At 41.3% G+C, this 114789-nt stretch overlaps 1 protein-coding gene and 1 long non-coding RNA gene across 10 annotated transcripts in view; one reads left to right on the top strand and one right to left on the bottom strand.

Moving 5' to 3' along the window:
* Positions 1-24999: 24999 nt before the first annotated feature.
* LOC110523975 (mitogen-activated protein kinase 10) lies at positions 25000-108444 on the top strand. 9 transcript variants are annotated; one of them, XM_021603188.2, is made up of 14 exons: positions 25166-25449; positions 37347-37418; positions 48374-48543; positions 63420-63549; positions 63940-63998; positions 65903-66041; positions 66650-66815; positions 68505-68576; positions 82094-82276; positions 92480-92604; positions 100258-100284; positions 101468-101531; positions 101972-102049; positions 107761-108444. In XM_021603188.2, exons 1-14 carry the CDS (start codon positions 25447-25449, stop codon positions 107775-107777), a joined length of 1305 nt encoding a protein of 434 aa, XP_021458863.2. In that variant the 5' UTR covers positions 25166-25446; the 3' UTR covers positions 107778-108444. The 9 variants fall into 9 exon arrangements, with proteins under 9 accessions (XP_036833617.1, XP_021458865.2, XP_021458857.2 ...); XM_021603187.2 differs by having other exon boundaries at positions 101972-102078; positions 107761-108173; XM_021603186.2 differs by having other exon boundaries at positions 101972-102078; positions 107766-107903.
* Positions 108445-114288: 5844 nt separating this feature from the next.
* Positions 114289-114789, bottom strand: part of LOC118964526 — a 12468-nt gene continuing 11967 nt past the window's right edge. The window contains exon 3 of the long non-coding RNA XR_005051582.1: positions 114289-114351. This is a non-coding gene — a long non-coding RNA (uncharacterized LOC118964526). The remainder of the gene's footprint in view (positions 114352-114789) is intronic.

Here is a 114789-nt window from a genome sequence, read left to right as displayed (position 1 = left end):
CTCGTTGATGTGTTATGCAGACCTCACTACCCTCTGGAGGGCCTTACGGTTGTGGGCGGAGCAGTTGCCGTACCAGGCGGTGATACAGCCCGACAGGATGCTCTCGATTGTGCATCTGTGGAAGTTTGTGAGTGTTTTTGGTGACAAGACACATTTCTTCAGCCTCCTGAGGTTGAAGAGGCACTGCTGCGCCTTCTTCACGATGCTGTCTGTGTGGGTGGACCAATTCAGATTGTCTGTAATGTGTACGCCGAGGAACTTAAAACTTACTACCCTCTCCACTACTGTCCCATCGGTGTGGATAGGGGGGGTGCTCCCTCTGCTGTTTCCTGAAGTCCACAATCATCTCCTTAGTTTTGTTGACGTTGAGTGTGAGGTTATTTTCCTGACACCACACTCCGAGGGCCCTCACCTCCTCCCTGTAGTCCGTCTCGTCGTTGTTGGTAATCAAGCCTACCACTGTAGTGTCGTCCGCAAACTTGATAATTGAGTTGGCGGCGTGCGTGGCCACGCAGTCGTGGGTGAACAGGGAGTACAGGAGAGGGCTCAGAACGCACCATTGTGGGGCCCCAGTGTTGAGGATCAGCGGGATGGAGATGTTGTTACTTACCCTCACCACCTGGGGGCGGCCCGTCAGGAAGTCCATTACCCAGTTGCACAGGGCGGGGTCGAGACCCAGGGTCTCGAGCTTGATGACGAGTTTGGAGGGTACTATGGTGTTAAATGCTGAGCTCTAGTCAATGAACAGCATTCTCACATAGGTATTCCTCTTGTCCAGATGGGTTAGGGCAGCGTACAGTGTGTTTGAGATTGCATCGTCTGTGGACCTATTTGGGCGGTAAGCAAATTGGAGTGGGTCTAGAGTGTCAGGTCGGGTGGAGGTGATATGGTCCTTGACTAGTGATCATAGCTTTCACCTGGATTCACCTGGTCAGTCTATGTCATGGAAAGATCAGGTGTTCTTAATGTTTTGTATACTCAATGTATATGTTTTCAAAAGCATCAAATTGACGAAGTAAAACAGATGTTTCCTGTTGAATACTTCTTGACCGTCTTGCAAGGATCTCACTGGAAAAGTTGAATGCCATTAGATGTAATTTTATTCAACCAAAAATCTATGTACATTAATAAAAAGAAAAGAAAATCCCAATCCTTACCATCATAAACACTTCAGTTTCATGGCAACACCAATACTAGACATTTATTGAACTCAACAGTGTCAAAAAGACAGTCCAGATATTGGTTCCCATTTGGGAATCAACCCTCCCACGTTCAGCTGAAACGGTGGCGCATGGAACGCAAAAATATTCTTAGAAATATTTAACCTCCACACATTAACAAGTCCAATAGCTCAAATGAAAGATAAACACCTTGTTCATCTAGCCAGCAAGTCAGATTTCTAAAATGTTTTACGGCGAAAACATAGCACATATATATGTCAAACCACCACCAGACACAGCTCATTTCAATAGCCAAAACATGCAATCAACAAACGCAGGATTAAAAAATAAATTGTTCACTAACCTTTTGAAAATCTTCATCAGATGACAGTAATAGGACATGTTACACAGTACATTTTTTTTCTTCAATAATATGCCATTTATATCCATAAATGTCCATTTACATTGAGTTCACGTTCAGAAATTACTCAAAAATGTCCGCAGGAAATCTAGGTAGCGCGGCAAGATAACGTAAATAGACATCATAAACTTTGACTAAATATACATGTTCTACATATAGTTAGAAAGATACACTGCTTCTTTATGCAACCGCTTTGTTAGATTTATTTTTAACGTTACAGAAATCGCACACTATTCAATATGCTGAGACGGCGCTCAGATACAAGCTACATTTCTCCGTAATGTTGGAGTCAACAGAAACACAGATTTCAGCATAAATATTCCCTTACCTTCGATGGTATTCGTTCAGAATGTTCTGGAAGGCTTCATACTTACCCAATACATCGTTTGGTTTCAAGTCTTGCGTCTTTGTATTAGCTACTGCTAATAACATCAGCTGAAATGCACCCAAAATGTCCTCTGGTCCGGAAAAGTTGCGCATCAAAACTTCAAAATTACATATTATATGTCGACTAAACAGGTCAAACTAAGTGCAGAAGCAAGCTTTATGATGTTTTAAACACACAAAACAAACTTCAATTCAATCGGCCATCGTCTGTCCTTCTCTTGAGTGCTGGAACAAAGGAATGGCTGGGACCAATTCGCGCCACAACGCACAACCTATTTTCTCGTGGCACGCACTAATTTCACTCCCATAGGGCCATTTGAACGATTTAAAGCTCTACTGAATGAGGACATCTAGTGGAAGACATAGAAAGTCTCCCCAGAATCATAACTGGTTGGGAAGGGTGGGGGCGATGACGTCAAAGTTGCTCCAACTTTCATGACCACAAAAAATGGTTTGGAAGAATGCCTGCCCTGTGAGTTCTGCTATACTTACAGACATAATTCCAACGGTTTTAGAAGCTTTAGAGTGTTTTCTATCCAATAATAATTATTATATGCATATATTAGCATTTTTTTACAGATTTTTTTTTCAGTTTACTAGGGGTACCCAATCTCTCCAAAGGGGGCATATGTCTGCCATATCCTTAACAGGTTTTAATAAAAAGAAAAGAAAATCCCAATCCTTACCATCATAAACACTTCAGTTTCATGGCAACACCAATACTAGACATTTATTGAACTCAACAGTGTCAAAAAGACAGTCCAACAAACCAAACACCGTGCGAATGACCTTGAAGGAGAGACCACATACACAGGCTTAGACTACTGCAGTCATGCAGGCCAAACAGAAATTTCATTACAAGGGTTTGGGAATCAGATAAATGATCAGGCAGAGGGTCAGCGAGTAGCTAGCGAGGGCTCTAAAAATAGCAGCAAGCAGCACAAACTGTACTGTTTCATGCTAGCTAGGTCCCAGTTTCTATCTCAAACTAAACAACTTAACAGGCTTTGACGACATAATCACAAAACTTTTTGGCAACACTTTCTATGAAGCACGAACACAACGCCTTAAGTGTATTTATAATCCGATATGATGAACTTCAGGGATTCTTGAAAATTGGGACTATAAACTTTTTTAAATTGTAATTTCAAATATATATTTTGATAGATCAAATGATCAGCTATCACAACATGTAAAGAGACAACCTGTTTTTTGTATTTTTTTCATAAAATGCAACTGGATTTATGTTAACTCCGTCAGACACCATAAAAAGCATTAGATTTGTACATTTATTGTTCAAATGTGTTTAAATGCCTTGATTGTGTAATTGTAACAGATTATTCAAATATGTAATACAAGTCTCCAAATGTTTGTTTTTGTTTTATTGTACTATATAATGCACCAGCATTTTTGCATGTTTTTCTAGATTCAGAACATAAAGCATTTATAAATCCAAAATGATGCCTTAAATCTAGCACAGCAAATATTTCAATAGATTAAGGAGATGTTACAGAACAGTCATTAACAGAGTCGTTAACAGTTATCAGATACTCAGCCATATGTTTGCCTCCAAAAATAAGTTTAACACAAACATTTGTAAAATATGGAAAATTATTCATTATAAAATCCCTAATAAAAACAGAAAAATTATAGCAGATAATTCTGCAATCTGATGGACTTGACAAAAATGTCATTTTTCTTCATTCAATGTAGCAAATATGTTTTTCCTCAGTTCCTTTATGACCAAACCTAATTAAAATAAACATATCTGAAACAAAATTCATATTCTGCCTTAATCTATCAGGGAGATGGAGTTGACGGTCTACAGTTGTGGCCATGTTGATTTCAATATTGTTTACTTAAATCTATCAAACTAGAGAACTTTACAGACCATGAGTGGTCTTGTTACACAACATGTAATGAGGACATGAATAGTGGGTCCTTATGATATAGCTGACTGATGCTCATTCATGAATTAAAGATTGACAAATCTGACGGAGTTGACAAGATCCCGAGACATTTTTCTATTTAGGAATCACAGTTTTGAGGAAAAAAAATCTGCAATGGCATAGAGAGCTATTGCAAGAAACTACATAAAACCCTTAGAATTTTTGTTTAGAGTTTGAAATTAAGATCCTTTGCTCATAGAGCCGACATGGAAATGAATAAAAACAAATATTTGTCCTTATAAAATTCCCCTTATTTGAAATTAAGCTAAAATTATTATAAAATAAATAAATCAAATGGAAAATTAAAAAAAACTTTTCCCTGGATGTGAATCTCTCCTTTCAAGAAGGATTCAATAAGCATCTAGATACATGGGCTCAGATACATTTTCATTTGAAACAATTCGGTGCGTTTCGGTTTGATTAGGGGAACGAATTGATGCGATTCGGTTCGATGCACTAACATTTTTTTGCATGAACTCATTCATTTTCCATTTTAAATTAATATCTACTGCTGATTGGAGCTCAGGCACTAGGCCTCTGTCTGAATCTGAGATGACTTCTCTAAGCTGAGTTGCTGTGTGTGTGTGTGTGTGTGTGTGTGTGTGTGTGTGTGTGTGTGTGTGTGTGTGTGTCAATGGTATGTGCTGAGACATTGGGCTTTTTGTCCCCCCACTTACCTGAAAACGCCATCACCCACTGATTAACTTGTCATTTTTGTAGATTGAAAATATTTTGAGATAGTACTATGTCGATATCTACACTTAGAAATAAGCATGGCGTTTAGCCAATTAGTATAATGCAGCATTGGCTTTCACCAGTCTTGAAAGTGAATGGTTTAGATATTTGGAATTTTACAGAGAGCTTCTCCCGCTCTGACCAATGAATGTGAAATGATTGCTGTCCTTAATGAAGTTACTCTGTTCATGTTAAAATGACAAAATACACTGACTGTTTAAAACAAATCTATGAAAACTATTTCTTATGGTGAACCTGAACAATCTGAATGATTGAAAACCCCAAGCAGCAGTTGGATGTGAGTTGTATCCTCTCCGGTAGGCTACACAACTCCGGTTAAACAATTTTCTACAGTGCATTTGGTAGCAATGACCCAGCAAATTACATTGGTTGTCACTCAACTAATAATGCCTATGATTTGACATTGCGAAATCCATTTTACAATCATCTTAATGATGAAGGTGCCAGATGTACGAACAGCTTATTAGAACAGGGATGGGCAGGGGTGCACTGGCCCTCTGGCTGGTCCACTTTTAGCCTAGTTGAACAGTCTAACTTTTTTTCGTTTGTCCAAAATGATCATTATCTGGCTAATAATGGGTGGCTTCAAGGTAAGAAACGGGTTGTTGCGGGGGCCTCAAGGGGGAAAAAATTGTCTGGTGTGTTAGAAAATGTCCGGGACGATTTCTGGTCTAGGTCCACACCTGGGGATAGGCCTTTTTTGGTGTACATTTTGTGTGTGTGTGTACAGAGCGCTCTGTGAATATTGCAACATAATTTTCTGTGCACTCAGTGAACGCTCTGGTTGTCTCGCTTCACATGCTTTTCTCAGCTCTCATCTGAGATGCAGTAAGTGAAATATGACCAATGATTTGCATAGGGAGCAACACATCACATTTCCTCTGCCTGTGAGCATCACAGCTCTGCTTATAATGTGGCATGTGAAATGGGAGAGCCTAGCGATTGCAGCAAACACAGTATCATCTCGCCGTGATGTTCTCTGATGGATTTAGTGCTCTCAATATTTTTTGTTTTTGTAGAATTGAAACAAGACCCCTTTCTCTTGGTCACAGAGGGAAAACATTTGGTGCTTGAAGCTGAAGTCAGCAGGCATTTGAATAGCGTTTCTGCATCGCTCAGAGGGCACGGGCATAGAATGCTCTGTTCCCAGTTATATGAAATGCAGCCAATTGTGTATTGTCACTAAGTATGATCACATTTATTTTGCAGTTATGAGGTGAAATATTATAGTTAGTAGTTTATAATTTGATCGTTACTATAGTTAGAAAGCCTTTCAATCCACTTGTTGAATAGTGAAAAATCATGATTTTTCATATTTGTACTGCAATTGAGATGGTGTCCACAAAAGTGACTACACCTCAGCTATTTATAACTATTTTTACCTAAAAGGTGATATTTTTTATCTTTGTCAGTATAAACATTACTAGGTATTGTTAATTGCCCTCATAAATAATTTAGGCAGAAATCAACATTTTACATTATATTTAACAGGTTTTAAAAGTAACTGTCCAGTGAAAATCTTGCTCTATAAAAGTTAATATTCTGTTAACTCATACCCAAATAATCTTGGTTGACTCGTCCCATACTTACAATTGTGGCCAAAGCATAAATAAATAAATAGAAAAACACTTAAACTTCACCTCTAACGTGTATCTCAAACAGACAGTTTAAAAAATGCTTGATATCTCCTCATTAGATATGATGTAATAATCTTGAGGAGGATAAACTGGCCAATCAGCGGTCTAGAGGAGGAGGAGCTGGATAATCAGCAGTCGACTTGCATGAAGAAAAAAAACTGTACTATGGGCACTACTCTAGCTGAATTATCCTGCAATTAATTGCTTTATTTCCACCACAAGATAGAACTTGACAAAACTATTGGTAAAAGTAGGGCAGAGTCAGGAACACAAGTATACACACGAGACCTACATGCAAATACAACTAGTTTATTAGGCCTAGAGGCAGTTTTGTGAATAGTGAATACAGCAGTTGATGGGTCTTGGAAAGAAAAAAAGAAAGCAAAAGAAATGTCCTCTCACTGTCAACTACATTTTTTTTCAGCAAACTTAACATGTGTAAATATTTGTATGAACATAACAAGATTCAACAACTGAGACATAAACTGAACAAGTTCCACAGACATGTGACTAACATAAATGGAATAATGTGTCCCTGAACAAAGGGGGGGGGGGGGGGGGGGGGGGGGGGGTCAAAATCAAAAGTAACAGTCAGTATCTGGTGTGGCACACCAGCTGCATTATGTACTGCAGTGCATCTCCTCCTTATTGGCTGCACCGGAATAGCCTGCACTGGGCTATGCAGGCGAACCGGGGACACCATGCGCAAGGCTGGTGCCATGTAAGCCGGCCCAAGGAGACGCACTGGAGACTAGATGCGTAGAGCCTGCTTCATGGCACTTGGCTCGATGCCCACTTGTTGGAGAAAATTATGGTTGAAATGATTAATTATGTATACATTTAAATTAGAACCATCTATTTTAATACTATTATGTTATGATATGAAATGTATGGGCTCTTGGTTAAGCTGTTACTGAAAATGTAAGGAAAACAAATTAATTGTCTGTACTTTGCGGGAAGTTTAAGGGAGAGGGATGACGTACCTTTTCCGACAGATAAGAATGGTCCTTGATGTACCATTTGTGGAGGAGAAGATATCTTTTAGACAGATTGGAATGTCTGGTTTATGAGAGGAGTAGAAAACATCTCCGGACCTGAAAACACTGGGCTATTGTGGGAATCGGAGAGAGTGTGGGAAACTGATGATGTCATTTTCAGTTTATAACCTGTGGAAATATGTGTATGTGGTTAGTACTCTCTTGCAATAAACGCTGTTACCTGGTTTTTAAGACTGGTCTCGATCTACTTCATGCATAATTAATGAATTTACAACTCATTAATGAACTAGAGAGAGTGCGAATTTGATTTTGGCTATAAAACATATAGGAATTTAGAATTCCTCTAACACCACTCTAGCCCGGCCAATAGGCGGAGCTGGTATGTACCGCACCGGGCTATGCACCTGCACTGGGGACACTGTGCGCTCCACAGCATAACACGGTGCCTGCCCGGTCTCTCTCGCCCTCCGGTAAGCACAGGAAGTTGGCACAGGTCTCCTACCTGGCTTCGCCACACTTCCTGTGTGCCGCCCCCAAGATATTTTTGGGGCTGACTCTCGGGCTTCCATCCACGTCGCCGTGCTGCCTCCTCATACCAGCGCCTCTCCACTTTCGCCGCCTCCAGCTCTTCTTTGGGGGGGCGATAATCTCCTGGCTGTGCCCAGGGTCCTTTACCTTCCAATTCGTCCATGTCCATTCCTCTTTGCGCCGCTGTTGCTGTTGCCCGTTACCACGCTGCTTGGTCCTGTTTTGGTGGGTGGTTCTGTAACGGGATTCTTCCTGGGAAGGAGAGGCGGACCAAAATGCAGCGTGGTTGAAGTTCATGTTTTTTAATAAGAAAACTAAACATGAACATAATACAAAACAATAAACGTGGAAAACCCGAAACAGCCCTATCTTGTGCAACAAACACAAAGACAGGAAACATCCAAAGCAAACTATGGTCAGGGTGTGACATTAACCATAAAGAGCAGCAGCTGACTTCAGTCTTTGCTTAAATAAATGCAGCTCAAACTTTCAGTTATTGCCATTCTCAGTAAAACAATATATTCTACAGCAGTTGATGGGTCTTGGAATATACGTACATGAAAGTGAAGTATGATAAACATTTTACAGGAATTTTACAAGGTTTTTAGAACGCTGCAGTGGACCTTAGAATGACAGGCATATTTCTGAGCTGAGTTATAAAAGCCCTTTAACTGTGAACTTGTTAAATCTAGAAGTGAAAAAACAAAGCTTCTCATGAATGCTCAGAGAGTGGCCTAGATCAAGGCTAGACTTGACATCACATTCATTGACCAAAGACAGTAGCGTTTCTGAAAACCCATAGCAAACCGGCTATGTCACATGCCCCAAACCGGCTATGTCATCCCCAGTTGGAGAATTCCTGAAATAAGGAAAGAATAAGCAGGAAGAGAATCCTCCATGCAGGATTTCTGAAAAAAACGTAACTTTGGGAAAGTTACCAGAATTGTGTAATCCTACTCAGAATCTGCAGAAGCTGGGGATTGTCCTATGACCCCAGTGACTAAATTGATCTGCACAGTTTCTAATCTCTCTCTCTGCAGTAACCAGTCTAATAATGACATCAGTATTTGCATAGATGAATCATTCTATGTATAGTCAAAAAGGCTGGCATCCAGTCACACAGAGAAAGCAGGCAGCAGGGCCTTTTGAACCTCCTCCATGTCAATCCAGAATTCACACAGTGGACAATAAAGCTAGCCTCGCTAAACTGCCTGATCTCGCAAGTTTACAGGAATGTTGCTGCAAGGATTGCAGTCTGGAAGGGCAGCAAAGGCGTGAGCATTAATCCAGCCTTTTCCCATCACAGTTGCATCTGACCAATCTGCATCCGCTGATGAACTATGGGGGTGGTTAAGTTGATGACGAATGCGTAGTGCTGTTGCTGACAGGCAGTAGACAACAACCAACGTATGTAAAGTCATACTCATACTTATGAGGTGATAGCTAAATATAAAGCTTCACATGACAGTCTGCACTCTGCAAAATAAACTTAGCTCCATATCATACCTTCTTCATTCTATGGGAAAGCATATACAGGTATAATGAACAAAAATATATATGCAAAGACTTATGTAACTGAGTTACAGTTCATAGAAGGAAATCAGTCAATTGAAATAAATTCATTATGCCCTAATCTATAGATTATTACAGACAGAAATAAACCTCAGCAGAAATGTTGCTTATATATTGAGTCCGGGTCAAAACGGTGGACACACCTACCCATTCCAGGGTTTTTCGTTATGTTTACTATTTTTACATTGTAGAATAATAGTGAAGACATCAAAACAATGAAATAACAGAACAAATTATTTAAAGTAGCCACCCTTTGCCTTGATGACAGCTTTGGACACTCTGTCAACCATCTTCACCTGGAATGCATTTCAATTAACATGTGTGCCTTGTTAAAAGTACATTTGTGGAATTATTTTCTTTCTTAATGCTTTTCAACCAATCAGTTGTGTTGTGACATGGAAGGGGTGGTATACAGAAGATAGCTCTATTTGGTAAAAGACCAAGTCCATATTATGGCAAGAACAGCTCAAATAAGCAAAGAGAAACAACAGTCCATCATTACTTTAAGACATGAAGGTCAGTCAAGCCGTAAAATTTCAAGAACTTTGAACTTGTGCAGTCGCAAAACCATCAAGCGCTATGATGAAACTGGCTCTCATGAGGACTGCCATAGGAAAGGAAGACCCAGTTACCTCTGCTGCAGTGGGTAAGTTCATTAGAGTTAACTGCACCTCATATTGCAGCCCACATAAATACTTCAGAGTTCAAGTAACAGACATCTCAACATCAACAGTTCAGAGGAGACAGCTTGAATCAGGCCTTCATAGACAAATTGCTTCAAAGAAACCACTACTAAAAGACACCAATATCAAGAAGATACTTGATTGGCCCAATAAACAGAATCAATGTATATTAGACTGGTGGAAATCTGTCTTTTTGTCTGATGAGTCCAAATTTGAGATTTTTGATTCCAACCGATGTGTCTTTGTGAGACGCAGAGTTGGTGAACGGATGATCTCTGCATGTGTTGTTCCCACCATGAAGCATGAAGGTGGTGGTGTGATGTGTGGGTGTGCTTTGCTGGTGACACTGTGAATTATTTATTTAGAATTCAAGGCAAAATTAACCAGCATGGCTTCCACAGCATTCTACAGCGATACACCATCCCATCAGGTTTGCACTTAGTCCCACTATCATTTGTTTTTCAACAGGACAATGACCCAACAAACCTCAAGGCTGTGTAAGGGCTATTTTACCAAGAAGAATAATGGAGTGCTGCATCAGATGACCTGGCCTCCACAATTTTGATTTGTTTAACACTTTTTTGGCTACTACATGATTCCATATTATGTGTAGTTTCATAGTTGTGATGTCTTTACTATCGTTCTACAATGTAGAAAATACAAAAAACGAAGGCAAACCCTTAAATGAGTAGGTATGTCCAAACATTTGACTAGTTCTGTATATATAGCTAGTTCTAATATTTCTTAATTCCTTTCTTTTAATTTTGGCAATTTGTGTGTAATTTGTATTGTTAGTTATTTCTGCACTGTTGGAGCTAGAAATAAGCATTTCACTACACAAAATGTGTATTTCACCAATACAATTTTATTTGATATGTACAGTTGAAGTCGGAAGTTTACATACACCTTAGCCAACTACATTTAAACTCAGTTTTCACAATTCTCGACATTTAATCGTTGTAAAAATTTCCTGTCCAAGGTCAGTTAGGGTCACCACTTTATTTTAAGAATGTCAGAATAATAGTTGTATTTATTTCAGCTTTTATTTCTTTCATCACATTCCCAGTGGGTAAGAAGTTTACATACACTCAATTCATATTTGGTAGCATTGCCTTTAAATGGTTTAACTTGGGTCAAACGCTTCAGGTAGCCTTCCTCAAGCTTCCCACAATAAATTGGGTGAATTTTGACCCATTCACCACAGAGCTGGTATAACTGAGTCAGGTTTGTAGGTCTCCTTGCTTGCACATGCTTTTCAGTTCTGCTCACAAATGTTCTATTGGATTGAGGTCAGGGCTTTGTGATGGCCACTCCATTACCTTGACTTTGTTGTCCTTAACCATTTTGCCACAACTTTGGAAGTATGCTTGGGGTCATTGTCAATTTGGAAGACCCAATTGCGAACAAGCTTTAACTTCCTGACCGATGTCTTGAGATGTTGCTTCAATATATCCACATACTTTTCCTGCTGAGCAGCCTTTTAGGTTATGTCAATATAGGACTTGTTTTACTGTGGATATTGATACTTTTGTACCTGTTTCCTCCAGCATCTTCACAAGGTCCTTTGTTGATGTTCTGGGATTGATTTACACTTTTCGCACCAAGTACGTTCATCTCTAGGAGACAGAACGCATCACCTTCCTGAGCGGTATGATGGCTGCGTGGTCCCATGGTGTTTATACTTGCGTACTATTGTTTGTACAGATGAACGTGGTACCTGCAGGTGTTTGGAAATTGCTCCCAAGGATGAACCAGACTTGTGGAGGTCTACAATTTTTTTTCGGAGGTCTTGACTGATTTATTTTGATTTTCCCATGATGTCACGCAGAGGCACTGAGTTTGAAGGTGTGCCTTGAAATACATCCACAGGTACACCTCCAATTGACTCAAATGATGTCAATTAGCCAATTAGAAGCTTCTAAACGCAAGGACATAATTTTCTGGAATTTTATAAGCTGTTTATAGGCACAGTCAACTTAGTCTATTTAAACTTCTAACCCTCTGGAATTGTGATACAGTGAATTATAAGTGAAATAATCTGTCTGTTAACAATTGTTGGAAAAATGACCTGCGTCATGCACAAAGTAGATGTCCTAACCGACTTGCCAAAACTATGGTATGTTAACAAGAAATTTGTGGAGTTGTTGAAAAATTAGTTTTAATGACTCCAACTTTAGTGTATGTAAACTTCCGACAGCAACTATATATGACAATGACCCATTAAAATTGCATGTAGACAGAATATATTAGACAAATAAATACAAAGGCAAATGTACTTACTTTTGTTTTAAATTTCGATAAAAAATCCTAACTAACCAATATTCTCTGAAATATCTATGTATTTTAGAAAATGCTTAATTATTTGTATAATGTTCTTCACATTCAAAGCATTTGTGGTTTTAGTTTATCTCCTTGTACAGACAATCAAATGGTACTTTCAAGCAACCACAAAAAGCTGCAGTTACGGGACAAAGATTTACATCCTAAATCACTTTTCAGCCCTAGTCATTCTAAATGGAGAAAGACGTTTAGTACGCAAGCAAAGTCTTCCCAAGGTACTGACACAATCTGTTAGTGGAATTGTAAAAGATGAACTATTGATAAAATATTTTTGGCTTAGTGGCAAGAATGTGAAATATTTTCAGGTGAACTTCAGTAACTACAATGCTGTCATGAGTTTCTTGAATGAGAACCAGAACCACTGGAAGTTCATTGTGAGTAAAATCCTTTTTCCAAAATTGATTTAGATACATTTTGTGAAGGGTTATGAGGGTTGTGGTATGGGTAATTTAATAGTAAAATAATTTAAGGGATCAATACATTTCTATATTGCTTGCCCAGTATCTGCATGAACCATCGGGCCAAGTGTTTTTGGTTGACCCTGCTGGACAGAAAGAGAAGGAGGAATCGGAACATGCTGCATTCAAATTCCTGTCTTAGTTATTCCATTGTTCTGGATCAATACATATTTGCATTTTACTTACATTCATAAGTGTAATAATTTTTTATGACATACTGTGAAAAACTTGGCTGCTGGCTCTGTCACTTTCAGACATGCGCAGAGCAGATTGAAAGAGGAAGGATAGCTCTTGACTTGAACCACAGGGGTTCTCTGTAAAGAGAGAGTAATCCAAAAGGCACAGACACATTCTTTGACTTTCAATTGGCACCCTTGACCTGGGTATTTTCTCCCAATTGGCTCTGTGGTGCTTAGTCAATGGGAACTCCATTGCTGGCCCCATCATAAAGTTTTTACACAGTCTGGCAGTCTGACTAAAGTGCCAGAGGTATGAGGAGAGACATCCTCCTTTGTATTTATGGGTACAAATATTTTCATGAGTAACCTCAACCTTGTGGTTCTGAGGGTGTTTCGGCCAATAACTTGCCAACTAAATTCTACCACTGACTAGTCTCTCATGCCCCTATGAACAGGGATACAGGGCAGTAGTTTTTAATCTAAACCAGACTTTTTTACTGGAGTATACTAACCCCTAATTGGGGCTCTTTCTTTGACACACAGTAGCAGTTTACAGATAAGAAATCAAGAAGATCAAAAAGTAGATTGTTGTAAGGGTGTATTACGTCCTGTGCTGGCCCCATTGTCATATCCATTCTGGATTCTGAGTGGTAAAATCATAGCTGAAAAAATGCCTCTATGTATGTGTATACTGTATGTGGGAATATTTTATGTCCGTCCTACATGTAGTGTTGGTACATGGAATATTCTTCAACGGCATATATCATAAATTGCTATTTCAAATAGCAGTATTATGTTCAACAACTGACATTTTCAGATATTATTTTGACAAACACACTTTAACACACTTTGGTACTTCCAATTCATTCTCTATTGTCATAGGTTTGGTGGGCACTGTCATCTGTGATCTTTGTGATATGATTTTCTTTAAGCACGTACTGATGAAACTGTAACTTCATATTTTTTTCTTCAAATTTACAAACGCTCTACATTTATTCACTCTGTGATAGGGTTGGATCCTATACTGTACATATGTACATGAATGTATTGTGTGGTATCCCAGGAGGTCAACACCGAGGGATGGTAATAGCGGGGAGGTACGTGAGGCGATGTTGGCTCCCTCTGCTGGGAATACAGGAAGCTGGGCACCCCGACACGGACAGCTAAGTGGAGGTAATTAGAGGAAAGTGCCAACCAGCCGTGGAGGCTAAATAAAAGGAGCACAAATAAAAGGAGCACGATGGCACACTGCGGGAGAGAGATGGACACCAGTTAAGCGAGAGAAGGAAGTTATTTATTTGATATATTTATTTTCTGTCTTAAGTAAAGTTGTTTTTCTGACAAAAGCCTCCCTGTCTCTGTGTCAATCTCTGCATTCTCAACCCAACACCCCACGTTTACCACAATAGTTAAATTGACTGTGCAAATATGATAAACAGAGTAGCAGCACTGTAAAAGAGGTTGGGTGGGGGGGACACTCAATGCAATTTAATTTCCTGTTCATGAGTCTTAAGGTTTAGGGGTAAAAACTGGCACGGTCTCTGCTTTCTTAAAGTTAGAGAAAGGCAGGCAGGCTGGCAGATTCTCTGAGCGATGGTCCTAAAGCCAACCATTCAATATGCTAAACAGCCGTTGCATTTTAATTGGTCTTGTGCTAGGGTGGATTTCATGTTGGATAAGCTTCAAGATTTAAGAGACTTACCCAGTGATATTTTGTGTGATATTCATGACATAATCTGTGTTTTAGCACTGTAGTGGGATTGCAATTTTCCTAATAATTCCTAGTTATAAAGTTGTCCTATCATTTACTTGCATCATGTTGCAAAGGGATTCATAGGATTTTTGTATTCTAAAATCAAAATCAAATTTTATTTGTCACATGCGCCGAAAACAACAGGTGAAACGCTTGCTTAAAAGCCCTTAACCAACAATGCAGTTAAAGAAAATACCCTTCAAAAAATAAAAGAAAATAATAACAAAATAATTAAAGAGAAGCAGTAAAATAACAATAGCGGGGCTATATACAGAGGGTACCGGTACAGAGTCAATGTGTGGGGGCACCGGTGTCGAGGTAATTGAGGTAATATGTACATGTAGGTCAAATTATTAAAGTGACTAGACTATCCAATACTCCAATACTCTACTCAGCAAACTGGATGCAGTTTATCACAGTGCCATCCGTTTTGTTACTAAAGCACCTTATACCACCCACCACTGCGACCTGTATGCTCTAGTCGGCTGGTCCTCGCTACATATTCGTCGCCAGACCCACTGGCTCCAGGTGATCTACAAGTCCATGCTAGGTAAGGCTCCACCTTATCTCAGTTCACTGGTCACGATGGCAACACCCACCCGTAGCACGCGCTCCAGCAGGTGCATCTCACTGATCATCCCTAAAGCCAACACCTAATTTGGCCGCCTTTCCTTCCAGTTCTCTGCTGCCTGTGACTGGAACGAATTTCAAACATCGCTGAAGTTGGAGACTTTTATCTCCCTCACCAACTTTAAACATCTGCTATCTGAGCAGCTAACCGATCGCTGCAGCTGCACATAGTCCATCGGTAAATAGCCCACCCATTTTGTCTATGACTAGGGTGGCTGGAGTCTTTGAGAATTTTTTAGGGCCTTCCTCTGACACTGCCTCGTATAGAGGTCCTGATGGCAGGAAGCTTGGCCCCAGTGATGCTCTACCCTCTGTAGTGCCTTGTGGTCGGAGTCCAAGCAGTTGCCATACCAAGCAGTGATGCAACCCGTTAGGATGCTCTCGATGGTGCAGCTGTATAACCTTTTGAGGATCTGAGGACCCATGCCAAATCTTTTCAATCTCTTGAGGGGGGAATAGGTTTTGTTGTGCCCTATTCATGACTGTCTTGGTGTTCTTGGACCATGTTAGTTTGTTGGTGATGTGGACACCAAGGAACTTGACGCTCTCAACCTGCTCCACTGCAGCCCCGTCGATGAGAATAGGGACGTGCTCAGTCCTCCTTTTCCTGTAGTCCACAATAATTTTCCCTTGTCTTGATCACGTTGAGGGAGTGGTTGTTGTCCTTGCCCCACACGGTCAGGTCTCTGACATCCTCACTATAGGTTGTCTCATCGTTGTCAGTGATCAGGCCTACTGTTGTGTCATCAGCAAACTTAATGATGGAGTTGGAGTCGTGCCTGGCCGTGCAGTCATGAGTGAACAGGGAGAACAGGAGGGAACTGAGCAGGCACCCTTGAGGGGCCCCTGTGTTGTTACCTACCCTTACCACCTGGGGGTGGCCTGTCAGGTAGTCCAGGATCCAGTTGCTGAGGGAGGTGTTTAGTCCCAGGGTCCTTTAGCTTAGTGATGAGCTTTGAGTGCACTATGTTGTTGAACGCTGAGCTGTAGTCAATGAATAGCATTCTCACATACAGTAGGTGTTCCTTTTTTCCAGGTGTGAAAGCCAGTGTGGAGTGCAATAGAGATTGCATCATCTGTGGATCTGTTGTGGCGGTATGAAAATTGGAGAGTCTAGGGATTCTGGGATAATGGTGTTGATATAAGCCATGACCAGCCTTTCAAAGCATTTCATGGCTACAGGTGTGAGCTCTACGGGTTGGTAGTCATTTAGGCAGGTTACCTTAGTGTTCTTGGCCACAGGGTCTATTATGGTCTTCTTGAAACATGTTGGTATTACTGACTCCAACAGGGAGAAGTTGAAAATAACAGTGAAGACACTTGCCAGTTGGTCAGCGCATGCTCGGTGTACACATCCTGGCAATCCTTCTGGCCCTGCGGCCTTGTGAATGTTGATTTAAAAGTAAACCTTTGTCACCCTGCCCAGGAACTGGGGTTTATCACACTGGATGTGTCCCAAAATGACACCCTATTCCCTATATAGTGCACTACTTTTGACCAGGGCCCATAAGGCTCTGGTCCAGGGTTTCATTTAGCCGGTAATAGCCGGCCATTGACTAATAAAAAAAAAATCTGATTTTGTTCCTGGATAATTTTTAAACTCCCATTGTGAAATAATGCATTTTAGTAATTAATTAATTAATTAATTAATTTAATGACATACCAGTCGATGTACCACGAGTGCTGCCACAGCTCCCCAAACCACTTGTTCATTGCTGCTGGAGCGAAACGTGCTTTTACTGTATAAGCCCAATCATTGGGCAACATTTCTAATTGCAATCATGTCTTAAACTGTTTTGATGGCCACAATTAAGAAGGGCTACAATTGAGATTTCTCAACTGGTAATTGAAGTGCACTTCCCATATGTGGCATTCAAAACTACTGGGAACTTGTACATCTCCAACTTCAGAGTGTTCAAGACAACTGGGAACTCACGGGAGGGAGGGAACACAGCCATGGGAGACTTCTCTCTTGAAGAGAACCAGAGAGAGAGAAAGAAGCTGTCACTGCTCCACAATCAGCAAAGAATTCCAAGATATGCCTTTTGAGCTTATTTAAGAAAACCAGCAATGCACCTGCCTTAAGAACCCAGAGACAGGTCATCGAACAAGAGCTGGACAGCTACACTCTGATGGCAGCAGACAGTGAGGCTGATCCTTTGGAGTGGTGGCGAGTTCAAGCATCTAACTTCCCACAAGTGAGTTGTCTGACAAAGAAATACATATGCATCCCTGCCACAATTTTGCTCTCTGAGAGAGCATTTAGCACTGGGGTCAATGTGGTCACAGGCCACAGGGCAACTTTGCAGCCAGAAACTGTCAATAGGCTGGTGTTCCTGGCACGGAACTTGTGAAGAGGGAGGCAGTGAATTGTTGCATGGTGAACTGAGAAACATACAGACTGTCTGGATAATGCTTGCTTGAAGAAGTTAGTTTGAAAAGGTTACAACTTGAATACTTTAAATATTATCGTATTACATTTTCTGCAAATTTAACTTGTTTATGTTTCATGTTTGCACAGGTTTACCACAGAAGTAAGAAAAAAATATATATATAAAAAATATGCAATGCCCCCTTTCTGTTTCTATAAGATTGGTCTGCTTGTGTTGTCCTGCAGTAGCAAGCTTGCTATATCGTCACTTTCTTAAGCCATGGATGGATATGGGGACTTGTGGTTTTGACTTAATTATTTGTGCTGGCCAATGATTATGACTGCGATTTCAATCTAACCATAAATTAATATGTTGGCCTCTCGAGTGGTGCAGTGGTCTAACACGGAACCCAAACCAGCTGCGTGCGTGCGCCATCGTGCAAAAATGTGTTTTGTCCCCCTACACTAAACGCGATCACGACACGTAGGTTAAAATATCAAATCAAACTCTGAACCAATTCATTTGGGAACAGGTCAAAAACCATTAAACATTTATGGCAATTTAGCTAGTGAGCTTGCACTTGTTTGTTTCGGAGGACGCATGGCTCTTGACCTTCGCCTCTCCCGAGTCCATACGGGAGTTGCAGCGATGGGACAAGACTGTAACTACCAATTGGAAACCACAAAATTGGGGAGAAAAAGGGAGAAAAGTTCAAAACATGTTTTTTTTTTAAATAATATGTTGTGCAACTGGCCTGAGACGATTTGAATTTTAATATGTAGCCTAGTAGGCACACGGTAACTAGCTAGATAACTTAGCTGGTTCATTGTTGTCCATGCGAGGAAGTTAGGCTAGCAAGCATTTTTAGCTAGGTAGCCTATGACAACAAAAACTAAAAGTGTACTGTATGACAGTGCCACAGACCGTTTTGCCAACATGAAAGCGGAGGATGGCAATGGCGTTCAACTAGTCTTAAGTAGGGTGAGTCAACAGTTCTTGTTTTACTTGCGCGCACACACATACAAATCAGTACCATGGACAGCCACATGATATTTAAACACATTGAGTGGACTAAATCGTTTTTGTTATCTTTAAGTTTGTTTTCTCTGTATTAAACTAAGCATACAGTGCATTCGGGAAGTATTCAGAATCCTTCCTTTTTTACACATTTCGTTGCAGCCTTAATTTAAAATGGATTAAAAAAAATGTTCCTGATTACAATCTACAAACTACTACCTCATAATGACAAAGTGAAAGCAGGTTTTTAGAAATGCTTGCTCATTTATTAAAAGTAAAAACAAGTACCTTATTTACATAAGTTTTCAGACTTTTTGCTATGAGACTCCAATTTGAGCTCAGGTGCATCCTGTTTCCATTGATCATCCTTGAGATGTTTCTATAACTTGATTGGAGTCCGCCTGTGGTAAATTCAATTGATTAGACATGATATGGAACACACTCCTGTCTATATAAGGTCCCACAGATGACAGTGCATGTCAGAGCAAATACCGGACTTGAACCCGATCTAAAATCTCTGGAGAGACCTGAAAATATCTCTGCCACGACCCTTCTCACCCAACCTGACAGCGCTTGAGAGGATCTGTAGAGGTGAATGGGAGAAACCACCCAAATACAGGTGTGCCAAGCTTGTAGTGTCCTATCCAAGAAGATCAAGGCTGTAATTGCTGCCAAAGGTGCTTCAACAAAGTACAAAGTATAGGGTCTAAATACGTATGTAAATGTAATATTTCCGTTTTATTTTTTGCAAACATGTTTTTAAAAAACGACTTACTTTGTCATTATGGGTTATTGCTTAGATTGAGGAAAAAATTACAGTTGAAGTCAGAAGTTTACATACACCTTACCCAAATACATTTAAACTCAGTTTTTCACCATTCCTGACATTTAATCCTGGTAAAAATCCCCTGTTTAAGGTCAGTTAGGATCACCGATTTATTTTCAGAATGTGAAATGTCAGAATAATAGAGATAATCATTTATTTCAGCTTGTATTTCTTTCATCACATTCCCAGTAGGTCAGAAGTTTACATACACTCAATTCGTATTTGGTAGCATTGCATTTAAATAGTTTTACTTAGGTCAAATGTTTCGGGTAGCCTTCCACAAGCTTCCCACAATAAGTTGGGTGAATTTTGGCCCATTCCTCCTGACAGAGCTGGTGTAACTGAGTCAGGTTTGTAGGCCTCCTTGCTCACACACGCTTTTTCAGTTCTGCTCACAAATGTTCTATTGGATGAAGCAGCTGTCGGGAGACCTCAAAGTTTGATCCACACAGCTAACTCAAAGTGTGCTAAATCGAAACAGAACCGAACACATAAAAAGTGAACCGGTATGGTACTAGGGGTGGTTCAAATGCTTTTAAGATACAAGTGCATCGGTCCGCGAGACCCCAAATCGATCAAAATGTAGCATGCATTGGTCAAATAATTGATTCAAACGTTACGAATCGTCAGTTCACTTTCTTTCTACCTTCTGAAAATACCTCATTTTTTGAGAACTGTCAAAACTAAGCATGTAACTGCGTTGAGTCATTGATCTGCAAGTCATTTTGCATGCCAAACAACCCCAGGCAATATCAGTAGCCTAGTCAAACTGCGCACTATCTATCACTGTGCGCTAGGAAGAGTGATTCGCACATTGACCAACAACCGAGGTAAAGACAGTTTCAAGTTGGATATTCAACATATATTCGCTCTTTCAAACCTCAATAGCTTTCAAACCACTTGAGCCACAGTCTCCAATAAGTGTCATGATGATGGAAAAATTGAGCACAACATTACACAGGTGTTATTTACACAATTTGGACATTAATTTGTTTTCTAAAGCTAATAAACATGTGGAAATGTTTATTGTATTCCTCGTTGAATTAGTTAGGGAGCGTAAACAAAGTACACACTTTTATTTACATTTGAATTTCAATAGCTCCTTGGTCATGTGACCTAATGACTTCAAACAAGGTTCAGAATGTCCACTCAGTGGGCCTACACATTGCACACCCTTTAGTTTGTCAATTTTCATCTCACTGTCAAGTTCTGACCTTGGTTCCTTTGTTTTTGTCTGTGTTTTAGTATGATCAGGGCGTGAGTTGGTTGGCAGTCTGTTTGTTTTTCTATGTTGGTTTTTGAGTTCAGCCTAGTATGGTTCTCAATCAGAGGCAGCTGTCAATTGTTGTCCCTGATTGAGAATCATACTTAGGTAGCCTGGGTTTCACTTTTGGGTTGTGAGTGTTTGTCTTCCGTGTCAGTGTTTGTCTCCACACGGGACTGGTTCGTTCATTTCACGTTTATTGTTTTGTATTTCGTAGTGTTCAGTTTGTTGTAAAATAAACATTATGGACACTTACCACGCTGCGTTTTGATCCTCCGATCCTTCTTGTTTCTCCTCCTCAGAAGAGGAGGACGAGATCCCTTACACTCACATGATTTTCCATGATTTTTTTTTAAATTAAAAATGTCAATAGCTCATTGGTCATGTGACCTAATGACTTCAAACAAGGTTCAGAATGTCTACTCAGTGGGCCTACACACTGCACACCCTTTAGTTTGTCCATTGTCATCTGAAAAGAGTTTACATTAATTTTTCTGAATTTAACATTTCAATAGCTCTTTGGTCATGTGACCTACTGACTTCAAACAAGTTTCAGAATGTCCACTCAGTGGGCCTACACATTGCTCACCCTTTAGTTTGTCCATTTTCATCTGACACTTTACTTCAAATAAGTACAAAACATTTCAGTGTTAACTTTCTCTTTATCCCTGGTTGAGGTACATTTCAGAGCCTCTTCGGTGTGGATGGGGTATAGCATACATTTTCAACAACAAAGACAGCACTTCCAGTTTGTTTTCTTTACTCTGTTGATCTCCTATGTCTTCATTCCTAGGCACAGCAAATAGATCTACCGTTGGCATGCAAAAGCGTAACACGTTATAAATAATATCAAATATCAATGCAGAATGACGAATTAGCCATCCATTGTGTTATTTCATAAAATGTCTTACATGTGTCACTGTTGTCAAAAGATTATAAACATGTTAAATAAAGTTACTAACCCAGTCAGTCTTTGGGCCAAATCCAGGTTCTTTATCAGTGGCACACATGAAGCAGTTGTTGGCTTGTTGAAATCTGAAATCATAGGCATGAACTGAACATATGGCTGTCCCACACAGCTACATAAAAATAAAGAATGAGCATTTACTTAGAATTAAATGTCATTACATACCAGACATTTTTAGTATATCCTCAGCCATTTCTTTTCACAGTTACTTCATGTGTTTTTGTGGTTCTATATCAATTTTGGAGGAGATGTTGGGAAAGTTCTGTGCAACTACCTTGGCCATCTACACCCTCCTTTTCACTTTGTCTTTTCCATGGCAGGATCTTCTCATTTTGAAGTATTCTCTTTTTTATGCAAACATAATGGAATTCTGATTAGTTATAGGCAAATGAATACACAGGCCAACATTGTATGCTGTTTTCCTTATCACTATAATCTAGTAGAGGTAATTTCCTTCATGCCCCATTATACATACAGCCTAAATTATAGGCACTGAACAATTTACAGGATAATAATAAAAGTAGCATACAGTCTTGGCCAAAATTTTGGAGAATGACACAAATATTAATTTTCACAAAGTCTGCTGCCTCAGTTTGTATGATGGTAATTTACATATACTCCAGAATGTTAAGTAGAGTGATCAGATGAATTGCAATTAATTGCAAAGTCCCTCTTTGCCATGCAAATTAACTGAATCCCAAAAAATCATTTCTACTGCATTTCAGCCCTGCCACAAAAGGACCAGCTGACATCATGTCAGTGATTCTCTCGTTAACACAGGTGTGAGTGTTGACGAGGACAAGGCTGGAGATCACTCTGCCATGCTGATTGAGTTTGAATAACAGACTGGAAGCTTCAGAAGGAGGGTGGTGCTTGGAATCATTGTTCTTCCTCTGTCAATCATGGTTACCTGCAAGGAAACACGTGCAGTCATCATTGCTTTGCGCAAAAAGGACTTCACAGGCAAGGATATTGCTGCCAGTAAGATTGAACCTAAATCAACCATTTATCATTAAGAACTTCAAGGAGAGTGGTTAAATTGTTGTGAAGAAGGCTTCAGGGCACCCAAGAAAGTCCAGCAAGTGTCAGGACCGTCTCCTAAAGTTGATTCAGCTGTGGGATCAGGGCACCACCAGTACAGAGCTTGCTCAGGAATGTCAGCAGGCAGGTGTGAGTGCATCTGCATGCACTGTGAGGCAAAGACTTTTGAAGGATGGCCTGGTGTCAAGAAGGGCAGCAGAGAAGCCACTTCTCTCCAGGAAAAACATTAGGGACAGACTGAAATTCTACAAAAGGTACAGGGATTGGACTGCTCTGGGCTGGGGTAAAGTAATTTTCTCTGATGAATCCCGTTTCCGATTGTTTGGGGCATCTGGAAAAAAGCTTGTCCGGAGAAGACAAGGTGAGCGCTACCATCAGTCCTGTGTCATGCCAACAGTAAAGCATCCTGAGACCATTCATGTGGGGGGTTATTTCTCAGCCAAGGGAGTGTGCTCACTCACAATTTTGCCTAAGACCACAGCCATGAATAAAGAATGGTACCAACACATCCTCCGAGAGCAACTTCTCCCAACCATCCAGGAACAGTTTGGTGACGAACAATGCCTTTTCCAGCATGATGGAGCACTTTGCCATAAGGCAAAAGGGATAACTAAGTGGCTCGGGGAACAAAATATCGATACTTGGGGTCCATGGCCAGGAAATTCCCCAGACCTTAATCCCATTGAGAATTTGTGGTCAAACCTCAAGAGGCGGGTGGACAAACAAAAACCCATAATTTCTGACAAACTCCAAGCATTGATTATGCAAGAATGGGCTGCCATCAGTCAGGATGTGGCCCAGAAGTTAATTGATAGGATGCCAGGGCGGATTGCAGAGGTCTTGAAAATGAAGGGTCAACACTGCAAATATTGACTCTTTGCATCACCTTCATGTAATTGTCAATAAAAGCCTTTGACACTTATTAAATGCTTGTAATTATACTTCAGTATTCCATAGTAACATCTGACAAAAATATGTAGACACTGAAGCAGCAAACTTTGTGGAAATTAATATTTGTGTCATGAGGATTTTTTAAAAGGCAGTACATGAGGCTGAATGAACTGTTTCGCTGCCAGACAATGCTCCGCTGATAGCCAGGTTTAGCAGTGGTAAGGTGTTGGGACTGCTGTTGGGACTCTACTAGATGGACAGCTTTATGTAGGCCCTAACAGTTTGTAGGCACTGTTTGTCACTGTTATAGTGCAAATAATACTTGATCAGTTTGGGTTTCTTGCAGTAAATCTGCAGTGTCCAAATTATTTATATCTATGTTCCAGCCCCCAGATAATCCGCTCGAGGAAAATTCGGCCCATGGGTGAATTGGGGACCCCAGTTGTATTGTGTGATGCCCATATGCCCATATGTCTCTCAGAAGTATCTATATTATCAACAAAAGCCTTTTTAGCATAGCAGTTAAAAATAGCAACGATGAGCACTAACACATCAACTATAGTCAGGAAGTAATTTAGCATCAAGGACTTCCTTCCTCAGTTTGGGCCCGTTCACCTGTTTCTAGCTCACTATTTGCCCTCTAGTGGTTAAAAAAAAAAAAATGCAAATACTAGCAGATTTGCAAATGTGTGCTTGTTCAAGGGATCTCGGTGAGATGTGTCTGGTCAATGTTCATTTGGAAGGAAGACAGTAGGCTACATCACCATTGAATATCTCATGTGCCAGTGTAGGGTGTTGTCTTTCGGATGGGACGTTAAATGGGTGTCCTGACTCTCTGTGGTCACTAAAGATCCCATGGCACTTATTGTAAAAGTAGGGGTCTTAACCCCAGTGTCCTGGCTAAATTCCCAAACTTGCCCTCATACCATCATTGCCACCTAATCATCCTCAGTTTCCAATTGGCTCATTTCTCTCCCCTGTAACTATTCCCCAGGTTGTTGCTGTAAATGTGAATGTATTCTCATTCAATTTACCTGGTAAAAAATATATTAAATCAGTATTCCTTTAAAATAATTTGTATGTGTGTGCAATGCATCCTTTAATGTTTATAAACTCAAAAGGGAAAGCTGTGTGTGTGTGTGGAATGAGTGAGTGAGACCTATGACCGCCTCCCCGCATATCTTGAGCGCACTGGCAGGACGTCGCAGGATCAGAGAGAGGGAAGCTCGAGCTTCTCTCCTTCATGCACACCCCTCCCATCCATTCCCGGCTATGCTTTGGGTATGACGTCACATGTGCTCCCTTAGGTTGCCATAGCAATTTCTTTCCCTAACCCCGTTCTTTTTTCTGTCCCTCCTCCTTTCTGGTACGTTCCCAATGGTACAGCCAGCATCTTGCAGCATAATGCTTACAAGACGGTAAACGGGGAGTGATTCAGCATTGCAATCGTAATTTCAAGGCTATACCGGTATTTTTTTCTTCCATCGCTGCATTTTTTTCTAGTTATCTCCATGTTCACTTTTATTTTTCTGTGCGTGCTAAGTCGTTAAATGTCTCTCGTCGGAATGTTTTGAACAGAACTGTCACCGGCCTAGGTTCGTCGTCAGCTGGCACGGAATGGTATGTTTGCTCGGTGTGGTGTGGTGGAACAGTGATGTTGATGCAGCGGGAACCTGCTGACGGATGGGGTGATGATTATTGCTCTAAGGTTAATGACGTCGACTAATGGCGTTTTTTCAGTCTTAGAACGCGACAGCGACAATAACAAACCTCTTTTGATTTGACTTGTCCAGTGTTTGTTATAAATATGTGGTCAGGGATGGAATTAATAAGGTGTTGATTTGATATGTTATTGATGCAGGACACAAATGTTGTTGTCCACGAGGATGTTTTTTTCTACCCTTGATTGATGGTCCTGCCTATACATGCACCGACATTTCATAACATCCCTTTCATTATCACTAGGCTGATGTGTTAGTATGTAGGCCTATCAACAATTGCGAATATAATATCAACAATGTTGCAATATAAATATGTCAATACATCAATGAATGCTATATTATTTAGCATTTAAGGCATCACGATAGGACTTAGATCTGGGCCTGGATACATTTAACTTACATTTGATCAATTTAAACGGTAGACCATTCAGCCAGGACTTTATAGATAGGCCTATGCACCCACTCTCAGATGTCAGCTGAACCTTGTGTGGGCTATGGACTCAATCACCTACAGAATGACTTTGCATCAATGCATCTCCGTTATAAAAGTGCACATTTACAAACTCGTCCAGAAACAAACTAGTCCAGAAAGATCATGAATGAATGGACCACCTGACATATTATTGCACAATGCATGATGAGATGTGAGAGATCTCATGAGATTGAATCTCAAGAGATTGAATACATTATTGATACAGTAACAGGTGCTTTAAATTTGAACACAGCAAAACACACTGTTTTGGTGTTGTCAATATATATAGAGCTTCTTACTGAGTTGTGTTATGCTATGTGAATGAGACAATCAGTTTTAAGGTAGTCAATATACCGTATAGCCATTAAGTTGTTGTGGTGTTCTTGGTACAACGAGAAAACAAGGTCTCATTAGAATATGTCAAAATAGTGGCCGTCAACCATTATAGTTTTACAGTACCAGTCAAAAGTTTGGACACCTACTCATTCAAGGGTTTTTATTTATCTTTACTATGTTCTACATTGCAGAATAATAGTGTAGACATCAAAACTATGAAATAACACATATGTTGTAATCAAAAACGTGTTAAACAAATTATTTGGATTCTTTGAAATAGCCACCCACTGCCTTGAAGACAGCTTTGCTCTCAACCAGCATCACCTGGAATGCTTTTCCAATACCCTTGAAGGAGTTTCCACATATGCTGTGTCACGCCCTGGCCATAATAGAGAGGCTTTTTATTCTCTATTTTGGTTAGGCCAGGGTGTGACCAGGGTGGGCATTCTATGTCCTTTTTTCTATGTTTTGTATTTCTATGTCTTGACCTGGTATGGTTCTCAATCAGGGACCGCTGTCTATCGTTGTCTCTGATTGAGAACCATACTTAGGTAACCTTTTCCCCCCACCTGTTTTGTGGGAAGTTAACGTTGTCTTGGTTCAGGGCACATAGCCCAAAGCTTCACAGTTGTTTTTTTGTTCTTCGTTTTGTCGGCGTCATTTTTAAATAAAGTTAAAATGTACGCTTACCATGCTGCACCTTGGTCCAGTCCTTCAGCCAGCCGTGACATGCTGAGCATTTGTTGGCTGCTTTTCCTTTACTCTGTGGTCCAACTCATCCCAAACCATGTCAATTGGGTTGAGGACGGGTGATTGTTGAGGCCAGGTCACCTGATGCAGCACTCCACCACTCTCCTTCTTGGTCAAATAGCCCTTACACAGTTGGGAGGTGTGTTGGGTCATTGTCCTGTTGAAAAACAAATGATGGTCCCAATAAACACAAACCAGATGGGATCGCATTTCGCTGCAGAATGCTGTGGTAGCCATGCTGGTTAAGTGTGCCTTGAATTCTAAATAAATGACTGACAGTGTCACCAGCAAAGCATCCCTACACCATCCCACCTCCTCCATGCTTCACTGTGGGAACCACATATGCAGAGATCATCCTTTCACCTACACCGCGTCTCACAAAGACACAGCGGTTGTAACCAAAAATCTCTCATTTGGACTCAGACCAAAGGACAGATTTCCACGGGTTTAATGTCCATTGCTCACGTTTCTTGGCCCAAGCAAGTCTCTTATTGGTGTCCTCTAGTAGTGGTTTCTTTGCAGCAATTTGACTATGAAGGCCTGATTCATGCAGTCTCCTCTGAACAGTTGATGTTGAGATGTGTCTGTTACTGAATTTATTTGGGCTGCAATCTGAGGTGTAGCTAACTCTCATGAACTTATCCTCCATAGAAGTATGGACTTGGCCCAAATAGAGCTATCTTCTGTATACCACCCCTACCTTGTCACAACACAACTGATTGGCTCAAATGTATTAAGAAGGAAATAAATTCTACAGATTAACATTTAACAAGGTACGCCTGTTATTCAAATAATTGAAATGCATTCCAGGTGACAACCTCATTAACTGGTTGAAAGAATGCCAAGAGTGTGCAAGGCTGTCATCAAGGCAAAGGGTGGCTACTTTGAATAAGCTCAAATATATTTAACACTTTTTTTGGTTGCTACATGATTCCATGTGTTTTTCTGTAGTTTTCATGTCTTCACTATTGTTTTTCAATGTAAAAAAATAGTCAAAATAAAGAAAAATCCTTGAATGAGTAGGTGTGTCCAAACTTTTGACTGGTACTGTATATGTCACCTATGTCGATGGCAACATGATGACATATTACTAAAAAGATAGCCTATATCTGAAGTGGATACTGTGCAATGCCAAGAGGCGGCATCATGGGCCAAAATGTGTGTTACTTTACAGCCTATTGCATATGATACTGGTGAATACTGTATAGCTGTTGAGCATGGTGAAAAGGGAAGATGTGCAATCCAGGAGTAAGCACTAGCCAAAAGGTTGTTACTGAACAGCCCATTGCATGCATACAAGGCTTAAGAGAGAAGGTTTGAAAGACTGTAACCTTGTGGGCTAAATTATTAAACACTATGAATGGGAAGAAGTGCTGCTGGGAGCAACTTAACAATTAATCAATTCATTTATTTGTGTACTGGTTAGAATGTGCTGCTATCCTCCTAAGAGATACACTAGACCCACGTAGGGCTGTGTGCCATATGACACCTTATTCTCTATTTAGTGCACTTTATACGGCTAGTAGGTTCAACCTCTTCGTCATCAATAGGCTTTCGGTAATTGTTTACAAAGTCTAATTGGAGAGACAATTAGATTAAATATAAATAATACATTATTTGATTATTGTTACTATTCAAGTTGTTTAATTTGAAGCATAAGCTATACAAAATCCTCATGTTTATCCTGCTGTTTCAAGTAATGTAATGTGGGCCTAGATAAACATATACAATTCATCAACATTGATTTTGAGGTATGCTCCAATTCCCCCCATGGAGTGGTCTCAATGGCAATTTTCAAGCCATTGATAGATAGATTCAATTGAGCATTAAGTGTGTCCGTCTTGGTGTAGCCTGCTTTGCTTTTCATTTGTGGCTCTTGGCGTATGATACAATCTGATGTTATGGAACAAACATCAGTGTGTATTGAAGAAGAGATAATGATGAGGATACTGTAGTAGGAAAGTCTGATCTGGTCACTAATTAAATGTTGCAATACGAAAATAAGAACAGACATTTGAATAATGTGTTTTTGTAAATTTGACATCTCAAGAGGTAGCGACAGACTGCAAATTGGCCTTTGACAAATTGTTGTAAATGTGTTTGGAAACATAATCATAAAAGTCAAAGGTTAGAAACAAGGAGTCAATGTCTTAACTGCATCCTAAAGTCATTTGTATTTGTATTTATTAAAGATCCCCATTAGCTGTTGCCAAGGAAGCAGATACTCTTCCTGGGGTTCAAACATTAAAGCACTTACATTACATATAAAACAAAATATTAAACATTACACCACTACATACAGTGGGGCAAAAAAGTATTTAGTCAGCCACCAATTGTGCAAGTTCTCCCACTTAAAAAGATGAGAGAGGCCTGTAATTTTCATCATAGGTACACTTCAACTATGACAGACAAAATGAGAAGAAAAAAATCCAGAAAATCATATTGTAGGATTTTTAATGAATTTATTTGCAAATTATGGTGGAAAATAAGTATTTGGTCAATAACAAAAGTTTATCTCAATACTTTGTTGGCAATGACAGAGGTCAAACGTTTTCTGTAAGTCTTCACAAGGTTTTCACACACTGTTGCTGGTATTTTGGCCCATTCCTCCATGCAGATCTCCTCTAGAGCAGTGATGTTTTGGGGCTGTTGTTGGGCAACACCGACTTTCAACTCCCTCCAAAGATTTTCTATGGGGTTGAGATTTGGAGACTGGCTAGGCCAGTCCAGGACCTTGAAATGCTTCTTACAAAGCCATTCCTTCGTTGCCCGGGCGGTGTGTTTGGGATCATTGTCATGCTGAAAGACCCAGCCACGTTTCATCTTCAATGCCCTTGCTGATGGAAGGAGGTTTTCACTCAAAATCTCACGATACATGGCCCCATTCATTCTTTCCTTTACACGGATCAGTCGTCCTGGTCCCTTTGCAGAAAATCAGCCCTAAAGCATGATGTCCCTGGCGGCGTAGTGCGGCGTAGTGTGTTACTGATGGTAGGCTTTGTTACTTTGGTCCCAGCTCTCTGCAGGTCATTCACTAGGTCCCCCCGTGTGGTTCTGGGATTTTCGCTCACCGTTCTTGTGATCATTTTGACCCCACAGGGTGAGATCTTGCGTGGAGCCCCAGATCGAGGGAGATTATCAGTGGTCTTGAATGTCTTCCATTTCCTAATAATTGCTCCCACAGTTGATTTCTTCAAACCAAGCTGCTTACCTATTGCAGATTCAGTCTTCCCACCCTGGTGCAGGTCTACAATTTTGTTTCTGGTGTCCTTTGACAGCTCTTTGGTCTTGGCCATAGTGGAGTTTGGAGTGTGACTGTTTGAGGTTGTGGACAGGTGTCTTTTATACTGATAACAACTTCAAACAGGTGCCATTAATACAGGCAACGAGTGGAGGACAGAGGAGCCTCTTAAAGAAGAAGTTACAGGTCTGTGAGAGCCAGAAATCTTGTAGGTGACCAAATACTTATTTTCCACCATAATTTGCAAATAAATTCATAAAAAATCCTACAATGTGATTTTCTGGATTTTTTTTCTCATTTTGTCTGTCATAGTTGAAGTGTACCTATGATGAAAATTACAGGCCTCTCATCTTTTTAAGTGGGAGAACTTGCACAATTGGTGGCTGACTAAATACTTTTTTGCCCCACTGTATATTGTCCTGCTAATAACAGGGCTAATGATATATCTGTGAGAATATCTAATGGGCTTTTTTGTATAATTCTAAATTCATCATCATTAATAATAACAATAATAATAATAATCGCTTTGTTTATAAAATAACTAAATAATCTCCAAAATATTGTTTTCAAATAACGGCCAAAAAAAAGGCCATTCTTGAACATGGGGTGAGACTTTGACGAATTTGTAAATAAAGTTTGTAAATAAAGGCATTTTTAAAAATGTATTTATCCTTTTAGAGGGAGATAAACCTACAGTCATCTCATGGGTCACCCATTTGGGGGCAGCACAGGTATTCAACCAGCATCTGTAGCAACACAGCTTGCACTGCTATGCAGTGTTTTAGACCGTTGCACCATTCAGGCGCTGTATAATATGACCGGTCGGGAGTGGCCTATAGTTCTACAGTAAGAAAAAATAATCCTAACAAAATAAAATAATACAAATCTTAGTGCAACATCAGTTTTAGTAAATAATACTGAAGTCATGCACAATTATCAGTTTACATTTAGGTTTATGTCGCCCAGTTCATTGTCAGTTAGAGACACAGTATGACCCAAAAGCATAATCAATGCTCTAACTCCCCCTTGCGCAATGAAGTGGTGACGCAGGGTACCGTACTAAACCACAAATTACCTCAAAGTCCCGCAGCATAATCGCAAAACTTTTAGTGAAGCAACCACTGTAGTGCACTACTTTTGACCAGGGCCCATAGTGCACTATGTAGGGAATGGGATGCTATTTGGGACGTAGCCATCTCTGCCCAGCCCCTCCCCATGATAAGCACCAGCATAGGGAGAGGGATTATGTGTGTGTGTGTGTGTATAGTCTCTGCCCAGTCCTCTCCCATGATAAGCAGCAGCATCACATCTGTAACGGGAGCAATCTCATTAAGGGGTCACACAGCAAGGCATGGGCCATCAAAGGATTTAACAGACAGCATTAATCTGGACTGAAAGCCACAGTGAAACTGATCCTTATGTGCACCACCACCTTCATGATATAATATAATACAACGTCTTTATGTGGAACAATGGGCTTGAAATAACTTGAGACATTTTTGCTGTACCTTCTATCCTCTTTGCATAGAGGACAAGTTTAATTGCTCAGTGGAATTCAATAGTATGCTTTATTGTCCTCATGTGAAGACATTCACAAATGTAGGTCACAATTTCTCAAACTACAGTTCTACATTATAAGTAGCACATTAAACCAGAATGTTTAGCAGTAAAAATATAATATCATTGCTACAGATAATTGCAAGTGATTTACTTATGTTCAAAGACTGTGCGGAACTGCTTGCTCACTGCTTGCTGCTTGCTCACTGAAGGGCTAGATGTTCAAAGTGGGTTGCTCCGGCCCTAGCATCCAGCTTGATTATGTTTCAGGTTGATTTAAGAATGTGCTAAATAGACTCACTATCCATGTTCATGTTCCAGCCCTCGGGAAAATGCAGCATCAACAAGTTTCCATTTCCATCCTACACCGCCATCGTTCACATTGACAGAGGGAGGGATATAGAGGAAGAGAGAGAGAGAGATGTGGAGAGAGAGCTGGAAGAAAGAACGATAGAGAGTGAAGTGTGTGTGTGTCTGTGAATAACACAAAAGTTATTCAAGCTGTGTTTTTGCTATTTCTACCTCTTCAAATTCAAATGACCTCTTTAAGGCCTTGAATTGTGTCATGCATTTTTTTTTTATATGTAGGATAATTGGTGTCATGGAGCATATGTACATGACTTGTAGACAATGACACTGAAACAAATTATTGGTTGAAGAAAGACTCTATTGTATCTCTTCAATGTATAGCCAAGAATCTTGAAACAAAATAGAATATGTTGCATTGAGTAGCGCATTCCGTTTGCCAACAATACTTTGACATAAGGCAACAAAGTTGACTGTTTGTTGTGCAAGCCAGTTACTAAAACAATGTAACTTGTTAACTAACCATCTTTCTATTGTGTATAAAGCTGCCCACTTTAAATGTACATGCTCTAGCAATATGAAATATATTATTAGAACAATGATCAAAGTATTTGTAGAGTATAATCATATCAGTTAACCTACCTTGTGTGTTTGTCTGAAGACCCGCTCTGTCTCCTTGTTTAAGTGCTGGTGTGCATTGCAAGAGGCAAATTAGACTACGAGAATATCCAAAGTGATGAATTATCCCGGGGGTGAATTACTTCATGAATTACAATGTGCATTGTGTGATTTAAAGAAGAAGTTATTTCACAAGTTATTGAAGTGTGTGTGTATATAAAACTGTTGTTTATGATGTTGTATGTCCATGGGAAATTACGTATTTATGGTAGAAATGTGTTTTGGGGCTATCATTCCTAGCTGAAGGGAGTTCCTGGAAAGAGTACTTAGGTGCTCAGTTGGCTTTTGCATGGGGAGAGAGCAGGAAATAGGTTGGCTAGAGTAGAGTTAAACCAGAGTTTTGTTATAGAAATTAGAGTTGTTGCCAGAATAGTATATACTGAGAATATCTTTGATTTATTCAAGTCTTTTACAACTTCCTGTTTGTTATTTTCCATACAGAGTTTATTGGCCAATTAGTCCTGTTAATATTTGTAAATATGATTTAACATGATTTGACATAATTTTTTCTGTGGCCAATGACCTTGAGTCTTCTTGGATGGGGACTTCTAATGTAAATCTATGGCAGTACAAACCGTAGATTTTGTATTTGAGTGACAGAACACTGAGCCAATCACGACGCAACTATATAACAACATTGCTGTATGTAAAAAAAAACAATTTCAAATGTTGCTACATAAGACCGAATCAGGTGGTGAGTCATAATTGTTCAGCAGTCTTATGGCTTGGGGGGTAGAAGCTGTTAAGGAGCTAGAATTGGCACTCCGGTACCGTTTGCCGTGTGGTAGCAGAGAGAACAGCCTATGACTTGGGTGACTGGTCCTTTCTCTGACACCGCCTAGTAATGAAGTCCTGGATGGCAGGTAGCTTGGCCGCAATGATGTACTGGGCCGTACGCACTACCCTCTGTAGCACCTTACTGTCGGATGCCAAGCAGTTGCCATACCAGGTGGTGATGCAACTGATCAGGATGCTCTTGATGGTGCAGCTGTAGAATGTTTTAAGGATCTTTTCAGTCTCCTGGGGAGGAATAGGCATTGTCGTGCCCTCTTCACGACTGTCTTAGTGTGTTTGTACCATGATAGTCTGTTGGTGTTGTGGACATTCCTCCACTACAGCCCCATTGATGTGAATGTGGGCGTGTTCAGCCCTTCTTTTCCTGTAGTCCATGATCAGCTCTTTTGTCTTGCTCACGTTGAGGAAGAGGTTGTTGTCTCTGATCGTTGTCGCTGTCACATCGTTGTCGGTGATCAGGCCTACCACCGTTGTGTCGTCAGCAAACTTAATGATGGTGTTGGAATCGTGCTTGGCCACGCTGTCGTAGGTGAACAGGGAGTACAGGATGGGGACTGAGCACTCACCACTGAGGGGCCCCTGTATTGTGGATCAGCAGATGTGTTGTTGCCTACCCTTACCACTTAGGGGCGGCCCGTCAGGATGCCATTACCACCAGGGGGCGGCCCTTCAGGATGGTCCAGTTGCAGAGGGAGGTGTTTAGTCCCAGGGTCCTTAGCTTAGTGATGATCTTTGTGGGCACTGTGGTGTTGAACGCTGAGCTGTAGTCAATGAACAGCATTCTCACATAGGTGTTCCTTTTGTCCAGGTGGGAAAGGGCAGTGTGTAGTGCTATTGAGACGGTGTCATCTGTAGATTTGTTGGAGTGGTATGCGAATTGGAGTGAGTCTAGGGTTTCCGGGATTATGGTGTTGATGTGAGCCATGACCAGCCTTCGAGAGCACTTATTTTAGGCAGGTTTCCTTCGCGTTCTTGGACACAGGGACTATGGTAGTCTGCTTAAAACATGTAGGTATTACAGACTCGGTCAGGGAGAGATTGAAAATGTCAGTGAAGACACTTGCCAGTTGGTCCGCGCATGCTCGGAGTACACGTCCTGGTAATCCGTCTGGCCCTTGTGAATGTTGACCTGTTTAAAGGTCTTGCTCACATCGGCTACATCGAGATCGGATACGGAGAGCGTGATCACAGTTGTCCGGAACAGCTGGTGCTCTCATGCATGTTTCAGTTTTGCTTGCTTCGACGCAAGCATAAAAGGCATTTAGCCCATCTGGTAGGCTTGTGTCACTGGGCAGCTCGCGGCTGGATTTCCCTTTGTAGTCCGTAATAGTTTACAAGTCCTGCCACATCCGATGAGCGTCATAGCTGGTGTAGTAGGATTCAATCTTAGTCCTGTTTGATGCTATGCCTGTTTGATGGTTCATCTGAGGGCACAGCGGGATTTCTTATAAGCGTCCAGATTAGTGTCCCAGTCCTTGAAAGCGACAGCTCTAGCCTTTAGCTCAGTGCGGATGTTGCCTGCTATCCAATGCTTCTGATTGGGATATGTACTTACGGTCACTGTGGGGACGGTGACTGAGGTGGTATACTCCTAAATGCCATTGGATGAATCCCGGAACATTTTCCAGTCTGTGCTAGCAAAACAGTCCTGTAGCGTAGCATCTGTGTCATCTGACCACTTCCCTATTGAGAGAGTCCCTGGTACTTCCTGCTTTAGTTTTTGTTTGTAAGCAGAAATCAGGAGGATAGAATTATATGTCTTTGTACATGGAGTTAAGCTGGTCTAAAGTTTTTTTCCTCTGGTTGCACATGTGATATGCTGGTACTAATGAGGTAAAACGGATTTAAGTTTGCCTGCATTAAAGTCCAGGTCCACTAGGAACGCCACTTCTGGATGAGCATTTTCTTGTTTGCTTATGGCCTTATACAGCTCGTTGAGTGCGGTCTTAGTGCCAGCATCGGTTTGTGGTGGTAAATAGACAGTTAGGAAAAATATAGAGGAAAACTCTTGGTAGGTGGTGTGGTCTACAGCTTATCATGAGGTACTCTAACCTCAGAGAGATAACCTGTATATATAACGTAGGGTCCTACTGGGGAGAATAGGATGGCCAGAGATATTCGGGCCAAATAAAGGATCATTACTTTAGTAATATGCTGCCCAATGCTCAGCCACTATATTATGTAAGGGATATAGACGTTCTGTAAATTACCTTGGAAATAATAGACGAGGCAGTGCTGAGTCCCTTCAGGGAGTTCATTTTTCCATATATATATATATATATACCACAGTTACCAAAGAAAACAGCTAACTACACAATGATATAATGGGTGGACTGGCGGCCATTGCGAGTGTATCCATAAGAGCAAAGCAGGAAGTGAAAGCAAGTGTACTTATCAATATGTGCTGTGATTTGTTGATTCAACTCAACTGACCTTAATAAAAATACATTCCGTAGCATGAGCCACATCAGTTAACAATTTGAATGAACATTCTACATTACCATGGAAATCATTGCGTCATAATACCAGGCAGCCATTGGGTACACATGAGTCAAATTGCCAGGGTTTCAGCCTGTTGTATTCATTGTTTTTATACGTCTGCTGCTGCCATTTACTTTCATTTTTTTGTGCTTCTTTGCAGTGCTTCTTTTTTTGCTTCTTTTCATTTTTTTTGTGCTTCTTTGTAGTGTTGCAGGACTTGAGACCGGTCTCAGTCCTGCATCCAGTCTCAACACCACATATTGAGTCCCTAGGTTTTGTCTCAGTGTTTGCATTTTTTTTACTCGTTCTCGGACAATGAGGACTCGTAATTTCTTGCCGAGACCAGCAGAGTGAAAAACTCATAATTATCAGCCCCTAAAAACCGCTTCGCCAGGCCATATGTCCACACTCCTTCCATGACACATTATTATCTAGTTGCCTATTGAAACCTGGGCTTCCTGTTTTACTCGTAACATTACTGTCCTTTACTTTTGTTGAAAAATATCCCAAAATGTTGTCGTGCTCATCAGAATTTCCTTGATTCGCTGTTAAGGAAGAGTGGGGGACATTGTTTGGAAGTTGCACACTCACTATTAGTAAGAGGAGACCAGAGGAAGTTGTAACATAATTTGTATTTTTATCTATACTGAACATAAATATAAATGCAACATACTACATGATTCCATATGTGTTATTTCATAGTTTTGATGTCTTCACTATTATTCTACAATGTAAAAAATAGTGAAAATAAAGAAAACCCTTGAATGAGTAGGTGTGTCTAAACTTTTGACTGGTACTGTATGTCTAAAAGACACATCTGGATTCAGATATAGGATATGGTGCATATCCACAAAACTCAAATTATGTATTGAAAATGGTCTTTATTCCCTAGAATATAAAAAAACGTGTCATGTAAAGATATCCCTTTTCGCCCAGTGTCTTGACAACTACTATAGTCATTGTCATCCCAAACTCCCATACAAGTTGGCTACCGTACACACAGATCTGAGATCAGGCTACACTGCCAGAGTCTAGAAAGACCCCCACTCTCCTCTACCTTCCACAGGTTGTTGCTGTAGAGAATGTGTTCTCAGGCAACCTAACTGGTAAAACAAGGATTAATAAATGAATGAACATCTAATCTCTAACCTCTCCTCTCTCCTCTGTTTGTGTATTGCAGGTATTTATGAGCAGGCATTTCTTCTATTACTGCGGTGAACCAGTCCTAGATGTGAAAATAGCCTTTTGTCAGGTGTGTGTTCCTTACAGGTAAAATAAGGTACAGTATTCATTCACTTCCATTTCCTCTTCATTAGTGTTATGTCTGTTTCATAGAGCTGGAAAGAGTGTTAGCACTATTGAGGGACTAGGTCTGCCTTAAAATGGTGGTGGTGAAAGCCTTCTACGGGGCCACCCATGCTAAAACAGGCTTTGTGGCAAGTGTACCATCTATCCAAATCAATGGTGTGTTTGTGTCATATGATGACCCAACAGGTACTGTAGCCTTGTCCTATACTGTATGTGCTGTAGCTAACTACTTTGTGTTAGCGTTAGTGTTAATAAATCAGTGATTCCCAAACCAGGGGTCATGACCCCATGTTGGGCCACCTATTGTGAAAATGGGGTCCCGGGAGAATTTCGTGAAGAAAAAAATATACATACAAAAATATATATATATATTATAATATCGTCTTTGTATCTAAACATCATTCTAATGTGGTTAGTCTTAAAAATGTATTTAAATGAGAATTATTCAAATCTTAAAGAGAAATTCAATCAGAGAGCGCCCTTAGATCATGGGAAAAGGCCACACATGGCTAGGCCCAATATGCTATGAAACCACACACTATTGCAGAGACTTCAAAGTCATTACATAACCGGCTAATTATTATTATTACTAAAATAATAATTCAGGCTGGGACTTTGACTCCATCCCAGGCCACCCTGTTCACGCAAACCACCAGACCGCTAATTTTGTAGGCTAACCCTATTTGTTGATGTAACGTAACGGGTCCTGAACTAGTTATACATTTGGCCACTATGTTCATCTGGGAAGAAAGTTATGCACATTACAAAATACAAACACTTGGGACTGACCAACAAGTAGCCTATCTGAACACTGAGTTTTCAAGGTATGCTATGGCTATGGGTGCACCCTCAAACTCACTAGGAATACACCAATCATAGCACATACAAATGTACAAGGCTAGACACACAAAACTAATAGCCTACATTTTTTAAAAAGAGAAGGTGATATACAGAGTTAGCTCAAATGTTCAAATGATTATCTTTATATTCAAGTATCAAGCATATCAAAAGTATCAAAAAACTTCACACACACACATTCACTGAACTTGAACATAAGCTACAACAATGTAAGTAAGTATAATACAAAAGTTGAAAAAGCACTCCTCTACAAAAAAATGTAGATTACAATGTTCACTCACTGGTGTCCATAAAGCAAACAGCACAGAAATAAACACATCTATACACTGAGTCAATGAAATTGAACATTGGCTACATAACTGCAAGTATAATATGAAAGTCCAAAAAACATGCCTCTGTACAAAAGCTTTAACTCAACAGCAAATTTTCTTTCACCCATGTCAGCCTGTTAAGGAAGAGTCATAGCATCACTACTTTAGAGTAACCAGTAAGTAATTACCACTAGTAAACCAGTAGGCGGCGAAGTAACTCACTGCTCTCTGCCATCTTGTCAATTATGTCATCTTTGTCAAGTCCCACAAGAATATCCTTCTCTGTTGCCATCAAAAGGAATGCTTCAAGGTTCTCTTGAGTGAGGGAGGTTCTTAGGCGGTTCTTCACGAATTTCAGGGTTGGCTACATAACTGCGGTCCTCTCACTAGTCACCTGAGTGATGGATAGAGTGAGGAGGAACTTGTAGCCCAAACCAATGATGTGATACTCATCCGTGAGCTGATTGTACTGAGACAGGAGAAGATAGCAGCATATTGGGCAGTTTTTACATGTGGAACAACTTCTGCTCACCAACTCCACACTTTCATCAGGATCCTCAAAGGCTTCCGCTGATTCATCACTGGTGGCGGCGGCCCTGGTGTTGTACTCCTCCAATGCTGACTGTTTCAGTATTTCCCACTGTTGTGCAAGGCTGATCAGTTCAGCCTGCAATGCCGTAACAGTGGCATGTTCATCAAATTCCATTTGCTGAGCTCCTTCATGGCTGTCTCACAGCACTGCATTTGCTGCATAAATGAGGTGAATAATTTCAACAACAGTGTCCAGTACCACATGTGGATCTTGATTTTGTAATCCATGTCTGCATTAGCAATGGGCTCGTCTTCTGCCAACTCACCTGATTTTCTCTTCTCTTTTTTGTTCTCTTCTCTGGGAGAGCAGTCTGAGCTTTGGCATCACAGTCCTGCTACTCCTCCAGAATGCCATTGTCCCACTCAACAAAGTTGTCTGTTGCCTTCTTCACACCCTCAAAGTCTCGGGCACACTTTCTCAGGTTATCCTCTGTTCCAGTCACCAAGTGCTGTGCTGTTACGATATCCATGCCACTTGTTTGCAAGTATTTAGAGAGAGGGGATGTCTGCTCAAATATCCTGAGAAAAACCTCAGCTGTAAGCATGGTTTCATACTTTAGGAGAGCATCATTGTACCCTTGGGCCTTGCTTCGGAAGGCAGGTTTTATGGTCACATCCATTTCAATTATTTCCATAGTGATGACCACATCTGTGTAAAGTGCACGGTCAGACTTTGCAAAGCTTCCAAATACTTTCCTCAAGGCCTCGTCTTTGGCCCTCCAGCGTGTTTCACCAATTACATCAAGCCATCTGTGTCTCCTGTCCTCACTGGTTTCCTCCCATAGCTTCATGTGCTTGTAGGAATCTCGAACGAACACTGCGATGTCATTCAGTAGTGAGAAAAGGGATTCACTTGCCACAACAACCCCAGTGGTGTCAGTTAGCACAAGGTTGAGGACATGTGAGTGAAACCATATCACCCCCAAAGCTAATTCCTCCTTTGGTCGTCTTTCCTTCCAGTTCTCTGCTGCCCATGACTGGAACGAATTGCAAAAGTCTCTGAAGCTGGAGACTCACATCTCCCTCACTAGCTTTAAGCACCAGCTGTCAGAGCAGCTTACAGATCACTGCACCTGTACATAGCCCATCTGTAAACAGCCCATCTATCTACCTACCTCATCCCCATACTGGTATTTATTTATTTTGCACCCCAGTATCTCTACCTGCACATTCATCTTCTGCCGATCTACCATTGCAGTGTTTAATTGCAATATTGTAATTACTTCGCCACCATGGCCTATTTATTTCCTTAACTTACCTAATTTGCACTCACTGTATATAGACTTTTTGTTTTCTTTTGTTCTACTGTATTATTGACTGTATGTTTAGTTTATTCCATGTGTAACTCCATGTGTTGTTGTATGTGTCGAATTGCTACGCTTTATCTTGGCCAGGTCGCAGTTGCAAATAAGAACTCGTTCTCAACTAGCCTACCTGGTTAAATAAAGGTGAAATTAAAAAATAAAATAAAAATTGTTTTGGATGGTACTGAAAAAAATAAGTAAAAATCCTTGGACTGAGGACTGGCAAAATAATAAAATGCATTTACAGTGCTTTTGCTGTCCCTTTCTATTTTCCCTGTACTGGGCTCTGAACCTCTCTCTCTCTCTCCTCTCTCTCCTCTCTCTCTCTCTCTCTCTCTCTCTCTCTCTCTCTCTCTCTCTCTCTCTCTCTTCTCTCTCCTCTCTCCTCTCTCCTCTCTCCTCTCTCTCTCCTCTCTCTCCTCTCTCTCTCTCTTCTCTCTCCTCTCTCCTCTCTCCTCTCTCCTCTCTCTCTCTCCTCTCTCTCTCTCTCTCTCTCTCTCTCTCTCTCTCTCTCTCTCTCCTCTCTCCTCTCTCCTCTCTCCTCTCTCCTCTCTCCTCTCTTCTCTCCTCTCTCTCTCTCTCTCTCTCTCTCTCTTCTCTCTCTCTCTCCTCTTCTCTCTCTCTCTCTCTCTCTCTCCCCTCTCTCTCTCTCTCTCCTCTCCTCACTCTCTCTCTCTCTCCTTTCTCTCTCTCTCTCTCTCCTTTCTCTCTCTCTTTCTCTCTCTCTAGCTGCATCATTCCTGCTTGCTATATTATCGCTGGTCAAGTTGACTATTCACGGCAGGCCAAAGCGACCCTCAGGCCACCGGGAAATGTCCCGGGGGTCCCGACGGCCAGTCCGCCACTGCCAGCTGCAATTGATGTGGTGAAACAATGTGTGGGGAAGTAGAGGCACAGAAACTTAGATCAATACCTTTGTCAGATAACACTATTAAGCAAAGAATGTATGCTATTGCTAGCAATCGAGACGGAACTCTGACTGAACAACTCAAAAAGTCCCCAATTGGACGTTAGTTGTGAGGGCCGAGACGCCCAGGCTATATTGCCGAAAAATTCCATGGGATCGAATGCTGGGCTTTTGCACAGATGGGGTTCCATCTATGGCGGGAGGGCGTTTAGACCTCTGCACTCTAGTCATGAATGTGTCTCCCTCTGCCATATTGACGCATTGTATGAAAGAACTGAGCACAGAACTCTGAGATATACTGCAGCAGGTATCTTTGATTATAAATCACATCCACTGCGCGCTCGCCTATTCACAAAACTATGTGGAGATATTGATCAGAGCATGACAATGTTTTATTTCACACCTTGGTAGTTATCGAGGGCGAGTGTTGGAAATATTTTTCGCATTGAGAGAGGACCTGTTGTCATTCACAATGGATGTAAAACAATAAATAATAAACCTGGTTGACTTTCTGTGTAATGTAATGAAATAAAATATGTCTCCTTGCCTATGATATATTTGAGAAACTGAATGAACTGAACGCAAGCATGCAGGGGAAATACAAAAACATGCATAAAACAGTGACCGAATCAGTGGATTCAGAGGAAATTATTATTATTGGAGAGAGAGTCTTTCAAAAGCGAAACATGCCAACTTCCCTCGGCTGTGCAAGATTCTAACAGAAAACAGCATCAGTAAGTGTCCCACACGAGTGATGACTGCTCACCGCCAACACTTGGAAGAGCACTTTGGGACCTACTTCTCAATCCGTTTGACTGTGATCCTGGCTCAGGTGACATGCTGGTAAGTGAAATCGGACAGCTGATCAAGCTGTCATGTGACCTAATGCATTCACGGGTCTCTACGGGAGAAATTTGGTTCCTGATTCAAAGGGAATAAATACCCTGCTCCCTCTGAGCATTAATGCCGCTTTCAAAATAACTGGGAACTCGGAAATCTCAGACTTCAAACATCAGTGAATTCAAGACAACTGGGAAATATAGCTCTGACCAGAATTATTTTTTTTGAATGGACATTCATCTTGAACGACTTTCTGACCTGAAGATCAGTGACGTCATGATTTTACCTCTTTTTCAGATTTCCCATTTGTCTTGAAAGTACCATCAGTGCTCTCATCCGCATTAAAACCAAATATCGATCCAGGTTGGATATGAGATGAGGTGATGAGATGAGGTTCACACTTTTGACCACGCCCCCTGATTTTGAGAAGCTCTGAGAAGCTCTGCTCTGACATGCATCTAGCACACCCATCTCATTAGTGGTGGTGAGATAAAATACATTATGTCAACTAATTTGCAATTGACTGTCATAGCCCCACATTAAAAGTATGTGATGGTGAGTTGAGAAGACCATCATAAAAACTGTTAGAATGTTTTTTCATTGACTGCCATAGCCCGAAATAAAAAAATTAACATTGGCTGTTAATTATATACTTTTTTTCACATGGTTGGGGTCATGAGATTTTTCAAATATCAAAATGGGGTTGTGAGCCAAAATAGTTTGGGAAGCCCTGTAATAGATTGTTATCATCATAGTTGTAGCTAACTGTTGGATGGCATGACATCACATACAGTATGGGACAATGTTACACTACTGGTGCTAGTGGTGATAACGAACCAATGGAAGATTCTTATGTTAGACTGAAACTGATTGGGGTTGATTATTTGTTATTTGTTGCAATTCGAACCACTGGCATCATATCATAAATGGCGTCCAACTGAGTAAAATATATAGAAAATATATATTTTGATCATTTGCTGCAGAGTCAACGATGAATGGATGGATACATCTCTGGGAAGTAACCTGTAGTTAATAAAAGCTGTCTAGAGCCCTCTCACTAACTTCAATAAAATATTGCAATTATATAAAATCTTTATTAATTACGATCAAATTAGCCTTGTCAGTTTAATTGTTAGTCGGCTCTAGGATAAAAAGCATGTCTCTTGGTAGAACTGGATTTAATGGACTGACTGTTGATTTTCTTCCCTTAGTCTAGTTCTATTTAGATATTGCATGTGACCCAAGTGCCACCCTATTTCCTATGTAGTGCACTACTTCTAACCAGGGCCCACAGGGTGCTGTGCATAGAAATATAATTAAAGCACTATATACAGTATCTCTGTAGTGCAAGTTCACAGCTCTCTTATCCAGAATTATGCGGACGTGATTTGTCATGGAATATAGTTGGATTATGTACGCATCTTTGGACAAAAAATTACTAGATTGGACTGGACATGTACTGATATGCACACGGAGTCATGTGTGCGTCCTATGTGGCTCAGTTGGTGAGAGTGTGGCGCTGGCAATACCAAGGCCGTGGGTTCAATTCTTGCAGGGATCACATGGATTTTTTTTGGAGTGGAGCAGTCCCACCCCTTTTGTAATTTTGTTACTTTATTGAAGAGATAGTAAAATGATGGAAAGACAGGGGAGATAGGAGGAGCATGACTCAAAGGGTTTTGGGCCGTATTCGAACCCATGCCGACTCTGGCATACAGTGGGGCAAAATAGTACTTAGTCAGCCACCAATTGTGCGAGTTCTCCCACTTAAAAAGAAAAAAAATCCAGAAAATCACATTGTAGGATTTTTTATGAATTTATTTGCAAATTATGGTGGAAAATAAGTATTTGGTCAATAACAAAAGTTTATCTCAATAAAAAAACTTTGTTATATACCCTTTGTTGGCAATGACAGAGGTCAAACGTTTTCTGAAAGTCTTCACAAGGTTTTCACACACTGTTGCTGGTATTTTGGCCCATTCCTCCATGCAGATCTCTTCTAGAGCAGTGATGTTTTGGGGCTGTTGCTGGGCAACACAGACTTTCAACTCCCTCCAAAGATTTTCTATGGGGTTGAGATCTGGAGACTGGCTAGGCCACTCCAGGACCTTGAAATGCTTCTTACGAAGCCACTCCTTCGTTGCCCGGGCGGTGTGTTTGGGATCATTGTCATGCTGAAAGACCCGGCCACGTTTAATCTTCAATGCCCTTGCTGATGGAAGGAGGTTTTCACTGTATGTGTGTGCCGGGTCAGCGGCTGGACTACACCGGCCACTGGGATCACATGGAGTTTTAATGCAGACCTACACCGTAGACATAACCACAGCACCATGTTGCGTCCATATCCTGTCCGGTTTATGCTGCCTGCTGGTTATGTCTCCCTGCTAGTTATGTATGATGATACGCCCACTCTCATGCAAGTCCTTTGTCCACAGAATACTGTACTGTATGTTTTGTTTTCATGGTTGTCTGTGAATGTCCACACAGAAAAAAAGGATTGAGGAAATGGAATAGGAATGTCTTAATATAAATTCAGGAAATTAGTGCCAACAACAGCAGTCAGTTGTACAGTGCCTTCAGAAAATATTCATACCCCTTGACTTATTCCATATTTTGTTGTGTAACAGCCTGAATTCAAAATGGATGATATTAAAAAAAATCGCACCCATCTACACACAATACCACGTAATGACAAAGTTTAAACATGTTTTTTAGAAAACTTTGCAAGTGTATTTAAAGCGAAATACAAAATTATCTAATATCTTTACAGAAGTAATCACAACCCTGAGTCACTACATGTTAGAATTGCCTTTGGCAGTAATAACAGCTGTGAGTATTTCTGGGTAAATGTCTAAGACCTTTGCACACCTGGATTGTACACTATTTGCACATGATTCTTAAAAAATCTTCGGGCTCTGTCAAATTGGTTGTTGATCATTGCTAGACAACCATTTTCAGGTCTTGCCATAGATTTTCAAACTGTAACTTGGCATCTTCCAGTGTCTGGTGGAAAGCAGACTGAAACAGGTTTTTCTCTATGCTTTTGCCTGTGCTCCATATTTAGTATTTTTTTTAATCCTGAAAAACTCCCCAGTCCTTGACAATTACAGGCATGCACATAACATGATGAAACCACCTTATGCTTGAAAATATGGAGATCGGTACGCAGTGATGTATTGGATTTGCCCAAAACATATCACTTTGTATTCAGGACAAAAAGTGAACTGCTTTGCCACATTTCTTGCCATATTATTTTAGTGCCTTGTGGCAAACAGGATGCATGTTTTGGAATATTTTTCCTTCCTTCTTTTCATTTTGTCAATTAGGCTAGTATTGTGGAGTAAATACAATGTTGTTGGTCCATCCTAAATGTTCTCCTATTACAGCCATTATTAAACTGTTTTAGTCACCATGGTGAAATCCCTGAGCGGTTTCCTTCCTCTCCGGTGACTGACTTAGGAGTGGCGCCTGTTTTTTTTGTAGTGACTGGGTGTATTGATACAACATCCAAAGTATATTTAATAACTTTACCATGCTCAAAGGGATATTCAATGTGTGCCCATCTACCAATAGGTGCCCTTCTTTGCGAGGCATTGGAAAACCTCCCTGGACTTTGTGGTTGAATCTGTGTTTGAAATTCAGTGCTCAACTGAGGGACCTTACAGATAATTGTATGTGTGAGGTAGAGAGATGAGGTAGTCATTAAAAAATCAGATTAAACACAATTATTGCACACGGAGTGAGTCCATGCAACTTATTATGTATAGTTGAAGTCGAAAGTTTACATACACATATGTTGGAGTCATTAAAACTTGTTTTTAACCACTCCACAAATTTCTTGTTGAACAAACTATAGTTTTGGCAAGTCGGTTAGGACATATACTTTGTGCATGACACAAGTAATTTTTCCAACAATTGTTTACAGACAGATTGTTTCACTTATAATTCACTGCATCACAATTCCAGTGGATCAGAAGTTTAGATACACTAAGTTGACTGTGCCGTTAATTTTCTGGAATTTTCCAAGCTGTTTATGTCATGGCTTCTGATAGGCTAATTGACATCATTTGAGTCAATTGGAGGAGTACCTGTGGATTTATTTCAAGGCCTACCTTCAAACTCAGTGCCTCTGCTTGACGTCATGGGAAAATCAAAAGAAATCAGCCAAGACCTCAGAAAAAAATTGTTGACCTCCACAAGTCTGGTTCATCCTTGGGAGCAATTTCCAAATGCCTGAAGGTACCACGTTCATCTGTACCCAAGTATAAACACCATGGGACCACGCAGCCGCCATACCGCTCAGGAAGGAGATGCGTTCTGTCTCCTAGAGATGAATGTACTTTGGTGCGAAAAGTGCAAATCAATCTCAGAACAACAGCAAAGGACCTTGTGAAGATGCTGGAGGAAATGTGGATATATTGAAGCAACATCTCAAGACATCAGTCAGGAAGTTAAAGCTTAGTGCAAATGGGTCTTCCATTGACCCCAAGCATACTTCCAAAGTTGTGGCAAAATGGCTTAAGGAAAACAAAGTCAGGGTATTGGAGTTGCCATCACAATGCCCTGACCTCAATCCTATAGAAAATGTGTGGGCAGAACTGAAAAAACGTGTGCGAGCAAGGAGGCCTACAAACCTGACTCAGTTACACCAGGCGCTTGATTGATTGATTTGTTTGTATTATGCAGTCTGAATATATAACATATGGCTTTATTTTGCAGACATGTTGTAGTCATCATGATATTAATAAAAATGGTATTATATACACTACTTGACCAAAAGTATGTGGACACCTTCTCTTTCAACATCTCATTCCAAATTCATGGGCATTAATATGGAGTTGTTCCCCCTTTGCTGCTATAACAGCCTCCATTCTTCTGGGAAGGCTGATGTTGACTAGATGTTGGAACCATGCTGCGGGGACTTGCTTCCATTCAGTCACAAGAGCATTAAGGAGGTCGGGCACTGATGTTGGGCGATTAGGCCTGGCTCGCAGTCGGCATTCCAATTCATCCCAAAGATGTTCAATGGGGTTGAGGTCAGGGCTCTGTGCAGGCCATTCAAGTTCTTCCACACTGTTCGAGACAAACCATTTCTGTATGGACCTCGCTTTGTGCACGGGGGCCTTACCCAAACTGTTGCCACAAAGTTGCATCATTAAGATTTCCCTTCACTGGAGCTAAAGGGCTTAGCCTGCACCATGAAAAACAGTCCCAGACCATTATTCCTCCTCCATCAAACTTTATAGTTGGCACTATGCATTCGGGCAGGTAGTATTCTTGCATCCGCCAATCCCAGATTCATCCGTCGGACTGTCAGATGGTGAAGCGTGATTCATCACTCCAGAGGACGCGTTTCCACTGCTCCAGAGTCCAATGGTGGCCGACACTCCAGCCGACACATGGCATTGCACATGGTGATCTTAGGCTTGTGTGCGGCTACTTGGACATGGAAACCCATTCCATGATGCTCCCGACAAACAGTTATTGTGCTGTGTTGCTTCCAGATGCAGTTTGAAACTCTGTTGTGAATGTTGCAACCGAGGACAGGCGATTTTTACATGCTTCAGCACATGGCGGACACGTTCGGTAAGCTTGTGCGGCCTACCACTTTGCGGCTGAGCAAAACAACACAAAACAGCAATATAACTTACAGTTGACTGGGGTAGCAGGGCAGAAATTTGATGAACTGACTTGTTGGAAAGGTGGCATCCACATTGAAAGTCAGTGAGCTCGTCAGTAAGGCCAATGTTTGACTATGGAGATTGCATGGCTGAGTGCAATTTATTTTTATTTTACACCTGTCAGCAATGGGTGTGGCTGAAATGGCAGAATCCAGTCATTTACTTTTGTATATATAGTGTATTTGTTGTATTTTTTGAAACTGCACTGTCGGTTAGGGGCTCGTAAGTAAGCATTTCACTGTGTTGTATTCGGCGCATGTGACTAATAACATTTGATTTGAATGAACGAATAAACGCACAAACAAATGGACGAACAAATTACTTAAATGTAATAATTCAACTGGTGGAAGAGCCAGTCAGAGAGGTGAAAGTGACATCACTGACCTTTGTTTGTTTGTTTACTGCAGGGTTTTGGTAAACAATTGGATGTGTCATACATTGGCAAGCATTACAACATGAGCAAATGCAAAGTGGACAACCAGTTCTACAGTGTGGAAGTAGGAGATTCCACCTTCACAGTTCTCAAACGTTACCAGAATCTAAAACCCATCGGTTCTGGAGCTCAGGGAATCGTCTGGTGAGTACTGGAATCCTCATTTTACACTCTTTATAGTGTAGTGAATGAAAATGTACATTATAGTGGCAAAACCAACTGTATACCTTAATATTTGGTTGATGTATAATGTGTTAGTAGATAGAGTTGTGTGGCTGTATGGTCATTGCATTATGATCTTTGCAAAGATTTATACTGTGTATCAAGGTGGCACGTGTATTTGTATATGTGTTTGTACAGTATGTGTGAGATTAAAACCTTGAGTTTGATTAATGAAGAGTTCTAGAAGAATACCAAATTGATTATTAAAGCTGCAAGCAGCAATGCTGGGGTTCAAGCTGTGGGCCCACTGTACCACCATCAGGACAAATAGGGCACATCACCCTCGGATGAGCTACTTCTGTCATTTTACCATGCTTGCCAAATATCAGAACTCAACATCAAACAGATCATGCAATATGCGATTGATGTATTTTGGACCATTTGTATTGATGTTGACTACTTTAAACGTCTTCTCCAGAACCGCTTAACTGATCAGAACCAAGTTTGGTACATAACATTTATGTACTCATGTTTTTGAATGAAGGACTGAAGCTCAAACAATATGGCCGCTATGAGCCAATGAGCTTGCATTAATGTTTTTTCTTGTCCAACAGGGCCACCATGCAGCCAAACTGAACCATACTTTTATTTATTTTTCAAATTTATTTCACCTTTATTTAACCAGGTAGGCTAGTTGAGAACAAGTTCTCATTTACAACTGTGACCTGGCCAAGATAAAGCAAAGCAGTTCGACACATACAACAACACAGTTACACATGGAATAAACAAAGATACAGTGAATAATACAATAGAAAAAGTATATATACAGTGTGTGCAAATGAGGTAGGATAAGGGAAGAAAGGCAATAAATAGGCCATGGTGGCGAAGTAATTACAATATAGCAATTAAACACTGGAATGGTAGATGTGCAGAAGATGAATGTGCAAGTAGAGATACTGGGGTGCAAAGGAGCAAGATAAATACATACATACATACAGTATGGGGATGAGGTAGTTGGATAGGCTATTTAAAAATGGGCTATGTACAGGTGCAGTGACCTGTGAGCTGCTCTGACAGCTGGTGCTTAACTTCTCTAGGATAGGCAGCATTTGGCATTTTAGATGAAAAGCATGCCCAAATTCAACTGTCTGCTACTCATCCCCAGAAGATAAGATATTCATATTATTAGTAGATTTGGATAGAAAACACTCTGAAGTTTCTAAAACTGTTTGAATCATGTCTGTGAGTATAACAGTAGCAGGCAAAACCCAGAGGACAAACCATTCAGATTCTTTTTTTTTTTAGGTCACTCTCTTTTCAGTGGGTTTTCATTGGGAATCCAGATTTCTAAGGGACTTGCTTGCAGTTCCTACCACTTCCACTGGATGTTACCAATCTTTAGAAATTGGTTGAGGTTATTCCTTTGTGTAAAATGAAGAAGTACGGCCATCTTGAACGAGGGTCACTAGAGGATAGAGGAGCATGACCAGAAAGCATGTTTCAGTTTGTTTTCTTCCTGTATTGAACAGAGATCACCCCGTCTTCAATTTTATTCATTATTTACTTTAAAAATACCTAACGTTGTATTACAGAAGTAGTTTGAAATGTTTTGGCAAAGTTTACAAGTACCTTTTGAGATATTTTGTAGTCATGTTGCGCAAGTTGGAACCAGTGTTTTTCTGGATCAAACGCGCCAAATAAATTGACATTTTGGATATGTGTGGACAGAATTAATCGAACAAAAGGACCATTTGTGATGTTTATGGGACATATTGGAGTGCCAGCAGAAGAAGCTCGTCAAAGGTAAGGCATGATTTATATTTTTATTTCTGCGTTTTGTGTCGCGCCTGCAGGGTTGAAATATGTTTTCTCTCTTTTGTTTATGGAGGTGCTATCCTCAGATTTGCTTTCGCCGAAAAGCCTTTTTGAAAATTGACATGTTGGCTGGATTCACAACATGTGTAGCTTTTAATTTGGTATCTTACATGTGTGATTTCATGAAAGTTAGATTTTTATATGAATTTATTTGAGTTTGGCGCTCTGCATTTTCTCTGGCTTTTGGCCAAGTGGGACGCTACCACATATCCCAGAGAGGTTAAAGCTAGTGAGGGAGATATGAGTCTCCAGCTTCAGTGATTTTTGCAGTTTGTTCCAGTCATTGGCAGCAGAGAACTGGAAGGAAAGGCGGCCAAAGGAAGAATTGGCTTTGGGGTGACCAGTGAGATATACCTGCTGGAGCGCGTGCTACGGGTGGGTGCTGCTATGGTGACCAGTGAGCTGAGATAAGTCGGGGCTTTACCTAGCAGAGACTTGTAGATGACCTGGAGCTAGTGGGTTTGGCGACGAGTATGAAGTGAGGGCCAGCCAACGAGAGCGTATAGGTCGCAGTGGTGGGTAGTATATGGGGCCTTTGATGACAAAATGGATGGCACTGTGATAGACTGCATCCAATTTGTTGAGTAGAGTGTTGGAGGCTATTCTGTAAACAACTTCGCCAAAGTCGAGGATCGGTAGGATGGTCAATTTTACGAGGGTATATTTGGCAGCATGAGTGAAGGATGCTTTGTTGCAAAATAGGAAGCCGATTCTAGATTTAATTTTGGATTGGAGATGCTTAATGCTTAATGTGAGTCTGGAAGGAGAGTTTACAGTCTAACCAGACACCTAGGTATTTCTAGTTGTCCACATATTCTAAGTCAGAACCGTCCAGAGTAGTGATGCTGGACTGGCGGGCAGGTGCAGGAAGCGATTGGTTGAAGAGTATGCATTTAGTTTTACTTGCATTTAAGAGCAGTTGGAGGCCATGGAAGGAGAGTTGTATGGCATTGAAGCTTAGTTAGTTATTTACCACAGTGTCCAAAGAAGGGCCAGAAGTATACAGAATGGTGTCGTCTGCATACAGGTGGATCAGAGAATCACCAGCAGCAAGAGCGACATCATTGATGTATACAGAGAAGAATGTCGGCCCGAGAATTGAGTCCTGTGGCACCCCTATAGAGACTGCCAGAGGTCCGGACAACAGGCCCTCTGATTTGACACACTGAGCTCTATCAGAGAAGTAGTTGGTGAACCAGGCAAAGCAATTATTTGAGAAACCAAGGCTGTTGAGTCTGCCGATAAGACTGTGGTAATTGAGTCGAAAGCCTTGGCCAGGTCGATGAATACAGCTGCACAGTAGTGTCTCTTATCGATGGCGGTTATGATATCGTTTAGGACCTTGAGCATGGCTGAGGTGCACCCATGACCAGCTCTTTAACCAGATTGCGTAGCAGAGAAGGTACGGTGGGATTCGAAATGGTCAGTAATCTGTTTGTTAACTTGGCTTTCGAAGAACTTGGAAAGGCAGGGTAGGATAGATATAGGTCTGTAGCAGTTTGGGTCTAGAGTGTCTCCCCCTTTGAAGAGGGGGATGACCGCGGCACCTTTCCAATCTTTGAGGATCTCAGGCGATACGAAAGATGTTGAACAGGATAGTAATAGGGTTTGCAACAAGTTTGGCAGATCATTTTAGAAAAAGAGGGTCCAGATTGTCTAGCCCGGCTGATTTGTAGGGGTCCAGATTTGCTCTTTCAGAACATCAGCTATCTGGATTTGGGTGAAGTAGAAGTGGGGGAGGCTTGGGTGAGTTGCTGTGGGGGGTGCAGGGCTAGTGACCGGGGTAGGGGTAGCCAGGTGGAAAGCATGGCCAGCTGTAGAAAAATGCTTATTGAAATTCTTAATTATAGTGGATTTATCGGTGCTGACAGTGTTTCCTAGCCTCAGTGCAGTGGGCAGCTGGGAGAAGGTGCTCTTATTCTCCATGGACTTTACAGTGTCCCAGAACTTTTTTGAGTTTGTGTTACAGGATGCAAATTTCTGTTTGAAAAAAGCTAGCCTTATGAAAGCTAACTGCCAGTGTGTATTGGTTCCTAACTTCCCTGAAAAGTTGCATATCACGGGGGCTATTCGATGCAAATGCAGAAATTCACAAGATGTTTTTGTGCTAGTCAAGGGCTGTCAGGTCTGGAGAGAACCAAGGGCTATATCTTTTCCTGGTTCTACATTATTTGAATGGTGCATGCTTATTTAAGATGGTGAGGAAGGCACTTTTAAAGAATAACCCGGTATCCTCTACTGACGGGATGAGGTCAATATCCTTCCAGGATACCCGGGCCAGGTCGATTAGAAAGGCCTGCTCGCTGAAGTGTTTTCGGGAGCGTTTGACAGTGATGTGGGGTGTGTTGTTTGACTGCAGACCCATTACGGATGCAGGCAATGAGGCAGTGATTGCTGAGATCTTGGTTGAAAACAGCCGAGGAGTATTTGGAGGGGAAGTTGATTAGGATGATATCTATGAAGGTGACCGTGATTACGGATTTTGGTTCATTGATAATTTGTGTGAGGTTGAGGGCATCAAGCTTAGATTGTAGGATGGCCGGGGGTTAAGCATGTCCCAGTTTAGGTGACCCAGTTTAGGTGACCTAGCAGCACTAGCTCTGAAGATAGATGGGGGGGCAATCAATTCACATATGGTGTCCAGGGCACAGCTGGGGGCAGAGGGTGGTCTATAGCGAGCGGCAACATTGAGAGACTTGTTTCTGGAAAGGTGTATTTTTAAAAGTAGAAGCTCAAATTGATTGGGTACAGACCTGGATAGTAAGACAAAACTCTGCAGGCTATCTCTTGTCGTGGAAATTTCCTTAATTACCAAATGATGAGAGAGCAAATCACACACACGAGTCAGAGTTATGCTTAATCTTCACCTTTAATAATAATTAAGCTTTTGCAATAGCATTTTGACTTTCAACAGTTCAGTATCTCTAATGAAAAGTTGAGAGTGGCCAACATAATGGCAAATGGGATCCTTTATAGGAAAGATCCACCCCCCCTAGACGACATGACAAAACACATGTCTTAGGAACTTGCACAAAGAAAACCTTTACTTCAGAGAGTATCCCCAAAGAAGACAGAGTTGGCTATAAATTATTGTTCAGTTTGGTCTCCTAAACAAAGCTCTTATCTCGTCCTTTGTACAAAATGGTACCAAGACATTACCCCCACCCTATGATATATATCAAATTGTCATTTAGATACAACCAATTCTAAATACAACCAATCCTGGACAAGCTCACGGAGAGGAGAGTGGGGCTATAGGTCAAGATAGGAGCAACAAGAGAGGGAACATAGAATGATTCCAGACACTGCCATCCTCCTCTTCCTGATGGGAAAAGTAGGGAGTGACTGGCACACAGACACAGTGGAGCAAAATATATGTTTACACATGATGACACCTTGACCTCTCCCATCTCTGCGGCCCAAACAACTTAGTCCTGACAGAGAACAGAGAACTGCCAATGGCCACCACTGTAGTACAACAAAATACATTCTTATGAGAAATAACTCATAAGCATATCATGAAAATAAAACATCCTATCTATGTTACCCAACTAATTCTTATTATTCCCCAACACTCTGCTTTGCAGTTCTATCTTGTCGGAAAATGTTATAGTTAGGGATGGAAATTTCAGGGGGTTTGGTAGCCAGGATTCAGACATGGCTAGGACATCCGGGTTTGCAGAGTGTGCTAAAGCAGTGAATAAAACAAACTTAGGGAGGAGGCTTCTAATGTTACCATGCATGAAACCAAGGCTTTTACGGTTACAGAAATCAACAAATGAGAGCACCTGGGGAGTAGGAGTGGAGCTGGGCACTGCAGGGCCTGGATTAACCTCTAAATCACCAGAGGAACAGAGGAGGAGTAGGGTAAGGGTACGGCTAAAGGCTATCAGAACTGGTCGTCTAGTGCGTTCGGAACAAAGAGTAAAAAGTGCAGGTTTCTGGCCACGGTAAAATAGATTCAAGGCATAATGTATAGACAAAGGTACTGTGTCCACCCACACAGACAGCATCGTGATATTCAACCTCAGGAGGCTGTAGAAATTCGTCTTGTCACCAAAAGCACTCACAAACTTCTATAGACGCACAATCGAGAGCATCCTGTCGGGCTGTATCACCGCCTGGTACGGCAACTGCTCCGCCCACAACCGTAAGGGTAGTGAGGTCTGCAAAACGCATCACCGGGGGCAAACTACCTGCCCTCCAGGACACATATACCACCCGATGTCACAGGAAGGACATAAAGATCATCAAGGACAACAACCACCCGAGCTACTGCCTGTTCACCCCGCTATCATCCAGAAGGCGAGGTCAGTACAGGTGCATCAAAGCAGGGACCGAGAGACTGAAAAACAGCTTCTATCTCAAGGACATCAGACTGTTAAACAGCCACCACTAACATTGAGTGGCTGCTGCCAACACACTGACTCAACTCCAGCCACTTTAATAATGGGAATTGATAGGAATTTATGTAAAATATATCACTAGCCACTTTAAACAATGCTACTTAATATAATGTTTACATACCCTACATTATTAATCTCATATGTATATGTATATACTGTACTCTATATCATCTAATGTAATACATGTATCACTTGCCACTTTAAACTATGCCACTTTGTTTACATACCCTACATTACTCATCTCATATGTATATACTGTACTCGATACCATCTACTGCATCTTACCTATGCCGTTCTGTACCATCACTCATTCATATCTTTATGTACATATTCTTTATCCCTTTACACTTGTGTGTATAACTTAGTAGTTTTGGAATTGTTAGGTTAGATTACTCGTTGGTTATTACTGCATTGTCGGAACTAGAAGCACAAGCAATTCGCTACACTCTCATTAACATCTGCTAACCATCTGTATGTGACAAATACATTTGATTTGATTTGATTCACCTGGTCAGTCTGTCATGGAAATAGCAGGTGTTCTTAATGTTTTGTATACTCAGTGTATACTGTAATGGACTATTATGATGATGACTATTATGATTTTACTTTACAGTAAATTTTATCTGATGTTGACAAGATCAGAGATGTACTGTATGTAACAAATGCATACCCTGTACAGTAAACATGTATCCAAAATGAAGTTGGTGGGGTTTACACTGCTTTACTAAAACTGCATTGGCCAATAAATTACTGTAATACCATAATACAATATATTCCATTTACATAGCAGACACTTTTATCCAAAGTGACAACAGTGAGTCTGCACATTTTCGTATGTGACCCCAGTGGGAATCGTACCCACAACTCTGGTGTTGCTAGTGCCACACGAACTGAGTAACGTACAGGAACAATACAATACTGTAAAATACAATACATGACAATTACAGTACAGGTGAAAGATGTATCATTGCCATACCCATGAGACTACCACCCTCATTCAGGCCATGAATGAGACATGCAGTGTCATCGTTCCAGACCTGTGTCAGGCTCGGGTTCGCCATGCCAAAAAGGTTTTTCCCTAAGTACATGAGCAATGGGCACATTTACTGTGATGTCGAAAGCTATGGCCAAATGCTCAAGACAGGCTTAATCCAAACTAGTGCCTGCTAAATATTGTTTCTTTCATTTAGTTTTATTTGATTACAGAATACATACAGTATGTTATAATTAAACAATACATTTATTTTTTGTATCAATGATTATTGAAGATGTCTTCAATGATCACACCTTTGATCAGACATGGGATAGAAATTATGGAAATGTGATGTTCAGTCAATGTTAATGAGTAGTGCAAGTGTATTGCCTAATGTCAAAACAGTGTTCTGCACTGTAATATCACATTCAAAGGGTCATTTTATTGGATTAACTGGTTGTTAAAATGTTTTATTTTATTTAACTAGGTAAGTCAGTTAAGAACAAATTCTTATTTACGATGACTGGCTACCAATAGGCAAAAGGCCTCCTGCGGGGACGGGGGCTGGGATTAAAAATGTAAAATAAATATTGGACAAAACACACATCACGACAAGAGATACAACACTACATAAAGAGAGACCTAAGACAACAACATAGCAAGGCAGCAACACATGACAACACAGCATGGTAGCAACACAACATGGTAGCAGCACAAAACATGGTACAAACATTATTGGGTACAGACAACAGCACAAAGGGCAAGAAGGTAGAGACAACAATACATCACGCATGATTGAGTCTTTGAATGAAGAGATTGAGATAAAACTGTCCAGTTTGAGTGTTTGTTGCAGCTCGTTGAATGTGGAGGATGAGGGCTGCAGTAGATATCTCAGATAAGGGGGAGTGAGGCCTAAGAGGGTTTTATAAATAAGCATCAACCACTGGGTCTTGCAATGGGTATACAGAGATGACCAGTTTACAGAGGAGTATAGAGTGCAGTGATGTGTCCTATAAGCACTCATCTATAAATGATTTCTCCGTAATCTAGCAAGGGTAGGATGATCATCTGAATCAGGGTTAGTTTGGTAGCTGGGGTGAAAGAGGAGCATTTACGATAGAAGAAACCAAGTCAACCAAGAAATGTAGCTTTAGCCTGCAGCTTTGATATGTGCTGAGAGAAGGACAGTGTACTATCTAACCATACTCCGAAGTACTTGTTTGTATGAGGTGACTACCTCAAGCGCTAAACCCTCAGAGGTAGTAATCACACCAGTGGGGAAAGGGGCATTCCTCTTACCAAACCACATTACCTTTGTTTTGGAGGTGTTCAGAACAAGGTTAAGGGTAGAAAGCTTTGTTGTAGAGCATTTAACACAAAATCCGGGGAGGGACCAGCTGAGTATAAGACTGTATCATCTGCATATAAATGGATGAGAGAGCTTCCTACTGCCTGAGCTATGTTGTTGATGTAAATTGAGAAAAGCGTGGGGCCTAGGATTGACCCTTGGAGTACTTCCTTAGTGACAGGCAGTGGCTGAGACATCATATTTTCTGACTTTATACACTGCACTCTTTGAGAGAGGTAGTTAGCAAACCAGGCCAAAGACCCCTCAGAGACACCAATACTCCTTAGCCGGCCCACAATAATGAAATGGTCTACCGTATCAAAAGCTTTGGCCAAGTCAATAAAATAGCAGCACAACATTGCTTAGAATCAAGGGCAATGGTGACATCATTGAGGACCTTTTAAGGTTGCAGTGACACATCCATAACCTGAGTGGAAACCAGATTGCATACCAGAGAGAATACTATAGACATCAAAAAAGCCAGTCTGTTGATTATTGACAAGTTTTTCCAACACTTTTGATAAACAGGGCAAAATAGAAATAGGCCTATAACAGTTAGGATCAGCTTGATCTCCCCCTTAAAATAAAGGATGAACCATGGCTGCCTTCCAAGCAATGGGAACCTCCCCAGAAAGGAGAGGCTTGTTAAAAAGTTCAGAGATAGGCTTGGCGATGATAGGGGCAGCAACCTTAAAGAAGAAAGGGTCTAAACCATCTGTCCCAGATGTTTTTTTGGGGTCAAGTTTCAGGAGCTCCTTTGGCACCTCGGACTCAGTGATTGCCTGCAGGGAGGAACTTTCTAGCGGGGCAGGGGCAAAAGAGGGAGAAGCATCAGGGATAGTTGAATTAGAAGGGATGGGAGATGAGGAAATGTTGGACAGGCAAGGAGGCATGGTTGAGTCAAATGGGAATCCTGACTTAATGAGGTGGTGATGTAAAGAGCTCATCCATGTGCTTCCTGTCTGTAACAACCACATCATCAACATTAAGGGACATCGGCAGATGTGAGGAGGAGGGTTTATTCTCCAGGTCTTTAACCGTTTTCCAGAACTTCTTGGGGTTAGACCCACAGAGAGAGAACTGCTCCTTAAAGTAACTAACTTTGGCCTTCCGGATATCTTGAGTGCACTTATTTCTCATTTGCCTGAACACGAGTATGCATGTGCCGAGCCTTTCGCCAAATGCAATTCTTGAGGTGGAGAAACTCTGCAAGATCATGGTCGAACCAGGGGCTGAACCTGTTTTTAATTCTCGTTTCCTTTATGTGGGCGTGTTTGTTGAGAATACCACTGAAAATATCAAAAAAGAAGGTGCAAGCGTCTTCGACAGAGGGGATCAAGCTGATTCTGTACCATTTTACAGCGGCCAGTTCATGAAGGAAGGCTTGCTCGTTAAAGATTTTTAGCAAGCATCTATGACAAATCAGAACAGATCGTTTCACTGAACAGACATTCCAAACTCAGGCTGTAACAGTGATCACTAATGTCATTACAGAAAACACCAGACTGATACCTATCAGGATTATTTGTGAGGATAACATTTAGGAGAGTAGCCTTTTCTGGGTGTTTGGAGTCATACCTTGTGGGATTGGTAATAATCTGAGAAAGATTTAGGAAGCTCTATTGCTTTAGGACTTGGTCAGGTAGTTTAAACATGTCCCAGTTTAGGTCACCTAGCAGGACAAATTCAGACTTAGTGTAAGGGGCCGGGAGAGAGCTTTGGGCAGGTAGGGTACAGGCCGGTGCTGATGGAGGATGATAGCACCCAGCAACAGTCAACAAAGAGCCATTTGAAGTTTATGCTTAAAACCAGCAAATCAAATTGTTTGGGGACATGCATGGTAGAGACAACCGAGCACTGAAGGTGATCCTTGGTAAAGATAGCCACTCCCCCACCTTTGGAAGATCTGTCTTGCCGAAAAAGGTTATAACCAGAAAGGTTAACATCAGTATTCAAAACACTCTTCCTTAACCACCTCTCAGTAATGACTAACACATCTAGATTGGAGCTGTGATCCCACACTTTCAATTGATCCATTTTAGGTAATAATCTTCTAGTATTAACGTGCAGAAAACTCAGGCTTTTACGAGAGCAGAAATCAGTGAAGCAGATATCAGAGCACAAGTCAGAATTGGTGCTAAAACAGTAGATGTGCCAGGGTGTACATGCATATTTCCAGATATCATCAACAGTCATACAATCAAAGCACGGCTTAGGACAGGGAGAGCTTGGCAGTGCTGATTTATGACATCTGAATGTGCATTAGATGGCAACAAGATCATATTGTACAGCATCTTCATCGGGTAACATGAATACAAAGCCAGCGAAAGGTGGTTAGAATAGGATGGGAGGCCAAAAGTCTGTGTAACCAATAGAGAGTCAGAGTCCCGAGTGTGGGAACAAACAGTCTGTCCCACGGCTTGGTAAAGACAGTTTGTAGTCAACAAGGCATGCAGGAGTCATGAGGCAAATGGCAAAATGCACAAAAAAAAAAGAAAAATAACGACTTGGGGTTAGCCATTGTAAGTTCAGAGTCACTCGCCCCAATAGTGCGTGTGTGCTGGAGGTGAGCGAAAGCTCAGGAGAGAGGGGGGAGTGTGGTGAAGTTACCTGTACCAGACTGGGAGACAGGCCAGGGCAGGCGGTGAACAGATCGCCAGGTGGAATCCAAGCAGCAGTGCAGCAGGCAGTGGGAGTAGGTGTCACACCCACTTGGGAGAATCTTTAATTTCTGGATTTCTTGTAGAAAATGTCAGTGGATGGCTTCAAAGTCTGCTGCCACTTGTTGGGCCCAAAGGCACCGACACCTCTCACTTCACACCTCAGTGCTAATTGAAGTTGTATCTGGTCTGTCCTAGCAAGCCCAGTTCCAGGTTGTATGGTGTCTTCAGGTCTCTGCTGTTTGTTTGCTAAAGCACCCTGTGTATACAGTTGAAGTCAGAACTTTACATAAAACTCATTTTTCAACCACTCCACAAATGTCTTGTTAACAAACTATAGTTTTGGCAAGTAGGTTAGGACATCTACTTTGTGCATGACATAAGTCATTTTTCCAACAATTGTTTACAGACAGATTATTTCACTTATAATTCACTGTTCCAGTGGGTCAGAAGTTTATAAACACTAAGTTGACTGTGCATTTAAACAGCTTGGAAAATTCCACAAAATACCTGTGGATGTATTTCAAGGCCTACCTTCAAACTCGGTGCCTCTTTACCTTGACGTCATGGGAAAATCAAAAGAAATCAGCCAAGACCTCAGAAAAAAAATTGTAGACCTCCACAAGTCTGGTTCATCCTTGGGAGCAATTTCCAAATGCCTGAACGAACCACATTCATCTGTACAAACAATAGTACCCAAGTATAAACACCATGGGACCATGCAGCCGTCATACCGCCCAGAAAGGAGATGAGTTCTGTCTCCTAGAGATTAATGTACTTTGGCGCGAAAGCACTATGTCCACAGTAAAACGAGTCCTATATAGACAAACTGAAAGCCTGCTCAGCAAGGAATAAGCCACTGCTCCAAACCGCCATAAAAAAAAGCCAGACCACGGTTTGCAACTGCACATGGGGACAAAGATCGTACTTTTTGGAAAAATGCCCTCTGGTCTGATGAAACAAAAATAGAACTGTTTGGACACATCTCAAGATATCAGACAGGAAGTTAAAGCTTGGTCGCAAATGGGTCTTTCAAATGGACAAGGACCCCAAGCATACTTCCAAAGTTGTGGAGAAATGGCATAAGGACAACAAATTCAAGGTTTTGGAGTGGCCATCATAAAGCGCTGACCTCAATCATATAGAAAATTTGTGGGCAGAACTGAAAAAGCGTGTGCGAGCAAGGAGGCCTACAGACCTGACCCAGGCACACCAGCTCTGTAAGGAGGAATGGGCCAAAATTCACCCAACTTATTGTGGAAAGCTTGTGGAAGGCTACCCGAAGCATTTGACCCAAGTCAAATAATGTAAAGGCAATGCTACCAAATACTAATTGAGTGTATGTAAACTTCTGACCCACTGGGAATGTGATGAACGAAATAAAAGCTGAAATAAATCATTCTCTATACTATTATTCTGACATTTCTCATTCTTAAAATATAGTGGTGATCCTAACTGACCTAAGACAGGGAATTTTTACTAGGATTAAATGTCAGGAATTGTGAAAAACTGAGTTTAAATGTATTTGGCTAAGGTGTATGTAAACTTCCAACTTCAACTGTATATGGGTGGGTGTGTGTGTATGTACAGTATGTGTCACGCCCTGACCATAGAGAGCCTTTTAATTCTCTATTTTGCTGCGCCTTGGTCTGAATGTTATTACAACAATCGTGACAGTATGTATGTATATAGATGTATATATTTACCCCCAAAATATATGGTTGATTGGAAATGATGCAGACAAGTACATTGATGGAAGCAACAATCTATCCACAATATTAAAGCCAATTTTTTTTTTTTTGGGGGGGGGGTTGTTTTTAACACTTTTTTGGTTACTAAATTATTCCTTATGCGTTATTGCATAGTTTTGATGTCTTCACTATTATTTTACAATGTAGAACATAGTAAAAATAAAGAAAAATGCTTGAAAGGGTACTCTATATTACGTTACAGCCTTATTCTAAACAGGATTAAATTGTTGTTTTTTTCTCATAAATCTACACACAATACCCCATAATGACAAAGCTAAAACAGGTTTTAGACATTTTTGCAATTGTATAAAAAAATATACAACTGAAATATCACATTTACATAAGTATTCAGACCCATTACTCAGTCCTGTGTTGGCGCACGTTTGCCAGCGATTACAGCCTCGAGTCTTCTTGGGTATAACCTTGGCACACCTGTATTTGCAGAGTTTCTCCCATTCTTCTCTGCAGATCCTCTCAAGCTCTGTCAGGTTGGATGGGGGGCTTTGCTGCACAGCTATTTTCAGGTCTCTCCAAATATGTTAGATCGGGTTCAAGTCCAGGCTCTGACTGGGCCATTCAAGGACATTCAGAGACTTGTCCCGAAGCCACTCCTGCGTTGTCTTGGCTGTGTGCTTAGTGTCGTTGTCCTGTTGGAAGGTGAACCTTCACTCCAGTCTGAGGTCCTGTGCTCTCTGGAGCAGGTTTTCTTCAAGGATCCCTCTGTACTTTGCTCTGTTCATCTGTCCCTCGATCCTGACTAGTCTCCCAGTCCCTGTCGCTGAAAAACATCCCCGCAGCATGAGACTGCCACCACCATGCTTCACCGTAGGGATGGTGCCAGCTTTCCTCCAGAAGTGACGCTTGGCATTCAGGCCAAAGAGTTCAATATTGGTTTCATCATCCCAGAGAATCTTGTTTCTCATGATCTGAGAGTCTGTAGGTGTGCCTTTTTGCAAACTCTAAGCATGCTGTCATGTGCCTTTTACTGAGGAGTAAAGGAAGGACAACCTTTATGGCCACTACCATACAGGTCTGATTTGGTGGAGTGCTGCAAAGATGGTTGTCCTTCTGGAAGGTTCTCCCATCTCCACAGAGGAACTCTGTGGAACCATTGGGTTGCACCTGAGCTCAATTTAGAGTCTCATAGCGAAGGCCCTGAACACTTATGTAAGTAAGGTATTTCTGTTTTTTATTATCAAAAATGTCGAAATGTCTGTTTTCGCTTTGTCATTATTGTGTCTAGATTGCTGACGATTTTTGTTTAATCCATTGTAGAGTAGGGCTGTAACATAACTAAATGTGGGAAAAGTCAAGGGGTCTGAATACTTTCCGAAGGCACTGTATATAGTGCACTACTTTTGACCAGGGCCCCAAAGGATATGTCTACACTGGTGGTTCTGGTGGATTTTCTCTGGCATCAGAAGTCTGCATTAAAGTCAATCTACAGGTATTCCCTGTGTAATTCTAATATCAGCACAAATGGCTTTAGATGGTTACACCCTAGCCTGGTCCCACATCTGTTTGTGCTGTTTGGCATGTCAACTACCATAGAAGTTGGCTATACAGCAGAACCAGATCAGGGACCAGGCTAGTTTACAATCATGGTCAGAACAGACAGAAAGGCCCTGGAAGAGCCCAGGACCATCGATCTTGATCAATAGCAAACCCTTCAATCTTTCACAGGACTTATCATTCTCATTTGTCTGCCATGTGCTGTCTCTCACTTCCTGTTTTGTCACATAGAAACATAATGACTAGAATTGACAAAGCCCCCCACACGACAGTAAGTTGACTGGTACATTCCTGTGGTTCTAATTCAATGTTTTTGTCCTGTGTTTTCTGCAGTGCCGGGTACGATGCAGTCCTCGACAGAAACGTGGCCATCAAGAAGCTCAGCAGACCCTTTCAGAACCAGACCCATGCCAAGAGGGCATACAGGGAACTGGTGCTCATGAAATGTGTCAATCACAAAAATGTGAGATGTCTCTATGGTTAAACAAATAACAAGATAATAGTCTAGCTGGTGTTTTGTGGTCTTTTATTGGCCCATTCTGTGGTGCTGATAGAGTGAGTCCCCTCCCCGTTAAGTGAGTCTGTGACCAGAATACATTTCTTGCCTGCCTGGGGCAATGTGTATGATGGGAATTGATACAGACAGACAGATTTTTTTGTTTTTCCATGGATATAATCCTCACAGAGCAGATGTCTGTCTGTCTGTCTCTCTCTCTCTCTGTCCCTATATCCAGTTTTCAATATGGCAAAAGAAATCAGCAATGTGCTGTTATTGTTGTTACTGTAGATGGACTTGGTTAACCTGATACTGAATGTTGACCCAGTTTTTTTCTCTGTTGTCTTTCTTTTTCAGATCATCAGTTTATTAAATGTTTTCACACCACAGAAATCACTAGAAGACTTTCAGGATGTGTAAGTACAGTAAACAATATTCAGAGGAAAAAGGAATAATCGTGAGATTATATTTACTTTATGTAGGCCAATTACATTTCTAGTTTCATCAGACTTAAGTCTGATTTCAGATGAGCAAAATTATATTATGTACGTTCAAGACTCTTGTTAAATTATTCTCAGTCTGAGAAAATAACCACTAAGAGTGATGTCAGTGAAAGTGATATTAGTGTAGTATAATTTGAAGCCTCAGGCTCTGTCTTTTTGTACTGGATGATTCATGAATGTTTCTGATACTACAGTGAATGGAAGGAAGCATGCTTGTCAGTGCAAGGTAGTGCAAGGAATGGTGTGTCTCTGAGGAATGGAGTTTGTTTTCAATCCAAAACAGCACAAAATTAAACAAAGTATGTGCTTGAAATTAAAAATGGATTACAGCAATTTAAATAAGTATGGGCTTTTCTATGTACAGTAAAAAAGAAAAACAAAAACTTCTTATGGGCACCGTCCCACCTGGCCAACATCAGGGTGAAATTGCATAGCGCGAAATTCAAAAATACCAATTTAAAATATTTAACATTCTTGAAAATACATGTGTTATGCATCAAAATAAAGCTTAACGTCTTGTTAATCCAGCCGCTGTGTCAGATTTCAAAAAGGCTTTATGGTGAAAGCAAACCATGCGATTATCTGAGCACAGCGCCCCGCATACAAAGACATGAAAATCATATTTCAACCAGGCAGGTGCTCCACTAAAGTCAGAAATAGCGACTTAATTAATGCCTTATCGTTGAAGATCTTCTTCTGTTGCCACTCCAAAATGTCCCAGAAACATCACAAATTGTCCTGTTGTTCGATAATGTCCTTTATGTCCAGTTCACGCGCACCAAAACAGTAGAGTCCACCTGGAGTGACACTTACAATGAATAGGACTACTTCTTAATTTCTCAAAAAAACATAGTCTTTAGAAATTGTTCTGTGGACATCTAGTGGAAGCCATAGGAACTGCAACCAGGTTCCTAATAATAAGGGTATCCCATAGAAATTAATTGGAAAGAAATGTGTTTTCTATCCAAACAAATGTATTGTTTGGATTGTCTATTGTTTTCTATCCAAATCTACCAATTATATGCTTGTCCTAGCTTCTGGGCCTGAGAAACAGGCAGTATACTTTGGGCACGCTTTTCATCCGGAGGTGAAAATACTGCCCCCTACCAAGAGAGGTTTTAAGTATGTACATTTTTGAGAAAGAGTATGTAGATTCCCATTGATGTTCTGCAGTGTGGTGTCCATTGTGTTGAGAATAGATGTAAAGGAGGAATAAAAGGAGGAAGGAGAGAAGAGATGTGGTAGGGAGGAGAGTGGGAATCATAAGTATTTTTATTTAACCTTTATTTAACTAGGCAAGTCATTTAAGAACACATTTTTATTTACAATGACGGCCTACCCCGGCCGAACCCTATCCTGGACGACGCTGGGCTAATTGGGCGCCGCCCTATGGGACTCCCAATTACTGCCGGTTGTGATACAGCCTGGAATCAAAACAGGGTCTGTAGTGACACCTCTAGCACTGAGATGCAGTGCCTTAGACCACTGCGCCACTCGGGAGCCCACATTAGAGTAGGGCCTCTTGGGTTGAAGCATCTCATCTCTTTTATTAGACCTCTGTTCCAGTGAACGTTATTATAACAGTTATGCCGAAGTGTAGGCTATTAGAACCTCTCCTTGTGTTACCCTGTCTCTCTCTGGTGTTGAGGGTTTTCTGAAGCAAAGATGACAGTGACATTCTGGAGATTATTTTACTACAGCCATATTCTCCATTGAACATGCTTTTTAGTCTTAATCTGTGTCCAGAAAGCCAGTCTCAGCCTCAGTGCATTACCAGTTATGAAAACATATTATAACTGTATGTATCACCATCCCAGGTACCTGGTGATGGAGCTGATGGATGCCAACCTATGCCAGGTGATTCAGATGGAGCTAGACCATGAGAGAATGTCCTACCTGCTCTACCAGATGCTGTGTGGCATCAAACACCTGCACTCAGCTGGAATTATACACAGGGTGAGAAGGCCTGTGTGTGTGAGTGCGTGTGCCTTTACGTGTACTGTACGCATGTGTGTGTGGCATCAAACACTTGCACTCCGCTGGCATCATACACATGGTGAGAAGTCCTCCAACCTAGAAATATAATTAATCAAATTTTCCGTCAGGTCTCCAGCAGTAACCCTTGTCATTGATATTATGTACTAGGATGTTCTGGATATAGTAAACATTACTCATGCTCAACCTTGCACTGCTCATAACCCAGTGAGCAGCGCTGGTGGAAGTTACGTCATTGCAACCGGTTTTGTCTGCTGTGAAACGCCATCTGTCGACATTTAAAATAAAAATACTGTAGTAGCTAGCATCACCCGTTAAACTTTTACCTCAATAATCTAGGGTAGCCTAGTGGTTAGAGCGTTGGACTAGTAACCGGAAGGTTGCGAGTTCAAACCCCCGAGCTGACAAGGTACAAATCTGTCGTTCTGCACCTGAACAGGCAGTTAACCCACTGTTCCCAGGCCGTCATTGAAAATAAGAATTTGTTCTTAACTGACTTGCCTGGTTAAATAAAGGTAAAAAAAAAAAAAAAAAAAAAAAATCTCTTTGATGTTGCTTTCCGTCTGAAGGACCTGAAACCTAGCAATATAGTGGTGAAGTCTGATTGTACGCTGAAGATCCTGGACTTTGGCTTGGCAAGGACTGCAGGCACCAGCTTCATGATGACCCCGTACGTGGTGACACGGTACTACAGAGCTCCAGAGGTCATCCTGGGCATGGGGTACAAAGATAATGGTAAGACAGGTTTGAAAATGTGTTCTGGTGTTCTAACACTGTAACATGCTACTGGTTAAGTGTGTTCTAATACTTTAACACACCTCTGCTGTAACACACCTCTACATTGTAACATGCACTTGCACTAACAGCCAGGGTTGGGGTCAATTAACACCCATAACTCACTGACACCTCTGGTGACACAGAACATAAGCATATCTTCTTCTTTGTCACCTTATCTATTACTGAAGTGTGTGCCTTGAACACCTAATTTTATGCACTGTGTTTCGAATCCAAGTACCCTTTTGGAAATTAGATACAGTTACTTCCGGTAGCTAACTCTAGCCTCCATTGAATGGATTGAGTAAATGAACGTGTTAATAAACCTTTATAGCTCTGTATTTATCTGGTGACCTTGGTGATTACCGAATAGCTGTATGGTTCACAGCATACCACCCTGCATCCCATTGCTGGCTTGCCTCTGAAGCTAAACAGGGTTGGTACTGGTCGATCCCTGGATGGGAGATCAGATTCTGCTGGAAGGGGTGTTGGAGGGCCAGTAGAAGGAACTCTTTCCTCTGTTTAAAAAAAACTAGACTAGACGTAGGCAGAGAGAGCAGACCATGGATTTCCTGCCACCAGCAAAGCCCCTGGAGACTCTAACTGCTTCTCTTTATTAGTGGAATAGTAATTTGTCTGCATGCTACCTCTCTTCTCTCACACTAATTATTTCTCAGTCTGAATAATCAACCGCCACATTCAAATTACTTTGTTTCCGATAGCTCTCTACCGACAAGGGTTCTTTCTTAATTCCTCATTCCTCGATTCCTTGCACCCTCTATCATATACTCACCTCATTCTCAAAACACATCGGAAGAGAACTTGAAGGTCCAAGGGGAGGGACTGTTACTGTAATTTAATTATTCCAATATGTTTTCATTAATTAAATTCCCTTAATCTATTTTATGAGAATTTGTAGGATTGTTTGCATAAAATAGACGGAGACCAGTCTTATCAATAATAGGTAACAGAATTTATTCTCGGAGCGCGCTGCCACGTTACCACGAGCAACAGTTTATATACAATAACATGACCTCATTTCATTGCTTCTAGAATGAATCCCCTCCTCCCGACCTAGAATTAAGTGAGTTTAAAAGTTAATTCCAACTCACTAACACACTCACAGGTCACACAACATAACTGAATTAACTCTTGAACCCTCACCATTATCGATCACCACTTAGCTGACAGCTCTAATTAACAGAAATCCTAGGAATGCACTCACTGCCTTATCTAAAACACCCCAGAGCTAAGTCTTGTCAGTTCAACCATAGGTTAACAACCCTATCTGCTTACTTTATCCACAACCCATTCCTCCCCTGCCTAGTTGAAATGGTGTTCATTAACTTTAATTACTCCTTGTCCGTGTCACATAATCCCTTCTTATGAACTCATATTGTTAAACAGATATAATAAAACAGAGTATAAGTTTACTTAGTTGCAGTTCTATTTAAAATGAGAATATTGTTTAGTCATTTATTCATAATATTCCTAACAGGGACCTTGAATCTTCACCTCTAATTAGTTTTGAGAAAGAAGAGAGGAGAAAGGATACAAGGGATCGAGGATAAAGGAACTGAGAAAGAGCCTACGTTTTCTTTTCTAATGCTAACCTCTGACTTATCTCTCACTCTCTCTCTGTACCTGCAGTGGATATATGGTCGGTGGGGTGCATTATGGGAGAAATGGTGCGTCACAAAATCCTGTTCCCTGGCCGTGACTGTATCCTTATTCAGATAATGTAAATAATGGCCGTTGAGCTAGTTCAAAGAATAAGGGTGCCATTTTCCCCCTCGCAAAGACAGCTGTGAACACTCCGTATCCTTTTTAATAAACGGGAGCTCCGATAAAGTACGACCTCACAGAAGTTGTTCAAAAAAAGTTACAGAAATCGCACTGCATATTATAATTTCACTCGTTCCGTATATTTACATTGTGTTAGCTTACAGGGAAGGTGTCTTTGTTGTTCTCGGAGTGCGCTGCCACGTTACCACGAGCAACAGTTTATATACAATAACATGACGTCTTGTTTCAACAAGAGTTGTGCATGCCGTGTTTGCAATCATGTTTGGATTTTACACTGCATGACCAAAAGTATGTGGACACCTGCTCGTCGAACATCTCCATTAATATGGAGTTGGTCCCCTCTTTGCTGCTATAAAAGCCACCATTCTTTTGGGAAGGCTCCACTAAATGTTGTAACATTGCTGCAGGGACTTGCTTCCATTCAGCCACAAATGCATTAGTGAGGCCTGGCACTGATGTTAGGTCATTAGGCCTGGCTCGCAGTCGGTGTTCCAATTCATCCCAAAGGTGTTCAATGGGATTGAGGTTAGGGCTCTGTGCAGGCCAGTCAAGTTCTTCCACACCGATCTCGACAAACCGTTTCTGTATGGACCTCGCTTTGTGCACAGAGGCATTGTCGTGCTTCTACACCTGCATTGCTTGCTGTTTGGGGTTTTAGGCTGGGTTTCTGTACAGCACTTTGAGATATCAGCTGATGTACGAAAGGACTATATAAATTAATTTGATTTGATTTGTCATGCTGAAACAGGAAAGGGCCTTCCCTAAACTGTTGCCACAAAGTTGGAAGCACAGAATCGTCTAGATTGTAATTGTATGCTGTAGTGCTAAGATTTCCCAACACTGGAACTAAGGGGCCTAGCCTGAACCATGAAAAACAGCCCTAGACCATTATTCCTCCTCCACCAAAATGTACAGTTGGCACTAGGCATTGGGGCAGGTAGCGTTCTCCTGGCATCCGACAAAATCATATTTGTCCGTCAGACTGCCAGATGAAGCGTGATTCATCACTCCAGAGAACGCGTTTCCACTGCTCTGTAGTTCAATGGCGGCATGCTTTGGAACCCAGTAGTGAGTGATGCAACCGAGGACAGATTTTTACGTGCTATGTGCTACATCACTTGGTGGTACCATTCTGTGAGCTTGTGTGGCCTACCACTTCGCGGCTGAGCTGTTGTTGCTCCTTGATGTTTTCAATTCACAATAACAGCACTTACAGTTGACCGGGGCAGCTCTATCAGGGCAGAAAGGAACTTTTTGGACAAACTGACTTGTTGGAAAGGTGGCATCCTATGACGGCGCCACGTTGAAAGTCACTGAGCTCTTCAGTAAGGCCATTCTACTGCCAATGTTTGTCTATGGAGATTGCATGGCGGTGTGCTCGATTTTATACACCTGTCAGCAACGGGTGTGGCTGAAATAGCCAAATCCACTCATTTGAAGGTGTGTCCACATACGTTTGTATATATAGGGTATGAACAGTTAGATTACGGAAGTTATTTGTATCACAAAAAATACATATTCAATGCATGCTGTGCACTCTTTCTACTGATACAACATTTAGAAAAATAAATACAGACAAATCTATTTATTTTTAGATTATTACTATGAGCTCTATTTTAACAAACATAATGCAATGGTACATCCTAGCGCAGAACAGTCTTATGACTAGGGTGGCTTGGAGTCTGACAATTTTTAGGGCCTTCTTCTGACACCGCCTGGTATAGAGATCCTGGATGGCAGGAAACTTGGCCCCAGTTATGTACTGGGCCGTACGCACTACCCTTTTAGTGCCTTGCGGTCAGAGGCCGAGCAGTTGACATACCAGGGAATGATGCAACCATGCTCTCGATGGTGCAGCTGGAGAACCTTTTTAAGATCTTAGGACCCATGCTAAATATTTTCAGTCTCCTGAATAGGTTTTGTCGTGCCCCCTTCACGACTGTCTTGATGTGCTTGGACCATGTTAGTTTGTTGGTGATGTGGACACCAAGGAACTTGAAACTCTCAACCTGCTCCACTATTCCCGCGATTTGACAGTTATGTCCAACAGATGAAAGTGGAAGATCCATTTTGTTAACAAAATTACAAAGGAAAAACAATAAATTACAAAGGAATGGAAAAACAATTAAAAAAAAACAATAAATTGCAAAGGAAAAACAATAATAACTTAATGTGCCTAAACAGATTCCCTACAGTCACTGACAACTTTCATTCAATGGGCATAAAGAGTCCAAACTTTTCACAGAAGCTGCATGGAAAAATATAATGTCCAATATAAAGAAAAAAATGTAATGTCTGTTGACTGTTTTGCTGCTGGTGATATTTTAATAAAACATTAGCATATAATCATTGATCACGCTACTCTGCTGGCAAAATCGATGCCATAACCAATTGAGTTACAGCTAAGAACAGGTTTTGGTATATCACCAGTAGCGCTGCTTGAAATTTGCACATTGGTGCACGTTTTTAAGGACACAACTAAATGATTTCCACCCCTCCCTCCTCAGCACAAGTAAGCTGATATAAGACAAGTAAATTACCAACCCTGGCGCCTGGCTTTGACAAGTCAAAATTGCCAAAGAGCGTGCGTTAATGGCAGCCGAAAATAGAGCCCTATGACTCTCAGACTCTCTGAAGGTGAATCGAATCAATACGTGGCCTGTACTCCTCTGTTAGGTACAATGGTTTCCACCTAGCTCTATTGTCTCTAACCAATCTTGCTACTGTACTGGCTGGCTTCATAACACCTCTAATAGCTCAAATAATATATTTAATAATAATATATCACCATTACCATAATTCACCATAAATTCAGTAACCCCTAAAAAAAATACATATTTTTTTTCTCCAAGTCCTGTTTATATAAATGATTTACTTGAAGTATGTGATGACAAAGCCATGGATCCATCATGGAATGACTAATTATATTTCTATGGGAATCCATCCTGTATTTAACCTCTTTTATTTCGGCACCCCTTTGGCAGAATGAGACATCCCTCACTCTGAATATTTATTGGAATATTTCTGGCGCCGTGTGCGTCTGCCTGGAGTGTGTTGTGGGGTCAGACACCGTACACCATGCCCCCCAGGTTACATATCCCAGCATGGCAGGGATGGCCCCCTGGAGCTAATGGGAGAGCAACATGCATGCCGATAATTAGCAATAATTAGCATTCTAGCTTTGATGGTGTGTGCGTGTGTGTGTGTGTATGTGCGTGCGTGCATCTATCAGGACAAAACAAGGATATTTGGTGGCTCTTAGACAATCAGTCATAAGTAATAATCAATCATAAGTATTAATTTATTCACCAACAGTTAATTGAGTTGAGCCCCTTCAGAAACCTGTATTCATGCTGAAATCCAGAATGCACTATAAGGGCCAATATGTCATCATCCTAACATGATAGTCAATGCCAATCAAGACGCCAGCAGAGTGAAATCTGGAAGTTACAAGAACCTACAGTCCTCTTCTGCATGATTTGTGCTTTAAGAAAATCCCTGCAAGGACAGTGTGGCGTTACTCACATACTCTTGCTAGATCAGTGGTCACCAACCTCTTCTGAGTCAAGATCACTTTCACAGTCAAAAAGCAAGATCTATTGCTCAGACTATTTTTTACATGATTACATTTTTTAACATTAACCTAATAAAAACAGCTCTTTAGGAATGAGGTTTGTGCAATAGGCCGAATATATTATCATAGCATATTGGTTATATGCCTGGCCTGCCAATATTGTTTCCCCCGACAATAATATATTTCAAAACTAAAGCTTTGATAACAAAATAGATCAGTTGGTGTAGCAATTGCGAGGCACAGCTGAGCATAAACTGGAACTAAAAATGTAAAAAACAAGCTCAAATCATGACGTCAGTGGTCTTCAGGTCAAGAAAGTCTGCGCTTCAGAAAGATGAATTTCTGACTTTGAATTCCGAGTTGGATGATCGTTCGAAAACATAATTCCCAGTTCCCAGTTGTCTTAAACGCTCTGAAGGCCGATGTCGGAGATTTCCCAGTTCCCAGTTGTTTTGAACACGGCATTAGTCTCAGAAAAGGGAGAGAGAGAGCAGCAGAGTGTCCACCTCTAATGGTCCCTGCTCTCTCCTTCCTTTCCTCTGGTGAGACTGACCAGACAGAGGGGACACCGTCTTCCACCTGGAGAAAATCGAGTTGCAGCGCATCCGCATCTGCCTCATGCAAAAATTAATGTTGTTCCTATGACCAGAGAAAGTAAAATATTAATCGATGTTAAAATAGACAAGACGAGCTGCTAATAATAAAAATGCACGGCTATCGATACACTTGGCTACTCATTCATTGCAGCGCGAGCGGAAGTAGGGAGAAGCGTGTTTTATGTTTGTAATAATGATGAATAAAAACAGTGTTCACGAGAGCACATGATGCGGCGGAGCTGAGCAGACGTTGACAAACCGAGCTCTTAAAAGTTATTCTATTTTTACCTAAATAACAACGTTGAAACAATATTCTAACATCGGCTGATAAATTGTCAAGTACTTACCTTCCCAAAGAGCCATGGACCTCCGACCGAGAGGCAGCTAGCAAGATTAGCATTAGCCCTCATAACTCAGACAACAGTTCCAGACTCTTGCTCCCAACAGCCTCTTGCGAGCCTGCCGACATGCTGGCTACTCTCCTCCGGGAAATTCAGGATGGTAACAAAGGTCTTTCTATGAAAATTGATAAGAAATCGGCTGAACTCCATTCTTCCATTGACGACCTGAAATCCTCCACGAATGATCTCCTTTTGAGAACGACTGAGGCAGAGTTACGCATTAGCACAGTTGAAGATACCGACATGACCAAGTCTTGATACAACTGCAAAAGGACAATGCCTACCTCAAAAACGAGGTAGATCAGATGGAGAACCAGAGTAGACGTAGTAATATCCGTGTGGTGGGATTGAAAGAGGACAGCGAGGGCCGTGACCCGGTCCGTTTCTTCTCTCAATGGATCCCGGAGGTCCTAGGCATAATCAACTTCACCAAGCCGCTGGAAATTGAATGCGCCCACAGAACATCAGTGCCGAAACCCCGGCCAGATGAGCCCCCACGGGCCGTCCTGATCAGGTTCTTCCGTTTCCAAGACAGAGAGAAGATACTGCAACTCGCAAGAGCCAAAGGGGACATCACCATCGATGGAAAGAGGGTCAGCCTTTTCCCAGATATGAGCGCGGATCTCGCCAGACGTCACAAGCAGTTCAGACCTGCCGCCAGCACTGAAGGAGAAGAACATCACAGTTCTCAGTATCTCAGTATAAAAGCCTAAGCCATCTCTTCAACACACCGGGAGAAGTGCACACTTTTTTCAAAGAACTGAACGACGTCTGAGCCAGGACGGTCTCTCTGGGGGATAAAATGCAGTTTGTTTGTTTTCTCTTAACGGCATTTTCAACTAACCGTATCTTTCCGGGGTGAGTTCTATTACATTTACAGGAGAGTATATTTTGGTTTAGTCCATATCCACTGGGCGAAGCAAATAAGTGGGCTTAGGCCCACTGCTTTCCCCCTCATTTATGTTAATCTTTCGAAAAGAGACTCAAGCGGCCCTTTCCGTGGGCAGTAAATAATCAGCCATAAATATCTATTCACAACGTTTGTTTTCAACTTAGAGAGCTCGCAGGTTTTAGTTTACGCCAAGGTTTAGCTAGTAAGAGCAAGATGGAAAGCAAGCAGCAACGTATCTCTACAAGTGTATTCATGTTTGATTGTTGGGATTGTTGTTTTAATCTGACAATCGGGGTGGGTGGGATTTTTATTGTTTTTTCTTCCTTTTTTCTATGTTTATTGTTTCCTTCCTAAAGAGACACATAGGTCACTTCTGTGTTCAAACCAAAGTTTAAACAAAGCATTTCCTAATTATCTACATATGATAGATTTCCATTCAGTTAGATATTTGAAACCCAATTTATGCTTAATCCACTAAAATATGTCACATTCAACGTAAAAGGTCTTAACAGCCCGATTAAAAGGAAAATAATCTATACATACCTTAAGAAATTAAAGGCTGACATTGTATTTTTACAAGAAACACATCTTACAGCCAGTGAACACAGGCAATTGAAGAGGGAATGGGTAGGACAAGTTTTTGCATCCTCTTTTAACTCCAAAGCAAGAGGAACTGCGATTTTGATAAGTAGACACATCCCCTTCTGCGTCAACATCCCTCTGGCAGGTTTGTTTTGGTGCAGGGGCATATGTTTTCAGTGTCTTGGACCCTATTGAATATTTATGCTCCTAACTTCGATGACCATATGTTTATTCAGAATGTCTTCATTCAGGTCACTCAAGCATCACCAGGATAGCTACTAGTTGGAGGAGATTTTATTTTTGTTTAGATACAGTTCTTGATAGGTCCTCTGATAAACCCTCACTTATTACCAAAGCCGGCAAGCTCACCATGTCATTCATGAAAGATCTCAATTTACTAGAGATCTGTAGACAGTTGCACACACAGGATAGGGACTACTCTTTTTATTCACACCCACACAAGACACACACACGCATGGATAACTTTTTACTTTCGACACAACTGTTTCATAGAGTGTTAGATGTTGAGTATCTCCCCAGATTGCTTAGTGACCATTCTCCTCTGGTATTATCAATCTTCATTCCTACCAAGGTAAATGGAGCATATAGATGGAGACTAAATTCTACACTCCTAAAGCAACCTGAATTTTGTGCATTCATCAAAGAGCAGATCAAAGTATTGGCATGGCAACTGAAAGAAGAGGAAAGTAAGACGACAATTAATGCTATAGAAACTCTTACTAATGAGATATCTTTTGACCCTACTGAAATTAATAATACTTTTAAGAAATACTATGAAGACCTCTACACTTCCCAATCAAGCGATGATCTATCAGAGATCGACTCCTTTCTCTCCTCTCTCAACCTCCCATGCCTGTCAGGGGAAGACAGCGAGCGCCTGAGTGAACACTTCTCAGTTCCTGAATTGTTGGAGGCCATTAAATCCTTACCTTCTAATAAATCTTCTGGGGAGGATGGCTTCCCTCCAGAGTTCTATAAAGAATTTAGGGAGCTGTTGGTCCCCTACCTTATGGAGGTACTTAAAAAAGCCAGGGAAGACAACTGCTTTCCAGAGTCTTTCTCTCAAGCAGTGATTACTGTAATCCACAAGAAAGAGAAAAACCCGCTAGAGTGCGCCTCCTATAGACCAATCTCTCTCCTTAACACAGATTGTAAACTGGTCACCAGATCTAAGAGACTGGAGTCATGTCTTTCCCTGTTGGTCAACCCAGATCAGACTGGCTTCATAATTAATAGATTGTCCTCCAATAATCTCAGAAGGTTCTTTGATATAATTCACTTTGCTAACAAAAACAAAATACCTAGTGTCGCAGTCTCCCTCGACGCTGAAAAGGCCTTTGATAGGGTTGAATGGCCATACCTCTTTCGCGTCTTGGAAAAGTTTGGTTTAGGTACCGTGTTTGTAAATTTGATAAAATCACTCTACAAATCTCCTAAAGCTAGGATTGCTACCAATGGGATTACTTCCTCCTCTTTCCCTCTTTATAGGGGGAACAGACAAGGTTGCCCAATTAGCCCCCACCTCTTTGCCCTCGCCGTTGGCTGAGGCTATTAGAACGTGCCCTGACATACATGGCTTTGAGGTGGGCCCCCATACCTATAAAGTATCACTCTTTGCGGACGACCTTATCTTATTTATAACAAACCCAGAACACTCCCTCTCTCACTTGCAGTGTTATAGTTCTTTCTCTGGATATAAGGTCAATTTTGATAAAAGTGAAATCTTACCGTTGTCTGTCTTTGACCATCATACCATCAAGCACAAGTTTCCTTTTAGATGGTCGCCTATGGGCTTCACATATTTGGGCATTATGGTGGATGGTAATCTGAACAACCTCTATAAACTCAATCTGGCCAGTTTGTTGCAAAAGGTGGAGGGTGACCTTTGTAAATGGATGGACCTACCTCTCACTCTACTGGGTAGAATCAATGTAATTAAAATGAATGTCCTGCCCAGATTTCTATATCTGTTTCAATCTCTCCCTATCCCTGTTCCCGCAGCATTTTTCCCTCTCTCGACAAGCTGACCAGATGGTTTATCTGGCACGGCAAAACTCCTAGGGTTGGCCTGGATAAACTGACCCTTGATTACAGTCATAGGGGAGACGCTAGCGTCTCAACTGGCCAATTTCCAGGCGAAATGCAGAGCGCCAGATTCAAATAAAATGCTATAAAATTCAAACTTTCATTAAATCAGACATGTAAGATACTCAATTAAAGCTACACTCGTTGTGAATCCAGCCAACATGTCAGATTTTAAAAATGCCTTTCGGCGAAAGCATATGACGCTATTATCTGATAGCCTGCAGCCATCCTCACCAGCAGTAAACAAAGGGGCTAGCGTAGCAGGCGCTACACAAAACGCTGAAATAAAATATAAAATATGCATTACCTTTGACAAGCTTCTTTTGTTGGCACTCCAATATGTCCCATAAACATCACAATTGGTCCTTTTGTACGATTAATTCCGTCCATATATATCGAAAATGTAAATTTTATAAAGCGAGTTTGAGCCATAAAAAAACAGCTTAGAAAAACGCACGTCTTGTGCAACTCACAAATGTATCCCCTGTTCCGAGTTGGCCTACTTCCTGTTAAGACAAAGAAATAACCTCAGCCATATTTCAAACACTGGCGACATCGTGTGGAAGCGGTAGGAACTGAAAGTATGTTCCTATTAAATTTCCAATGGCAAAGACAATTTAGGGAAGAGAGATGGGGGAAAAAAAATAAAATAATTCTGAACAGTTAGCCCTCGGGTTTTTGCCTGCTACATAAGTTATGTTATACTCACAGACATGATTCAAACAGTTTTAGAAACTTCAGAGTGTTTTCTATCCAAATCTATGAATAATATGCATATCTTATATTCTTGGCATGATTAGCAGGAAGTTGAAATTGGGCACGCTATTTATCCAAATGTGAAAAATCTGCCCCCTAGCTTTAAGAGGTTTTAAACCTCCCCAATTTTAGAATGTACTACTGGGCTGCACAGTCTAGGTTTCTGGCTCAGAGTTTTGACAATGGTCCCTCTCCCTCATGGTTGAGCATTGAAAAGCTTGAGGTAATTGATGACACTGGGGCAGAATTGTTTAACAAATGGGACAGAAATTAAATAAAAACCATCACAGACAACCCTTTAATCATACATTCTGTCCTGGCATGGTGCAAACTGCATGAGCTGTTCGGACGAGGGGGATTTCTTTCCCCTAAAACCCCTTTATGGAACAATAGATTGATTCCTATGTTTTTCCAGAATAGTAACTTTAGACAATGGTCTGATAAGGGGGATTACTCTTCTGGAACATTGTTACGAGGAGGGAGTTCTTATGTCTTTTGATCAGCTGAAACAGAAATACCACTTGCCTAACAGGGACTTCTTGAGCTACCTACAACTACGAAACTTTATTAGGGTGACTCTCAAGGGGCAATGGAACCTACCTAAGATGTCACCTATTGAACAACTCTGCCACGCAGACGAACCAATGTTCAAGACAATTTCCTGTGTATATGATGCTCTTATGTCAGGACTAAGACTGCCTGAGCTAGATAAACCCCAACTTAGATGGGAAAAAGATCTGGGTATTAATCTTGATGAGGGACTATGGAGTGACCTATGCAGGGATGGTGTTACATCCACATTGAACTCCAGATACAGACTGATCCAGTTTAATTTCCTCCATCAGCTCTATATCACCCCATCTAGACTGCACAAGTTCAACCCAGATATCTCCTCCCTATGTTTTAGATGTGGCTCAGATGAAGGAACATTCCTCCATTCCACTTGGCAGTGTTCAAAACTACACGGTTTCTGGCAGGGGGTATGCAATACCATATCCTCAATTCATGGGTTTGCATTCCCTTTAGACCTGGAGGTCTGTCTACTGGGCAACTTTACTAACACCAATCTTAGGCAAAGCCATACTATAAAGCTAACAGAAATATTGCTCTGGCTATCACCAGGTAGCCAGAGTTGGTCTTTTAAGACAAATGAAATGGTCCCAAATGTGAACACCTCGCCTACCCAGTTCGCAACGCTTCTGAATCAGGAACATCTACCGCCAACAGTGCAAAACACGAATAAATAAAAAAATGTATCATTTGGTGATCGACTAGGAATGTCTCGACTAGGACTAGGAATGACTCGACTAGGAATGTCTCGCGATCGACCGGTTGGTGACCACCGCTAGATAATAACTGACAAAGACAGCAGTGTCTTAACAGCCATTGTTGTGGTAAACAAAACATAACATGTTTGCAATTACATGACAGACAGGACTCACAATGACGTGGAATTTTTGCATGTCTGCGCGCAGTGTGTGGTTGATGGAGTTTGTGTGACATGTGTCATGTATGTACCTGCATGTATGCTGGGTGACTGGTATGGGACTGTGTCTGGCTGCAGTGGACATGTGGTCTGTGGGCTGCATCTTTGGAGAGGTGATAAGAGGAACAGTGCTGTTCCCAGGCACCGACCGTATCCTTGTCTCCTTCTGGTACTGTCATCAACACTATACTGTACACTGCTAGAAGAACCAAATACTGTATAGGGTTAAATGGCTAGCGTCATACATGGCCCTTAAAGCAGTTCTATATAGAACATTTTGAGAGGTATCCTTGCCTCTATCTGTAGACTGTAACTCGTATCAATACATCGACACATTGGCTGTGCTCCTAGTTTACCACAGCTAACTAGCTAGTGATTTCACATTGGCTACACGTACATACTTCTGGCCTTCTTCTAGCCTTTACAATATATCAGGTCTGTCATCGAGATGAGCAGTTTGAACACCATCATAAAATCTGAACATTTAGAAAATAGCCTAAATTCATGATGAGGGATACTCATATGTATAAAAAACAATACTTTATTTTTAATTCAACACAAATTAACATATTTATCTATATGGAACTTTTATGGAACAATTTTTTAAATCAAATTAGACAGCTTAACATCCATGTAGAATCATTTTAAGGAATGAAAGCCAAGGCTCCTCTCACTGCATTGTGTAGATTGGACTCCTTTTCCTGCATTGTGTAGATGTGATTGCCAAAGTATGATGTAGACAAAGAGGAAATGAAAGCGGCGTTCCAGCAGGATACGGTCATGTGTTTCTGTTTATCCTGGCTTGCTGGCACTCTCTTTGAACTGGCACCCACCTGTGGGAGATGGAGAGAAAAATGACATAGACCCCCTCAGCCTGGCCACCCTCACACACAAACACACACACCATCCGTTCCCCCTCTATTCCTATCCCAAAATAGTGCTGATAATTCAAATAAAGTTTCAAGTTGATTTGCCATTTGTAATAAATTACATGGAAATCGAGCTCTCCCAATAAAAACATCATTAAAAACAGCAAATCACACCAATTGGCATTTGGAACTTTGTACAGTACCAGTACAATAATCTGCATATTCATAAAGCAATGGTTATAAATTAGAGAGAGAACTAGGAGCTGTTTCAATCTGCTATCTGCTAGTTTTAAAACCCACATTAAACACAAATGTGCTTACAACGTATTTAACCCAGCATTAGGAAACAGTTTAAATAATTTAAAGGGCTAGGAAACCAAAGAGGAAATCATTCCCACCAGTGAAGTGTTGGCTCCGCTCACTAGCACTGTGACGATGTCCCGAATGGCACCCGATTCCCTATATTCTCACGCCTGCTCCCGCTTCCCCTCGGGCACTAGGCTGCCCGAGGGGAAGGCACATCTGCGCTCATTGTGCATTAGGCACATCTGCGCTCATTGGACTCACCTGGACTCCTTCACGTTGTTGATTGACCCCTCTATACATGTCTGTTCCTCAGTTTTGTTCCACGTGTCAGCGTTATTGTCGTAATGTCGATTTTGTTCCCCCCCGTCCAGACTCTGTTCTTGTAATGTTTGATGTCCATTTTCTATTAAATGTTCACTCCCTGTACCTGCTTCTTTGTCTCCAGCGTCTGTCCTTATAGAATGCTGACACCACTATTTGATGCAAAGCATTGTTTTTTGTTTTTGGTGGTGACGCCGGGTCTGGGTGCTGCCGCTGATGGAACCGGGGGTGCCTCAGCTGGCTCGTCAGGCTTCCACACCTTAGCTGGCTCGAGAGGTTTCCTTTCCTCGGTTGGCTCGGCAGGCTCCCATCCCACGTCATGCCTCAGCCAGCTTTTCAGGCTTCTACGCCTCAGCCGGCTTGTCCAGCGCCCATGCCTCAGCTGGCCCGTCAGGCTCGCCCAGGTGGGTGTCACACCTGCTCACACTTCCCCTCACCAGGCTGCCCTCCATTACGCACACCTTTCACCATCAGTAAGCGCATCTGTGCTCATTGGACTCACCTGGACTCATTCACGTTGTTGATTGCTCCCTCTATATCTGTCTGTTCCTCAGTTTTGTTCTCTGTGTCAGCATTATTGTCGTAATGTTATTTTGTTCACCCTGTCCAGACACTGTTCTTGTTTTGTTTGAAGTCCGTTTTCCATTAAATGTTCATTCTCTGTACCTGCTTCTCGTCTCCAGCGTGTGTCCTTACATATATAGGGGCCCTGGTCAAAAGTAGTGCACTATATAGGGAATAGGCTGCCATTTGGAACCCCTTTAAGGCTATGGGAAATGGGGAGGGCTATAACGTAATAACAAAAGCTTTAGTATTAATAGGGTCTTTCTTATAGCAGACTAAAGCAGTGGAATTACCATTGCAGATGAGATGAGGAGAGGGGGGTGAAGTCTCTGACCAATAGTACATTCAGACAGGACTCTCTATACATTGTTCTGACACGTACATCTGGAGAGTTTTGCGTCAGTATAGATATTATACTGAGGTACTATACTAGTGTTATTGTCGACAATGTAAATATTTTATTATCTATTTAATTTGTTTATTTGTCAGGGACCATACACAACACATATTGCACAATTGGCAAACTCCATTCCATTGGAAATCCCTCCCTACAAGTTGACACCTTTTTGCAGTGATTCATAGGATTTACAAGGACTTGTTCGTTTGTGAACCCACTCACAGTCCATACCGCAACTGCACAATGTTGATCAACATCTGTTGGACTGTCAGAATAGGAAGAAATCTGTTTGTTTACTATGATTGAACTAATTAAATATGGAAGAGAGAACTTGTTTAAGAAATGGCAGATTATAGAAAAGTTGTCTGTTACTGTTACACTTTGCTCATGTCCCTCCATTTAGTGGTATGTCCCAATGTGGCTCTTACGCATCTGCTTGTAGGACTATTGTAGGCCTATGCAATTGTCCCCTTCAATTGGTTAGTGCTATATATTAAAGCCTATATGTTTTTTATTTGAGACAGCCAGAGTGCTGTCCTGTCCAGGTTTGTTGTGTGTTTTTCTTAACCCCACCCCCTATCAGATATCGACCAATGGAATAAAGTGATTGAGCAGCTGGGCACACCCTCACCAGAGTTTATGAAGAAGCTGCAGCCCACTGTCCGTAACTATGTAGAGAACAGACCCAAATACGCAGGCCTCACCTTTCCCAAGCTCTTCCCCGACTGCCTCTTCCCTGCAGACTCAGAGCACAACAAACTCAAAGGTAAGTGAGACAATAAAGTATTCTATAGCCTAATAATTCTGGTATTTCTCATTCTATGCTTACAACCCTTAGAGAATGTGTGTGGAGGTTGTGTAGTTTGAGGCAATGTGGCTCGCGAGGTGCCAGCCTAATTTAAGTAATATAGCTTCACTTAAATTGGTTAGATGAATTCAGGCAAATCTCCTGCTTTTGATGTTATACCAATTGATTTTTAAAATTTTAAAATTATTTTTTTACAGAAATTAAATTAACTTTTCTCGCCTGCTTACATTTTTCATTTCAACGGGTAACTATCAACCACCCAAAGAGGTGGGATGATTACATTACTATTGTAGCAGGAGGCAAATGGTCAATATAAAAGCCATGTACACCTCAAAAACTGGAGACCACTCACTTTATTGTGCTTGAAACCAAAATGTCCTTATATGCAGATGATGGAACATTTTATTTGATTTAAAAATGATATCATTGACAGTAAGGGTAATTTTAATATCAAGCACTGTGCACAATGTATAGGAATAGGCAGTTTATTAGGTACAACCATCTGGTACCGGGTCGTACCCCCCAGAACAGCCTGAGTTCTTTGAGGCATGGATTCTACAGTGCGTCGAAAACGTTCCACAGGAATGTTGGTTCATGTTGACGCAATTACATCATGCAGTTGTTGCAGATTGGACCACGGTACATTCATGCTGAAAACAGCCCATTTCGATGCTCTATGGTCAGCAACAATGTTTTGATCAGCAACAATGTTCAAATACACTGTGGCATTCAATTGTTGCTCACTTGGTATCAAGGGACCTAACGTGTTCCAGACAAACAGTCCCTAAACCACCGCCACCAGTCTATACCGTTGACACCAGGCAGGTTGGGTCCATGGACTCATGCTGTTTATGCCAAATCCCGACACTGTCATCAGCATGATGCCACAGGAAATGGGACTCAGACCAGGCAATGTTTTTCCACTCCTCAATTGTCCAGTGTTGGTGATCGCATGCCCACTGGAGCCGCTTCTTCTTGTTTTTAAATTCTAGGAGTAGATCGACGAGTTTTGCATTCCGCGATGCAGTTCTACACACCACTGTTGTACTGCGCTGTTATTTGTCTGTATGTGACCCGCTTGTTAGCTTGTACGATTCTTGCCATTCTCCTTCGACCTCTCTAACCAACAAGATGTTTTTGCCCACCATCCGTCTTGCCCACCATCCACATCAAGATGTGTTTGCTCACCATTTTGTTTGTCGCACCATCCTCTGTAAACCCTATTTGCTGTTGTGTGTGAAAAGGCCAGGAGGAAGTTTCTGAGATTTTGGATCCGGCGTGCCTGGCACTGACGATCATACCACGCTCAGTCGCTTAGGTCACTCGTTTTGCCCATTTTAACATTCAATCGAACATTAACTGTGAACGGGGTGGTTTACCTAATAAACTGTCAACTGAGTGTATGTACAAATTATAATAACAATCAGTTACTGGCAGCAATTTCAACAGAATGGGGGAAAAAGTTAAGGGAAAGAAAAGAGAAACTGTTTGTTTGTAGACCTCATATTAAATCTCACAGATGGGAAACTATAGTTAAAATCAATGAAGCCATACCATTTTCATTTTGGTTGCCTTGACACACAAATTCCACTCTTTCTAGGAAGAGCTGTTTGATACTCCCATCCCTTGAAAACAACAGGTTTTTGGTTTTATTATAAAACAACATTACACTCCATCTTCAGTTGAAGATATTGTAAAAATATCTGGCTACTAACAAGATGATGATGCATCAAAGAATCCCATTTGTGCCATTTTAGTGGTGTGGAGGATTTGATACAAATCTGGTATTGCCCCATAACTTTATTCCTTTTTTTTTACATTAACATTTGTTTTGTTTGTAATTTTACCCCCTTTTTCTTCCCAATTTTGTGATATCCAATTGCGATCCTTTTACAATCGAGCCATGCGTCCTCCAAAACATGACCCGCCAAGCTGCGCTGCTCCTTAACACCCGCTCGCTTAACCTGGAAGCCAGCTGCACCAATGTGTCAGAGGAAACACTGTTCAACTGACGATTGAGGTCAGCTTGCAGGTCCCCGGCCCGCCACAAGGAGACGCTAGAGCGCGCTAAGCCAAACCCCGGCCAAACCCTCCCCTAATCCCGGACGACACTGGGCCAATCGTGCGCCCCCCTATGGGTCTCCCGGTCACGTCCGGATCAAACTCCAGGCTGTAGTGACACCACAACACTGCGATGCAGTGCCTAAGACCGCTGTGCCACTCGGGAGGCCCATAATTGCTAACTTTTGGGTAAAAGTAAAACAGTGGTTACTCCCTGTTCTAAACAATTTTGTTATATCGCCACCAACAGTTATATTGGGTGACTTAATGGATAGAAGCAACATGATATACCATCTCTTAATTCTGCTGGGGAAAGCTTTCCTTTTTTAAACTTCAAAATAACTGTCAAACACTTTTATACACTAGAAGGATTCATTTCAAAAGAAACTGGGAGGTCACAAGATTTTACTGATAAGTAAAATTTCATAGATTTCATACTGATTTCATAGACAAAGGAAATGTGCTCCTGATCGACAGTTATATTATATATAATATTATAATTATATTATATATAATATTATTATTTTTGTATTATAATTTTTTATATTATGTGCTTTTGTAGTTTGAGTAATTGCTTGTTTGTTCACCACATTGAGGTTTTGTGCTGAAGAGGATGTGGTGTTCTTCGGTAGGTGTGGAGGGTAGTCTGGTGGTCATGTCAATGGTATTACATGCCAATGATTGAAAAAAATTAGGGACAGAAATACCAAAAAATGAAGAAGAAAAAATTATATATAAAAAATACTTCTCTTTGCAAAAAAATACATTTTTAAAATATTTGGAATAAAAAATAAACATTTTAAATAATACAAATAGTTTAGTCCCACAAATGTAAAATCATTTAAGAGGAAGATGTTTTAAACCAAGACGTAATGCACTACATTTCCCTCTACATTTCTTGAGAAATAAATCTTTAAAAAAAATATTCCCAGTAAGTATTCCTACATTAGGCTACCAGAGAATATCCTAGAAGGATATATCAAAGGAAGACAGATTCCCTAAATACAGTATAATTAAATCTGCTGCTCTGGTGTGTTGTTGTTGCCTGGTGCTGCTGCTAATGTTGTATGTTTGGGAAGGAAATTCACAGGAATCACTCTATATTCCTCCTGCTGCCTGCTGCCTGCCTGATCTCTGCAGATACATGGCACAGGAAAGGGGCGATAAGAGGAATCCCCCACTGAGTCATAGAGGCTGTAATGGACACTGTCACAGCCAGAGACACAGTAGAGATGTAAGGAAGCGTAAGAGTTAGAGCGATTTGTATTTGAGAGGGAGTGTGTTAGACACTGTTTTAGAGCTACTGTGTTACAAAAATTATGGTAAACAATTTTTACACTACTTAGCCGAGCTGGCCTGGTTACGCATCCACCATAGACAAAATTAAAATAACATATCTGAGCCAACACATTACGGTTCAGGTCAGCATGAAAGTGTGAAAAGAGCATTCTGTACGTAGCGGTCAGTGGAGGCTGAATTTACCAAGTAGCTCCAAGTCTGAGAATTAGTTTATTACAGAGAATTAAATGATGTTAGTTAGGGAACCAATAAACCTACTGAAGCCGTTCATGTTTGAGCCAATCGTGCCCCAGAACAAATACTTAATTCTCGTAGTAGTAACAACACAGATATGCCGCCTGAAACACCTCAGCTAGAGGGTCTGCGTAACCAAACACAAACAGGTGTGAGTGGGGATGCTGCCAGATAATGGCTAGAGTAGGAGTGTGTGTGTTGTGCTGTATCGCCACCATTTCTCTACAAAATCCCAGCAGAAGGTGGCTGTATTACATCCAGTCAGAGGTTCCTGTAAGTCTGTCTGGATGGCAATGTATTTATTGGACGTGTCACTAATTCTTATGAAGGACTTCCTCACAGAAGAGGTTACTCAACCAGTCAGCCGCCGATATGCCAGTTAAATAATTGGTGAAACGTTGCTTGGTTATAAATTGTTTAAGGTTAATATCAGTAGTGGATAGGTGCTCATTATATACAATCAGTATCCTATAATGATGTTTATCCCCAGCGCTGTTCAGCGCGATGGTATGACATTTACCTTTTAGATTAGACGACCGGAGTTCGAATTGCAGACAGCATCATGATTCATGAAATCTCATTCTAACCAATAATGGGGCGTGCTCCATTACACATTGTGATTTAGTTTCGGTATCAGGCTAACATTTCTAATGATTTTGTTTGCAGAGCATACAGGCTATCAGTTTATTGCCAGTTCACCCTATGGGCACAAGGGATAATTGGATGAGGTGAGAGAGAATACAGAAGACGGCCCGCAGTATACAGTAGATGGCACCCTATGTCCGGAATACAGTAGACGGCACCCTATGTCCGGATAACGTGTGCATGCCCAAATATGCTCAGGACATCCGGTCAGGACATCCTGGCGGGAAGTTATCACTTGGTTATGCCCATATAAGTGCATCCTGTTGTCACGCGTTAGAGTGTGTGTTAATTTATGCATATATTGCATCTATTCCTTTGAAGTTGTCATGATGATATATGTGTAGGGACCTCGTTGAACTGGGGGGGGGGGGGGGGGGTTTGAATCATTTCAAAGAGGATGGCCCCACACCCTATTTTATTGCCCTTAGGGCTGTTGTCTATGAAGCAGGAATGTCCTGGGTGTATTGTGTTGGGGGAAGACGCATTATAAACAAGACCCAGAACAACACAAGTGACCATGATAAACCACTAAAGAAATTAAACATGGATTTTGTGATCAGCGGCAAAGCAGTGATGACCGTAACAACGGAAGCAGGACCGCGGTTGAAACATAGAGAAAGGTCTGCGTATAAAGCAACAATATACGATGCGCCAAAAAAGCGGTTTCTAAATGTGTATAGAACCCAAATACCGCCTGCAACGTCGCTGAAAGATCAAGTGATGATGTCTAATGGACAGCAATGGGGTTATCAGTTTGATTACCATGCCTGTAGAGTGAAACTCTATACCGTAGCCGAAGGAGAAGAAAATACAGACCAGACTTTAGGAGTGGACTACGGGCTTGAAGACTGGCAGGTTTTTCGCAAGGTCGTGTGTCCCAAACTGAGAGTTATCACAAAGGGGTATAGCGTGTTCACGGGGTACCAGACCCGTTGGGAAGGTGCCCCTGACTCCTCAGAGAGAGTATTTCACAGGGTGAAAATACAAAGAAAGATTGGACTTCCATGTGGGTGCGTGGAGATCTATATCAGCAACGAGGAAGTCCGCAACCAAAATATTTGTGATGGTGGCCTGACTGGGGATTTTAGGTTGTGCGTGCTTATTCCTTTTAAAAGTTGGGAACTAATAGAATTGAAAATGTTAGTTGATGGACGCTCTTTGTACGGAGCCAACAGCGGCAGAGCATTGTTGGGCTAAGGGAGTGCATAATATATACGAATCCTGAGGATTTAGATTCAAAGGAATCCCAAGAAGGGACATCCTCAGAAGGGTCAGCCCCCGAAGAAAACTAAGTATGTGGCTGCGTTAACCACGCCCTGATACCAAAGGACTGGTTCAACAATAAAAGGAGTGCCCATAAATCCTCCGGTTCTTCATTTCAGCATATACCATGGATATTCATACAACATACCACAACTCCAATACGTCATGGGTGCCAGACCCTAAGGACTCTATGCCTCGCAGCACACCATTCTACTCCCCCCTGACAAGACCCCTGACACACCCTACATGTACACAGCCTGAGGATGTGTTTGATGGGGTGGTCAATACTATTTTTGTGGACACCATCAAGGCCTCTGTAGCCACACTTTTAGATGTGGTGATTGGAGAGTATTGAAGAGAAAAATGCATAGGTTGTGAGATCAATCACCCCAGCCAGCGCCGTCATCAGTGTTTATACGAGCCCCACCACCCAGGTGGTGCAGTGGTCTAGGGCACTGCATTGCAGTGCTAGTTGTGCCACCAGAGACCCTGGATTCGCGCCCAGGCTCTGTCGCAGCCGGCCGCGACTGGGAGGTCCGTGGGGCGACGCACAATTGGCCATTGGGAGGTTGGCCATTGTGCGTCACCCAACGGACCTCCCAGTCGTGGCGTTCTGCGACAGAGCCTGGGCGCGAACCCGGGTTTGGCCGGTAGGGATATCCTTGTCTCATCGTGCACCAGCGACTCCTGTGGCAGGCCGGGCGCAGTGCACGCTAACCAAGGTCGCCAGGTGTTTCCTCCAACACATTGGTGCGGCTGGCTTCCGGGTTGGATGTGCGCTGTGTTAAGAAGCAGTGCGGCTTGGTTGGGTTGTGTTTCAGAGGATGCATAACTTTCGACCTTAGTAACTACTAATAATTGGATACTACGAAATTGGGGGTAAAAAAAATAAATAAATAAAAATAAAGGAATGGTAACTACACTGGGCAGCTAGTTGGCATAATCAAAGTAGACTATAATATATGCCATTTAGCAGATGCCTGTATCCAAAGCGAACTGGGTACAGTATAGTCCTTGCATCTATAGCTCTGTCTATGAATTTGAAAGTGGTTTAATTTCTCCAGCCCCATCCCTCAGCTTTTTACCGAAAGAGGAGCAGGGAGACACTGTGTAATTGTTTCTACTGCTGATTGCCATTTAAGAAGTTAAGATGCAAATTAAATAGATACCAAAATATGTTACATATACTAAAAACATGTCCCATTACTCAGACAGCATCCAGCACAGCAAACAATCAATCACTCAAATGTATTTTACAAAAGCCCTTTTTACATCAAAATAATAAATGTCAATTGGCTTTTCATAGCTGAGTATTCACAGGTTGAGAGAGAGAACCGAAACAGCAGAACTGGGACAAGGTAGCACATCCGTTGATGTGGAAAAACAATTCCACTCCGATGTGTATTTTTGAATTCGCTCTGAGTTCTGGTCTTCACTGATCTCACTCTCCGTCAGCTCCATCTGTGGCCGATAGGGGCAGGACTCGGTTGTATACTGATGGTCTTGAGCGCAATCCTTCTGGGCTCCAAGCTCTTTAGTGATGGTGGACCTCTTCTCCACCGCAGCACAGGAACACTCTGGCACCTAGGGGTCAGTTTGGCATGCTGTACTAACCTGCACAGTCTCCTCCAGGATGAAAACATTTTCAAGGAAGAAGATGTCATCCTAAGACAACTCAACCCAAATATATCAGTTGGCATTAACAAGCTTCCTGTCTTGTATGCCTTGTCAACACACACACACACACACACACACACAGCAAATACAGGGACATTTATTTTCAGTCTAGCTAAAGGAGGAGGAGCTAACAAAACATTACAAAAACAAATCTGTCAACAAAATGTATTACAGTACTAGACAATCTGAGGTGGAAGCTACATTAGCTACAGTAACTACCTAATAACAGGGGTACAAGGAGAAACATGCAATTTTAGTTGCAGTTGAGTTGCTTGCTAACGTTATTTGCTGGGGGGTGTTACACAAAACACTTCAGACGCAATTAGCTAGTTACCTTCAACTAGAGTTGCAACAAAGTTGTCCAGTGTCTAACGCTAGCCTAGTCAACAACAGTCAAGACCGGTTAACATTTAACTTTACCTCAGGCTCCGTTGCATTGACTCGCATTGACTCCTCCATTCAGTCGCTTTTGCTTGACTCCAAAGTCAGCGATGTTGATGATGGTCGGTCGGTAACCACTATACCATAACCCTCAAAATGTCAAATGGAGGCGCAAGCAGAGGGCTTCAACGTAGGCCTATGACTCCTTTCCATTCGGAAACTCCCGGTTGCTGCAACGAAAGTGCCCTTCATCGCGAAGTCTGCCTCCGCAAAGTGCTGTCTGCAGATCCTTCTGCTCAAGCTGGCACGTCCTTCCTCTTCAGGACATGGAGCCACTTCTTCAAAAGTTGTGGGTCCTTGGCAGGATGGTAATTTACCAAGGGATTTTTTTGTTGCCAATTCATACAGCCTGGCGCTATACAGTTCATGTTTGAATTACTACTTGTTGTTGCCCTCCTCGTTGTCTGCACCTACCCTTACTCTCTTCGATTCACTCTCCGCGCGAAGACTCAATACCACAGACAATTTGATGATGCCTGCCAGTGACGCACTGGCGTCAGTCGTTACTATGGCAATTAAAAAAGGACGCTGACCATAGCACAAATAAACCTTGTTGACACTCAAAATACTGAATATAGAGATGTTTTTTTATGTTAAATGCACGTTTAGTATTAGTGGATTGAATATATCTCTGCTTAGATTTACAGTGCCTTGCGAAAGTATTCGGCCCCCTTGAACTTTGCGACCTTTTGCCACATTTCAGGCTTCAAACATAAAGATATAAAACTGTATTTTTTTGTGAAGAATCAACAACAAGTGGGACACAATCATGAAGTGGAACGACATTTATTGGATATTTCAAACTTTTTTAACAAATCAAAAACTGAAAAATTGGGCGTGCAAAATTATTCAGCCCCTTTACTTTCAGTGCAGCAAACTCTCTCCAGAAGTTCAGTGAGGATCTCTGAATGATCCAATGTTGACCTAAATGACTAATGATGATAAATACAATCCACCTGTGTGTAATCAAGTCTCCGTATAAATGCACCTGCACTGTGATAGTCTCAGAGGTCCGTTAAAAGCGCAGAGAGCATCATGAAGAACAAGGAACACACCAGGCAGGTCCGAGATACTGTTGTGAAGAAGTTTAAAGCCGGATTTGGATACAAAAATATTTCCCAAGCTTTAAACATCCCAAGGAGCACTGTGCAAGCGATAATATTGAAATGGAAGGAGTATCAGACCACTGCAAATCTACCAAGACCTGGCCGTCCCTCTAAACTTTCAGCTCATACAAGGAGAAGACTGATCAGAGATGCAGCCAAGAGGCCCATGATCACTCTGGATGAACTGCAGAGATCTACAGCTGAGGTGGGAGACTCTGTCCATAGGACAACAATCAGTCGTATATTGCACAAATCTGGCCTTTATGGAAGAGTGGCAAGAAGAAAGCCATTTCTTAAAGATATCCATAAAAAGTGTTGTTTAAAGTTTGCCACAACCCACCTGGGAGACACACCAAACATGTGGAAGAAGGTGCTCTGGTCAGATGAAACCAAAATTAAACTTTTTGGTAACAATGCAAAACGTTATGTTTGGCGTAAAAGCAACAAAGCTGAACACACCATCCCCACTGTCAAACATGGTGGTGGCAGCATCATGGTTTGTGCCTGCTTTTCTTCAGCAGGGACAGGGAAGATGGTTAAAATTGATGGGAAGATGGATGGAGCCAAATACAGGACCATTCTGGAAGAAAACCTGATGGAGTCTGCAAAAGACCTGAGACTGGGACGGAGATTTGTCTTCCAACAAGACAATGATCCAAAACATAAAGCAAAATCTACAATGGAATGGTTCAAAAATAAACATATCCAGGTGTTAGAATGGCCAAGTCAAAGTCCAGACCTGAATCCAATCGAGAATCTATGGAAAGAACTGAAAACTGCTCTTCACAAATGCTCTCCATCCAACCTCACTGAGCTCGAGCTGTTTTGCACGGAGGAATGGGAAAAAATGTCAGTCTCTCGATGTGCAAAACTGATAGAGACATACCCCAAGCGACTTACAGCTGTAATCGCAGCAAAAGGTGGAGCTACAAAGTATTAACTTAAGGGGGCTGAATAATTTTGCACGCCCAATTTTTCAGTTTTTGATATGTTAAAAAAGTTTAAAAATATCCAATAAATGTCGTTCCACTTCATGATTGCGTCCCACTTGTTGTTGATTCTTCACAAAAAAATACAGTTTTATATCTTTATGTTTGAAGCCTGAAATGTGGCAAAAGGTCGCAAAGTTCAAGGGGGCCGAATACTTTCGCAAGGCACTGTACTTCCTAAAGTGTTTCCATTCCCCTTTAAGCCTTGACTGTGGTGCTATGGAAACAGAGGGAGAATCTGGAAGGCACTGTAAACTATTGTCTCACACCTTGGATCAGAGCCCTATTCGAATTTAGTGCACTACATAGTATAAGGTGCCATTTCAGATGCAGACTGTTTGATACAGTGTGTTATTGCTGATTGATTTTCTTCCTCTCTCATGTCCTTTCCCTTGACTCTGAACCCTGTATGGAACCTGAATCTGCTACTATTTCTGTCTCCACAGCTAGCCAGGCCAGAGATCTGTTGTCTAAGATGTTGATTATTGATCCAGCCAAGCGGATACAAGTGGACGAAGCCTTACAGCACCCCTACATCAACGTTTGGTACGACCCAGCCGAGGTGGAGGCGGTGAGTAGGAAAAGCAATGAAGGAATTAGAATGACGTCATTCTATGTGGATGAGTCTGTACCCAGCTAGCACATACAGTACCAGTCAAAAGTTTGGACACACCTACTCATTCCAGGGTCTTTCATTATTTTTACTATTTTCTACAAAACTATGAAATAACACACATCATGTAGTAACCACAAAAGTGTTAAACAAATCTAAATATATTTTAGATTTTAGATTCTTCAAAGTAGCCACCCTTTGCCTTGATCACAGCTTTGAACACTCTTGCTTGGCATTCTCTCAACCAGTTTCATAAGGAATGCTTTTCCAGCAGTTTTGAAGGAGTTCCCACGTATGCTGAGCACTTGTTGGCTGCTTTTCCTTCACTCTGCGGTCCAACTCTTCCCAAACTATCTCAATTGGGTTGAGGTCGGGTGATCGTGGAGGCCAGGTCATCTGATGCAGCACTCCATCACTCTTCTTGGTCAAATAGCCCTTACACAGTGTGTTTTGGGTCATTGGGCTGTTAAAAATTAAATGATAGTCCCACTAAGCGCAAACCAGATGGGATGGCATATCACTGCCGAATGCTGTGGTAGCCATGCTAGTTAAGTGTGCTTTGAATTCTAAATAAATCACAGACAGTGTCACCAGGAAATCACACCATCACACCTCCTCCTCCATGCTTCACGGTGGTAACCACACATGCAGAAATCATCTGTTCACATCTGAGGTGCAGTTAACTCTAATGAACTTATCCTCTGCAGCAGCGGTAACTCTGGGTCTTCCTTTCCTGGTCCTCATGAGAGCCAGTTTCATCATAGCGCTTGATGGTTTTTGCGACTGCACTTGAAGAAACTTTCAAGGTTCTTGAAATTTTCCTGATTGACTGACCTTCATGTCTTAAAGTAATGATGGGCTGTCATTTCTCTTTGCTTATTTGAGCTGTTCTTGCCATAATATGGACTTGATCTTTTACCAAATAGGGCTATCTTCTGTATACCCCCCCTCTCTTGTCACAACACAACTGATTGTCTCAAACGCATTAATAAGGAAAGACATTCCACAAATTAACCTGAGGAATTTAATAATCCCATAACACTAGGCACACCTGTTAATTTAAATGCATTCCAGGTGACTACCTCTTGAAGCTGGCTGAGAGAATGCCAAGAGTGTGAATCTCAAATATTAAATATATTTTGATTTGTTTAACACTTTTTTGGTTACTACATGATTCCATAGGTGTGAATAGGTGTGTCCAAACTTTTGACTGGTACTGTAATGTTCTGAGAACCATATGTTTCTTAGAGCTTGGTGAAGGCGTGGTTGTATTTTGCATACAACCTTCCCACAACTTTTTGGGAATGGTGCAGGGTAGTTGTTAGGCATTGGAAAATTCTCAGCACATTTAAGGAACTTGACAAAAACAAATGTATTTTCTTGGTATTTCATTACTAACAGTTATTTAAAAACATTCCGTTCTTAGCATCAGCAAAACGTATTGAAATATTAAATAAAAGTTTTAAGGAAGTTATTCAATTAATACAATTTTACAGGAAAATAATCAATTAACCAGAGTAAATCATTCTCAAAACATCCCTGCAACCTAAAAATAAACGTTCCCAGGAAGTCAAAATGTTCACTTCTGTTTTCAGAATAAAAATTTTTAAAATCAGTTTTACCTGTCAGGAAAGGTATGGCTTTGTTCCCATAACCAATGTGAAACCAAAAACATACATTCCCACATTCCCAAGGCACCAAATGTCCTAGCTGGGTAGCCAGGATGAGAGTGGCAGCCTTATAGATTTTTTTTATTTTTTATTTAACCTTTATTTAACTAGGCAAGTCAGTTAAGAACAAATTCTTATTTACAATGATGGCCTACCCCGGGCCAAACCCTAACCCGGAGGGCAACAACCCAGCAGCAGGACCGCTACCTCTGCCTTTGTGCAAGGAGGAGCAGGAGGAGCACTCTTCTTTTTTTTCACATCTCATAATATTTATTTTTTGGTCACCCCTGCTTGTCTTCATGGTTTGACCTTTAATGGCCATCTCCGACCCACTTAGGCTTATCTGGTATTGTGTAATCATAGAAACATGTTCGCATGTTACTGACCATCATGTACTGTAGATACGTCCCAGCAGGCTAAACTGATTGTTTTGCCTGCTGGAATGTGCATGATTCCTCAAATAGGACACATACACACAGTGTCGATACTTTTGGAGAATACACTACATTCTCCTCCAAGGGTTGTGATTGATGGTAGTTGTGTGATAAGGACAGATCTTACTGGAACGTAATAGGCATAATAGCAGGCATTTATTGAGGTCCACTGGTTATGTGCTTATGTATTAAGTATAGTCATTCCCTCTTAAAGACCTTTGTCATTATGAGATGATAGTGAGATTGGGAAAAATCCATATGCAGGCTGTCTCTTGCTTGATGAATTATTTAGATGCATCACACACAAAGTAGGCCTATTTGCCTATGCATAATGCAATACAGTAGGAATGGCTTTCCCTGAACTGTAATACAGTGAAACATACAGTACATAGGACTGGCATGGTGCATAATAAGCACATGTATATATGTTCCCAATAATGAAATGTAGTACAGTGCATTCAAAAAGTATTCAGACTCCTTGACTTTTTCCACATTTTGTTACATTACTGCCTTATTCTAAAATGTATTAAATCGTTTTCCCCCCTCATCAATCTACACACAATACCCCATAATGACAAAGCAAAAACAGGTTGAGATTTTTTTGCAATTGTATTGAAAATAACAATTTATATTTCGACTCTGTCAATCACCACATCCTCATCGGCAGACTCGACAGCCTTGGTTTCTCAAATGATTGCCTCGCCTGGTTCACCAACTACTTCTCTGATAGAGTTCAGTGTGTCAAATCGGAGGGTCTGTTGTCCGGGCCTCTGGCAGTCTCTATGGGTGTGCCACAGGGTTCAATTCTTGGACCAACTCTCTTCTCTGTATACATCAATGATGTCGTTCTTGCTGCTGGTGAATCTCTGATCCACCTCTAAGCAGACGACACCATTCTGTATACTTCTTTGGACACTGTTAACAACCCTCCAGGCGAGCTTCAATGCCATACAACTCTCCTTCCGTGGCCTCCAATTGCTCTTAAATACAAGTAAAACTAAATGCATGCTCTTCAACCGATCGCTGCCGGCACCTGCCCGCCTGTCCAACACTACTCTGGACGCCTCTGACTTAGAATATGTGGACAACTACAAATACCTAGGTGTCTGGTTAGACTGTAAACTCTCCTTCCAGACTCACATCAAACATCTCCAATCCAAAGTTAAATCTAGAATTGTCTTTCAATTTTGCAACACTCATCCTTCACTCATGCTGCCAAACATACCCTTGTAAAACTGACCATCCTGCAATATCGTCGACTTTGGCGATGTCATTTACAAAATAGCCTCCAATACCCTACTCAATAAATTGGATGCAGTCTATCACAGTGCCATCCGTTTTGTCACCAAAGCCCCATATACTACCCACCACTGCGACCTGTATGCTCTCGTTGGCTGGCCCTCGCTTCATACTCGTCTCAAAATCCACTGGCTCCAGGTCATCTACAAGACCCTGCTAGGTAAAGTCCCCCCTTATCTCAGCTCGCTAGTCACCATAGCAGCACCCACCTGTAGCACGCGCTCCAGCAGGTATATCTCTCTGGTCACCCCCGAAACCAATTCTTCCTTTGGCCGCCTCTCCTTCCAGTTCTCTGCTGCCAATGACTGGAACGAACTACAAAAATCTCTGAAACTGGAAACACTTATCTCCCTCACTACCTTTAAGCACCAGCTGTCAGAGCAGCTCACAGATTACTGCACCTGTACATAGCCCATCTATAATTTAGCCCAAACAACTACCTCTTTCCCTACTGTATTTATTTATTTATTTTGCTCCTTTGCACCCCATTATTTCTATCTCTACTTTGCACATTCTTCCACTGCAAATCAACCATTCCAGTGTTTTACTTGTTATATTGTATTTACTTCACCACCATGGCCTTTTTTGCCTTTACCTCCCTTATCTCACCTCACTTGCTCACATTGTATATAGACTTATTTTTCTACTGTATTATTTATTGACTGTATGTTTGTTTTACTCCATGTGTAACTCTGTGTTGTTGTATGTGTTGAACTGCTTTGCCTTACCTTGGCCAGGTCGCAATTGTAAATGAAAACTTGTTCTCAACTTGCCTACCTGGTTAAATAAAGGTGAAAAAAAAATAAAAAAATATCACATTTACATATATATTCAGACCCTTTACTCAGTACTTTGTTGAAGCACCTTTGGCAGCGATTACAGCCTCGAGTCTTATTGGGTATGACGCTACAACCTTGGCACACCTGTATTTGGGAAGTGTCTCCCATTCTTCTCTGCAGATCTTCTCAAGCTCTGTCAGGTTGGATTGGAGGTGTCGCTGCACAGCTATTTTCTGGTCTCATCAGAGATGTTCAATCGGTTTCAAGTCCGGGCTCTGCCTGGGCCATTCTCTGACATTCAGAGACTTGTCCTGAAGCCACTCCTGTGTTTTCTTGGCTGTGTGCTTAGGGTCGTTGTCCTGTTGGAAGGTGAACTTTCTCCCCAGTCTGAGGTCCTGAGCAGTCTGGATCAGATGTTCATCAAGGATCTCTCTGCACATTGCTCCGTTCATCTTTCCCTCGATCCTGACTAGTCTCCCAGTCCATGTCGCTGCAAACCATCCGCACAGCATAATGCTGTCACCACCATGATTCACTGTAGGGAGGGTGCCAGGTTTCCTCCAGAAGTGATGCTTGGGTTTCACCAGACCAGAAAATCTTGTTTCTCATGGTCTGAGAGTCCTTTAGGTGCCATTTGGCAAACCTCAGCCGGGCTGTCATGTGCCTTTTACTGAGGAGTGGCTTCCGTCTAGCCACTCTACCATAAAGGCTTGATTGGTGGAGTGCTGCAGAGATGGTTATCCTTCTGGATGGTTCTCCCATCTCCACAGAGGAACTCTGGAGCTCTGTCAGAGTGACCATCGGGTTCTTGGTCACCTTCCTGACTAAGGCCCAACTCTAGGAAGAGTCTTGGTGGTTCCAAAGTTCTTCCATTTAAGAATGATGGAGGCCACTGTGTTCTTCGGGGACCTTCAATGCAGCATACATGTTTTGTTACCCTTCCCCAGATCTGTCCCTGTCTCGGAGCTCTATGAACAATTCCTTCTACCTCATGGCTTGGTTTTTGCTCTGACATGCACTGTTAACTGTGGCACCTTATATAGACAGGTGTGTGCCTTTCCAAATCATGTCCAATCAATTGATTTTACCACAGTTGGACTCCAATCAAGTTGTAGAAACATCTCAAGGATGATCAATTGAAACAGGATGCACCTGAGCTCAATTTCAATGCTCATAGCAAAGGGTCTGAATACTTATGTAAATTAGGTATTTCTGTTTTTTATTTTTAATACATCAGCAAAATATTTTTTAAAACTGTTTTCGCTTCATCATTATGGGTTATTGTGTTTAGATTGAGGACAAAAAAATATTGAATCCATTTTAGAATAAGGCTGTAGCAATAGAATACTTTCTGAATGCAGTGTATATTAGTTTGGATTTCAGGCTACGACTTTATATAAAAAGAAGTGTATCAATGCCTCTCAACAAGATCAATGAATAAATTGATCAAGTTTATTGTTACTTCCTTATTTGAGAGCGAATCACACTACTTCACTATAATATCTTTCTTTGAAAATAGGAATATGCATTTTAAAGTATTATGACTATGTTAATGTATATATTTAATTTGTAGCATGCCTCATTCTTTTGTTAAAACATACATTTTAGTTTATCATAGCAAATATTACCAAAAAGTGATACCCTACATGACGATGTTAGTTGATGTAGCATATATGAGGATGTATAGATGTGAAATACAGTATATACAGTGCCTTGCGAAAGTATTCGCCCCCCTTGAACTTTGCGACCTTTTGCCACATTTCAGTCTTCAAACATAAAGATATAAAACTATATTTTTTTGTGAAGAATCAACAACAAGTGGGACACAATCATGAAGTGGAACGACATTTATTGGATATTTCAAACTTTTTTAACAAATCAAAAACTTAAAAATTGGGCGTGCAAAATTATTCAGCCCCTTTACTTTCAGTGCAGCAAACTCTCTCCAGAAGCTCAGTGAGGATCTCTGAATGATCCAATGTTGACCTAAATGACTAATGATGATAAATACAATCCACCTGTGTGTAATCAAGTCTCCATATAAATGCACCTGCACTGTGATAGTCTCAGAGGTCCGTTAAAAGTGCAGAGAGCATCATGAAGAATAAGGAACACACCAGGCAGGTCCGAGATACTGTTGTGAAGAAGTTTAAAGCCGGATTTGGATACAAAAAGATTTCCCAAGCTTTAAACATCCCAAGGAGCACTGTGCAAGCGATAATATTGAAATGGAAGGAGTATCAGACCACTGCAAATCTACCAAGGCCTGACCGTCCCTCTAAACTTTCAGCTCATACAAGGAGAAGACTGATCAGAGATGCAGCCAAGAGGCCCATGATCACTCTGGATGAACTGCAGAGATCTACAGCTGAGGTGGGAGACTCTGTCCATAGGACAACAATCAGTCGTATATTGCACAAATCTGGCCTTTATGGAAGAGTGGCAAGAAGAAAGCCATTTCTTAAAGATATCCATAAAAAGTGTTGTTTAAAGTTTGCCACAAGCCATCTGGGAGACACACCAAACATGTGGAAGAAGGTGCACTGGTCAGATGAAACCAAAATGGAACTTTTTGGCAACAATGCAAAACGTTATGTTTGGCGTAAAAGCAACACAGCTGAACACACCATCCCCACTGTCAAACATGGTGGTGGCAGCATCATGGTTTGGGCCTGCTTTTCTTCAGCAGGGACAGGGAAGATGGTTAAAATTGATGGGAAGATGGATGGAGCCAAATACAGGACCATTCTGGAAGAAAACCTGATGGAGTCTGCAAAAGACCTGAGACTGGGACGGAGATTTGTCTTTCAACAAGACAATGATCCAAAACATAAAGCAAAATCTACAATGGAATGGTTCAAAAATAAACATATCCAGGTGTTAGAATGGCCAAGTCAAAGTCCAGACCAAGTCAAAATCCAATCGAGAATCTGTGGAAAGAACTGAAAACTGCTGTTCACAAATGCTCTCCATCCAACCTCACTGAGCTCGAGCTGTTTTGCAAGGAGGAATGGGAAAAAATGTCAGTCTCTCGATGTGCAAAACTGATAGAGACATACCCCAAGCGACTTACAGCTGTAATCGCAGCAAAAGGTGGCGCTACAAAGTATTAACTTAAGGGGGCTGAATAATTTTGCACGCCCAATTTTTCAGTTTTTGATTTGTTAAAAAAGTTTGAAATATCCAATAAATGTCGTTCCACTTCATGATTGTGTCCCACTTGTTGTTGATTCTTCACAAAAAAATACAGTTTTATATCTTTATGTTTGAAGCCTGAAATGTGGCAAAAGGTCGCAAAGTTCAAGGGGGCCGAATACTTTCGCAAGGCACTGTATATTATATTGGCCATCTATGGCATTACCATTTCCCTGAAACCAATGTTGTACTGTTTTTTTCCCCCCTCTCTATTGTCATTTCATGCTGATGAAGGCCAGGGATCTCGTCCAAATATCAATGGTAAATAAAAACTATACTACCTCAAGAGAACTATATCATACAACATATAGAGCATTGCAAACATGATATGACCAGATATGACTGTACAAAACTGTACTACATATATTTTGGGGCGGCTGTCCAAAACCCAATCTTCAGCTCTTTTTCAATGACCTCTTAGAAAAATGGTGCTACCTTTTTGGTTGTAAATGTACAGTATATAGGACAGCTTATAAAAACTGTACGGCATATATAGAGCTTTACAAATATAAATGACCAAAGTTGCACCATCCAAAGAAACCCCTCGGTAACATGTTCTATGAGGCATACACATAATGACTTCTAAGGGAATTTATAATGAGTTATATTACATGTTATGGTGCATTATAACACTTATTTTAAGTTGTTAGAACAACTCTTACAGAGATGACATGGCAGAATGTATATGTGCTGTACTGTGTCTGTGTGGCTTTCTCCTCACTAATGGAAAGCAATATAGGCTGGCATGCCTATAGGATGTTAGACAACAACATATTCATATGGAAATATTTGAAGGGCCTGGTCTGTAGGCTCTACAAGTTAAATATTATTATTATTATTATTATTATTACTACATCCCCAGAGGAGGTGTTGCCCTTCTTCCTGTCAATAATCTAATCATAAAGGAAAACTAGAGCAGATTGTCTTAGTTGTTCAGAGATTCATTGTCATGAAAGAGGCATTGTAAATGATTGTAAGAAATATCTTCCATTTCTTTCATTCTTCATCTCAATTCGGTAGCCTATTGTCATCCCGACCCACCTCTGTATCTTACCATTCTTTGTTCTCATCATGATCTCTGTTCTACTTTTACTTGTCCTTTACACTTGTTCTGTGCAGTAAATGGGTTTGGCTGTTCAAACACCTCATGCAACTGATGCTGAGAGTGTATATTATGTCCCCTCTGCTGATTTACAGAACTCTCATGCATTGTGTGGATGCGTGCGTGCGTGCCTGCGGATACTACATATTTTGTAAAGATGGCTAGTGTTGCACATATTTAGAGCTTGTGTCATTTCATTTATAGTTGAAACTTTAAATTGTATTCTTTTCAAGGGATAATTTAAATTCTGTCATGATACTGGCAGTTCTTAGATATCACCAATCTGTTAGCCATTGCTAAAACCAGGTTCAGCAAACAGTCGATTTATCTTTCTCCCTCCAGCCTCCTCCTGCTATCTACGACAAACAGCTGGATGAGAGAGAACACTCTATCGATGAATGGAAAGGTAAACATGTCATATTCCTTTATAGTTACTAATTCTATTGCTATGGATGCCTCTTTTGGGAGTATCTCTGAATAAGGTAGGATCTCTGAATAAAAGCTAAATTATTTGTAAGTTGTAACGTTTGTGTTCTCTAGGGAGACAATTCCCAACTTACATTCACTACTTTTCTCTATTCTCTTGTGTATCTAGTTACCTACTGTAGAAGCTTGTCAACAATTAAGTATTCCTATCTGTTTTCTATTTGTTTATGTTTACTAACTTTGTATATTAACATTTCCAATGACCTTGTAGCCTTTCCATTGTAATTAGACTTACAACAAGAGACAGCTAAAGCAGAGAATAGATTTCTGTGCTGGTATTTTAATGTTTTTTCCTCCCCTTTTCTTTTGGTCTCTCCCTCTCCTTTCTCTCTCTCATGCTCACTCTCTCTCTCTTTTCAGAACTAATCTACAAAGAGGTGATGAACTTTGAGGAGAGGACGAAGAACGGGGTGGTGAAGGGACAACCCTCTCCCTCAGGTACTCTCAGTGCATAACCTAGTCCCTCTGTAAGTTGATTTAATAATACTGTATAATCACTGGGGTCTTCTTGTAACAGAAATCCATCTGTGCGTTGACCCATGCGTCTTTGTCTCCCATCTTGTTTTCCCGAGACAAATATAATTGATAGGCTACATAAGTGTTATATCTGTAGGAATTTGTAGCTGAGTAATTATATCTGTATGTAAAAGTATCCATCTAAACCAGGGGTGGGCAACTCCAGTACTAGAGGGTGTGATTAGTGTCACACTTTTTCTCCATCCCTATCCAACACAGCTGATTTTCAATTGCATTATAATCTGAAGATCATGATTAGGTGATTATTTGAGTCAGGTGTGTTAGCTGGGGCAAAACTGTGACACCAATCAGGCCCTCGGGGACTGGAATTGCCCACCCCTGATCTAAACTGTAGATTTGGTCATTTTTGACCAAACTTGCATGTTTTGTGTATGTTTAGTGATTCATCTTTAATTGAATGGTATTACTGTATGCAATTAAGTGTTAAGAAAGATATCCGTGACTCCACTCTATATTGAGTAACAGAGCAGTGTTAATGTGGATTGATTAAAAAGGTTGCTATCCACCTACTCTCTGCAAATATCATGTAGGCTGTTTTTTTTCTTCACATCTGTGTACGCACTGTCACATATCATGATTTAAGGCTGGGGTCCTTGGTCCATACTCTTCTAGATAGCACTAGAACTCATCTCATTTTCAGTAAAAAATAAAATATTGGAGTGTTTACCAAAGCGGCAGCTGCGTGTCATTCACCTGTATGGCCACTGTGGAGCAGTGTGGAATCATGATGGCACAGTATTGGTAACATTATTATGGCGTCCATCCAGAGTCTAGTGTTGCTGAGAGAGGAAAACAACTTGCCTGTTTTCTGGATGTATCTACAGAGGGAACCCCTTACATGCCTGTTATGGGCTCTTGGACAGTGATAAGGCTAAACTGCTACCTTGGGATTGATTTAATACACAGTGTGATACTGTAGCTCTCTCCCTTCACTGTCTCTCATCTCTCTACCTCTCTCTGTCTCCCTTCCTCTCTAGAACTCTGCAATTAAGCAGATGGGTATTCCTAGTGCTGAGGACAGACACAGTGCAGCTGAAGAGCCCCAGATGGCAATATTTCACAGCAGTAGTAGTACCAGGCTCTAAAGCACTGCCTTTCAGCACCACTTGGCTCAGGGCTTACATAGATGGATAGCATTAGAGTAAGCATGTTATTCTGTTATTGGACACAATCAATGTATGAACCCATAAATGGTGATTTTGCCTCCTTGTTTTATTGGAGGTCAGATTAAATGTATTCCACTGTCCTATAATCACGTGCCTCCCACTGCTACAGACACAAACAGGAGATTAATGGTCTGCCTACATATCACCGCACCATTGGCATGCTCTGGACCGAGAGGGATCGTTTTAGCAAGCCTTAGCAAACTCACTTTTTTCTCTTAACTGGCTTGTTACATTTACATTTTAGTAGACAGATACAGAGCGACTTACTGTAGTGAGTGCATACATTTTTCATACTTGTCCCCCATTGGGAATCGAACCCACAACTCTGGTGTTGCAAGTGTCATGCTTTACCAAGTGAGCCACACATGTCCAGGTACATCTTTTGTATCTGGTCATCTTTCTCATTCTTCGCAGTCTGATGCTTTGTCTAGGACAAAGACTTGAGATTTGCTAGCTACCTACGATAGTTTAACGCCACAGATTCAACAGGAAGCTTAAATGTCTGCTCCGGGAAGATAGGAGCATACAAAGAAATAAAACTGTTCTATTGCTATGGGAGCATAGGGCTTTTACAAGAACCAAACAACTGTTGTGTTCCTACTTGCTTAAATATTTGTATCTTTAGTTTAAAATTCTGCTCTTTAACTTGGTCAGTTTCCCAAACTCGGTCCTAGGGCCCCTCATCTATTTGTTTTCTGCTAATGTTTTTAGACAACCATGTCATAGGGGGCAAGGGGTTACCCATTATGCCATACCATGTTATGCTGGTGTCAATTCCAGCCCGGGAAAACAGAACGAGCTCAATCCGATTTTAATCTACAAGAAATTATAGATAGGGCTATTTCATTTAACTTCAGAGCAAATGGCTCTATCTAATCCTCTAAAGGAAAGATTAATGAGGACCTCTTGAGTTCTGCATATTACAATAAGATGTCTTATGGCTTATGGGGCGGTATGAGCCACAGTCTAGGGGGTTATTGTCCTTTTTAAGAAAAACAGAATGGGTCTTCTGGGTCTGGGGCAGTTTCTGACTAGAAAGGATTTCATTGTATATTGAGCTGAGCCTAGGGGATAGTTTAGAGGAGAATGCTTTATAAGATTCAATAGGGAAGCCATCAGGCCCAGGAGCTTTACTGCTCTGCATGGACTGGATTGCCAGAGTAGCTTCATCATCACTTATTGAGGCATCCATGTTAGTTTGTTCATCTGAGATGAGACAGGGGATGTCCAGATTGTCTAGAAATGCATGCATACGAGATGTGTCAGGAAGAGCCACTGACGAGTAAAGAGCAGAGTAGAATTGCTTAAATTGATTGTTGATTTATTTGGGATTGGTAGAAGTTAAATCAGCTGCAACACACATTTCAGGTATGGTGCTGCTAGCAGCGGATTGTCGAAGCTGGTGAGATAACAACTTGCCAGCTTTCTCACCGTGTTCATAAAATGTCTGCCTCGACTTAAACAGAAGCTGCTCCGCTTGTTCAGTGGAAATATTGTCAAATTCCGATTGGTGTAGCAGTCTCTTTGTAGAGTTCAGGAATCGGAGAAGAGGCATATCTGTTGTCCACATCTAGAATGAGTTGAGATCGCTCCGATAAGCGTTTAGTGCGCTGTTTATTGTCATACGCTGTGTATGAAATAATTTGGCCCCTTAGATATGCTTTTAACGACTCCCACACAGTAGAGTGAGACACGTCAGGAGTGCACTATAATACACTGCTCAAAAAAATAAAGGGAACACTTAAACAACACAATGTAACTCCAAGTCAATCACACTTCTGTGAAATCAAACTGTCCACTTGGGAAGCAACACTGATTTCACATGCTGTTGTGCAAATGGAATAGACAACAGGTGGAAATTATAGGCAATTAGCAAGACACCCCCAATAGAGGAGTGGTTCTGCAGGTGGTGACCACAGACCACTTCTCAGTTCCTATGCTTTCTGGCTGATGTTTTGGTCACTTTTGAATGCTGGCGGTGCTTTCACTCTAGTGGTAGCATGAGACTGAGTCTACAACCCACACAAGTGGCCCAGGTAGTGCAGCTCATCGAGGATGGCACATCAATGCGAGCTGTGGCAAGAAGGTTTGCTGTGTCTGTCAGCGTAGTGTCCAGAGCATGGAGGCGCTACCAGGAGACAGGCCAGTACATCAGGAGACGTGGAGGAGGCCAACAACCCAGCGGCAGGACCGCTACCTCTGCCTTTGTGCAAGGAGGAGCAGGAGGAACACTGCCAGAGCCCTGCAAAATGACCTCCAGCAGGCCACAAATGTGCATGTGTCTGCTCAAACGGTCAGAAACAGACTCCATGAGGGTGGTTTGAGGGCCCAATGTCCACAGGTGGGGGTTGTGCTTACAGCCCAACACCGTGCAGGACGTTTGGCATTTGCCAGAGAACACCAAGATTGGCAAATTCGCCACTAGCGCCCTGTGCTCTTCACAGATGAAAGCAGGTTCACACTGAGCACATGTGACAGATTCTGGAGACGCCGTGGAGCACGTTCTGCTGCCTGCAACATCCTCCAGCATGACCGGTTTGGCGGTGGGTCAGTCATGGTGTGGGGTGGCATTTCTTTGGGGGGCCGCACAGCCCTCCATGTGCTCGCCAGAGGTAGCCTGACTGCCATTAGGTACCGAGATGAGATCCTCAGACCCCTTGTGAGACCATATGCTGGTGCGGTTGGCCCTGGATTTCTCCTAATGCAAGACAATGCTAGACCTCATGTAGCTGGAGTGTGTCAGCAGTTCCTGCAAGAGGAAGGCATTGATGCTATGGACTGGCCCGCCCGTTCGCCAGACCTGAATCCAATTGAGCACATCTGGGACATCATGTCTCGCTCCATCCACCAAAGCCACGTTGCACCACAGACTGTCCAGGAGTTGGTGGATGCTTTAGTCCAGGTCTGGGAGGAGATCCCTCAGAAGACCATCCGCCACCTCATCAGGAGCATGCCCAGGCGTTGTAGGGAGGTCATACATGCACGTGGAGGCCACACACACTACTGAGCCTCATTTTGACTTGTTTTAAGGACATTACATCAAAGTTGGATCAGCCTGTAGTGTGGTTTTCCACTTAAATTTTCAGTGTGACTCCATGTCCAGACCTCCATGGGTTGATAAATTTGATTTCCATTGATAATTTTTGTGTGATTTTGTTGTCAGCACATTCAACTATGTAAAGAAAAAAGTATTTAATAAGAATATTTCATTCATTCAGATCTAGGATGTGTTATTTTAGTGTTCCCTTTATTTTTTTGAGCAGTGTATAAATAAAATGTAAAAAACTGCTAAAAACAACAAAATACCCAGAAGAAAACCTTGGACCCCCATGCTTGCCTTACCTCTGTTGGAAGGCTGCATCTACCTCTCCTAGACTAGAGCAAAATACTACCATGTTAAACCGAACCTCAGTAGAGCTCTATCTAGGGTGAACACAATCAAGTTTACACATAGGGAAGGGATTCTATAGGGAACCACCTCGGTTACCTTATGTATCTTATGCAATATACATATTTGAAGGATAATAAAAATATATATTTAAAAAAAGGAGGCATATATCCCCCAACCCCATCCACTTGGGATGACTTTAAAAAATCTATTTTTTTTAAATGATTGGAAAACAAACCCAGTATAATTCAACATTTGTATAAATGTAACCCTCGGTTAAACATCCTAACAAGCCAGAACACCGACAAACGTTTATTAATCTTAAAAGCATAACTGTCTACTCACCAAACTCTTGCTTACAAGATGAAACTTAAGACAAACAGGACTGCCTATTGAAAGACATTTGCCTCAAATATATTTATATTGTATTAGAAATGGTCTGGCTACTATCCATACTGTGTACCTACAGTGCATTCAAATACTGTACTGTACTATACTGTCCTGTAGCCTAAGCATGTCTGTATGTTTGCAGAAATTCATCACCATCTAGTGATAAAAAGTTGCACATGAATGCTGAAATGTCACCCTGGTCTGTAATGTTTCCAAAGACAGGTAGGTAGATAGGGAACTACATCTTTTAACATAAAAGTATTACATTCTTATTATTACACTAATGTGATATTATTGTATTTAAGGAGATAGCCGACAGAGTACCCCAGCCTTAACTCGCCTCTCACCTATCTGGTGACACACTGTGATGTGTTTGTATGTAGGGTTCTGGGTGTACTATTTGGTTGTGTTGTGACCGAGTGTCCAGTTTTTGTGTGGGGTTATGTGTCACAATAAGGGTTGTGACTGACTGAGAATGTCCGGTAGTGTCTGTGGCAGGGCTGGGGTCAATTCCATTAAAATTCCAGTCAATTCAGAAGGCAAACGGAATTCCAATTCCACATTTTTCTAATTGAAAAGCACTGAAGTAAAATTGGAATTGGAATTTCAGTGTACTTCCTTAGTTCCTCTTAGTTCGTTGTAACCCGGCTGTCTGTTGATTCCCTCAGCACAGGTGCAGCCGTGAACAGCAGTGGTGAGAGCCTCCCTTCCCCCTCCGTCAACGATATCTCCTCCATGTCCACCGACCAGACCCTGGCCTCAGACACTGACAGCAGCCTGGAGACCTCCGCAGGACACCTGGGGTGTTGCAGGTGACTAGCAGCCTGCCTGCGCAACCCAATGTTCTTCAGAAGGTGAAACGCAATGTCCAAACAACCAACCAACCCACCAAAACCTGAAAAAAAACAAAGATTATTCAAAATAAAAAAAGTATCATATTAAAAGGGATTTAAGAAAACGTAAAGAATAATGATTGTGAAAGTTAAGCTTGCATTTTCATTCAAAAAGAAAAAACAATGAAATATGAACTTCTTGTTACTTTACTTATACACCCCATCCCCCCCAAAAAAATATGGCACCATTAAAAAAAATTTAAAAAATACTGAGACAGTCATCTTTCTGTGAAGTGTAAATTGACTGGCTGCTGGTAACCCAAATTCCTTGCAGGTGCCTGTGCTTCAGTCGATGTGGCAAAGTGGGCCCTTTTCATACATTACTGTACAGCAATATTCACTGCTCAAAAAATAAAGGGAACACTAAAATAACACATCCTAGATCTGAATGAATGACATTCTTATTAAATACTTTTTTCTTTACATAGTTGAATGTGCTGACAACAAAATCACACAAAAATTATCAATAGAAATCAAATTTATCAACCCATGGAGGTCTGGATTTGGAGTCACACTCAAAATTAAAGTGGAAAACCACACTACAGGCTGATCCAACTTTGATGTAATGTCCTTAAAACAAATCAAAATGAGGCTCAGTAGTGTGTGTGTGGCCTCCACGTGCCTGTATGACCTCCCTACAACGCCTGGGCATGCTCCTGATGAGGTGGCGGATGGTCTCCTGAGGGATCTCTTCCCAGACCTGGACTAAAGCATCCTCCAACTCCTGGACATGGATGGATGGAGCGAGACATGATGTCCCAGATGTGCTCAATTGGATTCAGGTCAGGCGAACGGGCGGGCCAGTCCATAGCATCAATGCCTTCCTCTTGCAGGAACTGCTGACACACTCCAGCCACATGAGGTCTAGCATTGTCTTGCATTAGAAGGAACCCAGGGCTAACCACACCAGCATATGGTCTCACAAGGGGTCTGAGGATCTCATCTCGGTACCTAATGGCAGTCAGGCTACCTCTGGCGAGCACATGGAGGGCTGTGCGGCCCCCCAAAGAAATGCCACCCCACACCATGACTGACCCACCGCCAAACCGGTCATGCTGGAGGATGTTGCAGGCAGCAGAACGTTCTCCACGGCGTCTCCAGACTGTCACGTGCTCAGTGTTTTTTATGGGGTGTCTTGCTAAATGGCTATAATTTCCACCTGTTGTCTATTCCATTTGCACAACAGCATGTGAAATGTATTGTCAATCAGTGTTGCTTCCTAAGTGGACAGTTTGATTTCACAGAAGTGTGATTGACTTGGAGTTACATTGTGTTGTTTAAGTGTTCCCTTTATTTTTTTGAGCAGTGTATAAACCTCCATTCACTTTCCCCTATGTGACTGTATTACTATGTTTTAATAACCTCTAGGTTTGGTCCTTGGGTTTGTCTCTTGTGTGGGTGACAAATTGGTGTGTTTTCATGTGATTATTTCCGGAGGTGTTAGTGCTAGTGCTCGACACTGCATAGCACCCCCGCCCTTTGTAAATATGTAATTCTGTACAGCTGTGTGAGACACAGACAGACAGACAGACAGACAGACAGACAGACAGACAGGCAGGCAGACAGGCAGGCAGACAGGCAGACAGGCAGGCAGGCAGGCAGGCAGGCAGGCAGGCAGGCAGGCAGTACTGGATGTTCTTCTATAGCACACCTTGCCACATGACATCACCACCTTGACCCCTGACATTTGACCCCTAACCTTTCACCTTAGTTTGACCCCTTGCCTTTTAGTCCTGCTGCATGATTACAAAAGCTAACACAAATTATATGATAAATTACAACTATAAATACTTTTGTTTATAATACCATTTAACGTAATTGAACTTCTTTTCAACCATATTGGTGACAAAACCTGTGGATGGGGAGCTTCGGTTGATGATGGATATATAAATATACATACAGTGTGTGATCTTCTGCAGGAGCAGGGCTGAGCAGGTTTGGGTTCAATTCAGTCAATTCTGAATGTCAACTGAAATTCCAATTCCACATTTCTCATGGAAATGCATTTTTTATTTTTTTATTTTATCTTTATTTAACTAGGCAAGTCAGTTAAGAACAAATTCTTATTTTCAATGACGTCCTAGGAACAGTGGGTTAACTGCCTTGTTCAAGGGCAGAACAATAGATTTTACCTTGTCAGCTCTGGGATTCGATCTTGCAACCTTTCGGTTACTAGTCCAACGCTCTAACCACTAGGCCAGGAAAATTGGAATAAGAACTAGAATTGACTGAATTGAAATGTAAATTCACCCAAACCCTGTTGCTGAGCTGGAACCTTAAGTTCTCGTAGTTGGTTTGTGTTTTTGTGAAATGAAATCTCTTCTGACTGCATCCCTGCACCACTCCACTGTCTGTGGACAGTCCCACCCACAGCCTTGCATGTCATTCCCAATGTCACCTAACCACAACCAGGAAGGTCACTCACTCTGTTTCTGTGTCACTACTGTGGTGTAAAGAAGAGTAGTTCAGGAGACAGTCGCCTTATATGTGTATTACTGTCGGAAGCACAGAACGGTTTGGGGGGGGGGGGTTACCTCATAGTTTCGTTTTTAGTTTTGTTCCTCAAATGGCATCCATTTTAATTTACATTGAATGAGTACTACCTTAATGCCATATATTGTCAAAAGGGAAGCCGGTGATACATCGACTACCTATAAAACCAGTAATGTTAAATATAATTTTTGACTGTATTATTGATTTATTTATTATTTTCATTGACTGAATCAGAATAATGGGAAGTGCCTTGTTTGGAATTATGCCGTTTCCTCATCTTAGATATACAACGATGCGTGCACTGAAATTAAGCTACAGATTGACGGACCCCATTACTGAGATGCTGAATTTAGGTATTATTTGAAGTAGAATCTGAAGTTGGTGTCTGTTAGGATTGCAATATTTATGGTAACTTTCCCAAAATTCTGGGTTTTTCCGTAAATATCAGTTGGAGGATTCCCAGTTGGAAGATTCCCTCACTGATTATTCCCCTTGTCCAACCAGGATTTTCTGGAAAACCTGGACATTTTTTGGAAAGTTACCAGAAATGTTGAAACCCGAGTGTCTAGCGTGTCCTGTTCAATCTGATTCTGCATGATTTCACACCCATTGTCTGCACATACTGTAGATGCACATAGTCACCACTACTGACCGATGCCCATGTCCTCCCTATTGGAACTATACTACGACCATTACCATGTTATTGTTGCATCTTTGAATAACTAAATAATGTAGAATTTAAACCTACTTTTTAAAACACAATGGACTTGTTATCAGATAGTCATCATCATATAAATGTTCTTCTGACCTATATAGTTACCTAGCAACTGAGCAGAATACCTCCTAATTTGTATGGTTTTGGTTTGTATCTGTAAATGTCTTATTTGATCAGTGTCCTTACATTTCAATAAAGGGATGAAATCATCCGTTTTACTTTTGTTTGTATACTGTATATAAGCATGAGATCCAAACGTAGTAGATACGCATGAGATCCATACGTAGTTTAATCTACTACACTTCTAGATTAAGCACAGTTTACAGAAACATTGGGAGATTGGTTGGGATAGCAGCAATGTTTCATTGTGTGCATTTGTCTTGTTATTATGACATTCAAATTGTTAAGGCATTCCTGCATGTTTGTTGCAAGCCAGTGCATTAGCAAAAATGTATAACTTTCTTGCTTGCATGGACAACACCATATAAATACTGTAAATAGATAGTATGTCATAATTAATAAAAACCTATAGAAGTAATATTGATAGTCACATTTCAATTAGAATTACACCCTTATTTCTAATGTCTCCATACTGTAAATAAGTGGGCAATTACTTGTAAGTACTGTATACAGTACAGTACACTTCAAAGAGCCAAGCATACGCTTTAAAGAGCTAATAAAGTGCTAAACGGGGGTTCTGAGATGTATCCAGGATAGGGCTCGGCTTCCCGTTCACAGGCTCTAAGAAATGTTTTAGAACAGGGTAGAACTTTAATGTATATAATATTTTAGATCAATTACCAACAATTTTCTTACGACTGGTTTATGCTTGCCCTACAAAGGCAAAACTCAGTAACTACAAATTTGGTCAAAAATCTTTGATCTGTTGAAATGGCCAGGTATATTATCTAAAGAAATTTGAAGATGTTTTTGTTATTGTATGCGTAGGATAAAAAGTTCACAACAAATAAACATTTTTGCATTTAATGATCGTCCCTGTACAGTTTTAGTTGTTAGTGAGAGATTCAGTCTTTCAAAACAAGGACCCGCTTCACTTCAGTAATAATAATTACAAACGTGTGGGTTCTTATATTTAAAAACATCCAGTGGAAAATGTACAACAGCACATCATGCTTCTGTCTGATTTGTGTGTAGTATTAACTAATTTCCACCATACTGCTCTACAAAGTCAAAATGCTGTATCTACACCATTTTTTTACTGCAAAATCTGACTTCAAAGTAGTTTTCTGTCTAGACAGATGGCAATTTCTGATACTCCATGATATATTCTGATCAACTGGCTTGTTCTTGTGTCAGGAAACGAAATACCACATTAAATCAGAAAAGTACATGTTCTAAAATGCTGGAAGTGGGCCTATTTTATTCCAACTGCTTCTTTTAGACAGCCAGCACATCAGTATGTACTGTAGGTGTCAGAAATCAATGTAAAAGATGTGGTTTCCTACTATACCTATGACTTCCAATAAATCAGCATTTGTCAGCTGAATTTAATGGGAAAAGGCATGTGGACAAAGGGCGTTATTTTAACAATGTTCTCAGATGTTTTGGGCCTTAACTTTGTACACTACGTTATGAGGACCCTCCGGGCAGAGGAGTCAATGTAAGGGTTTTCTTTAAACTGTTGCGTGTTCTTGTTATGTACATTTAACAGTATCGTGGTAGAGTATGTCATTGGAAATATGATGAGGGGTATATACAGTGTATTTGTGTACAGTCACATTAAAACTAGAATTAGACTTGGTTGGGACATTATGGTTGGGGAAGGGGTATCAATACAGAATGATAATTTCTGTAATTTGAACTGAAAGTGTTTGTGAAAGACATACCACACAAAAGCTTTGACTAAATTAAATGTAAAAATTAAATTTTGCCTTTACAGTTAATTAATTGTCCACGAGGCCTGTCTGCATTGCTCAACCGTTGTATTTATGCCATAAGATTTCTGGCATAACATTCATCCAAAATATCTTTGACTAATTTCAAATGAGTCTATCCTAGTCATTGAAACAACAATGCTAGTGTCCATTATTACTTCTCGATGATCATACTATAACAGTGCAAGAAACAATTATTATAGTTAAACCAAGGGGCTGATGTTGTGAATAGCTAATAATGTTAGGAACAGAACAGATTATAGTAGATGTTGAGAGTTGTTATGTGAAGTTGAAATCTAAACAGATGATTTGGTTCATCTGAATCAGGGCATTTCAGATTTTTTTCCCATTCCTTCTCTTTTTCTGATGTAAGTTAGTGAACCATTTAGTTGACATGATAGTTATCACTTTGAAAATAATTTATCTTGTTCACGCTGACGATCGATCTCAAGCTCCAAAGGCTAGCAATTCCAATCAAATAAAACAAACAAAGAAAATGGTTCAAAAGAGAAAAAAAATAACTGAAACCTGTTTAAAACACTTAACATTTTAAAAGTACAGTGTATGTAAAAAAAAAATGTATATGATTGAAAATAAACTAACTTTGAACTTGGGAATGAGTATGCTTTTTTTATCTTGAGAATGTTTCTATCTGTGTGTGTGTGCACACTATTGTCGTTGGCCTTACAGTGCTGCCTCCTGTTCATCTCCCATATCTCCCTTAGAAACAGGGCGGAGTTGGCATGACAACAAAGTTTCTTGTTGAGTTTGGTATGGCCCAAATAGCACCCAGTGTTGTTGCGGAGACCTTATCATGAGTCATGACTGCAGTGAAATTCTACATGACCACTGAGTCACGGTAATCTTCTCTGCACATGCGTTAGTAGTACCCAGCTCGCTAACAATCATCAGGTTGCTAATGGCCTGGTGCTCAGGGCTCTATTGTCACTCTAACCACTCTGACATCATCAAAACATCATCTTAGTCCATGCCCCTCTGACATTGCTCGTCCATATATGAAAGAAGTTCAACAACAGGTTGAAACTGAGTGGAAAACAGGTTTTGAAACATCCACAAAAAACATAACACAATGAAACAGCAGAAAAACAAACAAATTGGTCTAGCCTAAATTTTGAATAGCCTAGAAAAAGGGAATTTTTTTATATTTTCATAATTAATAGGCTGACACATTACCTTTAGCAACAGAATATCTCCCCATCGTGCGTTTCTCATCCCCTCTCTCCATTCGTTTCTCCAGTGGGTCTGTCAACAGTTTAATGAAATATGTTTAGTTGTGAAAACATGTTACTATCGATGTTCCCATACAGATTTCACTTGGTTTCCCAAATTAAGCACTGGGTAGCTGCAGGAACAGGGTTGGAGAGCCCATGGTCAGCGAAATAACAGGAGTAACAGGAGTAGCCCTGACATTAGTGAAAAACGTAATGGTGGGAAAGTGGCCTCCTTTCGCTATTCCAGGGCATATGGATGACGTCTTTTTTGTTCATGCCCATTTCATAATGGGTCATATTAGGGGGGTGCTCCCTCTGCTGTTTCCTGAAGTCCACAATCATCCTTTGTTTTGTTGACGTTGAGGTTATTTTCCTGGCACCACACTACAAGAGCCCTCAACCTACAGGGAGGAGGTGAGGGCTCTGGGAGTGTGGTACCAGGAATATTCCACACTCCCAGAGCCCTCAG

Source organism: Oncorhynchus mykiss, chromosome 5, assembly GCF_013265735.2.
Source record: "Oncorhynchus mykiss isolate Arlee chromosome 5, USDA_OmykA_1.1, whole genome shotgun sequence".
Lineage (NCBI taxonomy): Eukaryota > Metazoa > Chordata > Actinopteri > Salmoniformes > Salmonidae > Oncorhynchus > Oncorhynchus mykiss.
Note: the sequence above shows the minus strand (reverse complement) of the source record. Positions and strands in the feature narration are given on the sequence as shown.

Bases quoted from the DNA above. Each gene is read 5' to 3' on its own strand.
- LOC110523975 (XM_021603180.2), top strand. The intron at 63,550-63,939 runs GTGAGATGTCTC...TTTCTTTTTCAG, and splicing joins AATGTGTCAATCACAAAAAT to ATCATCAGTTTATTAAATGT. The intron at 92,605-100,257 runs GTGAGTAGGAAA...ATGCTGATGAAG, and splicing joins ACCCAGCCGAGGTGGAGGCG to GCCAGGGATCTCGTCCAAAT.